This window comes from Cololabis saira, chromosome 10 (assembly GCF_033807715.1).
Source record: "Cololabis saira isolate AMF1-May2022 chromosome 10, fColSai1.1, whole genome shotgun sequence".
Lineage (NCBI taxonomy): Eukaryota > Metazoa > Chordata > Actinopteri > Beloniformes > Belonidae > Cololabis > Cololabis saira.
Window position 1 is genome coordinate 23,737,515 of NC_084596.1, and position 121,896 is coordinate 23,859,410.

Sequence of the window (121,896 nt, forward strand, 5' to 3'; positions counted from 1 at the left end):
TGTTATTACTTTTACTTTTTCTATTGATGCCTCTTGTTTTTGCACTATCCCCTTTGCTGCTGTAAACTGCAAATTTCCCCTCTGTGGGACTATTAAAGGTTTATCTTATCTTATCTTAAATCGACGCAGAGCCTACGCCGTAGGGTTACGTAGGCTCTGCGTTGGTGTAACGCGGAACCATAAATCAGCCCGAAGAGTGGGCTGAGGAGCGAGCTGTTTTCCTCTTCTCCTCTTTTAATCGTCGTGCCTAGAATATTCCACGCATTCGCACAGTAAACAACATTTGTAAATAAAAGGCTGCTTTGACTTGTTTACATCCACGCACAAGAAATGATCTGCATGCAAGGACACACCCCGTGGGTTTCCATCAAACAATGGTCAGTTTGTTATTTTCACCAGGTACTTCAGCGTGGGGATTTGCTCTAATGTTTTTATATTTATTCACCCCCCCACCCCCATTTGCTGTAGTTATTTGGTGCGCCACATCCCACTAACGTGAAGGCCTTTAAATAAGTGGAATAAAAACATGATCTAAAAATAATAACTAATATTAATAATAATTATTATAAATAATAATAAAATGAATAAATAATAAGAAATGAGCGTTGGTGCGTCGGTGTCAGTAAACATTTCCTCTCTTTTCCCGTCCACAGTGGTCATCGAGGACGACCGGATAGACGAGGTGCTGAAGGGGATGACGGACAAGTCCTCACCTGGCGTCTAAAACGTCAACGATGCCTTGCAGACTTTTTTAATTTTCGATCACCGATTTGAAGCACTTGTCGGCTGTGCATGTTCGAGGATTGCGGGAGAAAAAAAAACGGCAGCTGGAAGCCAGGATGGGATGACGGCCATGAAATGAGAAGAGGAAAACGGAGAGGGTTTATAGGGAGAGAATGACGGAATCTGGAAAAGACCAAGATTTATCATGGGATTGCTGGCAATTCTCCAAAACGAATCCCGATTTTGACTACTGGCTGAGAAGCAAGATGTTGAGATGGCGGACCCCGCTCTGTATCTCAACCTCTGCTGACCTAAAATGATGGCTGAACTTGTCATTACTTCACGAGCATCTCTATCTGTTCCTAAAGCGCTGTAAGCAACAAAACAGCAGGGGGCGGAGCTAAATCCCAGCCCTGTTTCGATAAGTTGTACAGTAGGCAGGCTAAGCCCTTATCACGACCCTCCCTCCCCCAATAGGCTTTGCTTTGTTGAGTCAGTCAGCGACAGTGCATTCAAGGGAGCTGTCTTTCAGCACTGGTCCAATGCATTCCTGTTGCTGCTAATGCTTTTTTTTTCCTTTCAAAAAAAAAGAAGAAAAATACAGACCAACCAAACTCTCAAATAGAGGACACTCATTGTATGTATAAAACGTATATCCGAGGATGGTGCAATGTTAATCTTTTCTGTAGTGAAACCCCACTTGTTTTCAGCATTAGATTAGGCCTCGGATGAAACTGAGAAACTTCTTCCATTACCCATCGGTGGTTAATGGTGCAGGCTGGCACCTTCATGTAGCTGATTTACACCTGCACATATCTTTTTTTTTTTTCCTCTTTCACTTAGCATTTTCAAGCACTCAGAAATATCTTCAGAGGCCAGCAAAAATGTGGAGTTTCAAGCAAATGTTTTGAACAGTAGTCATGAAATTGATGGGAAAAAAATGATTTCTATAATTAGTTTATTTTGCAATTATTTGTGTTTTCGTGCTCTATGAATTCAACATTTTTTCTCCATCTATTTGCATGAACTGTCACTCCAGGTGCCAACACAGGTGCCGCCACTCTTACCCTGGCACGCTTCTTTTTAACAAAAGTCATATTTGTATTTTTATATCTAAATATTTGTTATTTAAATTATATGCTAGTCTATCGTCTTACAGTTCATCAACAGAAATATTTGTACTTCAGAGAGGATACTGAATGAGACTGGGCTTCACAGGGGCGAATCTAAGATTTTGGTGGACTCGTCTCACTCTATATCAAAGGTCAAACATTTTTTTAAAGACTAACTGAATGTGTCTGGGGTTTTTGCACACATCAATGTTAAACTATTATTAAGAAATCGTATACTGTGACTTGAGCTTCGTTGATGAATTTGTTAGAAAATGGCAGTTTTAGAGTATATTGCACTGTTTACGAGTATCCTCAAATAACACGTCGTTATTTGACCGATTTTGGACATTACAGTTTTTGTTTTTTTAATTTTGTTTATTTTGTACCATTATTTTAAAAGAAACTGGATATGGTTTGTTGTGCATGACACCTTAATATTTTCAATAACGAAACATTGTTTTATGAGGCAAAAAAGTTACAAAAATGTCATGACATTCTAAGAATGAGTCATTGTATATTATGATGCCATTTTCACTGTATTTGGTGAATTAATAAATGGTGACAGAAAATGTTAATGTGATTCCTTGATGTGGCTTTTGTCCCGAGACATTCAGTGAACAAAACAGACAAACAATGAGGCAGCACTGCAGAGACCAGGGTTTGCTCTCCGAATGAAACTTGGGAAGACAAAAAGAAACTGAATGGCACATTATCTCCCCACATTAACAATCACGGTGGCAGATAGCTTCTTCAAAATGAATAAAAGGCACATATTATTGCAGGTTTGGGCTCTCTGCAGCCGCTGGAATGATAGTGAATACTGACTCTTAATTAAAAATGAGGGCAGAAACAGTGAAACAGACCTGTGCTGGCCTCCCCAGATCCACCATCAAATCACAGGGGCCTGGGGAGCCATGTCTGGTCACATGATCATCGATCAAAGTCTGGCTTTACAGTGTCCTCACATGGTAGCTCATACACAGACTTGCGTCAGTTGGTCTCCCACCTCCAATGTTTTATAAGCAAGACTCATTCTCTGTGTCCTAATAAATGGGATTATGTATTACTGAGCAGCATTTGGTGGAAGACAACGGGCTGTCTTTGACTACTGTTAATACAGTTAACTTGTGAGTTTATGAGTTGGATAGTTTCTTTCTTCATTTTTTGGTAACTGGAGATACCCTGACCCTGAGGTAGAGACAACTCTGGTTGGGAAGCAAGAGATCTGTGAGGGGTCTAAGAGTCAGGTGAAGGATTCTGTACTGTTTGCCCGCAGTGTCAAGGCAGGAAATTGGGTCAGCTGGTATCACCTCTCATCCACCTGTGGTACACAAACCTGAGCAGCAGTGATAACGGCGCAGGGAAAATGAATTTCCCCGTAATCACACATGAAGGTTCCTGGAAACCATGCTAGATAAATTATAGCATGCTGGTTTGAAAAACATAGACGGTTCCAGGACATATCTATTAAAAAGCTTCTTGTTTTGGCAGCAGCACATGAACAAATTATGCTGCTTTGAATTGCACCTAGCTCTAATAAGGGACATCAACAGGCGTCACAAGTGTAACCATCCACACTCCCATCAGCAAGATTATCGACTGTCCTGATAACATCAGCAACGCACTGAATCAACAAAAAGTGCTATTGATCAGGTTGTTGTGGAGGCTGTGCGTGTGTTTGATGTCATGAGCAATTACACTTTTCACTGTAATGGGCAGTACTGGAAGGCCGGAACCGGACTGATATATTTGGGCAGGTATTGGATTATATCAGCTCAGTGTTACGCTACTCTCCCCGTCATTCCTGTTTCCATGAACAAGAGACTTTCCCTATAATTTATACAGTATTAGACCTTTTATTACTGGCGATTCTGTGCGTTCCTGAAGTGTGTGTGTGTTTTATTTAAATACTAATGCTTTCCTTCACAACAAGCTCATGCCTGAAGCAACTGTCTACAGCAATATAGGAGCCAAGAGACTGAAAGGATAATATTTCTCTTTATCGTTCAATAATCATAACTAGATTCCCGATGGAAAACAGGGCTGACCATGGATTTATACAACAAGCAAGTAATCTGTGCCACAAAACTCAATTTTCTGTTGGAATCCACTTGAAAAGATTGCATTGGAAAAAAAATTAATTCCATACAATGGACAGTGGCACTGGACTTTCCTTTATAAGTAGTCAGACATAATGTCATGTTTGAATGTATGTGCACTCTTTGTATTCTACTGTATTTCTGCATACAATTTCATAAAAGATTATCAGATTCTCTCAAAAGTCTTAAAAATTGAAAAAAAAGGGATATATATCATAGTCCTCAGTCATTCATCTTTTCAGGAAAAAAGAAAACTGTTTTAGTTATCTTTGAATGGCAAAAGTTTTCGAATGTCTGGGTTCATTGGGTAAATTAGAGTCAGGCATTGTCATTTAGTAGAATAACATTAGTGAAAACTGTATGGACATTGTTTACTGACCAACAGAGATCAGTCCAAGAGCAGAATTGTTGAGCTCTGTGAGGCCACATAGAAACCCAAGGTAACTTGTACACAAATAAAGGTCTCTCTCACACCAACTCATGTGGACGTACACCTTTAGGAGAACACCGAACAATGTTGTGACAGGAGGGCACTGCTCTTCCAAGAAAAACAATGATGACACAGACAAGCCAGAACCAGGGCTGTGGGTAAAAATTATTATAGAAACGATTAAGAAAATTAAATTTAATTAAAAAATAAAAAAAATTAAAAAATTAAAACATTTTACATTTACAGAAAGAGAAAATGCATGAGAGCATGAGGACTAGATCGCATTTGTGAACCAAGGTGATGGTAGTATCATGGTATTGGCTTGTTTTGCACAATCTGGGACGGACAAATTCTAAAAGAGAGTACGGGACATCTTTGAAACAAATCTAAACACATGTTTTAATTTTTATTTTTTAATACCTAAAACCTTATATTTGACATATACGGATGAGGATGAGGAGAGATCCTTATTACAATACAGGGAGTCCCCCTTTGGCTAGGCCTATAGCAGCATAAATTATGGTGTAGTTTAGGGTCACCTGAACTAGTCCAATTTATAACCTTAATTAAAACAGGAAAGACTGAGTGCAATCTTACAGGCAGAGAGGGTTCCTGGTGGTAAACCGCTTCAATGAGAGAGGAGCCTCGAGGGTCAACTTTTATAAAAAAGCTTAAAAAACAGTTCTAGTACCTTCTATGTACAGTAAGTGTAAAAACGGAGAGTCAGCATAATAATTCATATAAATGAAAAACAAGCACAGCTTTCTGTCATACTTTAATGTGTGTATGGAAACAGCTCATTTTTAATGTCTGTTTACTTGTTTAATCAAGGTTTTCCTTTAAGGGGTTGGCCACTTGGTAAATCAGTTCTTGGGGACCCCAGGGCTTTTTAGAAAAATGTATTTTTTGAACATTTGATAGGATTTGTTGATGGTTCTAAATAGATACGGTCTTACTTAAGCACTTGTGAGTAATGGGCATCTCATCCACTTCTGATGAGCTGCTTCTCTCTCATAAGACTGACATTCAGTCTCTGTTCTCAGCTCTGAGCTCACCTGACTGTTACTTGGAACGGTAGATGCTGCAGTAGCTCACGTGTCCTCACTGAGGTCAAAGCAAACATATTGTGGATTCCTCCCCAATGAAAAGTCCACAGTGTAACCACATGAAGACTGCGTGGAGACACGTTTCACAAACACCCAGGTATCAGATTGTGCAAGAATAAGCAAATCCATCAGTGCAGACAGACTACTGAAAATGTCACTGCAACCTCTGCTGTCACAGTTCAAGTACACAAACATCACTTTAGCTCCACCCTGAGTGGACATCCATCAACATTGCTCCTCTTGTTACATAAGTCTGGAGTTCAATAAGCAGTATTATGCCATTATGCTGCCCCACGAGACACGAGCAGTTATGTATTGCTGTTTTTCCTTTGCTCAGGCTTTCTGATGGAACAATAACAATTCCCTCAGTCTTTTCCATAGTGGATTAAAGCAATGGGTTAAAAGTGAAAGGTAAATTCAATTATATTTTCAAATATTTGATATTTACATTTAATTATTAGACTTTATTCTTACTAGAACATGATCCTAATCACTGTTGTTTTTAAATTGAGAACCACTGCTCCAAATCTCTACATTTCTGAAAACGAGTGTCCCTGAAATGCTGGTAATAAACACTTTTAACACAATTCCTCACTTCCAAGGTCAGTGTCATGCAACTGACATGACTATTTTGAGCTGATATTAATATAAACAGTGAGGATGTTTAAGGTGAAATGAACACTACTGAATGTGCACATTATTTGCAATTAAATGGAAGGAGGGCAAAGATTATTATGTAGGGCTTCATTGAATGAATAAAACTGACAAACTAGTTAGGCATACTAGTTTTCATATTGGAACTAATATAGCTTTAAAGATGATGTTTACTCCAACAAGTCCACTAGTAGAAGGTAGATGAGTTGATGGGGCTAAAACTGGTTTACTCTGTAGGATGGCTGGACTCTCCCCCTAAAAATACAGAGAAATTCAGGAACTTGGAATAGACGCACGATTCCCTTACATCGAGAGGAGCCAGTTGAGGTGGAGGTGGTTTTGGGCATCTGGTATGTGTCCTGGACGTTTCAGGCATTTCCAACCGAGCAGAGTACCTGAGGTAGACCCAAGGCACAGTGGAAATCTTTCGGCAGGCTTGGAAATGCCTTGGCATCACCCCAGAAGAGCTGGAGGTGGACAGGGAGAAAGAGGTCTGGGCTTCTTTGCTTAAGTTGCTGCCCCTATGACCCTAACTTGGATGAGTAGAAGTTAGTGGATGGATGGATATCTATTTCGCCACATAACACATGTGATAAATGCCAGAGACAGCAGCTAAAATAAAAAGCTTAATATTAAAGAGAGCAAGATTTGCTACAGCAATGTGTTGCAAAGGTACAAAACATTTTTTTAATTGTTTTTATTGATGAAGCATCTAAATACGTTGTAAGGCTACAGAATTAAAATTCATAACTTTTAAACAAGCCTAGCAAAAAGGCTCCTTAAAATGTGTAATTGTATGGGCGCATTTTTACCGCCTCCCTTCTTTGGTTTACTTTGCTGATATCTTTGAGAAATACAAATACACGATAGTGAAAATTTACCTCAAGAATCACAAGAGTTAAGTGTGGTTGCAGTGAGCTTAAAGTCAAGTGGGATTCACACAGAAAGTAGAGCTTTGTTACGGTTAACTTTAAATACAAATTCCACAGAATAAAACTAGCTTGGTTTTGTAAAAGCATGCAGTCGACCTTTTGACTTGTATAATCCATCACATAACACTCAACAACAAATCATTGAGGGCCAAATGATGCATCAGGAGGACGTGGTGGTGGAAGGGAGGAAAGGTTGACTGATAAAGTAAGAGAGAGACAGAGAAGCATCGAGCATGCAGTAGATTAGTGTTGTTGCTGCCCTTGGGCAACAGACCATGGAGGACAATTAGCAGCAGGAGAAAAAAAGATCTGGCTCTGCTTGCTCTAATACATATAAGCACACAGCCAGAGACCTGGATAACACAGGGGATCAGGGGAAAATAAAGAAAAAAAAAACTCAAAACACTGTCCAGAAGACAGGATTTATGTTTAAACGATGGCAAAACCCCTCCTGCGTGAGGCCTGTGCTCTCTGTAGTTACATAACCTAAGTCCAGTCAAGTTAAATCTCACTGTCGGGGTCTGTGCCATTGCACATCACTCAGTCCCACGGAGGCAGCTGAAAATTAAATTTAAAGGGCTTCTAAATTTTAATATATACCTATACAGCACAAACTAAGGTAAAAATGAAACTGAAGAAGTGAGGAAGAAAGCAGCATCATGCTACGTGGGAGGAAAAGATCTCACATTAGAGAAAAGCTGAAACAAACAAATAAAGCAACTCTCCACGTGTGGGGACATATCCAGTCTCCATCCACCCACGGAGTAATGAATCCATCAAATGCTTTTATGTCCGAGTGCAGTCACATAGCTGCAGCCTCTCTAGTCAATATCAAACCCAGGGCCATTTAAGACTTACATAAGCACCTTCCCGTCATCCACACTCCCAGGTCAAACACATGTCAGACTGTTCCTGAACCTTCCTGCTCAGGTAGTCAGGGCTATACAGCCATTTGTCACCATGGAAACCAGATAGAAGCCCAATAACTATCTAGCGTTGTTTACCCACGTATGAATGTGTGTGTGTGTGTGTTTTATGTATTTTTTTAAACAAGAGAAAAATACTGTACTCAACCAAGTTGAAAGTGGTCTTTGTACATCCTCGTTGAGTAAAACATCTGTAGTTATAGTAGTTAATGCTATTGTATCATTTTCAGAATATTAGACAGCTAAGATTAACTGTGATAATCCCATTGGTTTGCTTGGACTGTAAAAAAAAATGAGGAAAACACTATCCAAGATAAACAGAGCTGAGTTAAAACAGAATTGCTGCACACTCTTGTGTGGGTTTTTTTTCATGTCACTTATATAAAGTTAGAGCGAAGCAGCTTCACCTGCAAGTGAAGAACACAGGTGTTCTTTTGTTTGTTATAAATCATCAGCCAAAGAGGGATGTGGACCTGAAAAATGTGCATTGCTGCAGCTTTCCTATCTCACTTTTTCACTCAAAAGTACATTGTGAACCTGATAGCTTCATGCATTTCTTTTAATCATCGACATAAAACATCATGTGAAAGTATACTGGAATGGGAGGTTTGATGGAAACATGATAGCAGCAGTTCAGAATGGAAGCAACTACAGTTTTGTTATCGGTGACACCTTACCACTGACTACTATCTCCCTATGGCATTAGTGCTGATTGATTTTTGGCACACTGCTGGTGTCAAGCCAATATTTGCATCGCTGCCATACCCGGTTGTGTAACGCTCAATGCATGCATGCATGCATGCAACAAAAAAGGCACATGCATTTTGATGTCTCTGTTCATGTCATTTATTTATGATGAAGTGACAAAATTTCAATCAGAAAATCGGAATTGCTGATCTGATGTGATCTGAGCCACTTCAGCCAAGTTGCATGAACAAAGCCAAAGAATTTATGTTCAGTAAGTTGAGTCAGTGACAACTGGGGACACATAATTGTCCTCATTAAGATCATGTGATTAAACTAAAAGCTTCGAGTTGGCTACAGAACAGATCTTTAGGTGAAATTGTTTTGTTAAACCCCAAAGTGAAATGAGCTTACTGCCATATTACTTGAGCTGAAAACCATAAGACAGAAGAGCCATCTGAAAAATCACACACCTTATTTTTCTCCCAAGTCTTAAAAATAGGCGGTAATTAGATCTCAGTGGAGAATTAAAAATAAATGATTTCTACTTTATTAATGTGGTCCCCCTCCAGTCAGAAGTCTTGCAGCCTGTCTGCATGCATGGGCTGTCTCTCCCCTCTCCAGTCTATATTTAAGCAGCAGAAAGCACAGGACCCAAGACTCATATCAGGTGTCGCTAACGGATAACATGTTGGGTTAACTTAATACTTGTATATACATGTGCATGCATTCTGTGTGTCAAACATAGTGTATCTATATCAGCATATTTTGAATGGAAATCTAAAGCAGACACGAGATGAATGCAAACAACCTCAATAAAGCACAAGTTAACACTGACATACTGACAGACTAAACACTTGCAGGTGTCACGCAATATGTCTAGACTTACCAGTTTGTCTTGCGTTAAAGCCATCTTCCTTGAAGCTAAATGACTCCGCAGGACTACAGGACCAGAGGCTGCTGAACTGACCTCAGAGGGCTTCGTTGGAATGTAAAATTGGTTTATAAATGATAAATGGTTCTTTTGTGAATTGAAATATAGCTGGAACTGATAACAGCACAGACAGAAAACAGAGACACAGATAGGAGGGGAATTATGATGAGTCATGGTTAACCTCATCTGTCCAAATGTTGTCAACTACAAGCCTGCCAAAGGCTGGCTCTTAATTGCTGTGTTTCTTCCACTGTCATAATTGTTGCGTTAATATCCTCAAAAACAGCTTGTAAGCGGCCGTTTCTAAAACTACAGCGGCCTCTCATAACAAATACCGAATACATCTCCTGTTTCAACTAGTTTCAAATATGATCCCACTTGATAATTCTTTCAAAATAAAATCCTAACATTCTATTGATCAGACGGGGAGAACCCGTCCCCCGCTTGAGAGGCAGCTTCAGTGTAGAGAGACCAAAGGCACAGGCTTGGGCTCTATATTGGTTGGGCACTAGAAAACTTTGTGCCTCAAGCCCCACAATACGGTTTGACGTATATATGCACGAAAATCAGTACACACCTGTATCATGTCGCAACTTAAAGAAAAGTCTCTTGGCGCCATGGCTGAAACCGAACAGGAAGTCGGCCATTTTGAATTAATCGTGTAATTTTGCCGCAATTTATGCCATTTCTTCGGCCACTTCTTCGCCCGAACCGTAACGTGCACCCAGGTGTGTTATACATCAACATGTGCATCTCGATCCTGTGGCGATGCGCATTACTTTTCTCAGTCAAAAGCGTTACCGTGGCGACGCTAGACGCCAAAAAGCGTGCCCCCCTTCATCTGATTGGTCCATATTTGATAGTTCCTACTTTCTGCCAGAACTTTTGAATGGTTTGACATAAAGAGTCATGGGTGGTTTCATCGGACTCGGTTTGGAGTCCTTAACCTTTATTGGTGAAAATTGCACGCGCGAGGGCCCGTTCATCGCTGCTTGCAGCTTTAATTTTTCTTATTTTTTTATTTTGTTAGTGGACTAATTTATTATTTCAATCTTATCTGAAAGCGTGATGCATCTGTTTCTGCAGCATCCTGGTCCACATGAGCAGGTTTGGCTGTTCCCAGCTTGGAAGAGGATTCATGCGTGGACATATTTTTGCAGATAACCTTGCTGGGACATTAACACTATCTTCTATTTCAGGACAAAAATTAATTATATTTTCCACCCTGATAAGCCTTGAGCTGCAGATTTTCATTTGAAATCATCGTAGTAACTGCTTTAGTAACTGCTTTACATTTGTTAACCAACTCTGCCATTAGCTACTTGGTCTATGTGGGGAAATAGCTTGCTTTTTTTTTCTGTTTTTCCTTTTTGGGAGGTTGCAATATGCACAGGAAAAGCTGCAGTTAGCCAATTCTGACAGTCCAAATTATTGTTCCCATTATCCATACATAAATCTGAAACCCTACATTACATTTACATTAACCTTGTAAAGGGTTTGTTGTGGACTATATAGTAGATGGGAAGCCAGTCAGTTTGATCCTTATGTCTCAGTTGTTGAGGTACCTTCATCCGTTTCTTCCTTGCTCCATGTAACAATGACTAACTACTGAGAAAGTAGCAAGAGCTTCCAGAATGGATTCAAATCATTTATTTTTTTAAAAACAGATTTTTTAAAAAACTGTTAATGCAATTTATAGAAAATACTTCCTGACATGAAAGTCTGTCATGACATAAAACAGTTTCTAACAAAGTAAAAATACACAATAAACACCTGTGTCACTTACATACACATTACTGTCCACTGGACCCATAAACGCACTCAAAATGTTTAGTCTTATCTTGTTCATACAAGATACATCTCTGCAGTAAAAACTGGTATAAAACCTTTCTGTTAAATTTTTTAGGGGAACATTTATATCCAGATTTTGAGTCACATGTCAGCTTTATCATCAATCACGTCCAGTATAAGTATGCAGGTGTGGTTGATACTGACTCTACATCTACTTTTACCTGAGAGGCGAGAGTCTTTCATTAAACTTGCCTTTTACACTTTAGTAAGTGTTACAGGCATTTATTTCCCCCCACTGTTTTTAAAGCTTTTATCCAAGTTTCTTTTTGGTTTCAATACCAACCAAAGGCACTTGGTTATCTAAAAAAGAAACTGAAATAGTTGATTAAATTAGGAAATAGAATACCTGGTAAAAATACATACTGGTATTAATTGCAGCTCTAACAGGGATTTCATTTCTTCACAAACCCTCAAAGTCACGTAAAAGATACACTGGGCTTCTTTGTTGACGAAGACACACATGACACATAATTGTTGTCTCCAGAAACCTAAAAACATTACATAATTATTGAAAAAACAGTCTTTTAAGGCTGAGAAGTTTGGTTCTTTGAACTTATTACTACAGTCTTGAGTCTGCATAAGAATGAAAGGTGAAGTCCTCCTGAGATCATTTTGTATATGTCGGTCATAAGTCAATACTGGACAGGAAGTCCTCCTTATCTTCAGCTGGAGTGGGAGTAACGCTCGCAGGTCCTAGTGAGGATTTGGTGTCCTCCAATAGCTTCCTTTCCAGAGCTGCATCTTCTGGGCTGAGCTCCTCTCCTTTGGTCATTACGTACACAAAATATTCAAAGCCTTCTCCATAACTGTGATGGTTAACTGACCAGTTGTACTCGTTGCGAGCGTAGAGGCGCTTCCTGAAGAAAGGCTGGGCAAAGGTAACAGAGATAAACCGACCTCCAGGTTTCAAGCAGCGACTAATCTATAGGAGAAACAAAGCAAAACATAGGGGAGAAGTATTAGGAGATACAGTATCACCAGTACTCGAGTTGTAAAAGAAAATCAGGGGGGATGGTGGATTTTATCATATGGGGACAGATAATTTGTGCTAATTACAAATAATATAATATATTACAAATAATAGCACTGACCAAAACACCTGCAGAAATACTGCAGGAATGACATAGCAGCAGTTAAATGCAGCCTTCTGTATCCACTGGGCTTACATCAAATACATCAAAACACCAAAATAAAGAACAGTTTTCTGAACTTATCAATATGACTCTGTCCTTCACAGGATAAGTAAAATGGATCACTGCAAAAACTCAAAATCTTAACAAGAATATTTGTCTTATTTCTACCTGTTTCAAGTAGATTTTCACTTGAAATAAGTAGAAAAATCTGCCAGTGGAAAAATATTTTTTGGCTTGTAATGAGAAGATAAATCTTGTCCCACTGGCAGATTTTCGTACTTATTTCAAGTGAAAGTTTACTTAAAACAGGTGAAAATTGTCAAATAAGTTATTTTTCTGGTGATGACTCTAAATGTTGAAATAGCAGTAAAAACCACATTCATTGATGAAATGACATAAGGGATGGAAAGGGGGGATGGCAGTTTTACAGTGGGGATGATTTTGACCGTTTTTATTTCAGGGGGGATGCCATCCCCCTCATCCCCCCTCAACTCACCCCTTACAGCGTTTTATTTAGCATAAAAGAGCAGCAGCAGCACAGCTCCTGCCATCCCTTCGTCAGACATTGTTTGAGAATGCTGCTCTTTAAGCAGCAATATTTCTATGCCAGATAAGTGCATATGCGCAGCCTGTAATTACCTTTAACACTTCCTTTTTCTTTCTTTCGTTTTTCTTTTAAATAAACAATTACCATGATATTTAGGAGTGGGTGTTACAACCATGTTGTACTTACAATAACTTTAAAGATGTCACATGGGAAAAGAAAGAAAAAAAAACACGAGTAAGATGCTCAAGCAGAAGTTGTCAACATGTTTTTTCTCTTTAGCTTATGTTAGATTTTTTTATTTATGTAATCATCTATTTCAAGGCCTCACAGCTTATAGCAGCACACAAGAACTTTAGAAATTATTAGCTCGAAGAGTCACCCTAAAGATGTGAAGGTTCAGTCACTTTCACAACTTTGTCCAAGTTTTAGTCTCCATCTCATGCTTGGTCACACTCTGGTTTTCTCTTTTATCCTTACTTTCTTCAGTCCCACCTGCTAACGATGCTAACAGAGCTAGCTTTACTATTGTTGATAATGGAGACAGTTATTATTGTGAGCGACACAGTGCCCTCGACTCATACGCAGTATTCACAAGTAACAACCAAGATGGGAGTCCAAGGATGGTTCTTGTTGCATCCCACCCAAGGAAAGTGTTCGATACATCAGTTATTCTCTCATGTCAGTAGTAGATGAAAGACTGGACTCCATAAATAAATAAATAAATAAAATACCAGAAAATTCTGGAAACAAACATTCCACTATGTGAAAACAGCAGGAAATGAAAAGAGATGAGTGGTTTCTACGGCAGGATAATGATCCTTATTGCAGTTCTGCTGTTCAAGTCTTAAACACCCAGAAATACATTCAAAAACCACTACCTGTCTATCTTTAACAAATTATCTGCCACTGTCATCTCTAAACTGGTACATGCATTAACTCAAGCTCCATCAGAAGAAACACTCAAGATATCGATCATTTAAGTCCAGATATCGCGGTGGGATAGCATGAAAACTGAAGGGTCCTTTCACATAGATAAGCTTTGCACGGATCCTGCACAAGCTGTTGAACCTCTGTGTGAGATAGACACGCACACACATGGACACAAAGTACAATACATACATGAGCATTTACACATATTAGGAAAAATTAAAGTAAAGCAAATGGTTTTACTGCGAATCCCATGAGCTCATTCCCATTGCTTACTGGTCAAATAAGTCTGTTGTCCATCAAGACCATCTCTTCTGCGAGGCGTCTTACTGGTTGTTTTGGTCCACACCTGAACTAATAACAAACTAAACAAACCACACCAAGCAGGAACATGAACTCCAGTTCATTTGAAATAGAGTGTATGTGTGAAAGTACTCTTAAAATAGCAACTAAATGTTTAACAAAATTGTATGTGCCTCACACTAAATATAAAATGCTATTTGAAATACAAACTGTGTTACACTGTGTTAGATCATAAACGTCACACACAGAGGGCACATGTGCAGTGAGGGGCCTCTCTGTGTGCTGCTATAGGTCCGTGGTCACTCGTGACTTCCATGAAAACAGACATGTAACAAGCAGGTAAAGTCAAGAAGCCATGACGGAGCCGTCGTGGTGGAGCAGCTCCACCTCCACGCTGTAAGGGTCTTCAGAAAGAGGAGTCGCTCTGAGCACGTGTATCCTGCTCTCCTCACATGATTCATATTCAGCAGCAAGCAGCCCGAACATTAATTATTAACTCTCTGCTGTGACATGGAAGAAAACCGAGGAGAAGAGCGGAGGACTTCTTTGATTTGAAATAAAATAAGTAATCGAATGCAAAGAAACAGGGATGTAAACGGCGCTCCAGTTGAGGAGGAGCTGAAATGAACAATTCATCAGTTAAATCATCTCTGCATTAAAAGCATATACTCGATCTATCTAACAAGGCAGGGGAAAATAGTGGTTTCTGATGTTACTTCAACTGCAGAAACATGTAAACCGCCAATTTTAGATAACAGCGCGTGACCAGAAAACACTGTGTCCAGAACAAAAACAGGTCCAAAATGTCTTCAGTGAAACCTTTGCTCAAACACCGAGAACTGATTTGTAGTATCAGTCAGTGTATGTAGCATTGTTACAACGAGTTCTGGTTCAAACATGGAAGTGGATCGGTATCAACGGCATAGCTGCTGTGTGGACTGGAGGTGAATCACAGAGAAGCGTAAAACACATTTTGGTGAGACGTACGCTACGGTGTGAGGACTTTTCCTCAGATCTTGGATCGTTTCCGGTGCTGCTCTCAGTCTTCGCCGTGCATTTGACTGGCTGATCTGTATCCTGCTGAAAATGTACAGCATCTCATGCAGAAAGAATGGACACACATCTTCCCAAGTTTCCGAGATTTTTTTTGAAGTTATCTCATATGTTTGTTTGTAAAAGCACAGACTGAAGACAATAATTACGCACAGATTTTATGTATTAATAATCGATAAAAAACACAGCTCTACAAACTGCAGCTAGTAAGTATTTCATATCATTTCTATTGTAAATCCTAAACGGTGAAAGCAAAAGGATTCCTGACTTGGACTTCAAATACAGGACAAAGTTCAACCTCTGCCCTCAGCCTTGCTAAATACCAAAGATGTAACTCCAGATTGAATTAACTTTCTTTGTGCATTGTTATCATGTTGCACTCAGTGGGCAGTTTTTGTGTTATTATATTATTATATAACATTTTCTTTTGTCTTATTTTAGTCATTAAGAATGTAAATTAAAGAACGTGTCAGATATCTTTGTATCAAAGCAAAAAAAAATAAATCAGTTCACACGGAGCCCTCCAGAGTTTTCACCGAATAGCAGTTAAGGTGCACCACCGACTTCCCCGCTTCAGTTATTATTCATTACGGTGACATGTAGTGTGCAGTTGTTGTACCTCTCCAGCGTACCGCCAGAGTCTTATGTCACAAGTGAGTGGAGGACTGAGTTCCCTGGAAGCCAAGGTGACACTCAGCGATGGCAGAGAAGTCATCTGCAACCACTGCAGGACTGTTAAACAGAGGCGGAGCAGGAAAATGCTCTTTACTTTTTGGCACAAAGGGGCACATTGTCACTCAGTGCGTCATATTTCTGAAACACACTTTGTGTTTGGAGGATGACCACCGATGCAAAATCTTTTGGCTTCATCTGACGGTAACTAAAATCACTACGGGGAAGCATAAGTGTACAGTAATGTGTTTAAATATGATGTACAGATGCTGTCTCACTGTGAGGATGAGGGGTGGTGGTGTGACCAATCCAGCCAATCCCAATCAAACAGGGCTATAGTGAGCTTCTTTCACAGGACTGAAAAAACCCACTGTTCACGCTCGTCTTAACTTACTGTACTGAAATGATTCCCCAACATACAACGTCCACAAACACACATCGACAGCAACAGACATCGCCTGTCCTGAATAATTCAGTGCACTGACACAAACTTGTACCTTAGTGACTTAACCTGTTCTGAATATTCTAAAATGAAGAGGAAATGTGAGATCGGGAGTTGGATTTCACTTAAGATACCCAGGAGATCCCACTGACTTAAATCTAAATTAAACCTTTAGATGGAATTTTCCACTTTTTGGTTCTCACGAAAAAAAGATTAAAGGGACAAGTTAGTTTACTCTGTGCTGAAAAGTACTTTGTTGTTTGCTGTTTCTCTGCAGCTTTATCTTTTGCAATAACATGAGCAGAAGTTTCACTGATGTTATTTCCACTTCCCGGTGATGTTTCTCAGAAAAGAACATTAGCCGAAGCTCTCAGGATGGCCATGTCCATCAGTCTGTTTGTTTCGGACGATGAATCTCACTGAACTTTCCTCAAACCCGATTTTAAGCCTGAGTATTACTCAACTGACCAGGCATAGATATGAAGCCAAAGTTGAGGAGACACGCTCTTGCATTTCCCTCCAAACTTTCATTGTTTTGCACTGAGCACAAGAGAAGCTCCACAATTTTATTGTACATTGTATTATGACGATAAAGGGCATCAATTCAATTCAATTCAAAAGCCAATGCAAGTAAACCCCCTGTTTAAATGACCAATTAAAAAAATAACCACTTAAAATGACCTGTCTATGGCTGTTTTTTCTTCTCTTATTAAAATTGTATTAAGAGACTTTAAGTCATGAATTATTATAGGCACTGCAATAACAACTGACAGGTGAGTTATTAAATGTATTTGCTGTACCCTCCCCTTCTTACTCATGTCTACCATTTCATTTCTAGGTGTAAAAGGTTGAGATGTGTTCCTTAAGTGGTAAACCTGAGGCTTCAAAACCAGAGTCCACAAACCAATAAATGATGAATGACATCACCAAGGTGATGTCAATGTTTTATATACCGTCTACTGTACACTAGACAGACTGACACCAACTCCTGTGTTAACAATAATAACTCCCAGAGGTGGCGGCACTCCTTTTGAAATTCTACCTGTTAGAGATGCAACCATGACCGGCTAGTGATGGGAATCAGAAGATTTTTCACTGATCGGCTGTAACTGCACCAGACAATACCGGTTGCTGAAATCGGCCCTCACAGGCTGATATTTTTCATTCAGAGCATGCATCATATCCACAGGCTTGACAATGATTTACTTACTGACTCACTCACTTACTTACTTATTCGTTTAGCTGTCAGTAAATGACTCACCTTAGGAGCACCAAATAATGAAAAAACCTTTTCTGTTTTTTTACTGAGTACAGAAGAGAAAAGAAAAGCAGTTTGTACAGCCTCTTAGGCAAATCTAACTCACGGGGGGAAAAAAAAGCCAAACATTTGAGACAACAAACGTGCTCAACACTGCTGAGCATGTGTTCTCAAAGTAACAAACATTAATACAATTCTAAAACATAAAAGCATCGCCCTGCTCCACCTTTTTTGAGATGTGCTGCTGCTATCAAATTAAAAATGCTCATGTGATATGTTGTTTATATTCTGTTGGAATTAAATGAGGGTTTATGAGATTCTGTATTTATTTAGATTTTATACAGCGTCCCAACCTTTTGGAGGCTGGTGTAGAACAATGACCTGAGAGTAAAACACAGCACCAGTCTTGGATCCAGCTCGAAACATTATTGTGTCACCGATCAATGCTAACAGAAGCCTTATTAAATTTACTGATAAACCACACTTACTTCATAATGAGCTGCAGCTGCCAACCGCAGCAAGTCTTATTTATAAAAGATTAGTGTTATAAAAATAAATACAGCTGCTCTGTCAACCACCTGAATTAATGTGTCCAACATAATCCAAACAGTCAAAGTATTGGGAGAAACAGATGAACTTGTTTGAACTTTTGAAATATTAACATTGTATATGTCAGCCCAAGTATCCGTCTGAACTTTCCTGCAATAATCAGAGAAGAGATAAGGTGTCAGTATGGGGACAGTGACATTTCATTTTCTCAGTTCTGTCTTTATCAAAGTGTGCCTCCGCAAATTTTCCTCTCACTGCTTTGATCATCTGTCCTCAATGGACCGCAATACTACAGCTCATCTTCCACGATCACTGGTCTCTGCTCTAAGAGCTCAGGTTGCCTGAAGATACTGTACATGAGATAACTGATTTTCCTGGTCAGACGAGGACAGAGGGGCGGGTGGTCAGCCCCGTGCCATTTCGCTCTGTCGGAAACTTCAGGTTACATCATTTGTGTTCATCTGAGATTGCAAAGGTAAACCTACGGTTGCTTAATTAATACGCAGTCGTACCTTTAAATTTTTTTTTCGCAAATTCAACAATCTATTAGTATTATTTCAACATCTTGATGCTGCTGGAATAAAAATAAATAAAAATAGGAAATTGGACTAGAGGCTCTTATGGTGCAAACTGTATTCAGTTCTAACTCAAAACTGCTTTGATTCACGTTGTTTTGGTCCCTAATCACCATTACTATTTAATAACAGTTGTGTACCATGGCCTCAAAATGGGACGTACTGACTGATCTCTGGCTGCTTCACACTCAGCTGCAAACTTCTCCAGTGACTGACTGGAGGTGTCCACTCGGTGAAGCCAAGAGGACCACTTTATTACAAAAAAAGCATGCAATCAGACAAGCAGTCAAGATGCAATCCAAAGCCAACCAAACTGGATTGGTCAGGAGCTGAACGGCCCATATCAAGGAGGCTGTCATCTCGAAAAAGCGAGTCCGTATTAAACTCCCCAGCTTCTGTTTCCATTACACAACACGTATCAGTCAGGATGAGAAGGATGATCCTAAGTATCCTTTCCATCACTGGACTATATCCTTAGTATAGGTCAACAGAGTGTTGACAAAGCATTACTTCCCCCTCCTTAGAGATGTGATGGTTTTCCAGAAAGTGTCCAAGGCTGACCAGCAGTCTTGTTCCATAGCCTCTACAAACCTCTATCACATTCAAGGTTTGATTACACTGCTCCCTGAGTAGCTTTCCATTTGGCCTGCCAGTACCTGTCAGCTGCCTCTGAGGTTCCACACGCCAGCAAATTGCTACAAACTGTCACTGTGAGTCATGTGATGCCAGACACACAGGTGTCCTTCAGCCGAGGAAGAAACATATGACAGATAATTATGGTTCCCAGAAATGTAAAATTGTTACATACATTCAAACGTCAAACAAAAAAAGAAAAACCACCATACAGCCGCCACTGAGACTCCCATAATTCCCAGACAATGTTTCAGATGTTCAAATGAACACAAAGGAAATCAGAGTTATGCCTAATTTACTATTTAGAACAACAAAACAAGCATTTTGTCCTGTAAAGGTCACAATGTGCAAGAAGATCCACTATTCAACTGTTTCACAACTTCCAAACAAGAAGAATAAAATGTTTCTAAAGCCATTTCTGGATTCAGAGAGTCCTGACTACAGACTACTAGTATGATTATGAAAAAGATGTGGGTGATAGATATAGAAAGAAGTTATATCAAACCATAAAAAGACGATTCACGTTAATTTGTTAAGATAATAATAAAAAAGTCAGAACACAGCCAACAAAGCAACAAGGCTATGCACAAGAAGAACCAATCAACTCACTATCTTCAACATGAGAGAACAAACACAATAAAGACAAAACTAAAGTTAAAAGTCTAGGAAAAATATAGACATTAAAAGAAAATTTTACTATATACAGCCCTTAGACCATAATGTTACTGATTGTGTTTGAATGTGAGCAATGTAGGTTACAACGGGCAAAACACAAGTAATTCAAGAAAAAAAAGTTATTTTTCATAATTGTTGTATGCTTTCCAAAAATCTATCAAATTTAAAAGCATTTGACTTACTTAAAAAAAAAAAAAAAAAAAAAAAAACCTGTGCAATCCGACTTGTTGATGGAAATGCAAGCATGGGGGAGGACACATGAGGGGGGAGCAGAGGTGGAGGCGGCACTTTGTGAGACTGCGCTGCGCACCCACTCCACTGTGGGTGAAGCGGAGACGATCAATATGTAGACACAACAACAAAGTGCTATCTCTGGAAGGTATACCTGCACGGACCACTGCTACACCCACAGACGCGCACAAAACACAACCCCACACAGATCCTAGTTTCATACAACTATGCAGCTTTCAAATGTGCACGAGCAAACATTCTTGAAGTTGGGCAAAGTAAAAAAGAAGGGAGGCGTTGCACTTTTTTATTTAGGTCATATTTTAATATCATAATTTATAGATTCTCTTCCATCATCTCTGAACTTGTTTACTGGTATCACGTAGCTCTGCAGACCCTCGCACGGCAGCGTCCCTCTCCTTGAAGAAATGGGCATCTGAAATCAACTGCCGCCTGCAGCCAAACATGTGGAAGGCAAAAACGTGGAAATGTGTTGAGGAGACAAAGAACTGGAGATGGACTGGGTGAAACTAACACGTAAAAAAAGGAAAAAAGTGAATCTAAAGATGTGGGTTTCCTCTCAAAGAAAACCAGCTCTTCTATTCCTCTCTCCAAAGCCTACTTTGCTTCTTTCATCCATTCATCAGTCCATTCATCAATGCAATATGGCGCCATCTGCCCTGAAGACGCTTCATTTTGTGCACATGCAAGTATAGATATACCCACAATTGAGTGGGCTGTTGCTGGACAAAGCAAAGTATCTTTCTCAGGAACAGGTTTGAAATCAAAAATGAAAATTAAGTACAAAACAGTACAATTTACAGTGCAGAAAAAACCCTAATCTATGCAGAACCATATTCCCACCAGAGGACATTACTTGGAGAAGTGACGAGTAACACAAAAAACGTGAGAGGCTTGGATTCCCTCCCTCACTCCCCCTCCCGCCCCCTTGCTGCCTCTATTTTCCCCACCAACCTTTCCTCCTATGAATTTCCTCTCCTCACCTCATTTCCTTCACACACTGACTATATAGATAAATTATACATTAGAAAGGTATGCTTCTTTTCCTCCACAACTATTCAATGTTGCCCTGCTTAAGCAAAAAATGCTTGTTTAAGTTACTTGAGTGCATGTAAAGCTTGTGATGCTTTGCTCGAGAGCAAACACAAGATCTGTGATGGCGATCTTGCAGCTTTGAGCACTACCTTAACTCTAAACTGCTATCTGAGAGTAGGCAGTGTCGGCTCGTGAAGACTGCTGTGAGGAGACAACAACAACAACTTGCCTTTCGTGTAAGCACACCCTCCCTCTTAACACCTAGGGTTGCCATGGGAACAAAAGTTTCTGGCTGGTCGCAGTAACATATGTAGGTCAGAATGGGCCACATGCGCTGCAAACAAAAGCGCCGAGCAGCACTGAAGCTTGTGCCTTCATCAGAAAATGGAAAGTTCAGCAAAGAACAGAGAACAGCTCGAACAACACAAAAGTATTATGAAGGTTTACTGAGGAAATACACATCGCTCCTTTAAGATTTCAGGCATTTTTAGTGTGCTGACAAGCAAAAGTCTTTCTCAGCATCTTGATGTTACTTTTGATGAATGCTAGAGTTCAAGACAGAGAAGGGATTACAATTTGTTATTGTTTTTTTTTAACAGTGATTGTATTTCTGAACTGGGTCACTGTTTACAAAGTGCAGAAGGCTGAAGGCTCCTGTGGTTGTCTCTTAATTTTGAACGATGCATTCACGTTAGGAGATGCAGTACTCGAGTATGTGTTGTGGGTCCGTGGAAGTGTGTGCACCTCTGTCTAAGTGATCAGCATTTTCACGTCGAGCTCCCACATTCTCCCCTCGTGGCAATCCAGCACACCAAGCTAAAATTAAAACCTCTCTTCATCAAAAATAACCGTCTCTTGCTTTTATCTCTCCTTCCTTCTTTATCTCTCCCACTCCCCCTCTCTGCCTCCTCATGCTTTCTGCTTTCCCTTCTCCACCAGGGACCAGAAGGAGGATTGCTTTAATTACTGAACTACTTTTCACACAAGTGGAGAAAGACAGAGACACGCTTCAGACACCCACACCCGCCCGCTGTCACGCTCCCACAACTCCCTTTCAGGAATACACTCCCCAATGTGTATGTGAACCGTTGCGCATGTTAAACTTTGCAAAGACTCTTTTAAACATGGCTGGTTACTACTTTATAGCGGTCACAGATTCAAAGCAGCATACTGGTGTAATAAGCTGAATTAATCAAGCAGTCTTTGTTATTGTTGGCTCATTATGATGGAAAAAAACCCCAAAACGATGCAGTGTGAGAAAAACCTTGTCCTGGATGTGAAAGTACAGAGTCAGCGAATATGTAATTGACAAACTCATTTTCCTTTCAAAAACAGATGAAAGAAAAACAAAAACTCTGAGGAATAAGAGCGGCAGAGAAACTAGAGCAAAACATGATAGTTTAATACAGTGGCACGTTTTGGCTTCAAAACAGTCAGAGTGAGAGGAGGAGGGGGATGCCCCCGTCCCCCCATTTTCTTTTGTTTTTCTTGCTCTATTTTGCATCCCCTTTTTCTTCACTCTGTATATCCGGTCAGTTTTTGAGGCACCAGTCACTTATCAAGCCTGCCAAACTCTTTCATGCACATGCATGTGCACATTCGTTTTACAGTTGATGAGTCTTCTTCTGCAAAGATTTTCAATCTGAAGCATCATCATTCAAGTAATTTATTCGTTCAGTGGGGACATTTCTATATCTGACAGTCAGACATGTGTGAAATACATGAGCTCGCACCAAGCAGTGCAAACTGTTTGGTTTGACTATTTGTTGTGATAAATGAACAATAATGACCAAGAACCTTGGTACAGGGATGGATCAGTACAGGCGGGCAGAAGGGACTGTGCTACATGAAAGAGTTGGAGGTCAATAAAACAACTTTTCATGATGGAAAAGAAGCTGCCTGCTTGTGGTATAAAATCACTGATATTGTTTTGTGGGCTTCCCTTCCTCTCATTGACGCCTCCATTCCCGCACTGGCTGTAGCTCGGATGGTGAATTCCCAGACGGCTCCAATTACTAAGCATGATAGATTTCCGTCGGCATCCTGTATTAGTTCAGCAAGTGAATTGGTGAATATCTTGGATGCATGTTTCAGTTGTACACACATAATAACCCCCCCCAAAAAAACAAAAAACAAACAAAAAACAAAAAAAACAACACAACAAATAAATCTCAAAAGAAAGTGTGTCAGGCATAAAAGCAACAACCCATCCTGATCAGATACTGACAGAAACTGCTGTGAAAAAGTCAGGTATTTAACATTGGATCACTTTTCTTCATGAATAAATCCCCAGATTTAATATTTTTGTCTTTATGCTTGTGTGGTTATACAGATCAGATTAAATTTTGAATATTCATGGCAAAATATAGACATTTCTAAATAGTTCACACATTATTAACCACCATTGCAACTAATACTTACAGTTTTGTGGATAATATCCCATCAGTATGCCCCACTTGGCAGCACTAGCAACTTACATCTTGCACAACAGCTAATATTTTACTACTTTATATAATTAACCACTTGTTTTTTTGCCACAGGATGCCAAACAGTAACACTAAATTCAATTAACACTGACACATATTGTGGATGGACCAAGAGCCAGAACAGAGAGAAGTACATCAGTAAATTGTGTTTTTGTCCTTTTAAAGAGGGAGCCGGAGATAAAGAGCTTGGCAGCAGCTGGAGAAGCAGGGAGACACAGCAAAAGAGGCAGAGCGAGATGTAGAAATGGGCCAGTGTGTCTGGCTGCTGATGGGGTCTCCCACGGGATGGGGGACGGGGCTGGCTGGACGAGGCTCCCACAACACACTAACACAGTCTACTCTGTTCAGTGGGCCACCAGCACATGGAAACCACTACATCTAATGTATTTCCATTTTTTTTAACAGATATCCAGGTTGGTTTTTTTTATCACCGATAGAGGTACACAGTCGAAAATCACTGCAACTGTTATTAAACTATCTAACTGACATCTGGACAAATCTGAACTTTTTTAATTTTAATGAAAATAAGTCTTTCATTTTGGTAAGTGTGATGTATTTGGCAACGCTGCTGGCACTCTTGGCCCTTCTGCTCCAGATTGTCGATCATTGTCAAATGTCTAGGTATAATATATGACAGCTGTTTAAAGTTGGATAAGCAGATAAGTGCAGTTGTACAATCAAGCTATTTTGAACCAACAGTGATTGCCAAGGTGGAGTATTATCTACTACTTGAAGATGTAAAAAGTTATTCAAAGTTTTATCACTTTCTCAACCGGACTACTCTCTGTCAGTTTAGATTAGTCTCCTTTGTGGCTTTTGCAAGAAGGCAGAAAGTGGTGACACATCTTTTACCTGGCAAACACAATAAATAAATAAATAAAAAGTGTGATCAGATAACTCTAGAGGAGGGAGGTTGTCATCCCTCTACTGGCTCCCTGTCTAACTGAATTGATCGTAAGATTTTACTGCTTACTTTTAAAGTTGTAAATGGACTGGCAGCATCTTATTAATGGGCTCTTCTTCACATACACGCACCTGAAAGGGCGCCACAGTCAACCAGCCAGTTGAGCTACAAGAACCAGATTAAAACACAGAGGTGAGTTTTTGCAGTGAATGCCCCAGATATGTTCAAAAGTTTCTTCTGCATACACACACCTCTCACACTTTAGAATTACCCTTTTAATTGATAGATCTGGTCGTTCCTTATCGCCCGTCTAGATCCCTTTTTAATTCTCTCCTCAGCCCCCAGATTTATGAACATCTGCACCTCAGAGTTGGATCACCAAATAGACTTTTGCGCTGCCATTGCCTCTCGGATAAAATGAGGAAGCTGCGAGTCGCTCTTGCGCTGATTCCCGCTTCCTGATTCAGACGTCTGACGGCCCCGCCCCCCGACCAATCGGTGGCCTGTAGTGTGATAACGTCAGATGCAGTCCGACTCAGCACGCTTAGAACCTCGGCAGAATAGTTACAGAAAAAGTATCTACTCGGCACGCCTCCACCCGCCTCCACCCATAGTGTAAAAGCGCAAAACGGGGGCGTGGCGAGTTGAGTCGCGCTGAGTAAGTACTAGTGTAAAAGCGCCATTAGATTATCCTCCAGTGCATCCATTGCATTAGTTAATGATTTTTATTTGTATAGCCGTGTATTGGACTGGTCACCTGTGTGATTTGTGTCATTGCTTTATGTGGATTATGCTGAAATATATTTAAACATAATCATTTATTTTGAATACCTTCTCATGTTAGACCTTTTTGTGTGAACTTGTGGTCTATGCCATTAAAAAGATGAGGAGCAAAGCTAACTCCAGCCTAAAAAGCTCAGCAAGTGAAACCAGATAACTTTATCAGAGACATCAGACTAACTTGTCAAAGCACTGTGTTTGGATGAAGGACACTGTTATGGTTACCCCAATATTTCTGTAATGGTTTCTTTTTTCTATCTCCAAGGACATTTTCAAGATAAAACTGCAGACCAATATTTCTAGGGTTTTTGCAATATGCATGTTGCACTGGACAGGCAACCAAGTGACTGCAAAGAGCATTAACTTCATTAGGAAGATTCTGCGCAGGGCAGGACTGCAGCAGATGTGGGAAGGCCAGTTTCCAGACCAAGAACAAAACAAATGCATAAAAATGATAAACCCTTGAGCCAGTTTGTTCATGAGGCTTAGTTGAAGGTAAAAGTTAAGGCTTGCTGTTTACCGTTCCGACCTTCACCTATTCTCCCGCACTGTGAGTTGTGACTAAATAATGAGATCACAGATACAAGCGGCTAAAATGAGTTTCCTCTGTAGGATGGCTGGACTGTCCCATAGAATTAGGGTGAGTCATGCATCTGGTAGGAACACAGAATTCAGTTCCTGCTCCTCCATGTTGAGAGGAGCCAGTTGGGCTTTTTCATTAGCTTTTTCAGTTGCAGTTTAGCAACAAATGATGGTCTGTTGCTCGGACAACATGATTTATTTGAGGTGGAGGGAATTCTAATAATTCACAACAACCACATTCGCAGATATGCTTCTTTAAACCTTTCAGGTAAGGTTGGCAAATGTTTTCAAGACCTAAACGTTAGAAACATACTTTAAACTGTAGTCCTCATATTGTCTAGTATCTATAGTATTAGCTTAGGAGAGCATTTCAGTTTTTTTCTCATTTCTCTCTGTGTTTACAACAACACAGATCTATTTTTTCTCCTAACATGCCAGCTCTTCACACCTAAGCAGGCTGAGAACTCATTAAGTGCTAAATAATAAAACCATCCTATAACAAGGCCTCCACTGTCTCATTACAGAAGAAGAACACCAGACAAGTGCCGGGGCCTTCACAGCCAGGAAGTGATGGCTGCAAAGGGTAAAGCCTGGATTATCGTTCTGCGCTACACCAACGCAGAGCACACGCCGTTGCCGTGACGCCGTCGTGAACCCTTCGGACTTCTCCATCACTCCATTTCACCGCGGTGCAGTACCCCCCGAGAGCGCTAAGGGCGTGCGTTCTTTTCCTGAATGGTTTATCCGACTCTTCCGGTCGAAGTGAATCAAAGAAATAAGGACAACTATTGTGCAAAAAAACAAAACAAAAAAAAATCACACACACACACGAAGAAAGGAGTGCTGAAAGTTAACGACTGCTTCACGAACCAGGGGCCTCATTTATAAAAGAGTGCGTACGATTCATACTAAAAGTGTATGTGCGCTCAAAAGCCGAAAATGGCGTGCGCACAAAAAAAATCCTCATTAATAAAACCGTGTGCACTTACATCTGCACGCAATGTTCTCTTTATAAATCACAGTCCACCTGGAAGGTTGCGCACGTGAATTCGCCTCATACCCCGCCCTCTACACGCCCACATTATACCATAAATGGTCAATGCAAAGTACTTCATGACTGTATTTGCATATAAATGAGCCTGCTGATCATGCGTAGCGCCTGCCTGCAGCCTGTTTCTGCTGCGCGTCAGGATGATTGAGACATGTGTCGAGCCAGGCCACCGTGCCACTAAATTTCACGAAGACCGAGATCGAGATGCTTGTGAGGTGGAGGCCAGGAAAACAACATTATTTGGTGGTCACAGTAGTGGCATCACTAGCAGAAAGAAAGCGAGTGAGTGGCAGCACGTCGTTGCTGCTGTAAATGCCATGAGTGCCACGGACAGATCTGTTGCAGAAATAAAAAAGAAGTGGTGCGATCTGAAGGTGGAGGCCAAGAGGAAAGTGGCACGGCACTTATTTGTTATGTCCTCAGTCACTCTACAGTTGTCGCGGTGGGTGACGAGGAGGTTCCCGGCACGGCGTGTCCTGCACCGCGGCTGCAGCACCAGCAGCACCAGAGCGTCCTGACTGACGCTGTGCTTCAAACACAGAGGGACACGATCAGCGCTATTATATTATAAGTCTGATATGTGATGTCATTAAAAGTATGACATGAATCTGGCTTCATTTCACCACCTCACGGCCTGCGTTGCCAGTTCCCCATATCTTCAAAATGTTCATGCGCTAGGATCAAAGTGTGCGTAAAGATACGCACATTTTCCTGTTACATTTTTTTTTTTAAATCCCAACCTTTGCGTAGAAGGTGGCGTGCGGGGTCTTCCGGCGGGATAGGATGGAGTAGACACGCGTTGGGTGTAGCTCCCTAAACTTATATTCATTTTCCATTTCAAACCCCATAGCCTTGTTTTTTTTCCTTTGCCAAGTGGATACAATTATCACCTCGAACACCTTGGTGCTGAATTATGGCCTCTAAACATCCTAAATCGGGCAAGAAAGAACATGCTACAAAGAACGACCCCGCACTGGAAAGCAGCAGCGAGCTTAACATGGCGTCCATAGCGTCCCTGCTGGAGGAACACCGAAGGGCGCTCTCCGCGGACTTCAAGGCTTCCATCTCCACACTCGAAACCAAACTGGACCGCATTCAAACTACGGTTTCTGATCACACTCAGTCGATTGCCTCACTTGAAGTAAATGCGAACGATCAAGATGGGCGCATACACAGCCTGGAATCGACGTGTGAAAAGCTACTGGAGAGCAACATCAAGCTTCAGGCCAAGCTCACGGACCTCGAGTCCCGCAGCCGCCGCAATAATATCCGGGTAATTGGCTTACCTGAGTCAATCGAAGGTCCTCGACCCTCCACCTTTTTCTCTGAGCTTCTGTCTGAGGTCTTTGGCGAGGGCTTTTTCGGATCTCCCCCGGAGTGCGACAGGGCGCACCGTACACTCTCCGCCAAGCCGCGTCCGGACCAGAGACCCAGAGCCGTGATCATCAGACTCCACAGGTTCCAACAGAAGGATCAGATCATCCGCGAAGCAAGAGCTAAGAGAGGGAAGCTCCAGTACCGCGGGACCCCCATTGCAATCTACGAGGATTACCCTCCTGAAATACTGGAGCAACGCAGAGAATACCAAGCGGTGATGTCTGAACTATATCAACTCGGATTTAAACCGGCGCTGCTTTTCCCGGCGAGGCTGAACATCACCCTGAATGATGGATCCAGGAAGAGGCTTTCCTCCGTGTCTGAGGCCAAGGACTTCATATCAGCCAACCGCCCGGGCTCCAACGCGTCCTCCTCCGGCTGACCGTCGCGGGAGCCTGGTAACATGCTGTATTTGTTTACTTTTTGACGTTATTAACGCGATGGTCCCTGTTGCCAGCAGGGGGGGCGCTAGCTCCACGCATAACCTCGATTTGGATGTTCTGTAATAGACTGCGCCTCCTCCCTGCTGAGACCTTTATTTCCACTTTATTTTCTCATTTTTTACACCTATAGGGATTCATTCTATTTGATTTAATTATTGGGCTGGTTGCTCTGGCCACGTAATGTTGCTTTTCATTGCACCAAGTGTTATTTATTTTTATTTTTCTCTCTTTTTCCTTTTCAATGGTTTTGTTCGACATGGATATTTCTGCATACAAGTTTAGAATTATCATCTTAATTACCATTACTTATCCACTGGGTCTTTTTGATATATTTGTTCTGGGTTCCACTGTTTAGATAGGGAATATGACCCCGGAAGAATAGTGTTAGTGTAATTACAAGTGTTAGTGTAATTACTGAGATTTGAGCTATAGAGCTTGATTTTGTCGTGTTTTTCGGGTTTAGCCTCAGGTATGGTCACATGGGTTTTTTTTTTTTTTTTTTGTTTTGTTTTGTTTTGTTTTTTTTCCCCTTTTTTCCCTCTCTTTTGTCAATCCCACTTACCCTTCTTTCTTACTCCCTCATCAGCTTCGTCTCATCACTCTGTCTTCACTTTCTCCCTCTTCTGCTATACAGTGGTTTCTCAGGCCATCTCCTCCTCAAAATATCTTTTAAATGGTTGCTATGACATCGTCAGGTAAAAGAATTCGTTTGATCTCCTGGAATACTAAGGGCTTGAACAATGCGGCTAAGATTGGTAAAGTGATGACACGGCTACAACATCTCAATGGCGACATCATTTTCCTACAGGAAACTCATCTTAAATCATCTGAGTTCCTTCGTATTAAAAAGGCATGGATGGGCCATTTCTTCCACTCACAATTCCTCCATAAAGCGAGAGGAGTGGCACTTATTATCCACAGAAACGTTAAATTTGAATTGACAAACTCGTTATTAGATCCCAACGGTCGTTATGTTATAGTTTCAGGCATTTTAGAGAACACGCCAGTAATTTTAGCCTCGGTCTATGCTCCCAACTGGGACGATGAACAGTTTTTTGTGAACTTTTTCACTAAAATCCCCAGTGCTGACAACCGTCGTATTATTATGGCAGGAGATTGGAACTTGGTTCAGAACGTGGGTCTCGACAGATCATCACCCACACAAACTACTCTCTCTAAATCAGCCAATGTAGTTTTACACTACGCATCACAATTAGGCCTCTCAGACCCCTGGAGATTTACTAACCCACAAAGTAAAGCTTTTTCTTTCTTCTCACACAGACACCACACTTTCTCACGAATTGACTTTTTTCTTCTGGACAACAATTTGCTACATCTAATCAACTCATGCGAATACCATCCTATAGCTGTCTCAGACCATGCTCCTACATCTGTCGACATCATTTTTTCTTCTGCTCCATCCTCCCCACCACTCTGGAAATTCAGTTCTGGTCTACTTTCAGATAGTGCATTTAGAGACTTTATCTCCACGCAGATTTCCTCTTACATTGACATAAATGACACCTCGGACGTTGGTAGTGGTGCTCTGTGGGAGGCACTTAAGGCCACTGTACGTGGGCAGGTCATTGCGTACGTTTCACATAAGAGGCGAGCAGAAAAGGCTAGGCTAACAGATATTCTCAACGAACTTCGCACACTTGATGGAGCATACTCCGTTTCCCCCTCCCCCCCTCTCTATAAAAAACGCCTCTTATTACTTTCAGAGCACGACCTTCTTATGACAGGCATCGTTGAGAGACAACTGAGACAATGCAGGCAACGCTTCTTTGAACAAGGTGACAAGGCTGGGAGGCTCCTAGCTCAACAAGCTCGTGCAGCCAATGCGTCCAGGCTAATCCCACAAATCAGATCGTCCAATGGCCAACTCACATCCAATCCTGCTGAAATTAATAGTTCTTTTTTGGAATTCTACACCAAACTCTATACTTCGGAATGTCCCTCAATCTCCACTATGACTCCCAACCCTCTTGACTTCTTAACGTACCCCAAAATTGACAAGGCCACCGCTAGTGGATTAGGCAGCCCAGTCTCTACCCTTGAGATACAAGAGGCAATTAAATCTATGCAAAATGGAAAATCCCCTGGACCCGATGGCTACACTGTTGAATTTTTCAAAGCGTACTCTTCTCATTTAGCCCCGATTTTAGCCAGGATGTACAATGACTCCTTTCAGAAGGGTCAATTACCAGAAACTCTGTCCATGGCATCTATATCCCTGCTCCTGAAGAAAGACAAAGACCCCACTTCCTGCAGCAGTTATAGACCGATTTCGTTGCTGAATGTGGACTGCAAAATACTGGCCAAAATACTGGCCCTTCGCCTTCAACGCGTATTGTCAGATATAATCTCGCCGGACCAAACAGGCTTTATGGTGGGGAGACACTCTTTTTTCAATACTAGGAGATTACTTAATATCATTTTCTCACCCTCCTCTATCACCCCTGAAATTGTAGTGACACTTGATGCTGAGAAGGCATTCGATAGGGTAGAATGGGGCTACCTATTTTTCATTTTAGAAAAATTCGGCTTTGATTCCCAATTTATTTCCTGGATTAAATTACTTTATGCCTCTCCAACTGCCTCTGTACACACTAATGGAATTCGTTCTCCGCCTTTCTCTCTCCAGCGTGGGACGCGCCAGGGCTGTCCTCTTTCGCCGCTCCTGTTCAATATAGCCATTGAACCCCTCGCTATCTGGCTCAGAACCCATGACAAGTTTGAGGGTATTAATCGCCACGGCATGATTCATAAGCTGTCTCTTTACGCTGACGACCTGCTGCTCATGATCTCCAATCCCATATCCTCTCTTCCCGCGATATTATCAATTTTAGATAGGTTTGGCCGCATATCAGGCTACAAACTAAACATCCATAAGAGCGAAGTATTTTTTTTAAATGACCTGGCAAAGGCACTTCCCCAATCCATATTCCCCTTTAAAATGGCCACGGAGGGGTTCAAGTACTTAGGGGTGTTTGTTACTAGCTCTTTTAAAGAACTGTTTCCAAAAAATTTCTTGCCATTACTTGACAAACTTAGAGCTGACGTGTCTAGGTGGGCCTCTCTCCCTCTCTCTCTTGCGGGTCGCGTCAACCTTGTCAAAATGATCGTCCTACCTAAATTTCTGTATCTTTTTCAACACATCCCTGTGTGTATCAATAAATCCTTTTTCACTGATCTTGATCAGCAGTTAAATGCGTTCATCTGGAACAAAAAACCTGCACGCATTAAAAGATTGTGTCTCCAACTCCCTAAATCAGAAGGGGGCCTTGCGCTCCCCAATTTTCGTAATTACTTTTTTGCCTCCAACATTAACAAGTTGCTATATTGGGCCAAATGTAAACCTTCAGAATCTTATCCCCCCTGGGTACATATTGAGTTGTCAACCTCTGCATCCCTACACTCTATTATATGCTCTCAGCTTCCTGTTGTGGCCCATAAAATTTCCAGCAATCCAATTGTTACTAACACCATTAAGATCTGGCTGCAATTCAGAAAACAACATGGACTACATAGAGCCTCGATTCACGCGCCAATTTTGAACAATCACTTATTCTCCCCATCGTCTACGGACCCCACCTTCCGCGTCTGGTCGAATAATGGTCTCACTACCTTAGATGACCTTTATGAGGATGGGATTTTCTCTTCTTTTAGGTCCCTGTCAGACAAATTTAAGTTACCCAACAGCCATCTTTTTCGCTTTTTCCAAATCAGGCACTTTATTCAAAAGCTGTTTCCTCATTTTCCTAATCGTCCTCCTGAATCAGAAATGGATAAGCTTCTCTCATTTGACCCTAACCAAAAACGCCTGATTTCTATTCTTTACAATCAGATTGGTTCCCTGAATCCAGATCCCTTGATACCTCTGAAGGAGCTCTGGGAGCGTGATCTAGATGACAACATTTCTGATAGCCAGTGGATCGATATTCTCAATTTAGTCCACTCATCATCTATTTGTGCCAGACACGGCTTACTGCAATGTAAGGTGCTCCATAGAGCTCACTTTACCAATGCTAGGCTTGCTAAAATTTTTCCGGATCGAAGCGATGCTTGCAACAGATGCAGTCAATCACCTGCTGACCATCTCCACATGTTTTGGTCCTGCTCAAGGCTGAATAAATTCTGGTCTGACATATTTGGCACAATTGATCAGGCCTTCAACACAAAAATAGAACCTAACCCCTTGACTGCATTATTTGGTCTTCCCCCAGCTGATAATATGCCCACCACTGTACGCCGTGTCATTGCCTTTACCACTTTGCTGGCTAGACGCTGTATCCTTCTCAAATGGAAACATGCCTCCCCCCAACACATGATCAATGGATACGAGATGTCTTACAATGCCTTCAGTTAGAAAAGTTAAGATTTTCATTGAAAGGATCCCTGAAATCTTTCCAGAATACCTGGGACCCCCTGTTAGTCCTTATAAGAGAACTTACTATCATTCCTGATGCTGACGAGGTCTCCTAGTTCTAGTCTTCTGGAGAACAGGTGACCCTTCCTCTTCCTTTCTATCTTCTGAAATTTCTTCCCATCTTGCTATACTAATTTCCCCTTCTTGTCTATGAAGCTATTTTTCTTTTTCCCCCTTTTTTTTTATTTATTTATTTATTTTATTTTATTTATTTTTATTATTATTATTTAACCAGTTTACTTATTCGCTTTCCCCCCTTTTTAACGTATGATTTTATTTTTATTAACTTAGTCATTTTATTATCTGTGGCTCAACATACCTAGGGGCGAGGGTGGGGGGTGGGGGGTGGCGGGAGTGGGTAAAAGCTCACTATAAAAATTGAAAAAATAATGTAAACAGGATTCGATGTGAAGATGGAGCACACCTCTTCTTTCCGTTTATTTTTCCTTTCTCAAGAGATTCCGATATATTGTGCTCCTTTTTTCTTTGTTTTTTTTTTCTTTTTGTTATTCACCGTTATTATTATCTAATTGTTTTCTCTGATCAGCAAGCACCTGTACTGTATATAGTAATGTTCTACTCGCTTTGTTGCTCTTGTTATTGTCGTTATCATTGTCCTGTTTACAATAAACAAATTTATAAAAAAAAAAAAGAAGGTGGCGTGCGCATCTTTCAAGCTCAGTTTTGTGCGCACGCAACCTTTATAAATTAGGCCCCAGAACCGGAAATGTGTTGCTACCAAGCGAAACAATCACAGCCCTCTCGGTCTGCATTGGGTCTGCGACCTCTTGACACGTAGTTACAATTTTTGGCAGGTGCGCCCCAGGCACGGCGTGGCGTGCGCCGTGGGGTACTCATTGCGGCGCAACCTGCGGCGCACGCTCGGCGAAGATTTAACACAGAACCATAATCCAGCCTTAACAAGTGATGGGCTGAATCTCAGCTAAGCATGGCTGTACTGTATGTAGGGGAGGAGAGAAACAACCGAAAGGTATGAAGGCATTGATGACTACAGAGAGCAAGCAGCACAAATTGTTGGTCAGAGATGTAGATTACAAAGAGGATGAAATGTTTTACCAAGGAAGAGAAGAAACCAATCATTTTCTTCCTTAAATATTGTTTTTTTGGTTTTAACAATCTTTGTAGGAAAAAAGACAAAATTTATCTCCCAGCAGAAATAGGTAACTGAGGAGTTTCAAGCTTATACGCTGTTGAAGTCATATGCAAACCACAGGAGTGATGGGCTGATCAGTAAATATGTCTGACGTATAGACAAGTTTATGAGCCGTTTCCGCTCTACTTCCTGAAGTCCTCCCGTCAATGCTATCCGCTTCCGTTCTGGCGGACTACCGTTGTGCAGAGTGCCGACATAGCTCTGACAAAGAGGAACTAAATGGATATTTCGCGGAAGAAAAGTGGTTCAGGAACGACGTGTGCGGGGGTTGGTTGGAAGAACTCGAGAAAGCACCTGAACACGTGGTCAGATAGAGAGTTCTACGACCACAAACCAGCTACGAGGAGGCAACGTCCATGCGCTCCGTTGTTTACTTTTTTTCAGAAGCCTGATACTGACTTCGGAATCAAGGACCTGGCTGAAGGTATTAAATCTAAAAAAACCACCGCGCAACATTTTTGTCTATTCACATCACTTTGTTGACAAAAAACCAACAAAGGATAATCCTTTCCCTGAGTTGTGGTTGGGTTATAATCGTTCTCCCCAGCCAACGAGGCGTAAACTCTCCCGGCGGACCGCTGCCTCCCCCCGGAGAAAGAAACACTTGAATCTGAGGGTAAGTTCAGCAACTTTAGCTATGAAGCTGACAATACTGTTAATTATGAAGAAGTTATCATACACTAACATTGCTACTGCTATTTTTCTTTGACTGCTTTACGGCATACGTCACTTCCCCCTCCTTCCCGATTTGTAGTCAAGACGAAAGTTGGGCGGGGCTCGGAGCTAAACGCGGAGTTGTTATCATGGCCGAAGCAACGAAAAATCTGAAGAAAATAAAAGTTTTATCAGATCCAGCGACTGGGATTGAGGAAGTGATGCAACTGTTCAATATGGAATTAGCAGTAACATTTTTTTCACTGGGTTTGTATGTGCATATATATGTATGTGTATGCGTATGTATGCGTATATATACAGTCAGTCCAGAAAGTATTCAGAACGCTTCACTTTTCCCACATTCTTTTATGTTACAGCCCTATTGATAATAATGCATTCATTTTTTTTCTCAGAGTTCTACACAAAACACCCCATAATGACAACATGAAAGAAGTTTTGATGCGACTTTTGTAAATTTATTAAAAATAAAAATAACAAGAAATCATATGAGCATAAGTATTCATAACGTTTGCTTAATACTTTGTAGAAGCTCCTCTGGCAGCAATTACAGCCTCAAGTCTTTCTGAATAGGTTGCTACAAGTTTGGCACACCTATTCTTGGGCAGTTTTTCCCATTCTTCCTTACAGACCCTCTCAAGCTCCATCAGGTTGGATGGGGAGCGTCGGTGTACAGCCATTTTCAGATCTCTCCAGAGATGTTCGATGAGATTCAGGTCTGGGCTCTGGCTGGGCCACTCAAGGACATTGACATGGTTCTTCCGAAGCCACTCCTTTGATATTTTGGCTGTGTGCTTTGGGTCGTTGTCCTGCTGAAAGATGAAGCGTCGTCCTAGTCTGAGGTCAACAGCACTCTGGATCAAGTTTTCATCCAAGATGTCTCTGTACATGGCTGCATTCATCTTTCCCTCAATCCTGACTAGTCGCCCAGGTCCTGCTGATGAAAAACACCCCCACAGCATGATGCTGCCACCACTATGCTTCACTGTAGGGATGGTGTTCTCCAGGTGATGAGCGGTGCCTGGTCTCCTCCAAACACGACGCGTGGAATTCATGCCAAATAGTTCAATCTTTGTCTCATCAGACCAGAGGATTTTTTTTCTCATGGTCTGAGAGTCCTCCAGGTGCCTTTTGGCAAACTCCAGTCGGGCTGCCATGTGCTTTTTAGTAAGGAGGGGCTTGCGCCTGGCCACTCTACCATACAAGCCTGATTGGTGGATTGCTGCAGAGATGGTTGTCCTTCTTGAAGTTTCTCCTCTCTCCACAGAGGAACGCTGGAGTTCTGACAGAGTGACCGTCGGGTCCTTGGTCACCTCTCTGACTAAGGCCCTTCTCCCCCGATTGCTCAGCTTAGGCGGGCGGCCAGCTCTAGGGAGATTCCTGGTGGTTCCAAACTTCTTCCATTTAAGGATGATGCAGGCCACAGTGCTCACTGGGACCTTCAAAGCAGCAGAAATTTTTCTGTACCCTTCCCCAGATTTGTGCCTCGAAACAATCCTGTTTCGGAGGTCTGAAAACAATTCTTTTGACTTCATGTTTGGTTTGTGTTGCAACATGCACTGCCAACTGTGAGAGCTTATATAGACAGGTGTGTGTCTTTCCAAATCAAGTCCAATCAACTGAATTCACCACAGGTGGACTCCGATTAAGCTGTAGAAACAACTTGAGAGAGATTAGTGGAAACAGAATGAACCAGAGCTCAATTTTGAGCTTCATGGCAAACGTTCTGAATACTTATGCACAGGTGATATTTATGGTTTTTTATTTTTTTTATAAATTTACAAAAATCATAACAAAACTTCTTTCATGTTGTCATTATCCTATCCTCTTTTTTCACGCCAACCTCCCTTTGTCCTTCAGTACATCCATATATCTCTTCTTTTGCCTTCCCATAGGCCTGGCAGTTCCCACCTTAGCATCCTTTTCCCAATAAACTCACTATCCCTCCACTGTACATGTCTGAACCATCTTGTTCTGGCCTCTTTGAATTTCTCCCCCCATGTACCATCCCTCTGATGTTCTATTTCCTGATCCTCTCCATCCATGTCACTCCCAAAGAGAACCTCAACATTTTCATTTCTGCTACCTCTAGTGCTGCGTCCCTTCCTCAGTGTCACTGTCTCCAAACCATGCAACATCCCTGCTCTCACCACAGTCTTGTACACCTTTGCCTTCATTCTTGCTTATTCTCTTTTGTCACACATCACTCCTGATTCTTTTCTCCACCCATTCCAACCTGCTTGAACACGTTTCCACACCCTCTGTTCTGGACTGTTGACCCCTAAGTACTTCAAATTCTCCACCCCTTTATCTTTTCTCCTTGTAACCTCACTGTTCCACTTTTATCCCTCTCATTCACAAACATACCCTGTCTTGCTGCGGCTAACCTCCATCAATCTTCTTTCCAGTGCATACCACCACCTCTCCAGAATTTCCTCCACCTGCTCCCTGCTCTCACTATAGATCACATTGTCATCTGCAAACATCATCGTCCATGGAGATTCCTGTCTGACATCATATGTCAGTCTGTCCATCACCATAGCAAACATGAAGGGGCACATGTCCGACCTCCACATTGAACTTCTCTGTCATACCTACAGCATACCTCACTACCATCTTGCAGCTCCTATACATGTCCTACACCACTCGAACATACTTCTCTACCACTCTTGGTACCCTGTCCTATGCTTTTTCTAGATCTACAAAGACACAAGTTCCCCCACTTCTCTGCCAACATTCCCAAAGTGATTATTTGATGTTAACACAATATTCAATACAAAAAACGTTTTCAACATCTATTCAGTGTTTTTAAACAAAATGTTACTCACAAAGACAAAGGTTTTCCAAGGCACAAGTGTGTATGATGAATATAGTGATGACATCAATTACTTCGGACCTTATTTTCACTAAAACCAGGTGGACTCTGAAAGTCCATTCAATATACAGAGATCTCTCTCTGACAACTTTTCAAACTGATACATTTTAATTGATTTTATCATGGACATGGATTTACCTTATTTACGCCTTATGTATGAACTAATTTATAAAATATTTATGTAATTTATTTACATTCTAAACTTATTTACACATTTAATCTCCCAACAATAACAGGTGTACTTCCCCACGCAACACATTTTCTTAGGACATTTATACATAAAACAAAACTGATAGTACACTAACTACCACTCCATAAATATCAGTTTAATAGGAAAACAATTTCTAAATTATAAAGCAATCAAAAGACACTCTGTCAACAAGGCTGTTGTGGTAAGATGTAGTGTACTTGGTATCCGTTCAATGAGGGAGTTTCTGATAGCCTGTCCTGAAAATTTATTGTAGAGTGGCTCCTACAAAAGAGAGTTAGCTTACTCAGACATCTGATGGCTTTGCTTGTAATGCCGAGCTACAGTTGTGTATTTTTCCCGGTCTGGACTGCACTTCCACAGTGAGTACAATATCAGTCACTACAGGAGCGGATGTTCAAGTGATTGGAGTGGGACTGAGTCACTGGTGAAGAGGTTTTAACATAAATTTAAAAGCAAAATGACTTTCCCAACCGTGGACCAAGTGATGATGTTCTCTAGCTGATGCCAATTTGATGTTACTGGAATTGATATGAGTCAACCTGAAGCTGTAATAATGAGATTGTTGATTTTACTGCGAACATGTTGCCAGTTCAAATTAGTCTCTACCAACTTCTGTGGTATTGAACCACAGGAGTTGGCCAGTTCTGGCCATATAATAAACAGGAATTGATGCTTTCTAGCAGCTTGAACAGCTGATCTAGAAAGAAACTGCAATTATCCAAACTGTGTCTTCTCAGGGAATCCTGCAAGGTGGCATGCAGATATTGATCGTCATCCTCCTTGGAACATTATAGATGTGCACTTTACTTGATGTTAAGCAGCTTCCTTGTCAAACCAAAAAAATTAGCAAAATTACCTATGAAAGTAGTTATCTTCCTAGACTTCCCTCCACAGTGTCACAAGCTTCTTCCCAAGGATGTGACCGATCTTTGCAATGATGTTTTTTCTCCTCTATCACTAGATTCTTGTGCTGATTTTTCCGAGGACCCGGAGCTCTTGCTGCAGCTGATGGATCTATGCCACTCTTAGGTTCATGATGTAAGGAGCTTTACCAGACTTCTCTTTCTATCCAAAGCCCTTTACTCCGCAATTCGATGTGGTATACGCCTATGTACGTACTAGCCTGTAGCAAAATTGATTTAAAGCCAGTTGATGTGAGCAGCATGTTATTAACCCTAAAATGCCAGCTGTATCATATTGATACATGAATTTCTGAGACCTTTGTAGAATCCCAATAATAGAAAAAGGAAAAACAAAGTTTTATACAAACCAAAAATATTAAACAAATAAATAAAATAAATAAAAAATACATGAACTTACCTCATTTATTCATAATGATAAGAAAATAATGAATTAGAAATTGTTGAATATAATTTCAACATACACGTATAAAGAAATGTTTTTTTCATGTGTTATTTCATGTCAGGCATTAAAAGGTTAAATAAGCCTTAAAACATGCTGGCTATATGTTCCTAAATGTTTCATGTTGGCTTGATTTCTATGGACATGAAAGAAAAACAACATCAGGACTGGTTTACCCATGGCTAATCCCGAAGGGGTCTGGACAAATCCCTTTGCATCGCACCACTGGCATTAAAGCTGGAACTAGTAACACTACATATCAAAATCTAAAATATGCTTAAAAAAATATAATCCACCTCTTCCATTTTTATTATTTTGAGTACTTCCAGCAAATAACCACCACCAAAACAAATTTGCAGTGTTTTCAGCTGCTCTGTCCAACCTGGAAATGTCATATCAGATACTTAATAATGTCCTGACTTGCCAAGTGCTGGTAAACTGTTGCCGTTATTTTGGAGCTATTTTTGTGGCAGCAATCAATGCTACAGGCAGAATATGCAGCTTGTGGACTGCTATAACAGCATCTCATCACGTGTCATAAACCAGGTCAGCAGCAGCATTAGAGAATGGGCTGCAGCTTGCCCACTTTGCTCTACTCAGACCCTCCACCTATTGTACTCCTCAAAGAGACTCACGATGGACATTTTCTCACAATCTTTGCAGCAATATTGTAAGCAGGGATATAGTTTAATATTAATGTTATCTGTCACTTTTTACCTTATGAAGGACCGAATGAGTTCCAGAAGTAATGATTGTTTTTTTTTTTTGTATTTCAACTCTGTGGCCTCAAGTTGTTGTTTTTAATAATTAAATACTTAGGCAACAATCTGGCCGTAAACAAAACCCATATTGGACCGGGACGGTTACACTCAAGCTGTGTCCAAAAATTTTCAAATCCTTTCAATACGAGTCAGAACAAACAGATGTCATACAAAAGGGTTTTCATATAATTAACTGTTTTGAACGTATGAAAGGGAACTCTCCAACTCAACCTCCTCCCTGTAACATGCAAGCAACTTTGTCCTTTTTTCTAGTCTATTACTACATTTGAAATGGCATAAAAGCCCAGTCCATTTTCTTGCCATTTCTGTAAAATTTTATAATTAATCAAGTCATTTATTTCAAGTTATTTAATGCACGTGGTTGTCTCTCAGAAATCAACATTTTTTGGGAGTGTCAAATATGAATAAACCATCTATTGCAAGGAAGTCTTCAGAGATGTTATTTATCAAACAATGGCTTACCATGTCGTTTGTTCATGTTTTATCATTCAAATTGCTTTAATAAATGAAAGCTGCTAATATTTCGATCTCTCACTGTTTTAGACGTGTATGCCTCATGCAATCATATAATAATCACATCCATTTAGTCCTTAATTTTGAAGCAAATTCAAATCAGATGCTCAGTTTCATTTTGTTTTTCATAAAAAGAAGATGGAAGAAAGAGAGAGAGCTAGAGATAGAGGGAAAACTTTCTCTCTCCAAACACCTCTCGCCTAGTGATAGCTGGATGGGACGGGATACTCTGCACTGTCACCTTGTTTCCATGGTAACTTGTTGCTATGGAAACAAGCCCTGGAACAGACTCAGGAGTCGGGTGGTGGAGATTCTGTTGAGGGAAAGGCAGAGGGAGCTGAGAAAAGAAGTGAAGAGAAAAAAAACACAGAGAAAGTAAAGTAAAGGGGCTCAAATTAGGTGCAAACTTGCAAGCACTCTCCAAGCATTTAGACAAAATGCTCATCTTCAGAGCTTGAATGCACTATTCACTTGAAAACTATATCTTCAATCTGAAGCTGGAAAGGTCTTTGTTGATTTAAGTGTAGGTCTTGAATAATAAACACATTACATTAGAGAAAATAACAGATTAATTGTTTTATTTCTCTGCTTTGATAGTCGGGTACATAAATATTACAAAACCACTGTAATGCACAGCTTCACAACCAGACACCTATGTTTTCAGTCTTTGATAAGAACATTTTGATCTCTCCTCATTTGCTTATTAATGTATTCGATAATTCGCAGTTCAAGTGAGGATACCATTTAGTTGTAATGAAAATATTTGTGTCCGATCTGATAGTTTGAGGCAAAAAAAGGGAATGAAACAGAGATCTGGATATCAGCTGATGGTCACTTCCACAGGAAAAACGGCAAATTAATGAACATCAGAGGAAAGCAGGAAAAGACATAATTTGTTTGTGTGTGAGAAAATAGCCAGGAGGCAGTGCAGCTTGCCTGCAGGTAAATCCAATCCTGACACACTCATTTGCAGATGTGCACATACAGTAGGAGCCTCTTTCCCAGAAATTATAGACCAATCAGCCATGGGACATTTGATTTCCCGCAACATCTCCCTATACTCACACCCCCCTCCCCCTCCTCCTCATCTCCATCTAGCTCTAATCTTTTCACGGCTGAATCTGGACTGCAGCCTGCAGGGTCAGTCCATTTCACTGCTGTCTCATAAAGAGACTTCAAGCCCACTGTGCACAACAGACAGTATGTGCACCAACTGGCAGGTATCAGAATAAGACAGATGGATGCACACACACACACACAAACACAATCAGACTGTTATTTGTTTATGCGGTCGGAGGCCCATTCGCTCTGCTCTGACAAATTGCACCACAAAGTTCATTCAGACTTCCTCCATTATGGCTGTAACACAAACACAAGTGCCTGGAATATAAACAGAGCTCATAGCAAAGATGCGAAAACAGGAAATCAATTATTAATTCTGTACACATTTGGTGGACGCTTTCAAAACATTTATAGTTAACGATAGTTTTTATTGGGCATTGTAACTAATCAAGCTACAGGCAGGGACAGGCTGCGCCTGATTTTTATTTTATTTTTATTTCCATTCAAGCCATTAGAAAGGTCAGATTGTCAGTTTTCTGTGTAAATTATTGAAGTTATAAGCAAATATAACCCCCCCTGAAAAAAGTCTGAATGAGTAATCATTTCTTGCTGGCTGACCTTTTTACTGGTAGCCTAATTCATATTTATGATCTGCAGTTACTGTAAAAGCTGAAAAGGTTTGGCATTTTGGGAAATATCTTAGGGGGTTAGCTGCCAGAATATTTATTACAGGGGATCAGAAAAGCTCTGGTTGCCATGCAGGGGCCCCTCTCCAAGCAACAACCTTGGTCCTAACTGTTTTGTAAAACATGTTAATCAATGAGCTTTTGAGGTATCGGTAGACTAGCCACCTTCCCATGTTTCCAATTCCTTTGTTGAGCTTTTTGGGTGATGGTTTACTGGTCACAGCATTGACTAGTATTTGAATGAAAATACAAATGAGTTGCTTAAAATATGTACAACTTTTTGTTTCAAAATGTAGCAGCACAAACAGACATTGTTCCCCTTGAAAGACTTCCTCTTTATTCTGGTGTGATACAACCAAAATTATTTTAACATTTAAAAAAATATATTAAATTACATCAGCATTCTGTTTGTACTTTCTCTCTGCCATTGATCTGCTTTGATTTGCAGTGAAACACAACAAGAAAGAACCCAGTTGCAGGTACAGAGTCAGGCAATCCAGTACATCGCTGGGATCTCACACTCACATGTTCGTGTGAGTGTGTATCCATCCCTCAACCTGACATGCAAGTCTTTGGACTGTGGGAGGAAGCCGGAGCGCCCAGAGGAAAACCCACACAAGCACGAGGCAAACTCCTCACAGAAAGACCCCGGCAGGGATTCAAACCAAACGCCATGCTGCTGTGAGCTGACAGTGATAATCCCCACACCCCCCACCACAATACCAGCCACAACAAGCATGCATTTTTAAACAGATATACTTTATCATTGTGAGTTTAAAAAGTGTTAACAAAAAAGAGAGATTGGGACCACATAGAAGGTTTAGAAAACACTTGATGACCAAATTAAGAGAGGAAAAGAAACAAGGAGAACTGTGAACGCTCTAGGTTTATGAATTGTCAAAGCTGCGGGAGGCAATGCTGTTTAGGTGTCATGGGCTGGATGAAAGGTTTAGAATGACTGGTGGTAAGGAGGTGATTTGATTAACTGATTGGGATTATTACATCATAACACTCATGTTCATTGAAATTTAAATCCAAAAAACTAAGCTTTAGCAATTGTCAACACATATGTCATCTGCTTACCAAAAACTGAACTACATTTTTAAATACAACAAATGTAGTTACCATTTAGACGTTTTGTTACAACCAAGACTATTTAAGGTAAGTTAACAACCGACATTTAGACACCTCTGTGACTTGATTTCCATATTTCTTTCCTCATGACTTCTCTGTTGGCACGTAATGTGTTTGTGTGAAGTGCAGCGTCTGGCGAAAACCCGTTGACAGCTGCTGTGCTGCGGATGCACAAGTCATTCTCACGGCATCACGCCTTTCGCAGCGTGAGAGGTGTCAGTTAAATAAATGTTTAAATAAGTGAGGGTTGTGATGAAGCAGCTTGGTTCAGCATGCGCCTACCTCACTCGAAATTTAAAAAAAAGATGAGCTCCTCGGTTCTAAGGTTGTCTTTGAGACACAAGATCTCTGTCAACACATCTGCAGCTGGGGCTTTACAAGGCAGCGTGTTACAACTCTATGTGTGCCAAAACATTTTTTTTCCCTGTGTGTGTGTGTGTGTGTGTTTGTGTGTGTGTTTAGTGGACAACTGTTGAGTAGTGGAATCCCTGCACATCTGGCAACCTGGAGTTGAGAGGGTATATGAGAGCAATGATAAGAGAAAGGGGAGAAAGGGAATGAAGATGGGGAGATTAAAGAGGGAAGACAAAAAAGCGATGGATTTATCGTCCTCTTCAAATGACATGAAAACAGATTTAAAGTGAGATGCCTGGATGAGCTGTGCTTGAGGCGCACAAAGAGAGATTGGCTAAATGTGTGCCTCACGTCTGTTTTTAAGTAATCGCGGAGCTGACGTGCAATCATCTTAGAGCCCTGGACTCATATAGAGATGACGATTAAGGCTAGATCAGGCAGGTTGAAAGATCAAAAATCAGTGACTGACACACACACACACACACACACACACACACACACACACACACACACACACACACACACACACACACACACACACACACACACACACACACACACACACACACCACACTCTGTCTGTACAGTTAAGTGAGACACACACAAACAAAAATAAACACTTTCCTGGTCCAGGTGCACTAAATTGAAAATAGCATGTTCAAATGTGACATTTGGCCCAATCATCCTCATCATCATCATCGCCTCTCTTACAGTGGTTTGAACATGAAAGATGATAAAGCAGTCTGATGGACCAGAGCATTGTAATGCGTGTCCACAAAGACAGCATTCAGGCACTGTACTTGTGTGTTTGGGTTCGAGACCCTCAGGTTTGAATCCTGTACATTTTATTTTGTCTTACTCCATTGCTTTTTTGTTTAAGTTTAAAATCATTGCTTTTTATTTCTACTATATGAGGTTTTACTGTTTCTGTAAAGCACTTTGAATCACCATGTTGCTGAATTGTGCTATACAAATAAACTTGCCTGCCTTGCCTTGTACTGACCTAAGGTACACATGACACAATAACAGAAGTGCATCGTTCAGCACTTGCAGTCTGTATTTAAATACTTGGGTGAGAACTGCTTCCCTTTTTAAATTAAAAATCTTGTTTTAGCCCCTGTGTCTTTAAGGTCTTTTCATGAGAAGCCCAAAGATTTCTGGTGATAAAAAATAAAAGCTGAATATGAGGTAGCTGCTTTAAGGCTTTAAGCAGGTTCAGTTCACGATGATGGAGATAAAAGCAACAGATAAAAAGCCTGAAATACAAATGAGACATTTTTAGGTTTTCAGAAACAGTTTATATTCTTTTTTTTTTTTAATATTTTTTATCCCGGTTTTTTCCCATTTTTACCACCCCGTGCTCCTACCTAAGTGACAGTCCTGGGCATTGCCATCCTCTACCAACCCCGGGAGGGCCCTGCACTGAGCTCAGGTCTCCTCCTTAACCTGAGGAGTGAGCAGACCGCATCTTTTTCACCAGACAGAACATCTGGCGCCCCGGTTGGCCAGAGGGGGCATGTATAGCCCAGGACTGTGTGCATGTTTTTGTGAGGGTAGTTCCCATTAGCTACCCAGGGGAACACAGGGAGAACATACAAACTCCACACAGAAAGGCCCTTTCGCCAACCCCACCCATGGTGTGGGCACTTCTATTATTATTCTATTATTATTAGGGCCCGAGCACCTTCAGTGCGAAGGCCCTATTGTATCTGTAGGAATTATTTGTATTTTTTTTATTATTATTAGGGCCCGAGCACCTTCAGTGCGAAGGCCCTATTGTATTTGCAGGAATTTTTATTATTATTATTATTATTAGGGCCCGAGCACCTTCAGTGCGAAGGCCCTATTGTATCTGTAGGAATTCTTCGCGTTATTATTATTATTATTATTATTATTTTTCTGACGAAAGGAGGGCCTTTTTGCCCCCCTAAACGTGCCCAAAAAGTCACCAAATTTTGCACGCAAACCAGGCCTGGCGAAAAATTGATATTTTATGGTTTGCATTAATGGGCGTGGCAAAATGGCTCAACAGCGCCCCCCGGAAAACTTTGTGCCTCAAGCCCCACGATACGGTTTGACCTACATGCACGAAAATCGGTGCACACCTGTATCATGGGGCAACTTAAAGAAAAGTCTCTTGGCGTCATGCCCCAAACCGAACAGGATGTCGGCCGTTTTGAATTAATCGTGTCATTTTGGCGAAAGTTATGCCATTCCTTCGAAAGTTAATTCAGCCCGAACCGTAACGTGCCCCCAAGTGTGTTATACATCAAAATGTGCGTCTCCATCCTGCGACACCACGCATTACTTTTCTCTTTCATAAGCGTTACCGTGGCGACGCTAGACGCCAAAAAGCGCGCCCACCCTTCATCTGATTGGTTCAGACAGAAAAAACTTTGCGCCTCAAGCCCCATAATACGTTTTGACGTACATGAACGAAAATCGGTACACACCTGTATCATGTCGCAACTTAAAGAAAAGTCTCTTGGCGCTATGGCCGAAACGGAACAGGAAGTCGGCCATTTTGAACATTCTGAATTAATCCTGTAATTTTGGAGCAATATATGCCATTCCTTCGAGAATTAATTCAGCCCGAACCATAACGTGCACCCAGGTGTGTCATACATCAAAATGTGCGTCTCCATCCTGCGACTAAACGCATTACTTTTCTCTTTCAAAAGTGTTACCGTGGCGACGCTAGACACCAACAAGCGCACCTCCCCTTCATCTGATTGGTCCATATTTGATAGTTCCCCAAAAGGCACCAAATTTGGCATGCAAGACCGGCCTGGCGATAAATTTGATATTTCATGGTTTGCATTAATGGGCGTGGTAAAATGGCTCAAAAGCGCCCCCTTGAAAACTTTGTGCCTCAAGCCCCACAATACGGTTTGACGTACATGCACGAAAATCGCTACACACCTGTATCATGGCACAACTTAAAGAAAATTCTCTTGGAGCCATGGCCGAAACCGAACAGGAAGTCGGCCATTTTGAAATCTGATTGGTCCATATTTGATAGTTCTCCAAAAGCCACCAAATTTTGCATGCAAGACAGACTTGGCGATAAATTTGATATTTCATGGTTTGCATTAATGGGCGTTGCCTAACGGCTCAACAGCGCCCCCTAGAATACTTTTCTCTGCCATAACTTTTGAATGGTTTGACATAGGAAGTTGTGGGTGGTGTCATGGGACTCTGTAATGAGTTCTTAAGCTTCGTTGGCCTTAATTAGCCCCGCCCCTTCTTCTGATTGGTTGTCCCGATTTTCTGCTATAACTTTGGAATGGTTTGACATAGAGAGTCGTGGCTGGTGTCATCAGATTATTTATGGAGTCCTTGACCTTCTTTGGCCTGAATTAGCCCCGCCCCTTCTTCTGATTGTTTGTCCCTATTTTCTGCTATAACTTTTGAATGGTTTGACATAGAGAGTCGTGGGTGGTGTCATCAGACTCTGTATGGAGTCCTTGACCTTCATTGGCCTGAATTAGCCCTGCCCCGTCTTCTGATTGGTTGTTCCTTTTTTCTGCTATAACTTTTGAATCGTTTGACATAGAGAGTCGTGGGTGGTGTCATTTCTGATATGCTTATGGGGGGCGGTGGACGTGAGTGCGAGGGCCCGATCATCGCTGCTTGCAGCTTTAATTATTATTATTATTTTCCTGACAAAGTGAAGGCCTTTTTGCCCCCCTTAACATGCCCAAAAAGTCACCAAATTTTGCACCCTAGTCAGGCCTGGCGAAAAATTTGATATTTAAAGGTTTGCATTAATGGGCGTGGCAAAATGGCTCAACAGCGCCCCCTTGAAAACTTTGTGCCTCAAGCCCCGCGATACGGTTTGACATACATGCACGAAAATCGGTACACACCTGTATCATGGGACAACTTAAACAAAAGTCTCTTGGGGTCATGCCCGAAACCGAACAGGATGTCGGCCATTTTGAATTAGTCGTGTCATTTTGGCGAAATTTATGCCATTCCTTCAAAAGTTAATTCAGCCCGAACCGTAACGTTCCCCCAAGTGTGTTATACATCAAAATGTGCGTCTCCATCCTCCGACCCCACGCATTACTTTTCTCTTTCGAAAGCGTTACCGTGGCGACGCTAGACGCCAAAAAGCGTGCCCACCCTTCATCTGATTGGTTCAGACAGAAAAAACTTTGCGCCTCAAGCCCCATAATACGCTTTGACGTACATGAACGAAAATCGGTACACACCTGTATCATGTCGCAACTAAAAGAAAAGTCTCTTGGCGCCATGGCCGAAACCGAACAGGAAGTCAGCGATTTTGAACATTCTGCATTAATCGTGTAATTTTGGAGCAATATATGCCATTCCTTCGAGAATTAATTCAGCCCGAACCGTATCGTGAACCCAGATGTGTTATACATCAAAATGTGCGTCTCCATCCTGCGACTACACGCATTACTTTTCTCTTTCGAAAGTGTTACCGTGGCGACGCTAGACGCCAACAAGCGCACCCCCCCTTCATCTGATTGGTCCATATTTGATAGTTCCCCAAAAGGCACCAAATTTGGCATGCAAGCCAGGCCTGGTGATAAATTTGATATTTCATGGTTGGTATTAATGGGCGTGGCAAAATGGCTCAACAGCGCCCCCCGGAAAACTTTGTGCCTCAAGCCCCACAATACGGTTTGACGTACATGCACGAAAATCGCTACACACCTGTATCATGGCACAACTTAAAGAAAAGTCTCTTGGAGCCATGGCCAAAACCGAACAGGATGTCGGCCATTTTGAATAAATTGTGTCATTTTGGCGAAATTTATGCCATTCCTTCGAGAGTTAATTCAGCCCGAACCGTATCGTGCACCCAGGTGTGTTATACATCAAAATGTGCGTCTACATCCTGCGACACCACGCATTACTTTTCTCTTTCAAAAGTGTTACCGTGGCGATGCTAGACGCCAAAAGGCGCGCCCCCCCTTCATGTGATTGGTCCATATTTGATAGTTCTCCAAAAGTCACCAAATTTTGCATGCAAGCCAGGCCTGGTGATAAATTTTATATTTCATGGTTTGCATTAATGGGCGTGGCCTAACGGCTCAACAGCGCCACCTTGAATACTTTTCTCTGCCATAACTTTTGAATGGTTTGACATAGAGAGTCGTGGGTGGTGTCATCAGATTCTGTATGGAGTCCTTGACCTTCATTGGCCTGAATTAGCCCCGCCCCTTCTTCTGATTGGTTGTCCCTTTTTTCTGCTATAAACTTTGAATGGTTTGACATAGGAAGTCGTAGGTGGTGTCAAGGGACTCTGCAATGAGTCCTTGAGCTTCTTTGGCCTGAATTAGCCCCGCCCCTTCTTCTGATTGGTTGTCCCTTTTTTATAATAAAATCGCCACGAGCCGCCAGTCGCTCTCGCGCTGACTCCCGCTTCCTGATTCAAACGTCTGCCGGCCCCGCCCCCCGACCAATCGGTGGCGAGTAGGGTGATGACGGCCCTGCCTCCCGACCAATCAGTGGCGCGGAGGGTGATGACGGCCCCGCCCCCCGACCAATCGGTGGCGAGTAGGGTGATGACGGCCCCGCCCCCCGACCAATCAGTGGCGAGTAGGGTGATGACGGCCCCACCCCCCGACCAATCGGCTCCCTGTAATGTGGTGACGTCAGAAATATTCCCAGCTCAGCCCGGTTACAACCTTGGCAGAATGGTTACAGAAAAAGTAATAATTAAAATAGTTGGGTTTTACTAATATTTATAACTTACAAATATTTTAAAAAATTAGAAAAAACAGCTCCAGACTTACATTACTAAATATCGATATGTTGGTCTCTCCTAAGTCAGTAGGTCAAATAGAAATGAGAAGCTGAGTCTTAGCTCAGCCAGAGTGTTCCCGTCTTTGGAGTCAGAGATCAGAGTTCGATTCCCGCAGTATCCAGACTTTTTTGTCAGCAATTTTTTTTTTTCTACATCAATATGTGCGTCCCTGTCCTGCAACGACGCACATTACTTTTCTCATTTAAAAGCGTTACCGCGGCAACGCTAGACACCAAAAAGTGCGCCCACCCTTCATCTGATTGGTTCAGAGGGAAAAAACTTTGAGCCTCAAGCCCCATAATACGGTTTGACGTACATGAACGAAAATCGGTACACACCTGTATCATGTCGCAACTTAAAGAAAAGTCTCTTGGCGCCATGGCCGAAATTGAACAGGAAGTCGGCCATTTTGAATTAATTGTGTAATTTTGGCGCAATTAATGCCATTCCTTCGGCAATTAATACGGCCCGAACCGTAACGTGCATCCAGGTGACTTATACCTCAAAATGTGCGTCTCCATCTTGCGACTACGCGCATTACTTTTCTCTTTCAAAAGTGTTACCGTGGCGATGCTAGACGCCAAAAAGCGTGCCCCCTTAATCTGATTGGTCCATATTTGATAGTTCTCCAAAAGTCACCAAATTTTGCATGCAAGCCAGGCCTGGTGATAAATTTGATATTTCATGGTTTGCATTAATGGGCGTGGCAAAATGGCTCAACAGCACCCCCCGGAAAACTTTTCTCTGCCATAACTTTTGAATGGTTTGACATAAAGAGTCATGGGTGGTGTCATGGGACTCGGTATTGAGTCCTTGACCATAATTGGTGAAAATTAGCCCCGCCCCTTCTTTTGATTGGTTGTCCCTATTTCCTGCTATAACTTTTGAATGGTTTGACATGGAGAGTCGTGGGTGGTGTCATCAGACTCTGTATGGAGTCCTTGACCTTCATTGGCCTGAATTAGCCCCGCCCCTTCTTCTGATTGGTTGTCCCTTTTTTCTGCTATAACTTTTCAATGGTTTGACATAGGAAGTCGTGGGTGGTGTCATTTCTGATACTTATGGGGGGCGGTGGCCGTGAGTGCGAGGGCCCGTTCATCGCTGCTTGCAGCTTTAATTATTCTTATTATTTTTCTGACGAAAGGAGGGCCTTTTTGCCCCCCTAAACGTGCCCAAAAAGTCACCAAATTTTGCACCCAAGCCAGGCCTGGTGAAAAATTTGATATTTAATGGTTTGCATTAATGGGCGTGGCAAAATGGCTCAACAGCGCCCCCTTGAAAACTTTGTGCCTCAAGCCCCACAATACGGTTTGACGTACATGCACGAAAATCGGTACACGCCTGTATCATGACGTAACTTAAAGAAAAGTCTCTTGGCGTCATGCCCGAAACCGAACAGGATGTCGGCCATTTTGAATTAGTCGTGTCATTTTGGCGAAATTTATGCCATTCCTTCGGCAGTTAATACGGCCCGAACCGTAACGAGCACCCAGGTGTGTTATACATCAAAATGTGCGTCTCCATCCTCCGACACCACGCATTACTTTTCTCTCTCAAAAGCATTACCGTGGCGACGCTAGACGCCAAAAAGCGCGCCCACCCTTCATCTGATTGGTTCAGACAGAAAAAACTTTGCGCCTCAAGCCCCATAATACGGTTTGACGTACATGAACGAAAGTCGGTACACACTTGTATCATGTTGCAACTTACAGAAAAGTCTCTTGGCACCATGGTCGAAACCGAACAGGAAGTCGGCCATTTTGAACATTCTGAATGAATCACGTAATTTTGGAGCAATATATGCCATTCCTTCGAGAATTAATACGGCCCGAACCGTGTCATGAACCCAGATGTGTTATACATCAAAATGTGCGTCTCTATCCTGCGACTACGCGCATTACTTTTCTCTTTCAAAAGTGTTACCTTGGCGACGCTAGACGCCAAAAAGCGCGCCACCCTTCATTTGATTGGTCCATATTTGATAGTTCCCCAAAAGTCACCAAATTTTGCATGCAAGGCAGGCCTGGCGATAAATTTATATTTCATGGTTTGTATTAATGGGCGTGGCAAAATGGCTCAACAGCGCCCCCTTGAAAACTTTGTGCCTCAAGCCCCACGATACGGTTTGACGTACATGGACCAAAATCGGTACACACCTGTATCATGGCGCAACTTAAAGAAAAGTCTCTTGGCGCCATGGCCGAAACCGAACAGGAAGTCGGCCATTTTGAAATCTGATTGGTCCATATTTGATAGTTCTCCAAAAGTCACCAAATTTTGCATGCAAGACAGACTTGGCGATAAATTTGATATTTCATGGTTTGCATTAATGGGCGTGGCCTAACGGCTCAACAGCGCCCCCTAGAATACTTTTCTCTGCCATAACTTTTGAATGGTTTGACATAGGAAGTTGTGGGTGGTGTCATGGGATTCTGTAATGAGTCCCTAAGCTTCGTTGGCCTTAATTAGCCCCGCCCCTTCTTCTGATTGGTTGTCCCGATTTTCTGCTATAACTTTTGAATGGTTTCACATAGGAAGTCGTGGGTGGTGTCGTTTCTGATAGGCTTATGGGGGGCGGTGGCCGTGAGTGCGAGGGCCCGTTCATCGCTGCTTGCAGCTTTAATTATTATTATTATCTATTATTCTATTATTATTATTATTATTATTATTATTATTATTATTATTCTATGACAGCAAATAACTCCCTTTACACAATTTCAAATTGGCTTCTGTCCTGCTGTATAAAACACCCCTGGGGTACAACTTGAGGAAGTACAATTTACAAATAGTTTGACGCTAATGCTATTGATGCTAATGTTGCTCATGGCACCTTGTGGCATCAATGGGAGAGAAACTATCCCCACTTGTAAGTTACACTACATCACAGTCAAACAACTGAAAAGAGTTTGATGTTCAAAGGTCTGCTAGTTATGTCCAGCATTGGAAGCTAACACTGTGTATGTGTTATCTCTGAAATCCAGTCCAAGAATTGAAATGTTTCAATGCACACAAAGCAAATAATGAAAAACACCAGAGGGAAGAGTTTTACTACGACGTCAGAGCTTACAGAGGTGAGCAAGTGAAAATGAGAAAATGAGACTTTAGTGTGAATTTAGAAATTGTAACTTCGTAGATGTCATTAAATCTGCAAAATATCTATAAAACACTGAAGGAAAGGAACTAGCCCTGAAAGCAACGATTGGGGGAACATTAGCAAATAGGGTTCATGTGTTTGTGATTTCATGAAGGTTAGAAGAAAGAGGCTGAACATTTCAGTTCTTGACCTTGCCAATTGTCCAGGCATCTTTTGCGCCAGCTTTAAGCCATTATTATGTTTTGTGGTTAAACTTTAAAAAAAGTCAGACCTCCAACTGCTGCATGTACGGAAAAAGAGCTGTGACTCCAGTGGATTCACACTTGCATAAAAACATAAAGCTTTTATACCAGGTGATAAATGTAGAAAAACAGTGAAATCTCAAGTTAACAATAATCCTTTCATAATCTACCCAGGTATTTACGTTGCCTAAACATACCTAATTATCTTTTGAGCCTAAAACCAATGTGAAGATTGAGTCAAACAAACAAATAAACCAAAAATGCCCCATGGTGGTCTTGAATTTAGGTCTCTTGCCGCTTCTAACATATTTCAACTCTTGTAACACCTGTTGAAACTGAAACTGAAGAACCATTTGAGCAGCATATGAATCAAAACTAAACATCAACACAAAGCCCTGAAAAAATAATAAAGTAATCACTTATATGGGTTGAGGAACTGTGTCACTAAAGGAACAACAGTGACTAAAATATACATGAAAAGACGATCCATGCAGAACTTTGCATTAAACCTTACAGAATCATTCACTGAGGACACCTTGTTCTTTCTGGGCCTGAACAGATGCAAGCACACTGCAGAAATGACAATAGAGGAGTAATATGATATGTGTGTAGCTGCAGGAAACTGATCTATTTCAGCCATGAGGGCTAAACCTTAAGTGTCCAAATCAATGCCCTTTACTTGCTTCATCCACTCCCTTAAGCAGCAAATAGGTGTTCGCCATCTGCTCTGGTCCATTAGCTCAAAAGTGAGTAGGTCATTTCGGTCACTTGAGATTGAGCCAGCATAATGTTGTCCAGACCTCTGCCAGCAGAAAAAAACAATCCATTTCTTATGAGTCCTCGGTGTATCCACAGAGGGATTGGAGAGCACACAGAAAGAAGATCACAAGGCTCAGTCATCGACCAAAACCAGTTTCAGTGGACAGGCAAAGGGGGAAAAAAAAGAGTTTGGAGTAGAGAAAGTAAGCCAACTACTGGCCTCATTGATCTGCTTAGAGGAAGGAGGGAGTTTTTGCTGGTTCAATCAATCTAGAAACACTTCACATATACGAAAATGCTCTTGGAAACACAAACAAAAACATGCCACTAAATACACACACATTCAAAGAAACACATGCTTCTGCTACACTGCACAGTGCTGGTTCTCCCATTTTTCAGACTCAAATCCACATATTATCTGGTTTATCTGTAAAGTTTATCAGCTTTATCCTGTAAAAGGCTAAGGAAGGCAGAAGCCTGCACCAACAGCCACAAGACCAAAGTGGAGCTCATTCTGGATGGGTGATCAAGTTGTCACAGGGCAAGCTCAGAGACATCAACCACCCTTAAACCAACAGAAGATTATTTAAAACCAGCAATTAATGTCATGTGCATGTCTCTAGACCAGGGGTCGGCAACCCGCGGCTCTAGAGCCACATGCGGCTCTTTAGCGCCGCCCTGGTGGCTCCCTGGAGATTTTTCAAAAATGTTTGACCTTTTTTTTCCTTTTTTTCTCTTTTTTCTTTTTTTCCTTTTTTTCTCTTTTTTTCTTGCTTTTTCCTTTCCTTTTTAATCTCGACATTTCAACTTTTTTCTCGAAATTTTGACTTTTTTTTCTCTCGACATTTCGACTTTTTTCTCGAAATTTTGACAGTTTTTCTCTCGACATTCCGACTTTTTTCTCGACATTTCAACTTTTTTTTCAAAATTTTGACTTTTTTCTTGACATTTCGACTTTTTTTTTCAACACTTCGACTTTTTTCTCGACATTTCGACTTTTTTTCTCTCGACATTTTGACTTTTTTCTCGACATTTCGACTTTTTTCTCAAAATTTGGACTATTTCCTCGACATTTCGACATTTTTCTCAACATTTCAACATTTTTCTCAAAATTGTGACTTTTTTCTCAACAATTCGACTTTTTTCTCGACATTTCGACTTTTTTCTCAACATTTCGGCTTTTTTCTCGACGTTTGGACTTTCGCCATTTGCCTTCATTCTAAGACTTTTCATTTTTTGCGGCTCCAGATATATTTGTTTTTTGTGTTTTTGGTCCAATATGGCTCTTTCGACATTTTGGGTTGCCGACCCCTGCTCTAGGCTGTGAGACAAAGCCCCATCCTGAAAAACATGCAAATCCCATAGAAATACAACTTAACCATGCTGGACGTGTTCTTTCTGCCCGTTCTGCTCTAGACTGCCCACATCCTCCTATGTGTAGTCATGGCACTCTGTTGATAAGAGCCTGCATGTTTGTTTATCGACCTGGTGTGCCAGTGTGCAATGCATAACAAAATATGGAGCTACAGTATGAACAGACATTACACCCAGCATGTAGATATAAGAACTTAAACTGAATATAGGGAGACAACAACAAATGCCATAACACTTTTAGCTAGTTTTATGCCAACTTGAATGAATGTTTAGCTGATCTGAACTCATCAGTTTTCACAACTGTGATGCAGAGTTGTCAATACAGAAATACTGGTGTAGCTGACTGAACTCATTTTATGCTACTGTGGGGGTGTTTGTGGCAGACACAAAAGTTTGAGAACCACCACAGTACCACCTTAATAGACATGAAGTGAGGAAAAGGTCCAGAGATATAAAAACATCCTCGCCTGCACAGTCACACATTCTCCTAGGATGGGAGATCTGTGCGGCCGACAGTTCACTCCACTTTTGTATGGCCTTTATTGTTTTTTATACCTCCACTTTAACTATAGCTTGACACCCCCCCCCCCCCTTTTTTTTAGCTCTCTTCTGGCTTGTGCTCGTCTAATCGTGTGTCATCAGGACTAACAAACATGCACAGGACCAATCACAGCTATGGTTAGCAGAAAAAAGAAACAAAATGAAAGAAAAAAAATCCAACTGCATGTTTTTTTTCATCTTTCCCGGTTTCCTGACCAACTGCAGAGGCACAGTTTCTCTCCCTCATTATCATCAGTTTTTTCCCTGTCCTGTGCCCCTAGTCTCCCTCTTCCTTCTTCCTTACATTCTCTTATTCTAATTAATGTTCTGTCTCCTTTAGGCATCCGTTGTTTCCATAGGAACGCTGTTCTGTAGTCGATAGTGGTTGTCTTGGCAACTGGGAGCTTGGAAGGCCATTCTGTGTGTGTGTGTGTGTGTGTGTGTGTGTGTTTGTGCACATGTGGCGAGGCTTGCCCCTCACTGTGGCGCAGGTGTTTCATGTTTTTATACATTCTGCCAAGTTTTTTCAGGGGAATTTCATATCTAATCACATACAACAGACCAAAAGTGTGCTGATGTTCAATTATCCCTTTAGTTTGGTTCCCTCAGTATTGTGGAGTCTGGTGCCAAAAACTGAAAAAAAGTGTTTTCACTTCTTTTTTATTGCAGCCACATTTTATTGACAAAGAGAATTAAAATAATTTTGTTACTAAATTTTGGCAGATCTTTGTCTAAGGCTGCAACAACCTAACTGTAGTTGAATTTGAATGTTTTAATCATAAATAATTATAATCACCACCAATAAAGGAATATATTAAGAAAGAAAAATGATCCGTCCGTCCAACAGACGTCTACAGATTTGTAAAATCAACGCCAAGTTGGATTGATGCTCTTGTATTAGCAACTGAGACATTTTATGTTTCCTTTCCCCTTTTCCAATCATCTGTACCTCTGTATACTAAATCTGAACGCTGATCGCTCACATGCGCACGTGCATACAGTTAAGATGTAATCAACAGACTACAGTTCGTCCTGAAGGAAATTGTGAGTACATCCGGTTGTGCAGTTTTTCCCCGCAGAAAGCAGCATGACACAGGAAAATTGCCCTCAGACAAACACTGTTTGGTGTATATATGATTGTTTGACAAGTGCATTAAAGCATACAGTCACATGTATAAGAATTCAAAATGACTCACATTTAACACGGTTGCCAAACTGTGTCAGAACATCACTGGGAACGTTGAATCAATTCAGACAGTCTTGCTGTAAACTTGAAACTGTTTTTGTGTGTGTGTGTGTGTGTGTGTGTGTGTGTGTGTGTGTGTGTGTGTGTGTGTGTGTGTGTGTGTGTGTGTGTGTGTGTGTGTGTGTGTGTGTGTGTGTGTGTGTGTGTGTGTGTGTGTGTGTGTGTGTGTGTGTGTGTGTGTGTGTGTGTGTGTGTGTGTGTGTGTGTGTGTGTGTGTGTGTGTGTGTACAGTATGTGCGTGTGTGTTCCAGTGTGATCCGAACAAATGAGGGGGCAAAAAGCTATATGTGGAAAGGAGAACAGAGGGAGTGCATCTGGCTCGGGGGGCTTCCCTATTCAGCAAGAGTATCTGCAGATATTGCAAGCACGTGTTTATGCAGACAGGTTTTGGGATGAAATCAGAACAGAGGACAGTGAAAAATATGTGGACGTAAAGAGGGAAAAAAAGAGGAAACTGTTTTATCGGCTGTTACAAGTACATTTCATGTAACATATCTAGTAATGTGATTGTTTTCTACAACAAAATGTATTCATGTTCTTAAGGCAACACAAAATAAACAAAAAATATGTTTTTATTCACAAAATATTTTTTAAAATACGTTTCAGACAGGCCACTCAATCTCACCGAAATCTCGTGACATTACATCACTAAAAGTACATACAGTGTAGATAATATGGCACACTTTATCACACATAATGTGACGCTCTGTTGGTGGTATTTAAGTGTACAGGACAGACCATCTGTCATCAATGAGTGTCAAGTCTGTATATAACTGAACATGTGCAGTAAATCATTCAAGTGCCATGTGAAAATCTCTAGAGAGCCCAGGGCTTTAGCTCAGTCCTTTCCCTGACACACAGACACACACACACACACATACACACACGTATGCAAAATGTAATAACAGCGTGAAAATGCATGAAAACAAAAAATTTATTAACTCGTGCAATAGTGCTCGCACTTGCTCACAAAAACCCACTAAAAAGCAAATGTGTGCAACCAAATAAATGTGAAAACAAGGTCTGCAAAATACACATATGCACTTACACATCCTGTTTTTGATCCTGTGCTCACATCTCTACACATGCGCAACCAGAACTGCAATTACACATGCTCCCACTACCTCACGTGTGCTCCAGTGCTCTACTTTCTCACTGCATGAAAACACACACACACACACACACACACACACACACACACACACACACACACACACACACACACACACACACACACACACACACACACACACACACACACACACACACTGTTCAGAGGTAGCCAGAACACAGGAGGGGTACACGAAGGCATTCATTCGCCCTTTTAAATTTGCCCATTATAGAATGGAAACATTCTATAATACAAACACAAATATTTTAAAAGAGATGTGTAAAATAGCGACAGGAGATGGGAGCAAAAAAAAAAGTGTTGGATGATGAAGAAACACACTTTTAATATTGTAATGAAGATAATTTGATTAAGCAGGCTTTGAAATTCTGAGATTCAAAGTATCAAGTGCAACATAAACTTTATTCCCTACTAAACTTCTACAAACACAAAAAATACTAATTAATTGGAATCCAGAACCTTACTTATTTTAGATACACAAACAGATAAATAATCTGTTATCTGACATGGTATCCGTGTTTGTCCTGTTGGATCCCAGTACATTTGATAAAACTGATCAATACATTTTACTAAAGAAACTTGACTATGTTACTGGGAACAAAGGTACTGCATTAGACTGGTTTAACACATATTTATCTAATAGATTCCAGTTTGTTAAAGGTAATGAAGAGTCTTCCTCATGTACTAAACTTAGACAGGGAGTTCCACAGGGTTCAGTGCTTGGGCCAATTCTTTTCACCTTATATTTGCTTCCATTGGATACTATCATTAGCCCGAATGCCATTACCGCTTGCAAAGCACTAAGGCTCGGGTCGGAATGACCCAAGCCAGAGCAAAGGCCCTCAGATCCTCAGAAGGCTTAGCACCTTGCAAGGCTAAAATTCCATTGCTATGCTGATGTTACTCAGCTATACCTATCCATGAAACCAGGGGAGGCAAACCACTTGGTCAGACTATGAGCATGTCTTAAAGACATTAAGACTTATATCAGGGGTGTCCAAAGTCGGTCCTTGAGGCCGGTGTCCTGCAGGTTTTAGATGTTTCCATGCTTTAACACACCCTGACAGACATGGCTGTGTCATTAAGAGAGTTGTGCAGACCTTGATGACAAGCTGATGACGAGCATTAATTAGAATCAGGTGTGATAATGCAAGGCAACATCTAAAACATGCAGGACTGCGGCCCTTGAGAATCAACTTTGGACACCCCTGACCTAGATGATTCAAAACTTTCTCTAGGTAAATTCAGATAAAGCTAATGTTGCATTGGGATCTGAGTGCCTTGGAGACATCTTGTCTATCTATGTAGTTATTCTGGATAGCATTACCTTGGCCTCTAGTACTACGGTTAAGTACCTGGGAGTTATTTTTGACCAGAATCTGTCTTTTGATTTGCATATTAAACAACATTTGAGGACCATCTTTTTTCACCATCATAACTTTCTGTCTCAGACTGAAAACAGAAAAATTGATCCATGCATTTGTTACTTCAAGGTTGGACTATTGTAATTCTTTATTATCGGGTTGTCCTAAAAATTCTCTGAAAAACCTCGAGCTCATACAACATGCTACACCTGGGGTTCTGAACTAGCAGAAGGGATCATATATCCCCAGTTTTAGCTTCTCTCCACTGGCTACATATAAAATCCAGAATAGAACTTAAAGCTCTTAATAACGAATCTCCACCATACCTTAAAGGGGACATATTATGGGATTTAATGTATATTTTAAAAAGGCCTTGAATGTCTTAAAAACAATCTAAAGCTTGTTTTTTCTACATACATCAGAAATTCAGCCTGTGAGCCATGTCTATAGTTTTACCGCTTCTAACCCCTTTTTCTGTGCTCCATTCTAAGGGAAGGGGGGGTGTGATAATGAGGCTCTGTGCTGATTGGCTCCCTGAATGACGTGTAGCAGCGGGAGCGGGAGCAAAACTTAGTTTGATTGTGGTTTATTTAAGTTATTACATTAATCAAACCCAGCGAAATCTCCATCCTCCGTTTCTTCATTCATCCGAGCCTGATCAATGAGACCATGAGAACTGCGACGGGCAGAGCCCGCAGCTCTCTGGCCGCGCTCCTTCAACAGTAAACGACGGAGCCCGTTGCCCGAGCGGCAGCCGACGCATTTATATATGTTAAAACAAGAAAAAACGTGTTTTTCATAATATGTCCCCTTTAAAGATCTCATAGTTTCATATTTTCCAAGCCAAGCACTTCACTCTCAGTTGGCAGGTTTACTTGTTGGTTCTTGGAGTATCTAAAAGTAGATTGGGAGATAGAGCTTTCAGTTATCAGGTTCCTCTCCTCTGGAACCAACTGCCAGTTTATGTTCAGGAAGCAGACACTCTCTCTACCTTTAAGATTAAGCCTAAAACCTTCCTTTTTGAAAAAGGGATGTCTCAGGTGACCTGAAACATCTTTAGTTATGCTGCCATATTCCTAGACTGCTGGTGGACCTCCCAGAGTTGTGGCACAACACTCTGTTCTCTTCTACTCAAACCCCAATGGATCGAGGCAGATGGCTTCCATTCCTGAGTCTGGTTAAGGTTTCTTCCTGCAACGGGGAGTTTTTCATGTCCACAGTTACCTGGTGCTTGCTCAGGATGGGGGAATGTACCAATGCAATTATTATATTATTATATATTATTATATTATTAACTGGACTACTGTGGAATGAGTAAAACTGTATTGTTGAAGTGCCTTGAAATGACAGTTGTGATGATTTGGCACTATATAAATAAAGCTGAATTGTTAGCTAATTGTTATCATCATTATTGTTGTTAGTATATTATATTATTATTATTATTATTATTATTATTATTATTATAGGAATCGGATGAATGAATGGTATGCCTGGGTCTGGGGCCCTCCATTGTCGGGCCTGCGCGGGTGTCGCCCTGTTGGGGGGGTTCCCTCTCTCCGGGCCCGTCTCCGGTCCCCCCCGCTGCCTCTGCGGCGGGGCGCCCCTCTGGTCTTGGAGGGCCACTTTCGTGGGGGTGGGTGCACCTGCCCGCGTCGGCGGCCGGGGGCAGCTCTGTCTCTCTGGGCAGGCCAGCCCCTCGGCAGGTGGGGGTCGTTGGCCTGGAGGGTGAGGGCCTCGCTGGCAGTGGGTTTCCTCCCGCCCTCTTCTCCCCTCTGTGGGGTTGCTGGTGGCCTGGGTTCCGGGTTCTTCCTTGTCGGCCTCTGGTTTCGCGGGTGGCAGGGTTACGCCCCCCCTCCCCCACTATAAATACACTTCAGGTGGAGCTTTGATAGGACTATTACACACACACACACACACACACACACACACACACACACACACACACACACACACACACACACACACACACACACACACACACACACACACACACACACACACACACACACATACAGCCACTCAGACATACACACGGAACATACAAACACATAGCCACACATACACACACACACAGACATATACATACACACACATACATATACACATACACACACACACATAGCCAAACAGACATATACATACACGCACACACACACACATAGACATACACATTGGCTTGTTCACCTGCATGCTTGCTCTGTAGTTTTTGGGGTTAGTTAGTCGCAGTAGCTTAGCTCAGATTGTGATTGGATCTCGAGATTTGGGTCGATTGCTGCTCGTGTTTTGGTCGGTTCCGTGTCGATTTCGTGTTTCGTTTGTGGTTTTTTGGTGCAGATTTCCAGTGCTCGACGTGTGCCTCCATGTGTTCTTGCTTCCTGGTTTAGCAACCTTATGTTACTAATGACCGAAGTAGTCTGACAGGATCAAGACAGCTCTGAGTTTCAAACAAGTACGCCTGTTGATAATCAGTGCTTTACAATTTACCAATGATACAGGCCCAGCGTGTTTCTTGGAGGTACAGACAGACCACACATAAACTTGATTACCTGCTCAGGTATGAAATGATAGACTTTTTTTTTTTAAACTTTATCTAGGTTCTAGAAAGCATTTTATAATGCATCTCTCCTCCAATTTATGCATAGGCTACGATGCCTTGTTACTGCCTTGTTCCTCTCTCTCATCCTGTTTTCTGGCTTAGCTTTCCACCTGCCTATTTTTTTCTTTAGAAATGTACTACTATTGCGATGTCCTGTACTGCAGGACTTTTCGTTTGTTCTTTTAAGAAACTCTGAGAAGGAAGGCTACAGCTTATTTATTTATACTTTGCATCTGCTTTGCCAGTGCCCTCACAAGAATGTTCCCCTGTGCCTTTTTTTCCCGGCAGGTATCTTGGCTTCTTGGTAATGGAGCAGGTGAAAACTCGGCACAGCAGAAGCCAGGAACAACTAATCAATGTCATTGATGTCTGTGCATTCGGTCAGCACAGGGTGAAGTCTCTTCTCCATGATGGGTTTAAAGGTGTACTTTCTTCATCAAGTATGTATCGTATTCATATATATATATATATATATAATATATATATACACACATATACATACATACACACACACACACACACACACACACATACACTATATATATCCACAGTTGACATATATATATATATGTGGCAGAGTGGAGGAGCTGCAGCCACTCAGGCTGACGGGACACAGGTGTGGCCCGTCAACCTCTCCACCCTGCCAGCCTTATAAGGGGAACTGAGAAGCTGCTGAGGTGGCTGATGCTGTGGGAGAAGGTGCTGGAGCACGTGTGTTGGTGTCTCTGGTGTATGCTGTAATAAAAGGGTTCTGCACAAAACTCTGTGTCCTCTCAATCCTGTCGGTCGGGCCCCCGTAGCACTAGCCTTGCTACACTGGCGCCCAACGTGGGGCCCGACGGGATGGAGAAGGGAGGGACGGAGCAGGCCCTGGAGGCGCTCGCCCATGCGATGGCGGACCTGGCAGCCGTGCTTCAGAGCCAGGGGGAGCGGCAGCTCGCGGCGCTAGAAGCGCTGGTGGCCGCGGAGCGACCAACCCCTGCGCCACGCCTGAGGGTCACCGCAGCAGCGCGGGAGGAGCTGGCGGCGCCGCAGCTGAGAGGCCGGGAGGCAGAAGCTGCGGGCCGTCAAGCGACGGCTCCCGAGGCGGAGGGACCCCCGGAGCGGCCCACCCCGGCGCCACGCCTGAGGTTCGCCGCGGTAGAGCTGGCGGCACAGCAGCCCACAGGCCGGGAGGCAGAGGCTGGCTCGGCCGGACGGACCGCGGCGCGAGTTTGGCGTTGGGGGTGTGTGGCAGAGTGGAGGAGCTGCAGCCACTCAGGCTGACGGGACACAGGTGTGGCCCGTCAACCTCCAATGCTGTAATAAAGGGGTTCTGCACAAAACTCTGTGTCCTCTCAATCCTGTCGGTCGGGCCCCCGTAGCACTAGCCTTGCTACAATATATATATACACACACACATATAGCATGTACCGGTAGGTACTATTGGGTCATGTGTGTATATATATGTATACACTAGTTAAACGTGGATGGCACTGTGAGCTATCTTTGAGAGTGAAACACCCATTGAAAGACCGCATACACGGCATCATTGCAGGTTCATCAGAGGTCGTATTTACCCAGTTTTAAGACCTGGTAGGAATGAAAATTTATATCAAAGTCTTACTATATACAGCCATTGTAGCTTTAGGTCTCTAGATATTTTTCATTACATATAAAATATTTGTAGAAGAAAAAAAACATGTTTCTGATCACTACTCATAATATTGCCTATTGTTAAAAAAATTATGATTTATTGAATAGATGAGGTTGATCCCTAACTTTTTCAACATACAGTTCCAAATAACATTAGCAATACACTTTGCATATAGAGTACTATAGAACAGAAGGCATGTTGCATCATACTGTATATTTGTTGTGAGAACTTTCTTTGTTGGGAGGAATATCATCTTTTGCAAGTATCTGACAAATTTTATGAAATGTATTTCTGGCTCATAAACCATATCTCTGATCATTTTAATGAAAAGTCACAGGACAACCATGCAATCACAATTTATCACCTGGAGATCATGAATTATTGAGGAACATGAGACTAGCAGCTGCTGAAATATTTGAGACTGGAGCAATGACTGACTAGACAGAGTGACTCTGCAGCCGTGCTGCTAGACTGGATTAGACTCAGCCTTAGGTCGCCAGGCAAAACTTTTTGTACATCTGCTGCACACTGTAATGACCGTGCTGCTTAAATTCAGATTATCTATGACATGTATACACACTGCAACCATGCAGAGTTACCAAACGCGTAAACTAGGCCAAATTTTCAATTGCACCTCTGGACCTTGCATAATCTCTTCTTACGCCGTACCAACTCAAAGACAACACTCCTTTGCTAATTCCTTTCAATACACAATACAAAGGAGAGAAGAAAATCTCCAAATACAGTGCAATATTACACGTATCCATTCAAAAAACAGATTTCAATGTATTTATTTCCACTTAAAAAAAATTATAATCTGATGGTAAACTTTTTTTTTTTTTAAAATAAATCCATTATATATTTCTTACCCTTTTAAAACGAGACTTAATTTTAACAACTAGGAATGTTCGCAATTAATGTCCCACTACCTCCGGAGAGACTTTATTTGTATAGTACAGTATGTGCAGGTTAGCAGCACAAATAAACCTATTGTCTAATTATTCTAAATACAGATTGTGTTAATGAGTTAGTAACAGGGCAACGGTGAATATGATTTGACTGTTATTTGCACACCAGTACAGATTAAGCAGAGATACAGTGTATCATCTAAACCAAAAAAGGTTTTTAAAATGGTCAAAATGACCATTTTTAAGAACTCAAGACTAATCGAGAAAAACCCAAAGGACCATGAAACCATGTGAGCAAAAATAACATAACACTCAACAGAGGCTGAAAGATAGGAATATAGAAAAGAACCCCAAACCAAGCAGAACCCTACATCATAACAGAAGGTATTTTCCAAATCCATCAGTACAGGCTGAAAGAGATTATTCACAACTGAAAAGCCATCACGTCAGCTACAGTACTTATCATCCCAGGAGTGAACATCCGAGCACGTTCAGCACCAGGTCAGACTGCTCAGAGAAATGAGCATGTTTCATAAAATGGTGAAAGAAACCAGGTAACATTGTACGTCTCGTTATGTGATCATTGGCTTAATTTTCACAGAGGACAACTGACAGTTAGTGTTTCTTCAGTCACTGATTCATCAACTGCAGAGAGTAACAACATGCATCATTTGGTTTCCTCTAAACTATAAGAACTAAATAAGAAGGTTGAGTTCTTTGTTTGTAAATACATGTAATTAATTCTTCACACAGTTCTGTATTTGCAGTTGACTGAGTTTTTGTTAAATAATGAGTACCATTTCATATATAGATTTTAACCTGATGTATTATCATTATGCTCTGATAAATTGAGAGGTTGTGTTATTTACACTCTTCTATCAGTAAATGAGCAAGTTAATAACTAAATGTGCTTTTCTTTGGATGCTGAAACACAGTAAAGTGACTTAAATACATACATGAGAATAAATAAATAAATAAATAAATAAATAAATGAGAAAACTGGCAGAAGTCCAGCTGGACTCTTGGTAGCTTTGGAACAGTAAAATTCAGTGCATTGCGTCAAGTCATAATCTTGTTGTCATAATCCTATTCCAATTCCACATTATCAACAACATTCTTATAGATTGCTTATTGATAATTGATTAATTATACCCATTACAGTTAACCAGCACTGGTGAGTACAAACTGCTCATTGCTTCGCCAAGTTTGGTAGCATGACAGCTATGGATGAGGTAGTGATAACGGCTAGCCATTGGCTAAGCCGACTGTCAATCAATCATATTAGAAATACATTTATTGCTATATTTTTTTTTTACATAAACTTTTTCTGACGTGGTACAAACAAATTCACCACCTTCAGAGCTGTCATGGATGTGAAACGATTGAGGCCAAAGCACTTTTTGTGAACCAGGCTGTAAATATGTTTATTTCTGCTCTAAAGTTGGACATTTCAACATGAAGGTCGTGGAGATTGACTTGCTTTTGGAGCCAGCCTGTAGCAGGCAGTTGAGGAACTGCAACCAAACTTACTTCTGCGTGAGTTTCAACCCGAAAGTTGGATGGTGGTCGCTTGCTAAACTTTTCTTCAACTCCTCCTCAGTTTTTGAGGCGAGACCAGAAATGCCCAGGTCAGCTAACCCCCTGTTCCACCCCCTCATGGGATGTTTTGCGGTTCTCTGGTCGCTTTTATTGTGCATGTAAAGATAATCAATTTGAGGATTTAATCCTTAATCCAAGAGAAGATTTTTCGCCATCTCATATTCTGGAAAACGCTAAAAACATTCTCAGACATGGAAACAAAATGACATGGCATGTATGACATTTCTGACACGTATTAAATGATACAAAATTTTGACGGATTATATTGCAGCCATGGCATGATTTCCACTTAGTGTTAAAACTGCATTTGACACAAGGAAGGGTTCCCAAACTTTTGAACATACCACACTAACGGCTTGTTTACCACAGTGCATTTAGCATATGTGTGTGTGTGTGTGTGTGTGTGTGTGTGTGTGTGTGTGTGTGTGTGTGTGTGTTATTATTAAGGAACAGCCTTGAAGTCATCTGAAAGAGTTTTATATTAAACTGTGCTGCACTTGTCTGGGTTTCTGCCTCTCCTTTGCTACCTTCCTCCCATCGGTTTCATACTGGCACACAGCTCATTAGCTTTCTGTCAGCCTCAGTTTCTATCTTCCCTGCTCCTGTCTCACTCTCTTTATCCTTTGCTCTCATGCAGTTTCTTCAGCCTCCTCTTCCTCCATTTTCGTGAATTTCTACTTTCCTGTCTGTGATTTTTAACAAAAGATCCTTCAGGAATCCCCTTCTTTATCATCCCTTCCGCTGTCATTCACACCATTTTTCTTGCTTCTAAGCTGTTCTCTCTTTCTTCGTTGCCTTTCTTCTTCTCCTTCATCTCGCTCCATCTGTCCACCTCTTCTACTGTGTGAGAATGTTTTTTGTAAGACAGTAGGCTCTCAACAGACCTCCCACATTCCTGCATTTGTACACAAACAGGAATCGTGACTGCTGCACTCGTGTAAGCCACAATGTAGCTCATAGGACGAAACATCACTCCGCAACTAAAACACACATACATGCAAAGATGCCAGCATTTAGACAAAAGCATAAACAAAATATCAGCACAAATGCCACAGAATCCTGAGCATACTGCCAGAAAAAAAGAAATAAAGATAGAAAAGAGGGGAACATGAGGTGAGAATCAAAGGTGAGAAAAGAAGATGGTGTGAAGGAAAGGAGGTGACGATGAGTTCGAACTCCACTCAGTTACTGTAATGTCTCTTAAACAGAAATGCTTCATGGCTTCAGCTTCACTCCCTTTGAAATGGAGTCAAATCCCCCCATCTGTCCACCAACCAAACTCGGTGATCCTCCTCTAATACCTTCTTCTGTCACAAGAAAACACTCAGGACTCGCTATCCTGAAAAACTTGACCTATATATAGCAGTCCAGGGTAAATGCCCGTGTTGTCTTTATGAGTCAGGCTGATGTCTGGTGCAGCTTGCAGCCTTGATATGTGAGTTCATTTGTTAAGGGGAACAGTTTTTTCAAAACTTTGCAGGTTTTTTTGTTGTTTTTTTTTCAAAGTGCGATAGCGGATTAAAATAATAAATGGGGGAACTACTGTGCTGCACTATTGATGCAGCCACTTTGGTGACTGCACCGTGTTATGTTCCACCCACACCACAGTATGATTTGTGAGACATCACCATGTATTAGCCTGCACGCAAGCGTGCAGAGTAACATCTCTGCAGACTGAAGTAGACTCAGCTGGCACTGGGTGGACTTTGTTTAGAAAGACAGTATTGCAAATTCATCAACAGCTGTTGTTTTTGCACTCCACAACACAAACCTCTACTCCTTTTTTTCATATGACGGGCATCATCCATGTCCTTTTTGCAAGGAATATGCACAAAATAGCACGCTAACTGCAGTTATCTGGTATGAGATTAAAGTACAAATGTAACAATAGCCATCATATCTTGGAGTCGAGCTGAACCCAGTACAATTTAAACTAATTTTATGTACATAATAACATTATTACCTTATTCATCTTTGAGTTTGAGGTGTTATATCATAGCATTATTTCCTGAAAATGTAAAAACATTTACAGCTTTTTACCATTTGGCCGATTGGATCTAATGTAAATCGATATTCAGTAGGTCATGCGAGCCTTAAACAAAAGTCTATAATTACAAACTAAACTTTGAATTGCCAACCACTTACCAGAGCTCCAAATGAGGCAGTGAAAGCTTTGTGAGTAATACTTTCTCATTCTGAAATACTGAACTACCTACTTCAGTTAATAGTGGGGTTCTCTTGTCTTAGTGGGTGGAGGTCGAGCATGGTTAATGGCCGAAACACTGTCATTCCACATTGACATAGTGACGGTTGGTGTTGAAGCCGACAGCTGAGTGCTCTCAGCATCTTGTCAGTCATCTTATGGGCCGTGGAGTGGAAATGTTAAGTGCCTCTATTACTGATTTCACTGTCATAAAGTCATTTACAGATAAACCCATGTGGTAGCAGACCGTTCACATAATAATAGTGTAGGGACTCCAAGTGTCCAAGACAACAGATCTGCGTGGCTGAACCGATTGGCAGCTGGCCTTTTGGTATATACATCTCTGTCAGTGCAGCACAAGTCAAACAATGGTATAACTTCACAGAGGCTGAACTTTCTGTGTCTGAAACAACCAGACACTTTGTGGAGAACAACAGCTGTGTAGGGAACAACTTCCCTCTGTCTTGAGGACATAATAATGAGACACAATAATAACAGTACTTATGAACACATGAGCTTGGCACATATTAGAGTTTCATGAAAGAAATTCCACCCTGTGACCAGAAGATTACGTTTTTATTCAGCTTCTACCAGAATCTTAGTATCTCCTTATTGTTCCTGTAGTTTGTAATGTTATACTCTACATTACCATGATCAAAACTTGGTTATAGGTAGGGTAAGTGATTCTCTTTATATGTGACTTTAAACATCTTTTGTAACATTCAGCGAATATCTCTTCCCTATCTGCTAGTTGTCTATCTCATGAGTACACTGTACTCATGTAACAGAAAAAGAAAAAACCTGAAAAACATAACACACAGTGTTACAGTCCATCACTGGCAGGGTGAGAGTTCGTGCTCATGATGGGGCGTGTTATTTTAGAGGAGCACTGGTGGGAGGGGGAGGAGGAGCTAGTTGTTTTGTCCAAAATATCAACAGACTTGACATCATGCAGAAATCACCCTTCCTAACTTAAAAGTTGATAAAAAAAAAAGCCTCTGGCACATTCTAAAGTTGATAAAACAGTAAACACATCGCTGTAACTGCTTTCCCAAAGGCAAAAATCTAGTGAAGTGTTGTGATGAAGAATTAGGTTTCTTGGATATTTTCTTATGATAAAATGCATTTCATTTAAATGGTTATGTACTTGAACATGATACGGTGATATTGGACTTTTGGTGACAAGATATAGGAAAAGTAAGGAATATAAAAGATACTTTAAGAACCGGGAACGTTTTTTTAAACGTTAACAGGAAAATAACAGTGACAAGTTTAACATAATTGTGGGTAAGGTGGCTCAGTTGATAGAGCATTCGCCCATGAAAATGAAGGTCAGTGGTTTGAGCCCTAGTTCCTCCGGTCCACCGAAGTGTCCTTGGGCAAGACACTGAACCCCCTGTTGCTACCGGTTGTCAGGCCAGCGCTGTTGCATGGCAGCTCCGCCGAAAACCGGTCTGTGAATGGGTGAATGTGTGCAGTGTAAAGCGCTTTGGGGCTGTAGGAGTACAGCTGGGAAGCGCTATACAAGTGTAAGCCATTTACCATAATCTAGATACTCGCATACCTGTTTTAGTGTGTTTTACTGACATTGTGTATCACTACTGTAAGTGGAGTAAATTAGTCTGGGATGATTGGTTTGCTGATGAACCAAGCTTTAGGGTTCAGGTTGATGTTTGCATCATCTTCAACTTTGAACTGATGTTGGTAGTTAGAGAATCGTTTACATCAGTGGTCCCCAACCTTTTCTGTACCGCGGACCGGTTTAATGTCTGACAATATTTTCACGGCCCAATCTAAAGGTGTAGCTGATAAAAACTAAATAAAATGACCGGCATTAAAAACTGTGGTATTTTCGCTATAGTAGTAGTAGTAGTAATAATAATAATAATAATAATAATAATAATAATAATAATAATAATAATAATAATAAAACATCATTTTTGAAGAAATAAACTTAAATAATGGAAATTGTAAATTACCTATAATATCAGTGTTTCTATAAATGTGTTTTTATGTTTGTTTTCTCATTAACGTTATTTAAAGCCAGGCTTTTATTTTATTGTTATATATTAAGTAGACCGATATTTAGTGCTTTTATTTTGAAGGCGTCTCACCGAGACCTCGTAAACATCCGGCGCTTCGGACTTTAATGGTAAAAGTTTAACGGCAGTAGAAAGTGTGTCTGAAAGACTAAACTAGTGTCGGGAATGCTAAAGTGTGTCTAACTGACACAAAAAGCACCTGCTGATGAGGATTTGTGCAAATTTTATACCGTATTTATGTCCAGCTTGAGTTTGATCGCTCATGTATTGTGGTAGCTTTATTACCAACCGAGCGAGCAGCTGCGTCGGTCTGTATTTAAGTTAAACTTATATGAATGTAGAAAGTCTAACTATTTTATTTTATTTTATTTTATTCCTTTATAGCTCTTACGGTGTGTTTGCAGTGTATTTACATCCAAGGAATAAAAACATTGTGAACCATCAGTTTGAGAGTCATCCATCATCAGTCGGGGATTCTACAGAAATTATTTTTTAATGAAAAATTTTTTTTTTTTTTCTCTCTCTGTGCGGCCCGGTACCAAATGACCCACGGCCCGGTACCGGGCCGCGGCCCGGGGGTTGGGGACCACTGGTTTACATGACATGTATACTATTTTACTCTCATGGCATCGTTTTTACGAGCTGCAACATGATTTCAGTTCTTAGTACCGTCTTTTTTGTGACAACATTTATGGTGCTATCAGAGCCAGGAGTGCCAGGGAGAACTTACAACACTTTCCTTAATTAGTCGATCCCCACAAGATGCTAAACTTGATGGTGAAATAAAAGCTTTAACAATACCTCTGTGAGAGCTTGATGAATAAAACAGGCAGTTTCTGGGGAAACCTCCCAAGGTGTCTTCTCCTCCACCATAATGGCATCCAACGTGGCCTTCTCTAGGATGACATTAAATGATGCGTCGGGGAAGGAGAGCTGGCGCACATCCATCTGGTGCCAAGTCATGCCTGAACAGCTGTTGTACCTGGCACTCATGGTATTGATGCACACCGAGGAGTAATCGATGTTGGTGATTGCATGGTATCCGGCTGTGTACATGTCACCGCTCATGCTACTGTTCCCACAACCTGCGGGAGCATAAATAAAATGAGCCATGAGCCATTGCAGGGCGAACTGATGGAGAAAAAAATGTTTTAACAGACAGGAAAAATGACCAAGACTCAATCTCACTTTCAAATGGACAGTTTGTCACTATGAACAAACAAGAATATAGTCACCATGGTAGAAGTCACCTTTCATGAAACTGGACTTCAGTGGGATTGCCTGTTGTGGCTGTTTGGAGAGATATAATGAAAGAGATGTTCTGCCACAATCAGAGCTAGAATCATCCATCCTTCAGGTTCATGTGGAGCTCATATAAATTAGAGGAGTGAAAAGGGAGTGTAGCTTCCAAAATATCAAGGTTTTGTCCTGTATGATGCTACAAGGCCAAGAGGAAACAGCAAGACGACTGACTGTCTGACTGGATAAATAAACAAATAAATAAAAAGTGAAGTGTATTGCAAGTAGAAAGACCAGATGAAAATAACCAACCTAATCCAGCATCTCACCTTTTGGATCAGATGACTCAGATCGTGTAGGGTAGGAGGAGGAGGTGTGGGTGGAGGATAAAAGCAAAGGAAAAGATGGAAAGGAAAGAATAAGAGGACAACTAGTGGGTTATATGTACACTGTTTTAGTAAAATGTCAGATGGTGTGTCCTTCTACTTCTACTTTTATATGCAAATGTGTGTGCATCTGTATTCAAGGATAAGTGTCTGGGGGCGTGTGAGTGTCAGAGGTGGAGCTGTGACTTCTGCCAGCATCCTGGCACCAACACCTCAGTTACAGCCGTGCGCCTGTTGCTTGTTATCACCTTACTGCTTTCACTAATTACCAGCCTGCAATGGCTTCACAATGTGTGAGTGCGTTTACTCTGGTGTCTGAGAATGATTCAGTTTCCAGTCTCACACTGAACAACATGTTAGTAACCTATTTAGATGTGTGTGCGTGTGGAAACCATATGTGTTACAATCATAAGTAGCATTAACTCACAAACACCGACAGCAACACACAGCTGGAGGGGAGAAGATGTGAAAAAGAGAGAAGTAATGACTAATTACAGGGACATGGATAGAGAAAGCCACAGATATGGATTCATTTTGAGATATTTAGATTCTGATGCACTTTTTGCTCTGTAAATCACTGCAACGCATATGATAAAACAACCAAAATGCAATCAAAATTGAGACTATGGGCCCGATTTACTAAGATCCTAAATAAAGAGTACTAAATTGCGTGTGCACTGAAAAAGTTTGCGTATGCTGTTGTTGTGTGTTTTGCGGGTGATCAACTAAGATTGCGTGCGCAATTGATAACAGGTGCAAACCTCAGTATTTAAATGAGGTGTTGCGCGTCTTACGGTTTGCGGCGCAAACTTTGCGCCATGGAGAGTGGATGGAAAGCAGGATATAGTTGCTAGCGCAAAATGAAATTTGACGAGTTGGAGTTATAGAGATATTAGTGGAAGAGGCAAATTGTTGTATTCAGCACCCCTGCCGTGAAAAGCACCCCATTCGTATATTCAATGATAAGTAGACCAAGAAAAAAAACAACACACTGACACTTCAATATATTTATATAAACACACTCACACAAACACATACTTAGGAGTTTATATTATATATATTTACAAATATTGAAGAACAGAACACGGAATGAGAATATCATTTTTGTCAGACGAGGGGGTGCTTTTCACGGCAGGAGTGCTGAATACGGCACAACACCGGGGTATGACAACTGCAGAACCACTTCTTCTTCACAACTTTTTTCTCCATGAAAACACGTGATTTATTTATTATCACAAATAAAAAAATGAATGTGCCTTCTGTGGCAACCTTTTGCTGAATAATACTCGATTTAACATTCAAATAAAATATTTCTCCTTTTGCATGTGAAGATTAGCACCTTCCTTTCGAACGTATTAAATACAGACGCAATGACAATCCACGCAAAAACTTTCAGGCTTGGTAAATCTCATTGCGTGTGGTAAAAGGAGATATTTGCATGTTCCCCTCCCAGTATTTAGCGATTTCTGGCGGGTACGCCCCATATTGATTATTCATCAGGGCAAAAGTACTAAATGGATTGCGTGTGCTATTTTGCGCATTTGAGAGACGCAGTCCTCTTTGCACGCTGTTAGTAGATCAGCTGGCACTTTGGTTTGCGGGTGATGTCAAGTTTGCACACGTTTTTACACACGCAAACCTTTAGTAAATCGGGCCCTATGAGTTTAAATCTAAGTGGCTAAACATAACTACAGCGTATTAAACATTCAGAAATTGCAATTATGAATATAAACACATAAATATTTAAAGAGTTCTTTATAAAGCTTTCCATAATTTTATTGGTGCTGTGTTTGCCTTTGTTTGTCTGTGGGCTTTTAAATTTCTAGTGTGTCCTCAACAGCTCGATCAGGTAAAGAGCAGGTAATAACAGCAGGTGCAATATCTTCCACTTTACCTTCAATAACTCCTGGTTTCCTTCAAAGTTTATTTGGGGTTATTGTCTTTCTCTATTGTTCTGTACTACCCTTTTCCATTACCTGCAGAGTCACATCATTTGCCAAGAGTAAACATCTGGACTAAAAACACTAGCATATTGCTGAACCATTCTCTAGTATATTCTGGACCTTTTTCAACTTCCATAGCAAAATTATGTCGTAATATCACTTGTCTGTTTTTATTAATGCATGAGGCCATTCAACTTTTGATTGACCTTAGATAGATGGTCAATCAAAAGGTTGTTTGCCTTGTCATTGTTTTGCATTTCTTGGTTTCATTCTTACACAGCTCTCTATTGGGGACAGATCTGGACTTCAGGTGGGACATACGCGGCACCTGTATCTACTGCATAACAGCCATGCCTTCAGGATGTGGTGCACCATTTGGTTTTGCATTGTAATTACGTACAAACCATGGACAATACATTGTCTTGATGGCAGCTCCAAGTCTCGTAACACTTAGTTGTGCTCTGCATTAAACCTGCGATCAGAGACGCAGGGATGGGTGTCGATGCTAGCAGTTCATGGATAAAAATGCATAACAAACATGGTCTCACTACAGTTACAGATGATATTCATAAGTAATAAATAATTATCAATAATTCTGAGTCTTGTCTAGTTTTCTTTAAATGTCAGCTTTGTGATCTTTTGTTGTTTTGAGTCCTGTTTTGTGTTTAGTTTTATTTCTATGTTTCATCTTGGAAGAACTTCCTCTGGTGTGTGACTTTGTCTGTTCCCCCCTGAGGCAACCAAGTGCTAACCAGTTTTTTCGTCAACAAATCACCATGTGAAACATATTATTTGACTGCAATCATCTGCCGGCAGCTTTGCAGCTTTTAAAATCCATTGAGGGGGCTGCTAGCCACACTTTACTTTGATTAAGATATGGTGGGCATTTCCATCAGCTTCCCAGGCGGCATGGCAACTTATGGATTATGTGACCTAATGTTTCTTCCATTACTTTCAGTCTACGCACCTACTTTACCATTCAGCTCCATAGAAAAACATTGGAACATCCTGAACTTTTATCTATATTTTGGAGTTCATGCCAAGAAAAAAAAAAAAACAAAGAAACCAAAATGATGTGCCTGCCGTACCTGCAACACCGATTCCAGGTATCCCAAGAAGATGGGCAATGGAGTTGTTTTTATTCCATTTTATAAACCCAAAGGAAACAGAGCTACAACTATGCTTAGGATTAAGCTTCCAACATAATGTCCCAAAGATCAACCAGGATGTCTACATTTGTTCTTAGGGAAACCATTTCACATCCACTGTTTAGTTTCAGGTAAAAATGGGGACCTGGTTGCCAGCCCACGTGAGGGTCTTTCCAGACTCCACACTCCTCTCAAATGCCTGCAGATGCCAGACATTGTTTCCAAAGGGTTCTCCCCACAGACACAGCTATGTGTGTGTGTCCTCGTGTGTGTTTTCTTTTTCCATGCACTTTGACAAAGGTCACATAACACTTCATTCCTGAAGGCTGTTGCAACAGTTAAAGCTGTGAGGCTGTCGTCAAGGACACGACTCGCAATCTGGGTCCGTGGTATGAGCTGGTTACCCCCGCAAACTTCGACATAGATACCAACAAATCTGTGTGTGTTTTAAACAAACATTACTTCAAAATACCTTTAGAGAGGACATTTATTTAACATTAAGATATTCTGGCCATTGTTCACAACTTCAATGGTTTAAGACTTAAAACTTGAGACATGCTTTTGGGGATGAGGTTGGATCTAAAAAAGCATTAGGTCAAAGTGGGCTTTGATGAAATTGGGAATGCCTCAAGATGTATGTATGAACCCAGACTGTATGTAATATCTTTGTTGACGTGGCAAAGACTTTTTTAGGAATTTTTGTGCAATCCAATCAAGTCTGGAACCTGAAGTCTGTCTTTCGTAGAAGTAAGGAGGTTATAAGCTCCAACCAAGAGAACGAATACTAAGTGGATTATTCAGAGCGGCGGAGGGAAAGACCAAATTTAGACATGCCACATCACCTCTTTCTGCTGGCTTTGTTAGCATGTGATGGAAAGTTTGAGTCCTGGTCTTAAAATATATTTCATACCACTCATAACAAATTTGATAAAACAAATGGACAACCATCCGACATCTGTTTGTTATGTTTTAAAAGTTTATTAGTGTCTGTTCCCTGTGTTTGCTTCCCTGTTTACATTTGTACAGGAAATTCTACACAAGCAGGATTATTTTTAGTTTTTGTTTTTGTGTTTGGGTAGGATAAAAAGTAAATCAGGAGACAAGAATACTGAGCAAAGACAGTATTTATACTTTCCTTCAGACTTAGAGATGCTACACCCAAGAAAGGTATCAGTGATGGGAAAATGGTAGGATAGTCAAAAAACTGTTTTATACGTGACTAACAGCAATTAAGGTACTCCACTGGAAAGGAAACCTCTGGCTAATCCACAGGAACAACCTAGAATCCCCCTGCTATCACTACAAAGTTGTTTCAATAAACACATGGACGAGAATCCATCAACAAATCCCAGGGTGACACAAAATCTTCATTTAAAGCAATTGTCACTTTTTTCCATGGAAGCATTCAGCTGGATTGCAATGCTCACATCATTTATTACTCAAATGTACTGATGGTGTTACAAGAGAACAAGAGACAAGAGACAGTAACAGCTTTTATATCAAAAATAAAACTTCTTCTTGATGGAAAGATTGATCTGCCAGACTATTAGTATTTTGATTAATGCAACAAAGTCAAAATCTGTCCCAGTCATGAAATCACATCCTCATGTGAAGCCCATCCAACACCAAACATTTCCTAGAACACGTGTGCTTCATTTAAAGTATTTTATTCGGTGCACTTCCTCAGCTCTTGGAGAACTGACCTTTGTGCTTCGAGATTACAGACATCTAAATAAGCAGCAACCCTGCAGAGTCCATCTATGGTCTGGAGGGGTGTTGGGTGGGGAATCCCTGCACGTCAGCCAACAGTCTGAAATATCAAAGCTGTTATCTGTGAGAAGAGACGACCACAGCAGTGGAAACTCCATGATGTCAAAGGCACGAGTGGTATTCAGTCGTCTCCCAGACTGGTTTAAACACATTAAGTACAAAGACTGTGGCCAATGCTTATGAAAGGGGATGGTCACATGCAGTCTTAGCAATAACATCAAATTCCATCCCACCCTCTGGGCTAGCCCAGAGTAAAGGGACACCAGGATAGCACTTCACTAAGTTTAGCTGCAACTGCTGTAAATGTCAACAAATGGAAAGCTCCCATGTGGAGGCTTGTTTGTTTTTGTGAGTGACTGTGTGTACAAATTCACTTTAATTGTATGACTGCATGTAAGTATGTGTTCAGGGCCATGATTTATATTACTAGTCCACTAAATACAAATTGAAATGAAGAGGAATTTTCCATTATTTACAGAGATCTGAAGCAAAATTAAACAGTTATACACTGTTATGTGGTCAAAGAAACCCAGGCTGCAAAGACTGAATAACAAAATCTGACAGTGTCACAAGGAACAGCTGTCCCTAGCTATATTTCTTATATATCAGTGTTCACTATAATTTTGTTAATTATTTACACTAATTTAGGCCTATTCAACACATACTAGAAGCTATTGTAAGTGTTGGAAGGCTGCTTTCAGTGTCAGCAAATTGTTGACTCGTTGACTTTTTAGCATTATCACATCATTCAGGGCCGCCGCAAGGGGTGTACGAACCGTGCGACCGCACAGGGCCTCGCGCCCCAAGGGGCCTCGCGCTATGGGCCGTTTGTTTTTTTGTTTTTTTTTCAAAAAAAATTTTCTTTCAAATTTTTTTTTCGTTTTTTCCCTTATAAATATCAACAGTCACGTTCCATTACAGACCTAAATGTGTACTAGTCTGTGCATATCAATAAATATATGTGCAATGGTGCTCTGATCCAGACGGGTGGAGTGTGGAACAAACTGTCACACAATGTCGAGAGAACGAGACAGAATCAGGAAATTTCCATCAGGGGATGAAAAAAGAAAAAAAAACAAAAAGAAAATGGAAGACTTTAATGCCTCTCTGAAAGGCTCGTTTGAGAAATTTGTTACAAAAATCACCGATCCGACCGGGTCTCAAGCAGCCGTGGGGGCCCCGCGTCGAGGCAAGCAAAATGATGATGAGGCAGGGGAAGATATCCAGTATTTTGCTAATTGGAGAGTTAAAATTGCGCATATAGACACCCGATCCGACCCGAAAACCCGAAAATACGCAGCAGTGAGGGGAAACAGGGATGGAATAAACAAGCAGCATCACCTAATGGCGGATGGTTTGCTGCCTTGGATTCATCTGTGTGCTGTTACACCACTGAGAGCTTGTGGTCTTCTGCTCCTCTATGATCCATGTGCTGGTGGTGAGTTGTATCGAAACTGTGATCAACAGCTGTGATTTCACAGCAGTAATATGGCAAGGCACATGGAGGACATGACAGAAGTAAGTGTTCAACCATTCATTGAATTGTAAGAATAACCAACAGATTAATCAACAACCAAAGTATAAAAGTAAGGGGACAAACTGGAGTCTGGCTGAACCTAACCTCTGACGCTGTTGGGCCTCTTTAGTAATGTAACTACCATCTACTAGTCTTTGTAATTGTTGAAGTGTTCAACTCCTTCAAAATCCCATCACTAAAAGCACAGTGGCGTGAGGAGTTTTCTCCTGGTAATCGATGATCATTTATATTGTCTTAGGAGTATTAAGAAGCAGTTTGTTGTCCAGCCTCCACTCAGACAGATATTAAATCTGTCTCTGGGATACAATGTTGATAAAACAGAAGAGTGTCTCTTTTTATTAAAGTAGTTAGACATTCCTTTATTCCCAGAGAAAGAGGCAGTCCAAAACCAAGCTTAACCAGTTTGTCAATGGCTTTCCTTATCATACTGAATGCCAAACTACAGTCTGTAAAATATGAACCTTTATTAAGTTATCCAGATGGTCACCGTGATGGAAATTTCTATTACCTCAGCATGTAACAGAGGCCACGCGCAATAGGGGGCACACTCTAGACTTACTGATTTCTAATGGTCTGAGCATTTCAAACGTTACTGTGTCTGATGTGGGCCTGTCTGATCATTCCTGTGTTTTCGTTGAGTATGATTTCAGTGCACACAAATGTCTCAACAGCAGTGATCTCAAAGCGGTGTATAACTGAAAACAGTAGTGAGATCTTTAACCAGGTCTTCTCTTTTTTTTTTTTTACCTTGTCTGCACACATATTAATGGTTGATATCATGCCGGTAAAAACCAGGTCTTCTCTTTAACACTTCCCCTACGCCTGTTCCATCAATGAGCTCGTCAGTAGCTTCAATGCTAAAATGTTAAATGTTATGGATACTTTTGCTCCCATTAAGGTTAAGGTTGTCTTATGGAGAAAATTCAACACTGGTAAAAAAAAAATGTAAAAAGAGAATGTTGGAAAGTTGAGCGCAGATGGAAGAATACAAATGTCCAGGTTCATTTGAAAGAAAAACTTCACTCTTATAATTTACAACTGAGGAATGCAAGGAGGTCCTACTTCTCCGACATCATCGCTCAAAACAGTCATAATGCTCGGCCCTTATTTACTACAGTTGACAGGCTAACAAACCCTCCTGTGTCAGTGGCAACTCAACTTCATTCCACCGTGGCCTGCAATGACTTTGCCAAATTCTTCACAGACAAAATCCAAAAGTTAAACAAGCAGTTGGTACATCAGCAGCAGCAGGTTCAGTATACGTATTGTGCACCGTACAACCGAAAATCGGTTCAAAACCCATGACACAGGTTCAACCCATTACCAGCAAAGACCTGGGGGACATCTTACGTCAGCTGAACTTCTCTTGCTGTTTAAACATCCTGCCAAAAGGTTTTTTCCAAAAGGCCTTAAAGATTTGGGAGTCAGACCTGTAACTGATAGTGAACTTGTCCCTAATGTCAGGTGTGGTTTCCAGAGCCACTAAAAACAGCTGTAATTAAATCTCTGCTGAATAAGGACAATCTTGACAAGACACAAATTAACAACTACCCATCTCAAATCTCCCATTTTTAAGTAAGATCATTGAAAAAGAAGCTCAATTACTTTTTAACCCCAAACAACTGCTATGATGGCTTCCAATCAGGTTTTAGACAGCACTGAGACTGCTCTGACCAAAGTGTTTAATGACATATGTCTGAATACAGACGGTGGAAACATGGCAGTCTTAGTTTTATTGGATGGCAGTGCTGCATTTGATACAGTTGACCACAATATATTACTCAAACGGATGGAGAACTGGGCGGGTCCCTCCGGAACTGTACTAAACTGGTTCAAAACATACTTGGAGAACAGGAAGTACTTTGTGTCAGTTTTATTTGACTTTACATCTCAGCAGACAAAAATCACATGTTTAGTTCCCCAAGGTTCTATCATGGGAAGTCTTCTGTTTAACATCTACATGCTCCCACTGGCACAGATTATAAACAACAACAAACCAAACTAACATAGCTATGCAGATATATACCGACCAAGGCCGTGTACAGGCTCTTGGTAAATGCATTGAGGCGATTAATGACTGGGTGTGTCACAACTTTCTCCAGCTAAACAAAAACAAAACTGAGGTAATTGTCTTTGGAGCCAAGGAGAAACGATTACAAGTCAACACAGAGCTTCAATCTATATAGCTAAACACTACCAAGCAGGCAAGAAATCTGGGTGTATTGATGGACTCAGACCTAAATTTGGAAAAACACATTAACGTAATAACAAAGTCAGCCTACTATCACCTTAAGATTATATCAAGGTTCAGCAGGACCTGGAAAAACTAGTCCATGCATCCATCTTTAGTAGCTTGATTATTGTAACAGCACTCTTTACAGGTCCACCTAAAAAGTCAGTTAAACAACTGCAGCTCATCCAGAACTCTGCTGCTCAAGTCCTCACTGAGACCAAAAAAGTGGACCACATCAGTCCAGCTCTGAGGTTTTTACTTTGGCTGCCTGTCCGTCAGAGGATACATTTTAAAGTTCTGATGCTGGTCTATAAAGCTCTGAATGGTCCAGGACCAAAATACATCAGTGATCTCCTGACCCAGTATGAATCTTCCAGACCCCTCAGGTCATTTTGACCCGGTATTTTATCAGTTACCAGAGTCAGAACCAAACATGCAGAACCTGCATTCAGCTTCTGTGCTCCACATGTCTGGAACAAACTCCCAGAAAGCCTCAGATCACTGAAACACTCAGTGTATTTAAGTCCAGGTTGAAAACACACCCATTTTCAGCTGCATTTGAATAAAGCTCCAAATCTGCACTGGTACTTTTCAAAACTTAAAAAATGATTTTATCTTATTTTTCTTATTTCTTTATTTTTTGTTTAAATTTTAAATCATGCTTTTTATTTATGTTTATACGTATGTCTTTGTAAAGTACTTTGAATCACCTTGTTGTTGATTTGTGCTATAGAAATAAACTTGCCTTGCCTTGTCTTGCCTTTCCAAAGGTGAGAAGTCCAGAATGTAAATGCTAAGAGCTTAGTACATAACACCTCTTATTCAAGTCTGCTCCTTTAAACAAAAACTTGTTGAGGGTATGGAGAAACATATAGCCACTGTGTGATTGAAGTGAGAATCGTAATACCTTTACAGAATGAGTGGGATCATCACCCCCAAAAATACTGCTCTTCACACACATAATATCTTTCCTCTCATTTCAGTGATCGTCTGTGTCAGTTATATAAGACATCTTGTCTGAGGGAGGTTCACTGTAATCAAGCCAAGGCGTCCAGCAAATTAAAACTATAAATTAGACATGGCCAGATGTTCAAGATATGGGCATAACTGTTTTGAAATAAGCACAGAAAATGGAATGAAGTAAAATAAAAAGAATTAAAGGCCAAGGCAAAAGCATCTTGGTTTCCATGGAGATCAGAACTCCTAGTCTGTAACACACTACTCTCTTTAAATCCTACTTTTCAATTTTCAATACATAACCAGCTTGCATCTATGTAAACTGATGAGAATATATTTATATTACCAAACACCTCTGGGTGTGTGGTTGTGCATTTATTTGTCTCTGAGTCTCTCTGCATCTGCACTAGATTAAAAATGTCTTCAGTGAAAATGTTTTTCAAGCAGTTTCAGATGCTATAGAAAAGTTTCATCAGCACAGCGGCCAGATAAAATTATCTCAAAAGCTTGGTTCTTCCGGCAAGTTCTCCTCACAAGTCTCTTCTTCTCTTCACTTACAAAAGCAACCTCAGTTATGTAACCGGGTATAGAGATAATTAGTGACTGAATAATTAAGCATGTGCCTGTGACAGTGTGACTGCTTGATGGAGTGTGTGCTTGTGTATGCATGCATATTTGGTAGTGTGTGTGTGTGTGTGTGTGTGTGTGTGTGTGTGTGTGTGTGTGTGTGTGTGTGTGTGTGTGTGTGTGTGTGTGTGTGTGTGTGTGTGTGTGTGTGTGTGTGTGTGTGTGAGAGAGAGAGAGAAAGAGAGAGAGAGAGAGCGGGAGAGATGGAGGACTTTTGGAAGGACTCCACAGTATGAATCTGCCTCTCTGTTGTGGCATGGAGCCTAAAGCCTCTCTCTGGTCAAAAACGCCAAGAATGGGAGCTTATTAAACTAAAACAGGAGGAGAGAGTCATCTTTTCTCACTTTTTTTCTTTATCAAAACTATTAAAAGCCACCCACATCCCTTTTTATACTATCATATAGACCTTGTTGCAAGAATTTATACAAAAACAAGTCAAGCATTTTCTGCACATCATTTCTTTGACATTAAGGGCATGAGTGTATCATACTTGACCCTCTGTATTAAGAGAAACACTTACTTGCCTGTGAAAGCTGCAGCACTGCAGTGTGCAGTTAAAGCAGTCTTTGTCCGAAATGCGGTCAAACGACAGCTGAAAAGGCCTACTTTGCTGCGATGAAAGTCTGAAGACCGAGAACAAAGAGCACAAATTTGAATGGTGGACAGCTGTCAGACAAAGTGGGCGAGTTGACAGCAAACAGGGCGACTAAAATTGGGAGTAGGAGGAAGAGAGTGAATGAGAGACAGAGTGCAGAGAGTCCAATTGATGCAATATGATCTGCCCTTCTGTGAAACTGAAGAAGATGTGGGGGTATACAACATGCATCAGATGTGTCACTGCACATCAGGTCCTTGTACACGTTGGTGTGACCGGTTATACTCCCAGAAAACAATGACAACAACAGCCTTTATTCCATTGAAATAAAAATAATGGAGCAAAGAAGCAGGCACACCAGTAGGATATTGTTGAAGTCCATACAATTATTGTATCCAACTCTGCATCGCATACACTTTTTTGGGCCACTAAAGTGAAACCACAAATTCATTGAATCAAAATACCACAGAACATGCACTCATCTTCTCATTATGGCATCTAAAGCCACAAATATAAATCTATAGCACCTTAAGATCTCTGGGTTTCCTTGGAAGGGATAAGAACCATTCTCCATGGAGATATTTGATCTCTTGGTGTTTTTATGTTGGTAGAGATGTGAGTAAAGAGTGGTTGATACATTGTTAATTAGCTAAGGGACCATTGGAAAAGTTTTGAGTCGACAAGCGCAATATTTTCTTGGGAGAGGACTCTTCAGCGAACATAAATGCTAGTCAGAGAGATGGTGCATTTTGACTCAAATATGTCAAACAAATTTTTATTTCTTGCTTTTTGACCAATGCTGGACAGATTTTACACAAGACCCCTTTAAACATGGACTATTACAGGTCCACTGATCTGACGGCAACTGAATCTGTTGGTCTTAAATGAGCACCACCGTTTACACATCACTCTCAACGTGGACCTGCAGACATGCACAGTAGGCCTAGGTGGATCACAATTCGCCTTACGATCTGGATAAAATGTTAAGAAACATGATGCTTTTTTATCAAAACCATTTGATGCTTATGTCAAGAAAATAGTTTTTACAATTATTTTTCCAAATATAACACAATTTCCTGAGGTTTTATTGAAAATAAATCAACCTGCCATGCTTTTGTCAAAATACCACAGGGTACATAGTACCTATTTTGTCTATGACTCAATATCTCTGTTCATATCAGCTGGTTCCAGGATGTGTGATGAGCTGCTTTACTTCACAAGTCAGTAAAGTCAATAAACATTTCTATTCAGAAAATAATGGTTTATAACATCATACATGCTACGGTTGAACCTGAATTCACTTTGTTTTTCTCTTTCTCTTTGTTTCCCCTTCCCCCATCACCGACCTTGAATAATAGTCTGAAAGTTCAGTCTGGATAAAACCAAATCTGCAAGGCAGTCGACACCTTTCACTGCACTACACCTGTCAGGGAAGATCACCATCACTGCAGTATTTCACTTTAAGAGCAGATGCAATACCAGCGTCCTCCATTATTTTTGAAAAAAAAAAAAAAGAACTATGCAATTTTTCCCTGCAGTGGAAAAATCCACATTGGCACAGCTTTCACGAGGTCATACTCACACAAGTTACAGTAAACTGCTGATGCCTGCCTTGGGTTTACATGGATGGTTGTATTAACAGACGTGTCGGTCAACATCTCTCTCCTCTCACTGCAGAAATACCATCATTTATTTTTCCATCGTGGTTTATTAGCAGGGAGCAGTGTGTTTAAGTGTGCGCACCTCCTCCTGTGCTGTTTGGGTGGCTTTGTGTTAATCTGCCAGTGAGTCAGCGGTGTAGCAGCAGAGAGGAAGGTCATGACTCAGCAATAAACTCTGGGAATATGTGTGTGTGTGTGTGTGTGTGTGTGTGTGTGTGTGTGTGTGTGTGTGTGTGTGTGTGTGTGTGTGTGTGTGTAATATCAGATTCATGGGATGCGATAAATCCATCTGAGATGGGCACATGGCACACATAACAGACAGGAGCGACTACACCAGAGACTCGCACGCAATACCTCATGTCAGCAAAGCTAAAGAGAAGCAGCTGTTTTTGTTCCACTTCTTTGACAACCTCATCCACAAATGAGGCTACAAAAATTAATAGCTGACAAGCTGACAAAGATCCCTCATCCATTCTGACAACTTGGAGAAGATGGAGCTTACAGCAGCATTTTATCGTACCAAAAGCCTTTCATTTTTAACATCTGAGTGAGGTAAAATTTCAAATGAGGCCAAGACAAGTGCAGGTAATGCTGGTGAATGGTCTGCCGCACACTGTGAACAAAATACAAATTTACAGAGACCGACAAGCACACAGACATTATGCGTAGAGAAAAAGAGAGCATAGCAGCAGTATAGTTATTTTCAATTAGCCACCTACCAAGACTACATCTGTGACAAAATGAAATGGCAAAGAAAGCCCAGGTATTACTAAGTTTAAAAGTGAGTGCATGCACGCACACACGGTGGCTCAAACTCCACTTTACTGGTTAATTTTCTGCCTGGTTGGCAGGCAACTTTGTCAGTTCAAGGTGCCTGAGTCTGTATGTAAATGGCTCTTTTGCCTGACCTTGGTGTGATTATGCAGTATGGATCAGGTTTTGTAAAAGAGGGCCAGTCCACTGTGGGAGCTTTATGGCTGACAAAGCATATTGATCCCTGCAGGAGGAAATGGCATGTATACCTGCAGTATCACTTTGTCACAGCCTCAGCTGGATATGTGCTTCAAAATAAGGATGTTTCTAGAAATTTAGGGCCCACACATTAAACATTTGAGGCTCCTACATAATTATTTTGATTTGAATAAGACAACTCTGAATGAAGTTGTTTCTTTGTTATACTTTTATATCAACAGCCAGATTGTCACATAAGGAACTTGGAGTGCATTTATAAATTGTAGCCACTCCATCCACTACCGCAAAGTAAATCTATGATCTGAGAATGCAGCAAAGTCATATTACAATATAATAATATACAAGAAACCTAAAAGATGAGTGAGTTTTACTTTGATGATTTAGTTACTGTTTTGGTTCTCTTCTAAATAACCAACCAAACAAGATGCTTTAGAGCTCGGAGGAGGATTTAGAGGTCGGGTCACGTATGTTACCTGGCTGAAAATGATAAAATCCCATAGGCTGGGTTTTTCATTCATATTAAAAAAAACTCATCACTCTGCTGCTTTTTCTGAAATGAAATGAAAACTGAATACATATGCTGATTGTAATAGCCAAGCAGTCTGTCGCTTGAATAATGGAATCAGCATTGATAAAACAGACAGAGGACTTGTTTTCCTTTTCTGAACTTCACTTTGTCTCATTTTTCCTCATTGTCTCATACATGGCACGTGACTACTTTTACCTTTCCAAGTGCAAAGATAGACTTCTCAAGTGTCTCACTGGCAGCTAAACATGTAGCTAATTCTGTTTTCTATATCTTTCCATCAAAATTGTTGACCATGTGTGTTGATCATTTATGGTTCAACATCAGGATCTCTTGAGAATTAAGAACAAGTACACAATACTTGAAAAGTGTACTTGCTCCAGGACTGTTAATGCAGTTCGTAGTCTACTTTCTGCTCTTCAGCGAGCAGCTGACAGCAGTGAAGTTGCTAATGAAGAGTGAGTCAGCCTCTGAGACAAGCTGGTGGATGAAGATGGTGATTAATGCAGCATGCTCTGTCCCCTCCTCTGGTCTGCTGCTACATGCAATATGCCAATGCGTCAATGCTACTCCCTATCGCACTGACATGCGCACACACACTTTGATCCATCCAGCCATTAAGCTGCTCATCCGGTACTTTGTCAGAAACATATTTATTGTTTGAGATTTACATCGGCCTATAATTCTTTCAGCCCAACAGCGCATACTGGAGGCTGGCTAAAAGAAAGTATTATTGCAAGTTTTTGCTGTCACTACCGTCGATCATGAGTTACACAAACTGGATCACGTTCAGTAATCTGTTCAAACTGAATCACAACAACTTCCTGTTTGGCAGGAACTGGGTGATTTTCGACCATAAGAAGAAGAGAGCAAGATGAAGTGGAGGGGGTGAAAAGGAGAACTAGAGAAGTCACCGAGTGTTCATGTGAAACAATAATCATGTGGACGATGTGTCTCAACGGGCTCCCCACATTACAAACACAGTCGTCCAGTATTTATGAAAAAAGGAGGGGGAGACCTTTCCCTGCAACTGCTCGAACAAGCAGTGTGATGTCACTCACTTAGCCCAGAGGAAGTACTTATATAGTCATGGGTCACAGTGGCGATGTTTTGAGGGTACCTGCGGCATGAAGAAGACCGCTGAAACAAGGCTGCAGGAGATTGAGAGAGAGGTATGAATGACATTCAATTTTATGGAAATGAGAGGGGGTGTGTGAAAGGCTGGAGCAATGAATGAGTATAAGAGCGGAGGAATATAAGGATGGGGAAGAGAGTGAAAGGGAACTTGCAGAAGATGAGCAGGCAGAGACAGATAAGTGTGAAAAGGCATAATTGGCGAGTGCGACAATAAGGGGGAGAGTGTAGGGGCTGGAAGAGAGCGGGTGGGATGACGTATTCAGAGATTTCGCTAAGTCTCTGTTCTCTGCTTTCTCTATGAGGCGTATCTGCTGCAGCGCTGACTCCAACCACATACTTGATGAGGGAGTCAACACGGTCCCCGGGTCTCAGTCCACATACACACAATTGGATAAGGCTGTACCAGGATAACTGCTAAGTCTGGCACCAATCCTGAGCTGCTACCTCTGGCACACACTCAGCATCACACATACAGCAGAGACACCCTACGTAAGGCCTGTTTACAACAATAGTTTTCACTATAAGTTATAAACTGTAATTTTAACAAGGTGATAAAAGGACAGAAAACTAGATGAATATAATGGATATAAAGATAATGAATCAAATGCAAGCATGTTAATTGAGTTTACTCTTTATAATGACATCACATTTTTTTGGCTGTTAATTAATCAGGCAAATTAATGTCTGGTGGCCTAGGTTTTAAAAATGAAGAATATAAGTATATGAAGCATATAAAAATGAAATAGAAGTGTATGAAGTGGCTGAGAATCATCATCAAGGAAAGTATGCAATCAGTTGATTCATCCATCCATTATCTACGTATAGCCGTTCATTCCTACTTAAGAGTCTCAGGGGTCTGCTGGAGCTTATCCCTGCTCTATTTGGGCAAAAGGCAGCAATGCGCACACCAGGCCATCACGGTGCCACATATAGACAGTTTATATGTCTGTAAGAATATAACTCTGGGCTGTGTGTAGCTGGCTCCTTCATACTAGTCTCCATATCTTTGTGGAAAAAGTATATATTTGATAAAAAAAAATTCTCAACAAACAAAACAGTTCAAATTGTGTGGAAAAAAGGGAAAAGGTTGAGGATCTGAAAATCTGAGGGGATATATACTGTTTATGCTGTCAACTGTTGGATTCACAACTGTTCAAAAGTAACCTAATGCAGTTTTCGAGAAGTTCTCAGTCAATGCACTATAAATATAACACACAAATGCAATTTCAATTCAGACAGCACTAAAAAAAAAAAAAAACTTTAATATAATTTCTATTAGAACTTATAAACAAAATTAACCAAAATCTGAATCAATAGGTCAGGACTTAATGGAAAAGGCCTAGAAAACTGCAACAAATCAAGCATAGCATCACATCATCGCACTCAGTTACTGACAGGAGAAACTTGCTTAGACCTATTGAAGATAGGATTTTTTTTTTTTTTTTCAAAGGTAGACATCTGATTTAATTTAAGAAAAGCTGATTTGTGTCTGAAAAATATGATCCAAGGCATGGGGTAAGTGATCTGTAACAGTCCTAATTCTTCCCTCACTTTGCTATGCATGTGAACACAGCTGTGCTCTGTATTCTGTCTTTAAGTTCCTCCCTTTTCTCTCGTCTCCATTTCATTATGCATTAAACCATTTATTTGAACAAACCTAGTGCACATTAGAATGTCTTACTGTTCACAATTTCTGCTCAGTTAGTGTAATTGCTATTTCTTTGACTTTTCAGACTATTTTAAACTATTATCTTTTATCCATCTATTTCTTCATCCTTATCTTTCTTTTATCTTTTGAGCTATTTATTGTGATGTATTTAATTTTATTTATTTGATTAGCCTCTTCTCAGTGATGGAATGGTGACCTGTCCAGAGTGTACCCATGCAAGTTTCCGAAGAGATCAGCCTCATCAGATCCTGTGACCCTGAACAGGAAGAAAATGGTATGGATAGGGCCCTGGATGGCTCAGTGGGTTGAGCGGGTTCCATTTGTAGAGGCTATAGTCCTTGTGTGGGCAGCGCAGGTTCGAGTCCTGGCCTGTCGCTCTACACTGCAATGCCATCCCTAATAAATAAAGGCCAATAGTTCCACAAAAACCTTTAAAAGAAAAACAAATTGTATGGATATGTATATGTAAGGCCCTTTACCGACATCAGCTTCCAGACGAAGCAGGAGCGTTCTGTTAACTTGCCCGGCACCTTATCCAGACTCACCTAAAAACCAAAACACAGCTGAGGCAACACTCGGTACCAACAAACACCAGCCTTGCACTCAGTTTTACATTTTTTTAATGTACTGCTGAAGCATACTGGCTAACGTGAACTAAAAATGAAAGCAGCGGAAACAAATTCTTGAAGACATCTCTTCTTACTCATCTTGTAATCGGATAATCCCATTGGTTTTGTGTGGGTCTTCTTCCAGCTCTGGTTTCTGTTTAGAGACCAACCTTTTGTATTTGTCTGACAACACACCCTCCTACTACTACTATTGGTACTTTTTCAAGTTACAATAGCAGCAACGTGCCACTCTCATACCTGAGAACAAATGAATTAAGCAAATGCAGGAAAAATATATGAACCTTTGGATCCTCCGAAGAAAAGGTTTTCCTGCATTATTTGCCATAAAATGTGATTAGGGCTGTATCTCAATAGTAGACATTGTGCTTAATCTGATTGCACACAAAAAACTAATCTCTCATGTCTTTAATGAACACATGCATTAAACGTGCACAGTGCCAGAGGATAAGAAAAATGGACCCTTAGAGTCAATAGCTGGTTGAACCTCCTTTGGCAGCAGTGACTTCCAGCAAGTGCAAGATATGAGGCTACCGGTATATGAATAAGAGAATAGTGAGTCGGCAGATTAAGAAGCCTTGCTTTATTACAATAAAGCCATACAGTCGCCTCCACCCTACTGAGCGTTGTTGGATAAATGGCAGAATATTTTTGTATCTGCAGGTAAGCAGCCATCATGGATACAACGAAGAATGACCTGCCGAGGCCAAAAGCTTTCTAGCTGCCCAGCGGCAAGTGACAATGAGATTCAAAGCTAAACAGTAATCCAGGCCCACAGTTGTGATCATGGTGATGTCATGCTACTACGTCCGCCTGTCTGTGTGCATGCATGCATGCAGATAGATAGATAGATAGATAGATAGATAGATAGATAGATAGATAGATAGATAGATAGATAGATAGATAGATAGATAGATAGATAGATAGATAGATAGATAGATAGATAGATAGATAGATAGATAGATAGATAGATAGATAGATAGATAGATAGATAGATAGATAGATAGATAGATAGATAGATAGATAGATAGATAGATAGATAGATAGATAGATAGATAGATAGATAGATAGATAGATAGATAGATAGATAGATAGATAGATAGATAGATAGATAGATAGATAGATAGATAGATAGATAGATAGATAGATAGATAGATAGATAGATAGATAGATAGATAGATAGATAGATAGATAGATAGATAGATAGATAGATAGATAGATAGATAGATAGATAGATAGATAGATAGATAGATAGATAGATAGATAGATAGATAGATAGATAGATAGATAGATAGATAGATAGATAGATAGATAGATAGATAGATAGATAGATAGATAGATAGATAGATAGATAGATAGATAGATAGATAGATAGATAGATAGATAGATAGATAGATAGATAGATAGATAGATAGATAGATAGATAGATAGATAGATAGATAGATAGATAGATAGATAGATAGATAGATAGATAGATAGATAGATAGATAGATAGATAGATAGATAGATAGATAGATAGATAGATAGATAGATAGATAGATAGATAGATAGATAGATAGATAGATAGATAGATAGATAGATAGATAGATAGATAGATAGATAGATAGATAGATAGATAGATAGATAGATAGATAGATAGATAGATAGATAGATAGATAGATAGATAGATAGATAGATAGATAGATAGATAGATAGATAGATAGATAGATAGATAGATAGATAGATAGATAGATAGATAGATAGATAGATAGATAGATAGATAGATAGATAGATAGATAGATAGATAGATAGATAGATAGATAGATAGATAGATAGATAGATAGATAGATAGATAGATAGATAGATAGATAGATAGATAGATAGATAGATAGATAGATAGATAGATAGATAGATAGATAGATAGATAGATAGATAGATAGATAGATAGATAGATAGATAGATAGATAGATAGATAGATAGATAGATAGATAGATAGATAGATAGATAGATAGATAGATAGATAGATAGATAGATAGATAGATAGATAGATAGATAGATAGATAGATAGATAGATAGATAGATAGATAGATAGATAGATAGATAGATAGATAGATAGATAGATAGATAGATAGATAGATAGATAGATAGATAGATAGATAGATAGATAGATAGATAGATAGATAGATAGATAGATAGATAGATAGATAGATAGATAGATAGATAGATAGATAGATGACTGTAGCACTGCGAGTTGCTACGGGGGTCACTAAGACAGCAGATACCGGGGTTTCGTTCAGAAATATCTTTATTTCTTTTTAGTTTAATTTCTCTCGAGTTTTGTGCTTCTGCACCGTCCGCAGAGCTGCACCTCTGCTCCGCTCTGCGTCCGTCCTCTCCCGTCTCCAGGGCCCGCACACCTACTGAAATACACAGAGAATGATTAGATTCACCTGTGTACCGTCAGCTGTTCCAGCCGCGTCACCTGTGCGCCACTCCCCTGCACTCCCTCTCTCCCCTGCAGACCACGCCCCAATCCTGCACCCTGCCACAATGACAAAACTGCAATGTTTCATGTTTTGCTTTCACACAGTTGCACCACATCCTCTTGGAATACATCCACCTTTTTTATAACTCTTCAGTCTTATTTTCTCCAACTTGCTGCTCGGAAATGTTTTGGGAATAAGATAAGGACCTAAAAAAGAAAAAAAAAAAAAGGTCCTGAGTGAGAAGAGTGGGAGGTAGAGACTGAGAGGAATGAGTGCTTTGAAAGATGGGAAGTATAATGCATGGCAAGGGGGAAGTCTGCTACCAAAGTGTAGTTACATCATTTCAGGTCAGCGAGGCAAAGTGTAATCATGATAGAAATGAGGTGAGGAGGGGATGATGAAGAGGGAGGAGGAAAAGACAGAGGAGTGCACAGGCAGCCCAGATGTCAGCTCCTGAAGAGGAAAATGAGCCGGGCTGCATACATCCAAAAACAGGTAGAAAAAGGGAAGAAGAGTAACCTATGTGGGAAAAGGAAAAAAGAAGCCGTGCTAATACCGTGTTCACATCCACAAACGTTGTAGTTACGTGCAAATAACAGATCAGACTGTCATGTGCAACAAAAATCATATATACTTAAGACGGGGACTCTGTGGGGTCATTTCCTTTGACAAATGACAAAAAAAATCAAGCTTGTCAGCAAAAAAGTAAGATATGTTTACCTCCTATCCCTTCCACTGCGATGCCTCCAGTATTCCTCCCCCCACTTCTCGATAATATGTCTTATGTAACCTGGGCGACAGACTCCTGCGGAGAGGAGGGTGCTAGGGATAAGAGGGGGGCTGTGTGTGCCAAGGATAAAGACAGAGAGACAGATACATGTAGAAAGGCATAGAAACATTCACACACAAGAAGGAGGGAGAATCTGGTGTGAGGTGCCATGACTTGTGAAGAGGCTCCGTGAAGAAGAAGAAATAAGACACTAAAGTCAAAAAGCTGTTCAAAGGTCTCAAGAAATAATGAAGAATATCAGTCAGTAGATGTGTTAATAATAATTTCCAAAAGAGAGGCAGTAATAACACAACACATAACACAACACAACAACAATTATTACAGAAGAGTTGACAATTTAGATGAGAAAATAAAGAAATGATGCAGTAGATGCGCCAATATTTTACTAGAGTAACTTTCCAGAGTATAAAAACCAGAGAATGTGTGTGTGTGTGTGTGTGTGTGTGTGTGTGTGTGCGTGTCTGTGTGTGTGTTAGTGTGTGTCAGATTTAATCTGTTCAGGAACATGAGGTCTGGAAGGACTCCCATCAGTGGGATTTGTGAAAATCTGCAGCTCAATTTTCTCCTGTCTCAAAATCTATCTTCTTTTCTCTCTGTCTGTTTCATGAACCCAATAACAGGTACACTGACAGTCCTCGAAGCCCCGCCTCCATCCAGCAACCGACCAATCATAACATAGCAACCGTAACCAGGCACAGCAGGCCTGTTGGGAGTTCTTCAAATGTTAAGGAGGTATACATGGAGCTGCATTAAAAGGGCTGTACCATATACATATACACATATATATATATATATATATATATATATATATATATATATATATATATATAAAATTATAGGGGGGGTACTAAGGTTCTATATACACTTTAAAAGTGAAAAAATAAGTAATGTAAAGTGGAAATTTAAACAATCCACCTGCCAAAGAAGTAGTTTATATTTCCAGACCCAATTTGGATGAAATAGTTTTGGAATTTACGGTTTGATTACGATTCTAGTCATGGGATTTCATGTGATTAATTATGACAGACTTTTTATATTTTCCCTAACACATCAACTGCAGAACGATTGCAGTGCAAACGACTGTTACATTTGTAAACTGCAAATGTGGTGAAGAAGGGAAGCTTAAAAAACAAGTTCAGAAAGTTTTTCAATAATCAAAAGTGAAATAAAGTCCTTTTTACCCCTGGTGCCAGTTACGTGGCATGGCTGTAGTCCTTGTTAGTTTCTCACTCATTACAGTCCCACAGAAACAAATCTTTTTCTTACAACCCCAAAAATAAAAAAAGAATACACAACTCTGTGTTTTAAACATCCGACTGGGAAGAAGGTAGCCATGGCAACAGGAGGAGGATTTTTTTTTCTGCAGTGGTGATTTTGGTTTGTTTCTCAATGCTCTCAGGTTCCAACACAATTTAATACTGTAGGGACGGGAGGGATTGTCTCAGACAAGTGTTTTGTAATAAACCGAACACTGAACTCAGACCTGAAGGGTTTATTTCCTCGTCTTACTTGCCTAACAAAATTATTTTAACTCGGCCTTTGTTTCTTATCCTTTCTGTGCATGTTCCAACGCATGGGTTATTTCAGTGTTCAGGTCTAGTGAGTAGAGCATTACAAACTTTGGCAGACCATCTGCTCTCAGATTCCCTGCACAGGCTGGTAAACATCATGTATGCACATGGGTTTGTTATGCTCTAGTGATGGTTGTTAATAAACCACTGGACAAAATAACCTTTAATTCAAATGTGCAGTTCTCAAAATAAACTTTTCAATCATGATTGTGTCACTGTCAATTGTCCACCTTTAAAGTCAGCCACTATAATAAGTGTGCGAAAGCAGTGGGAAATTTCTCTCATGTCTATTTCTTCAAGGGGACATGGAAAAAAAAGACCCGCTGATTCGGGTCTTTGACGTCACAACCAACTCAAAAACTGATATAACACAACCCTTTAATTTGGTCGGAGTAGCCAAGTTCTGAAAATATCTAATTTAATCAGACAATCATATCTGCAGGGAACAATGAAATCACAGACCCAGACCAGAAAAAAATTATCCACTCTCACCAACATTATCGTTATCTGTATTTTCTGAACCTCTGAACTGAGTAGCACAAAGCTTTTACACCAGTTTCCAAAGAAGTATTCCGAGAGGAATAAAGGGTGTGGACTGAAATCAAGGGACCGACTCCACCCTCTTAAATCTACAGCTATTATGCAGTAAAGACATGGTGGATTTTTGTAATGTCTCTAGCTCCATTTACAAAACCAGTTTGTTCCACCTCTGAAGCTCCATCGGTCCATCCTGCTACGCCGTGTGAACGGCATGGGAGGTGAAATGGTGTAACATTTTGCACTGTGGCTTCACCATCTTGGGCGGTAGTAACAGAGCTATCAATGAGTGCTGTGTGATTTGACATCGTGGAAAGGCATAATGGAGGCACGAGGATGGCTGCAAATATGCAAAAGACAAAAATCGTTTTGTTCACAAGGATGTTGAGACACAGCGGGCTGTCTGACGGCAGCATACAGGCGAAAACGAAGGATGCAACAAAGGAAAAAAGGCAACAGAGCCAGAGAGATGGCTGGTAAGGTCACATTTTGAGCATTGTAAATCGACTCGGGGCAGTAACTACTCAGCGAACCCTGCTGCTGTGCTTAGCAACCAGTTGAAACCAGGCCAGCGTTTCTCTCTCCCTGAAGCTCCCTCCTCTATCTGCAGTGACCATTAGCGATGGGCAAACTGAGCACAGCTGTATGGGAACAGACAGGTAGAAACTTTTTTTTTCAAATGATGTTTATCCAATTCTGTGTTTTATCATTTCTTTTTTATTAATCCATTTGGATTTTAAAACCACGTCACATTTGCATCAACTAGTTGATGACATTCTGCATTTAATCAGCCGAGGTACAGTATGCCTAATTTGTTTTGAATATTACTTTAACCTCTGTGAATTTTTTAAGGTTTGAGATGTTTAACGGTGGAAGGTGACTCTTCTGTTGTCCCTGAGAAGCAGTTAACTTGGCTCACCTGTCAGCCTTCCTCCCTGATCTTTATACAAACTAGCATTTCCTGAGTAAACATAATAACATATGCAACTGGTTTGGTGTCATTATACACTGTATAAAAGAACTGGACAAACCCCTGTGACATCACTCACAGGTTCTATGAAAAGGTGGCTTGAAGTAGGGATGGGCGGTATGGACTAAATAATATATCAAGATAATTTCTGGCATTTATCCCGATAACGATAAAAATGACAATAAAAAAAATACCAATTCAACTCCACCTTTGTAACTATAAATATATCACCACATTCAGTCTTTGGAGCCCCCAAATCACTGCCCTAAAAGAATACTAAATGTTACTAAACTACACCAATTAAATTGAATTAATGAAAACCAATTAAATTAGTACACCTGTACTGCAAAACTGTAATGACTCAAGCTCCTCGCTCTCAGATCCGCCTTCCGCCATGTTTGTTACATGTTACAAACATGTTTGTTCGTTCCTTCCTTCCTTCCTTCCTTCCTTCCTTCCTTCCTTCCTTCCTTCCTTCCTTCCTTCCTTCCTTCCTTCCTTCCTTCCTTCCTTCCTTCCTTCCTTCCTTCCTTCCTTCCTTCCTTCCTTCCTTCCTTCCTTCCTTCCTTCCTTCCTTCCTTCCTTCCTTCCTTCCTTCCTTCCTTCCTTCCTTCCTTCCTTCCTTCCTTCCTTCCTTCCTTCCTTCCTTCCTTCCTTCCTTCCTTCCTTCCTTCCTTCCTTCCTTCCTTCCTTCCTTCCACGCACACGTACGTTGTGCGTCGATTTAACGCAGAACCATAAATCAGCTTTACACAAAAACGTAACCAACGGGAATTTATCGTTTTTACTGCGAGATGACAAATTCTTACCGTGGGGAATTTTTTAGACGGTATATCGTGAACGGTAAAATATCGCCCATTCCTAGCTTGAAGTCTCTTTTTAGGGTGGCTAGGCAGCACCGGGACATGCGTGATGGCAGAGGGGAGTCCGTCCCACCTCGGTTAATCCAAAAATGGTCAAATGGATGGAAGGAGCAAGCCTTGAGGCCACCTGGAATATTAGTTGTTCTAGCTTGAATTAGCTCAAGCTAAGCTGTTGTAGTAGTAGTAGTAGTTTATTTTGGTCATTTACATTAAAGATATTTGCATATACACACTGTATATATATATATATATATATATATATATATATATATATATATATATATATATATATATATACACACACACACACACACACACACACACACACACACACACATTTCTTTTTTTTTAGACCAAAAAGGTATAGGCTGAAGCCTCATGGTTTATTTTGCCTATCCTTTTCAACAAAAGGCAGCATACAGAAAAGGGAAAAAAAAAAAGATACCAATAAGAAAACGAAACGATCGAACAAAACAAAGAAAATTAACAAAGAAGAGAAGAAAATAAATGTGGTCACTCACGATTGAGGACAGCATAATTTAGACAGTTGGATATTTAAGCAATAGCTTGTCATAATAAATATATAGTTGGTAATAATTAAGGTATAGTTTCTGTTAGCGTATCAAGATCATTTATATTAGTGTTCTATATTTATCTATTATTTTAGATTTAGAATTTTTTTTTAATTTGTAAATTGAGCTACTTTTTTTTAGTTCCTCATCCAGGCGGTTCCACAGTTTCAACCCTTCGACACTGATACATCTTGACATTTTATTTTATCTGTGATGCCAACTAATATGACCTAATGCTCATTTTAATGAACTCTGTCAATCCATCATCACTTTTTATTATAGCTTTATTATAGCTACTAAACAACCTGAGCCACTGACAGAATACTGTTGTGACCCTGCTTGAGCTCCACTTGGTATACTACGATGCTAATTTGTGTTACTTGACATTAATTCTGACTGAATCCTTCCACCCATCCTCATTTTTGATGTTCCCAATGAGATCAGATTTGACACAAACAATGTTGGAGACGATGATGTGACTGGGGGATCTATGACAGAGCACCAGTGTAACCCTCAGCAAGCTGATATGCAGACTTCACAGCTGAGTCCAGGCCGAGTCCAGGGAAAAGTTAGTTGGTCTGAAAGGATACAGGCCAAACTCTGGGTAGCTGTGCTGTGATATCTGGGACCCAGTTGTGACAAAGCCGTGGGGGCTGCAGGGCTGCAAGGCATTCAGATGACGGACCCTGTTACGGTCTGTTACACCAGTCTGTTAGTACAATTAACAGTGCAACGACATATATTATCCTTAAAATACAAGTAACTATACACTAATAGGCCTTTATTTACAGTTCAGAGGTCAAGACTAAAAGTGGCTGCTGAAGTGGTGAAGAAGTGGTGAAAGCTACCCGTTACTCAAAAGACAAGGCCATTAATTATGCTCAAATCTGCAGCCATAGATTTGAGCTATATTTTAGCTATATCTATACAGTATGTCTTACAGTTGTCATTGATGTGAAATCTAGCCATGGAGACTAAAATGGTTTTTGAACCAGGTTGTGAGTATGCTTATTTCTGCTCAAAAGTTGTGAAATTTAAAATCGGGGCGGTCAATGAAGATTGACTCCCTTTTGGAACCCGCCACCAACTGGGCATTCAGGTAAATGCACATGGCTACTTCCGCGTTGCGTACTGTTTCCCAAAGCCAGAGGTGGACAGAGTACTCGACCCCAGTACTTGAGTAAGAGTACAAATACTACTGGTCAAAATTTACTCCGTTACAAGTAAAAGTAGCTCAGTCAAAATATTACTCGAGTAAGAGTAGAAAAGTACTTGCTTTTAAAAGGTACTTAAGTATCCAAAAGTAAATGCTTTTAAATTTATTTTAAGTAAAAGTAAAAATAAAAGTAAGAGTAAATTTCTTATTTTCCACATCAGTAAATTACTATATTTTTTCTAAATTAATTTAAGGATCTTTTATCTCTTGTTTCTGAGAATTAACTCTTTGAAACCAGCTGCACTGATGTGCTGCTTTTAGAACCACAATGTTATATAAAACCTGCAGAAACACCAAAAACAAATCAAATGAATGGGATCATAAGCGGACAGCAGATGATGCAGAGTTTATTAACAATCTTGCTTGTGTCCAATAGGATTTTAGGGAAAAAGAAAAAAGAGCAGACCTGAAAGTAACAAGTACTTTTCAGCCTTCCTAGAAATTTACTCGAGTAAAAGTAAAAATATTTGTCTTGGAAATGTATTCAAGTAAGAGTAATAAGTACCAAAGAAAACTAATACTCAAGTAAAGTACAAATCCTCTGGATATGTACTTAAGTACAGTACTCAAGTAAATTTACTCCGTTACTGTCCACCACTGCCCAAAGCTGGGTGTAAGCCCTCGGATGACACTTGTGAGAAATATTTTCTTCCAGTTGAAAGGGGTGTGGTTAGACACTGAAGAACTGGATTCTAGTTAAAAAGTCTTGCTAAAACGGTATCACTTACAAATGAGCCTTAATGAACTGTAGATTTTCACCTTCACATCAAGCACGTTATGTGGCCACTGGTTACACCTCAAGTGGAATAGAAAGTAAATAAATGAAAAAAATGAATGAATTGATTTCTATGTGGGTGGTTTTACTAAGCTCTTTACCCCACTCCACAATAAATAATAGTTATCTGACATTGCAGTGCTGTGAATACAATGTTTCCATCAAACATAATAAACATCAACTCAGATTCTCAATGAATCACAAAATGCTTTTTTAAGAAATCCTACTTTATTTCACTTAAATTAAATTATTCTCTTTTTTTTTAACAGTGCTAATATAATAAGTTTCACATTCCCCTCAAACTCCAATTTAAATTCACTTTGACATCACCATGGCGATGAATGTTCACTGTTTCAACTGTATTTATATAACAGGGCTGAAAGGTAACTCATATCAAAGTGAATCCAAGCAAGAATGCTACATTAGTGCAATGTGATCTCATCCTGCAGCGTCTGAAGAAGAGAAACGCTCCATGTGTACGCAAACATTGGTTTGTGGGCTTTAAACCATGAAACAGAACATTCACAGGCAGACGTAAGAAGACCAAAGAGAGCACACTGAAACACTAAAAAGTCTGCAAGTTAAAAACAAAAAAAAAGAAAAGCCTGCTCTTGATAGCAAGGAAATCTGTAATTCAAAATTAGGGCCAATGATGGCAATGAAAAAAACTGCCAATTGAGCTGTTTATCAAAGGAAATACTGAATATGATAAACTTATGACAGGCTGTAATCTTACTCAAGTGTATGAAACTGATACTCTTCTTACCCAGAACTGTATGTGTCTTATTTATGTGATCCTGAATGTGTCTGAGTGGATTTGAGACAATGGAGGGTTGCAAAAGGCAAATGCAGAGTTACATAAGAATATCACAACCAAGTTTGAACTGACTGTTATTGTGCATGATTTCTCAGCGGCGTAAAATGGAAAAGAAAAGAAATTGGGATATCCTGAAAATAAAAGAGATATTCAGTTCCGCATAAAGCAACATATGAGACAGCCAAAGAGGAAATAGGATCACAAAAAGATATTCAGGGAGGGTTTAGCAGATAGCTTTAGTAATTGATTCATTTAACCTGGACCAGGCATCAAAAGCTGACTTTAAACATCTGATAAATTTCAGGAAAAATTAGAACTGCTCTCAGCCTCTGAACATTTTGAATTATGAACGTGGTGTTTTATATTCAGTTCATCAATATTTTTCTAAGGAAATAATCCTTTGTATGTATGGAAAATACTGATGCAGCGTGAACGTCGCATCAAGCCTGAAAGCTAGAAGTATTGGGTTGCATCGGGTCTAAATGAGTTGAGATGCGGTGAAGGTGCAGGAGTCAGTGCCTGCAGCATTACAATTACTATTATGTAAGAGTGCTGGAGACAAAGCCAGCAATCTCCTAATAAAAAAACAAAAAACCTTTGGACACATGTATTTAACAAACACAAGCACTCACAAGAAAAATATAGTATTTAACCACTAAGACAAAATAATAATACAATAGATACTGAGGTTGGAATCTGGGGGCATATGTGGCATTAGGTGTGTTTTCTTTACTCTTGAAATTGCACAAAAATATGCCTGATAGAAAGCCTGATGGTGAGTCTAAATAGAAATATTTTGAAAAACTTCAATGGAAACACCTTTTTCTACATCTATGGCTCATATCACATACAAAAAGAACGTCACTTTTGCTTTCTGTAGATCTGGCTCACTTGTATGTGATGTAACAGGTCAACAAGAGAAGCGACTGGCTTGCATAACTCATCAAAAGTTGTGCAAGTCATCCTAAAGTTGTGGATCCATCCATCCATAAAATTGTGTACAATGACCTCCCAGAAATCCCTCAGACAGAGCCACTCGTGACGATTGACTGCAGACGCCCACATCAAGCAGTTATGTGCAACTTTCCAAGAAATGTAGGATAACACTCCATCACATGCATCCTAGTATCATGTTATGAATCAGAAAAGGTCTCAAAGAGGGCCGGATAATGACCTAAATGCTCACCTCTCTTACATCGAGTTAGTGTGAGTCCTTCTCAACAAAAGAGTTACAGTAAAAGAAAAACAGGGCTGTGGAAATACTTAAAATATTATTGGCTGTATTCTCCACTGAATATTATAATATCAAAGAGCAAGAAATGTTACTGAAGTGACATTTTGTTGTAGCTATTTATTAAACCAACTCTAATAAGTGAGCTGAAGCAAATGAGCAGTAAAGATTGATAGTGTTTCTTTGCACGGTACACATTTAACAGATTAGTGACCCAAGCAAGACAGAATTGCTGCTTCACGTCATCTTTGTTCACAAAATGCCCAGCTTTGACCTCCTCGCAGGTGACAAAAATGTATAACTCTGCGTTACTGAAGAAGGCTTGCAGCAGTAGTGCGTCACCAGAGATAACTAAATGCAGCAGGACACCAATGACGCACAAACTACGCTACTGCCTACCTGACAGGGTTTTCCCCGCTCTGAGGTACGTGATGACAGATTAATGACGCCACTGAGTCGCGCACATGGTGCCGACCCCTCGCTCAAAAGGCAAGAAAAAAAATACACACACACACACACACGCACACGCACACACACACACACACAGACACACACACACACACACACACAGACACACACACACACACTACAGCTCTAACTGTGTAGTAAGTTGCTTGTGTTGAGGAACAGACACTAAATGTGTGCAAGCATATTTGGTGAGATACGTGCCTCACTTACTGCGACATAATAAAGGCTCATCTCACTGCAGCGGCTGTTTGCTGCCTCTCTTCAAAATGTTTGAGCTCTGGATGCGAGAGTATGCAGGCATGACTACGAACCTTTGGTGCAACGGAATCATAACATAGCTTTAAGTTTATACTTGTTTTATCCAAGCTATTATTGAAGTGAACCATTTTTCTAACAATGTGATCCGATCTTCCTGTATCACACACATCTGTGTAATATGTGTTTGATTTTTATTAATTTGACTTTCCTATGAAATAAAGTGGTTCTCTCAAAGTTTCTATCTCATTCTGCACCTGTATTTTTCCAGACTGAGCCTGTCGCTTGAGTCACCGATACACTGAATGTACAAGGTCAGTGCAGAGAGAGAAGAGACTTTCTGTGATGCCATACAGGCAATTGTCACAGCAGTGGGAATGTGTTTTTTGGCGTGATGTCAACAAATGGAGTGCAGCGCTGAATGCACTTAAATGACTCTTCTTTGAGGCTGACATGATGTCTTTGTGAACAAAGCACAGCGGGTTCTAGGATGACACATCAGTTCTTGAAAATCAACTCTGGCTCTACACACAAACCTCTCAGCAGCCACTCTTCCCTCCTACTTGTCCTCTCTGCTGCTAAAACGGTGAGCCCGGAAAGAGGGGAGGAAGAGGTGAGAAATATCGGAGGGATGGATAAAAACAAATGTAACACAGGAGTGAGCTGGGTAAATGAGAAGAGGAGGTTTTTTGCAAATGCTGTTCTTGTTTTATTCGAATCATAAACACATGAGGTAAAACATACCATCCAGTGACGTTTTAATAATCACCCGCAGGCACTCTTGAAGGGCTGTCACTGAAATCAGACCCTTGTGCGACTGTAAAGTTTCAGTTGTGGGAGTGGGAATGCTTCCAATCGCACCTACAGTTATCTACTTAGACAACAATCTGTCCTTCTTTTCCATGAGTACACCCTTTAATGTAAACAACCTACTGACCTTGTGAGAAGTTCACTACATTTTATATATTCAATTAAATAGAAAGTGTATATGCTGTCAAAGCATGAAAAGTAATCCCATTATTCTTGTTACGCATGTCTCCATAATTATATTATATTATTATATAATATTATATAATTATAATATTATAATATTATTATAATAATAATAATAATAATAATAATAATAATAATAATAATAATAATAATAATAATAATAATAAGGAGATTATATTTATATTTATAATTATATTTAAGTTTATGTTCATGTTCTGGATCTCTGGAAAGAGTCTAGAGACAACATCTGTTGTATTAGACGCTATATAAATAAAATTGAATTGAATAATATCCAGACATATATCACTAGATCAAACATTGCAGTTGTACTGAATTTATCATGATTGTTATAGTTGATGTTTAGGTTGCTCCAAGGCCACCAGTGACAGAGATTTTGGAAAATAGTACTGAAGAGACTGTTATCTGAAAAGAACGACCAACTGGCAGGTCAGAGCTGTTTGCTTGTGTCCAATAAGTCAGACGATTAAAATAAGAATCTGTTAATATAGTCAAAGATCTTAATGTGTACTTAATTAACTTACTCTGCACCAATGGCACATATCTAACAAGTTTAAATTTTACCTTAAAGTGAGACAAAGGAGTATTTTCATGGAAAATGGTTTTAACTTATGATGGATTTTTTCTTTTTCTTTGTAAAGGAGCATTAATGACTTTCATGATTAAACTGTAGTTTCAATTTCATCTGAAGGAATATTTAATTACTTTTAGGAAGCGTCGTGAAGGTGAATGGTTTCCTGATAGCCTAGAAATCTCAACGTACTGCGATCAAATTTAAATTTGCTTTGCAGGTTTGTCTGGATACCATCCATTGGATTTCATTGAGGTCTTGGGGGGCCAATCAAATCAGTCTTTGTAGAGAGAGTCTCTGAGCCAGCTTTACACGATGATGACAGAGCAGCAACATTGTAATCTGTATGTAAACAGGACGGAATTCAAATCGTTCTTCAGCAAAGTAGATATAAATTATTTGCTGTTCTGGTAACAGAACAGGTGAAATTTAAATTAACTTGTCCACACAAAACACTCCAGCTGAATCGTTTCTGGCGTTGTGAATATGTCATCTAATTCGTTGGTCTGATTGGTCGTAACGATTGGTGCCACCCTTTGGATGGGGGGACCCTATGGATCATTTTCAGAACCTGAGTGTGTATGTATGTATGTATGTACATACATATACATATACATATACATATATATATATATATATATATATATATATATATATTAGGGCTGGGCGATATGGACCAAAAGTCATATCTCGATATTTTCTAGCTAAATGGCGATACTCGATATATATCTCGATATTTTTTCTGTGCCTTAATTGGGGTTTCCCCCAAAGCATTATAGCATAGCATCTCTGTTAGCTTCATTTTTTTCTGAGGCAAACCCTTAAAAAAACAGTCAGTTTTAATACAAAGCCTCGTGCCAAATGTCACACAGGTACCTTTGTTAACAGAGGTCTGCACAATATCAAAATGTATAAAACAAATGAAATAAAAATAAACTGCCTGCATATATAGAATAAAAATGCATCAATAAAAAAAATATATATATATATATATATATATATATATATACACACATATACACACACACATAAACAATATATAGATACACACATACATACACATGATAAGAAACTCAGCAAGTGAAGTCTGTGGAGTTTGATGTGGACTGTAGGAAATTAAAAAAAAAAAACAAGAAATATGAAGACCTTGAGGCTGGCACAGAGTGGTGTAGAGTCGTGATATCAGCCTGTGCCATGCACTGTTTGCAGAGCTAGCAGGACTCCGTGGATGACGGCCAAGAAGGACACCACAAATGACAAAGAGACACAAAAGAGTTGAAAATAGTAAAACATTGTGACATAGGCAAAAACTTTCACAGATAATCTGCAATCTTCCGGAAGTACACCAGATGCAGCCCACCGTTTGTTTATGGGGTGTTAATTAACATCATACAAACAGTAAAATATGCCAGGGGTATTAGCATGGTGGGGATCTGCTTAACTGGGTGTGAGAATAAAGTAAAACAACACCCAAGTTCACAAAAGAATAAATAAAAAAGAAAACATGGACTGTTTTAAAACTACAGTCACAATCCTTACAACTTCCACCCTCCTCTCTCGCAACCCACTTTGTTTTCCAAAATGTTGACTTAACCTCAGAAAAACAGTTCTCGTACAAGTATAATTGTATGCAACAACCTTTTTAATCAAGTCAAGTGCTCATCGGACTCATTGGTTTGCCGTATGTAATTTGCACTCTTGAGTGTGAGTAGCAGCCGTCCAACCCCTCACATGCTATTACAACAAGTGAATGAGTCAGAGTGGCATAGCTGCCCTCATAGGTGGTCTGTCGAGGTAAAAAAGAGAGATATCCAACATCCACACACATACAGTAAACCGACACCCATTGCTGTTTGTGTGTGTCTGTGATCTACATACCATACATGCATATAGAAGCAAACACAAGTTTGATAATAAGATGTTTTTGAGTTGCCCCAGAACAGAGAAAAACCCATTGCAGCATAACAAACAATGTGACACACAAATGTGCACACACTACTGCACTCCCTCTGTGCTCTGTTTATCAGGGCCGGGCCCATCGATCATTCTTGCCTGGTTGCCCGGGTAACCCCATTATTATTCCAGGCACGGAGCACCAACTTGCAGAGAGAGCAGTGTGTATGTGTTGCTTGTGTAGAGGAGATCCCCACTGGCTCCAAGGTAAAGGAGCCAACCTTCCTGTTATCCTCTCTTCCAGCATCGTCAGTGATCTGCATACCTATGAGCGCAGACGTGTGAGACATGCTCACAAACACACACGGTGACTTCTTTGAGCCACACAAATCCATCCTTATGATATAATTGGACATCCTTCCATCCCATCCCCAGCACTGCACCACTTTCCTGCTCCCCATCATTATGTTTTTCATTAAGCATCTTTCCTCCATTTTCTACACCACCCTGCCGAATTTCATTCAGCTTGCATCCTTATCTGCTCACTCGCTCTCATTGTTCATTCACATTCTGCGGCTGCGGGCCTCATTCATAAACAGAACCACTCCTTACAGCGGCAAAAAAGTAGGGAGGTAGGGAGAGGGAAGGAGGAAAGGGCTGGGTGGAGGCAGGGTTGCCCCTACTGACTTACTGACTGCTGCATGGTGAGGGCTCCCTGAGCACCAAAAAGCCATCAATGCAGATGCAGAGGAGAGGGGATTGGGGGAGACTGGGGGGGGCAAGATTATATCTACTTCAAGCTAAACTCTCCTTCTTTTCCTCTTTCATTCATTCACTCATTCTAGACTACAGCCATTCATTCATTCATTCGTTCATTCATTCAAACCATTCTTCATTCAGGCACCATCCCTCTTCTTCAAGAGTTTTGGAGCTGCTGCAGACGCCTCGACTCGTCTCCATCAGACAGCGTGTTGGCGTACAAAATATTGTACCCAAGGACAGTAAAGCTGTATTTGCATGTGCATGTGCATGTGCATGAGTGTAATTTAGCACTGGTTGGGGCCAGAGGACACTGCAGACAAAACAACCTCTGCTGCCTTTGTTTGCCAGGGAGCTTCATTTATCACTGCATCACATTTTTAAAGAGAAAAGCAACATTTCCTTATCACTGCTGCTCAATCTCACCAAGAAAGGTGTCCAGATCCTTCAGTAACGTCACTGAACCATTCGGGGGTGAATTAAGCTTTCTGATCATATATATTTCACTTCCAGTTGATTTCCTGTGGCATTTGGAGGTAGAGTGTAAAACACAAAAGAAGGATTTGATAGAAAGGGATCAGAAAAGAGGAAAAACATGAAAATAAATGAACACAAGCTAAGTTCATGTCAGTCTATTATTTCATAATGGCATTTTAAAATGAAACCAATCGCATCTATATGAATATTCCAACTACATGTTGCAAAAGATATATTTCCATATTACATCAACACGTATCACGCTGCTATTCATGTACAGTTAAGTGAAAACTCAGCTGGAAATTACCTTTTTTTTTTAAGATAGGAAAAAGCTGGGTAGAGAGTGTTGAGAGACACACAGTAGAGGACAAAAGCTTTTCTACATGGCTCACCTCCAGATAACTCGACCTATTGAGCTAACCGGCGCCCTGGAAATAACCTTTATTGCCCATTGCTCTTATGATGGCTTTTCTCTCGCGGGTTTGGACTGCTGCACTATTATAAATGCAGACTTTGGCAGCACAACAGCTGATACCACAGACAACGAAGTCAGCAGCCCTTGCTGTTCCATCTTCCCATTGCTGTTGACACAAGCAAGGTGCATCTGATATAAGCATGGCAAACCAGGGACGAACTACATCATTGCTTCTAAATGCTTTCAGTTTTATAATACTGAAGACTGATCTTGATGGAGCAGTGTGTAATCCAGGCATAATCGCTGAGAAAAGTTTGACGGTTTGAAATGCAACCGCGCTAATGGATGTAGAGATGAAAAAAAGAGGAAAAGAGGGCACAAAGTTGGTTAGAATCAAAAAACACCAGTGTTTAAAAAGAGATAAAAACTTGGAAAACTTTACACGGAAAGTTGTGGAGATAGTTTTAAGAAATAGATGAACTCTCCAGAAGCAGAAGTATATCTGATATCAGCTAGGTTGTGTGACAGCTGCTAAGACTTCAAACGCCTCTCACTCTATCCCATGCTCTCTGTGTTTGCCAGTTACTTTCCATCCCATCAGCATTTTATCTGTGCGTGTGCGTGTGTGTGTGTGTGTGTGTGTGTGTGTGTGTGTGTGTGTGTGTGTGCTCCTCCAGCTTGACAAACGAAAGTGAAGTATCTCACATGAAGCTTTAAATCAAATTATTTCAACTATAAAATATTGACCATCCATCAACCACATGGAAATTGAAGTGTTGTAAGTATTTTCCTTTATAATGAATACAAAATAAGATAATGAAAATGAAACAGCAGCAGTGGCTGAGAGCGTCCCGTGAAAATGTGCCGACACGTCAAGTGGAATTCCGCCTTCTGAATGAGCCGCAGCCAGACGTGATATCCTGCCAATAGTTAGTCGGACTGCTCTGGAAAAAGTGCAGCTCCCACAGCTCTCAGCATGGTTGTAAACACCTCTGCTCGGGTTATATATAGCTGCACCGGCTCAGGGAGCACAGGTGGATATCTCTGAAACCAAATACTGACAAACAGGCACGGGGAGGGCAAAGGAGGCATAAGTGAGGTGCTGGTCAATGAAGAAATGAGAGGGGAGATGGTGAAGATGAAATAAAAGAGATAAAGTGACATCAGGAAGTGTTAGAGGGATGTGATGAAGAGGGAGAGAAGGAGCAAGAAATGTGAGAGGTGATGGCGGGAGGACTTGCTATTACATCGAAATGTCCAAATAAAATGTCCTTTGTAGTCAAGGCACTGGGTCACGACAGCTGTCTGCACAGTCACACTCCTTCATGATTCCTTTGGCAATAAACACCACTTACATCATCCTCGCGAGCTGAAAGGAACCAGGGAGCAAGAATACAATGATGTCAGCTGAGCTGCTAAACAAAAAAGTACAACTCCATAGACTGTTGTTGATGTTAGCTCTGATATGAAAAATGGGCCTGCCCAGATCATCATTTTCAGCTGTACTTTTGACTTATTGGAGTAAAAATTTCAGAAATGTTGTATAGACAGATCTTTAAAGCTCGACTTAACCCAGAAACTAAAACAGCTACACTCGATTGATTTACCTGGACTGTTTGACCCCATCAAATGTCTTTGAATTTCATTTGCTGAATGCGAAATGAGCTCAGAAAGCTTGTTATGTAAAACTAAAGTTCCATGGTTAGGACCACTTATCATACATTTTAAATCAAGTTCATGCAGCTAAAAATGTGATTATGTGTAGTTGTTACAAAGTCATTGTGCGCATGTCAAAGAAATAATCAGTAATTAAAGGTTTTCCCCCTCATAACCAGGAACCTTAAAATGAAAATTATTTCACTGTGAGCTGTGTGCATTGATGCTAAAACTGCCAGCGCGTATTCCAGCGTCCCTGTGAGCCTCCGAACGCAGTTTTAGCTCTGACTCTGGAGACCATTTGTCACGTTGCTGTAACAAGTGTATCAGACACAGACAGTGTTCAGGAACCGTCTCACACACACACACACACGTCTCCTCTACAACTACACACTCCAAGATAAAAGAGCCATTACATCACCCCACCACCCCACCCACTGGAGAATGAGCCATGAACACTGACCACTTGGAGGTGCGGGGTCATTACATCACTGGCAGCAGCCCGGGGCAGGCCATAGAAGAAGGGGCTGGGGCGTTGTGGCAGCAGGAACTGGGCCATGAGTGCGCTGATCAATGCTAATGCTGGGTAATATTGCAGAGACGCACGCTGGTCTGATGGAGGGTCGGAGGCTGCTTGACGCACTGCAATGACACACACCACTCCAGGCCTTCAGCGTAAAATGAATCCAGATCGGCACGTAATGGCAATATTAACGATGGTGGCAAGTCACATTAGGAGGCTGCACAGGAAACAAGCGTTCTTTATTAAGATAAATAACCTAATAACTATGTGTTAGTGTTACACACAGTGCCATTTCCTAACTGTTGGCTTTTCCTGACTCAACCTACTTCAGTTTTTGATCAAACCTTTAGATAAAATTCATTTTTACTTGGTTCTGTCTTCAAATCCAAATGTTTCTGCACAGTCTGGGTTATGTTGAGGTGAAACCTGCAGTGACTGAATAACAACGAGCTTGAAGTGGGAGTCTAAATGGGCATTTCAATTTCTGTAAAAGACAGGCTCTTCGAGTTTAGCTCTTGTTGATCAGGGCCAGAAGATCTGAGATATATTTGGAGAATCCATCCTGATGTAAAACCGGAACAAAGTATGTACTTTTAATGAAGACAAATACTTGTAATGCAGAAATAGATTAGGTGACCTAGACAAAGAAAAAGGAGCAATGTGTAAAACTGTTGGTTAAACTATTCCAAAATAACCAAGAAACAGCAAGAGAGTGAGCAGAAATAAGTGCAGTCGCACTATGTATTCACTAGGTTTGCTCCTTCCAGTCTCGTAATAAAAGTTTCTGCCATGTGTAGCAGTAGCGAGCAACATGATGAAATAAAGAAGTTGCACGGTTTCTGGGTGTACTTGAACTTGAGCCAAATTACCATTTGAAGATAGGTAAACAGAAACAGGAAGGATGACTGAAGCTCTCGGGACGAGAATTTTCCCACCATGACAATCCCCTGGTACTGGAACAAAAGCCTTGTTAAGAGGCGACAAAGCAGCAGATGAAACCAGGACTTAAACAAGAGTTAGTAACGGCAGTGCTTTCCCCTGTTGGAGAGAGCTCCTGGACACCAAAGAAATGAAGTTGGATGCGGAACTTACAACGTCTCTTTTAGTTTGGTAGCTGAACTGCTGCTGATTTGTCTCGCACAACATTTTTGATGGTCGAGTAAGTCAAGTTACTCTGGTGTTAATTCAACACCAAATGTATTGACCTCGACTGTGTCCCATCTGCCCACAGAAGATTGATGCAGAGCTGATTCCACTTGTTTAAGAATTGCAATCGCAGAATTTTTTAAGTTTTAGAAATGATGGCAAGAAAAGAGAAGTGTAACTGGGAAAAATAATTGCACTCTTGGTCGGTGATTGATTCCTTTGTTTCTCAGATTTGGGGTTTTGATTCGCAATATATTTGGCGTTGAATTGACGCCATAGAATTGACGAGGAGGGACCTGAGGGACTGCGCGTTCTCATTTCTTGTGTGAGGGTAGACCAACTTACTTTGTGCAGTTTGAATTAAATGTCTTTGCATCACATTACACATCGCTCCTTTAAATAGTTCCCTCAATAGTTCCTGTCATCTACATAAGAAGTATTTGAAAGGGAACTTATTCTGGGTTTACATCTTTTAATGCCATTTTTGGACAACAGAAGAAAATATACAATAAACTGTGCAACTGTGTTTCTGCAACTGTGAAGTTACTGGCTTTTTCCATCAAAGTAATTCCAGTGCTGGTTCGGAGTCAGTAACCGACCTAGAACCAGGTGTTCATGTTCATTTGAAAGCCACCTACAAATTCATAGTCAGGAAAACTGATCCTAATTTGGCCCCGAACCTCAGCTGGACCAGATGCAAGAACCAGTTAAGGTCAGGGGCTGGAAGCAGAATAACTGTGACCCACCAAAAACAACGTGGTTAAGTTAAGTGAGCTATTAGAGATGAAGCATCAGAGGGAGAACAATTCTTGATGTTTTAAAATAGGCAGTCATTGTGAGCGTTATCCCATACAGCAAACCTGCTGGCATTCATGGACCTGCTCCAAGCAGCAGATATAAATCTGTCAGTCGTATATTTACAATCACTGGTCAGCATGTAAGAACATCGGTTGGCAAAGTAAAAAGCATTCACACTAACACCAAGTGTTATTTACAATAACACTTCTAAATGCAGATGGAGCATTATTAAGACAAGGGTTTGGAGGGAAAACAAGATAAATGCCATTCTAAGCAACACTCATTTGCATTGTCTTCAGTAAGCGAAAATGGTCAAAGATGCTCTCAATTCAGCATCGTTCTCACAACGTAAACAAAGGTAAGTTCAAGCAGTGCAAACAAGACAACTGGCAGGTCTATAAGTTGGTTTAGTAGTTTGAGGAGGCGGGGCACTTAGGGCCACGTGTTGTGTGCGTCATCTCATTTTTACTTTAATTCGGAGACTGTACTGTTCAGAGTAACTGCTGACTTTGATGATCCACGAGAGGCAAAAGTAGGTTAGGAAGAGGATGGGGAGAGGAAACATTCGTGACGGGGAAGGCAGTATTCCTCAGAAGCTCAAGAGTAAAGACTTGGGATGCATTAGGCAGAGAGATTAACAGCAAGTTGTGGCATGAAACTGTCAGGACAGACATCAAAACTGGCACCAGGATGCAGCAAAATATTCCACAACCCCCCCCTCATCCACGCATCCCTCCTTCACTCTTCCCCTTCCTCCTTCCATCCCTTCTTTCTTTCCATGCTCTAACGATTATCATAATGGAAATGACCTCCATCTCAGAGTGCTGAATGGCCTAAACTCGATTAGTTATTTACCTAGCTTCCAGTTTTGTTCTCTATCAACACACAATAACGTCAGTGTGGCGCCTGCAGTCTTTCCTCAGGTCTGTCTGTTTTCTCTGGACAGATAGATCCCTGCATCATGAGGATGACTTCATGTGTCATTTTGTACAAGCAAGTTGTCTCCGGATTTTCTGTTCAAATGTCTTTGCGTTCTACGGTTCACCATCCAGACATGTGTTTTTGTTTTTGTTTTTTAAACACAGACTGGTCGCATGAATGCATGTCTTTTAGATTTGGGCATACAAGAGAAACAGATGAGAGCCTTCAAGTGATATAACAGCTTCCCTGTAAGGTGAAATCAGCGTGCGAAAACCGGACACCCCTAATGTTTCCTGCAGCAGCGCAATGCAGGAGAGAAGCAAGGGAAGAGATGTGAAACATAAGACTCTATAGTCTCTGAGCCCACTCACGCCTCTGCTGTAGGTGTGCCTGTGACGCACGCTGAAAAATTAGTTAGCATAAAAGTGAACTCATCAGTTGCTGTTCAAACTTAAGATACCTGTTTTGACCACAAAGACACCAGAATAACAGCAGGCAAATGAAAACCGGAGCACTTCCGAGTATAATCCTGCATTTGGAGCTGCTGTTTTTTCAGGAATACAGCTACATCAAAAAAAGAGAGAAAAAAATTGTATTGAAAAAGAAAAAAAATGACAGGAGCATCAATCTCTTTCCCACCGGCACACAAACACAGCAGAAAGCCCCGTCAGTCCCTGACACAAATTCAACAACCCTCCTGACAGACACCAACGTGCACGTGCAGGAGCGACGCTTACACCAAAGAGAAACAGACCAACATATGCGCTTTCCACGAGAAAACACTCACTGCCATCTTAAACTCTTCCAGTAACTCATTAAAAAAAACACACACGCCACAATTTTTCACCATCTAAGATCTGGCTGATAAATCACAGCGAAGACGAAGATGACTTGTTTCGATTATGTTTAAATAGAATCACTCAAATTGAGAATGGCTGCAAAGCTATCTATTTAATAACACTTAAATACACATAACATTAAAAAATATTCTGCACATATTATCCATCTGGAGACTTTTACAGTCTACCTTTGTGGCCAATTTACTGATAATTTATCTGCTGCTTCTATTTATTGCTGTCATTGTCTACCGTCTTGTTAATAGTTATTAGGATACTTTTAAGATACTATTAAGATTCATCATTGTTCACAAATGATTTATATATATAGGAGGTATACATGTATATATATATATATATATATATATATATATATATATATATATATATATATATATATATATATATATATATATATATATATGTATACCTCCTATATATTGGCTCTATATATATGTATATGTATATATATATATATATATATATATATATATATAATGTTAATGCACCTTAGATCAAGGCAAAGTCGTTGTAATGTGAGGTCACTTTACAATAAACTGATTCTCACTCTTAAATCAGAGAAATTAATTTTACTGTGAATGAAAGTCAATCAGTTTCACATTTTGTGATGCTCACTCTGTAAGTTGAGCAAAGTAGTCTTACAGAGCAAGGTGGCCATTTGAAAATAATAGAAAGGTGTTTTTTCCCCAATGCAACAGTGACACCTTGTGGTTATTTATAGAACGGCAACTCTAAACCAAAGACTTCATACAACTCCAAATACACCATCTGTTATTTCAAAAGTTTTGTAATGAAGGACATTAAAGAACGTGGTCCTTACTAGATCTTAAAGGTATGTAAACAAACCCTCAGATGAACAATTACTATTTCAGTTTGACAAAAACTAAGCAGAAATGCAGAATCCATGTGTGCGTGGGAAAGCCAAGTTCCCACATGATTGATCAGCTTGAAGAAACACCTCAAGCAACATTAACTTAAAGTTATCCTTTTCTGTTTGATGTTGTCCATCTCTGAAATCATTGTAAAGAAATTATACAATGTTGCTTTACTTAAACTGAGGTTTGCAGGTGCCTAAAACCTTGGAATTCAGAGAGGATGAGTTTTTTTATCACACAACAATGTTTTACATAAATCATACACTACGCTACAGTGTAACAGAATTGAATTTAAACAAAAACTGACAGTATTACTCTAACTTTAACTTTATTCAGCTTACTTCCAATTAATCATGTAGGTATTTTTCAGAATTTATATCCCATAGCATCAAACATACGCACATAGTAAATCCGCCCAGACTGAGTTGGAAGAAGATGCTTCCAGGGCTCCCAGTGCTGCTAACCATGCAACTTAAAATTGGCTTTACCGCAACATTTTTCTTTCCATCTTCACTGTATTGCTGTTAGATGGATTGAAAAATTGAGAAATGAGCAGAAAATCTTGAGAATTTAAACAAATTTGTTTTTTTTTTATCTGTAATTTTAAATGTGAAAGAGTGAAGCAGTGCAAACCTTTATCTGAAGAATTTAAATTATAGAATCAGCTGGGAAACTGAGTCCATGTTTTGATTAAATCATCCAACATGAGGCCATTTGTTGACTTTAATTGTTGAGAAAGGATTATGCCAAAACTTTCTTCCTATGTATAAGTCATAACAAGATCATCTCCTGGTTCCACATCCTTATTATCGTCACAAGTTTGTGAATTTTGTTTCACACGAGGATCTGAAGGATCTTTTCTCTTGAAAAATGAACTCACAGTTTGGAGCGACGAGCAAAGTGAAAGCACCAGCAGAGCGCTTCATCATAACATAGACACCTGCTGTTGCTATGACGACAAAAGGCTCAAATTAGCTCTCCTTTCTTTCTCAATCACAGATGATACATGGACATGCACTCACATTTTCTGTGCTTCAGAAGATATATGATGACAATAAAAAAACTAGGTCATATTTGCAAGTTTCACTGATGCTGCAAGACTTATTGGTCGCTGTCTGGAGTCCTTACATCACTTATTAGCTGGTATCCTGCGTTAATGAATTTACACACATTTCCATAACCTATTACAGACAAACACAAATGTGGTAGCAGTGATGCATCTTTTCAAATCTAAATTACTTCCAGTTCTCAATTCAGTTTTGTTCATCATTCTAGCAATGTTGGTGCCATTTAGCCCTGATTTCCAGTTTCAAGTTCAGTTCAAGGATGCATCAAGGAAGGCTGTTCCACATGTACACCAATACAGGCCTCAACTGATTTGACCAGTGTCTGCATACAAACACAGAACCAGTTTTATGTTGGTACAAAAGCAGTATGAAGAACGATTGCCTACTCTTGACTTTATTATATTTGTATTTACGTTTCATCTTTAATGAAAAAAGAAACCTCTCAGTGTGTTTGTGTTTGAAAATGTAATCAGGTCAACACAGTTATGATCAACTAAATATATAGGAGCAATAATACAGTTAAACCTTACATTCTTTCGGAGAATGACATTTCCATCATTCTTGATGCAACAACTATGTGCCAACATAACGACAGCAACACTCAACACCCTGCAGCCCCACATCCTGGCCACTAAACTTTCCTCCCACTTTCATCTGGATGACCAGTTAATTCTGATTTGATTTTTGATTTGATTTGATTTATTTATTTGCACAACATGAAAACGGTACAAAGTTAAAATGAATATAAAAGCATGAAAATATGTGCAGGTGAGAAAGGAAGCCCTAAATGTGCTTATTCAAAGTTCTCACCAAGATAATACATTACATTATAATAACAGCAAGTACAAAAACAGCGTTCAAATAAGATGGATATTTACAAACAATTTCTCAGTTGGATGAGTGTGTGTGCTTGCGTGTGAGCATGCACATGTGTGTTTGTATGTGTGTGTGTGTGTGTGTGTGCGTGTGTATGTGCATTCTGTGGATCCTGGACTTTCTGACCAACAGGACTCAGAGGGTTCGGGTCAACAACTCTCTCTCTGACCTCTGCTCCACCTCCACTGGCTCCCCCCAGGGCTGTGTGCTCTCCCCCCTGCTCTTCATCCTCTACACCGATGACTGCAGAGCCACACAGCCCAACCGCCATCTGGTCAAGTACGCTGACGACACAGTTCTCCTGTCGCTGCTGTCAGGCCCCTCACAACATCACGGACCCGTTCTGCAGGAGTTCGTGGAGTGGTGTGACAGCTCCAAACTGGAACTAAACCCCAGCAAGACCAAAGAGATGGTGGTGACCTTCTCCAGCAGACAGAGGGATCTGGCTGCTGCAGTCACCACCACCATCCACGGGAAGCCAGTGGAGTCAGTCGTGGAATACAAATACCTGGGCACCATCTTTGACAACCTCCTGAAATTCTCTGCCAACACAGAGGAGATTCTCAGGAAGTGTCACCAACGGCTGTACCTCCTCAGGAAACTCAACTCCTTTGGAGTCAGCACTCACATCATGATGACTTTTTACTATGCCTTCCTGGAAAGCATCATGGCCTTCTCTATGACCTGCTGTTTCCACTCCCTCAGCACCCAGAACAGGAACAGACTGCAGAGCACAGCATCACTATGCTCTAAAATCACCGGCCTGCCGGTCAGAACTCTGTCTGTGGTTTTCAACCAACAGGCCCTCAGTCAGGCAGCTAAAATCATGAAGGACCCCTCCCACATACTTCACCCCGCATTTCAGTGGCTCCCCTCTAGGCGGCGCCTCCGCTGCGTCGCCTGCCGGACTGAGAGGAGGAGAGCTACTTTTGTCCCCAAAGCTACCCTGCTCTTTAATTCCAGCTGCTAAACTCCATCCCCCACATCCACAGACCCCAGCCCCCCCACCCCCCCCCCCACCCCCCGGACTACTCTATACTTCTGTTGGACTGTTTTCATCCACTGTCGCCACTTTACAATGACACTTTATACTTTATATTTTATTTATAACAACTACAGTCACTCTATTGTACATTTTTTTTGACATTCTTATATTTATATAAACATTTTTGTACATAACGAGACATGCCCCATTTATCTGTTCATTTTATTCTATTTTACTTCTTATTCTATTTGATATTTTCAACGTCTTGCTGCTCAGTTGTCTTGCAATTGCCCATCGGGGATAAATAAAGTTTTCTGAATCTGAATCATAATGCAGCGGTGGCAAGAAATAAAAGTGGCTGAACCCCATCAGGATTAAATCAATATTTTGTCAGTTTGCAATGTCTGTTTTTGAATGTTTAAGTCCAGAAAAGGACTGTTTTCGAAATTATAAGCAACAATGTTAATAATAATAATAACAATAATAATAATCATCATCATTGTCAAAATCATAATCATAGTAATAATGAAATAAATAAGTATGCTACATAGCTCTTTTTGAAACTGCACAATTATTTTGTAGATGTCTCCACATCTCGCCCATCTGCAACTGTCATTTTCCCATATTTCTGCATGTAACTGCATATCAGAATTTCACACCGCTTACACTACATATGAATAACTGTGAAAATAACTAACGTGCAAGCTTTTGTGACAGTGCTTATCATTATAATGTGAATAATGACAAACACACATTCTATGTCCTCGTTTGACAGCAGAGGTAACAGGAATGTAGGGAAAACAAAGAACTTTGCCATGTGACACAGTCAAAATCAAAGTCAACCATGGATTTCTGTTACAACAATCAGGATGTGAGATCCACAACTTACCAGAATGACCCGCAAGTGTTATAAAGTGCAAGAGGTCCTGAATTACAGTTTGTGTTATTTCTGTTTTTCAAAGAACATCCCTGTGTGGCGGAAAGATGAACATGAAAAAAAAAATTACTCACCCAGTATAAGAATAGAGTCTTCTTTCTTGATGACTTTTTCCAGAAGGTGCTGGAATTGAGCAAAGCCGCCCAGCCAGTCATAGCACTGCTCTGTCTTGTATCTCTCATCCCAGTAGACAACATCTTTGTATTTAGAGTTGTTATCTGGCAGATGCTCCATTTTCTCTGCAACGTGTTGAAAAGACAAAGAAAACATCAAAATACTGTCTACCACTTAGTCCTTAAACAGTCTCTCAAAACTTTGGACCTACTTTGTGATATTTTGATTGATGTTTTTATTAACTGCTTTAGAGCCAAATGTTGTTTTTTTTCTAGTCGTTTTCTTATTTCTATGCATTCATAACAATGAATTGTGCATTCATATTTTTATCATGATGTATGAATAAGTTGATAGTTTCATGAACTACTATACATTTCAGCAGTCCTCCTCGTCTTGGTGCACAGCACCTAAAGGCTGATTTATGGTTCCGCGTTACACCAACGCAGACCCTACGGCGTAAGGTACGCGGCGATGCGCACGTACGGTGCGCGTCGCCGCGTACTCTACGCGTCGATTTAACGCGGAACCACAAATCAGGCTTAAATCACGCCCACCAAGCAAAGCGCATGCGTGTTCCAGTAACTTGGAGATAACCTCGTCGTAACAGTTTTGTTAATAGATTAAGAATTTTATATAATTTATCCGACACATATAAACTCTGAATTACACAATCGTTACGCATAACTTACAAACTCCTCGTTAGCGTCAGTCACTATAACCCCCAAAAAGAGCTTTAAAATGCGAATGAATCCACGTGTTGTCAGGAGAAAAAAAATAGTCCTCAAAGAGTATCGGGAAACTCGTGCGCGTGTTATCGTAAACCCGAATGAGAAGCCTTTTTTCCCCCTTTTTTTAATGCAAGACTTTAGAAAAAGTAGAATATAAAGAGGCACATGTACCCTCGGTTAATGTTTTGGGAAGGCGGAGCAACATGTTAGTTTCACCACGTGGTTATCCGGCCCTTGTGAGGCGTTCACAACTCCCTTAAAAAATTGTCCAATCTCCGCGGTGCATTCACGTTATCTCTCAACTCCCGAGTGCCTTTTTCTTGAACCTTCGAAGATTTAGGACATGCATACTTGGTTTGTTTGTTTTTTAAAATACCTATCACCCCAATGTCGTTAACGGGCTAGAAGATTTAAGTTACTTAAATCTAACACAATAAGATATGCCAGTAAATCTAATACATCTAAAAAACATTTTCTTAATTTGGATAGTTGCTCAAATTTGTGGCACACATTTTACATCTCATATAAAGAATTAACATAATTAACAAAAGCAGAATGAAAAAGAAGAACCTCTGAATGATATTTTCTAATTGAGAATATTACTGGATATCCTGAGGCTGAATTATTCCATGTTAATTAGGGCCCGAGCACTTACAGTGCGAAGGCCCTATTGTATCTGTAGGATTTTTTTTTTTTATTCTTTATTCTTTATTCTTTCTTCTGACGAATGGAGGGCCTTTTTGCCCCCCTAAACGTGCCCCAAAAGTCACCAAATTTTGCACGCAAGCCAGGCCTGGCAAAAAATTTGATATTTAATGGTTTGCATTAATGGGCGTGGCAAAATGGCTCAACAGCGCCCCCTAGAAAAACTTTGTGCCTCAATCCCCACAATACGGTTTGACGTACATGCACAAAAATCGGTACACACCTGTATCATGTCGCAACTTAAAGAAAAGTCTCTTGGCGCCATGGCTGAAACCGAACAGGAAGTCGGCCATTTTGAATTAATCGTGTAATGTTTGCGCAATTTATGCCATTCCTTCGGCAGTTAATAGGGCCCGAACCGTAACGTGCACCCAGGTGTGTTATACATCAAAATGTGCATCTCCATCCTGCGACAACGCGCATTACTTTTCTCAGTCAAAAGCGTGATCGTGGCGGCGCTAGACGCCAAAAAGCGCGCCCACCCTTCATCTGATTGGTCCATATTTGATAGTTCCCCAAAAGTCACCAAATTTTGCATGCAAGCCAGGCCTGGAGATAAATGTGATATTTCATGGTTTGCATTGATGGGCGTGGCAAAATGGCTCTTTTCTCTGCCATAACTTTTAAATGGTTTGACATAAAGAGTTGTGGGTGGTGTCATCGGACTCGGTATTGAGTCCTTGACCATAATTGGTGAAAATTAGCCCCGCCCCTTTATTCTGATTGGTTGTCCCTATTTTCTGCTATAACTTTTGAATGGTTTGACATAGAGAGTCGTGGGTGGTGTCATCGGACTCGGTATTGAGTCCTTGACCATAATTGGTGAAAATTAGCCCTGCCCCTTCTACCGATTGGTTCTCCCTATTTTCTGCTATAACTTTTGAATCGTTTGACATAGGAAGTTGTGGGTGGTGTCATTTCTGATATGCTTATGGGAGACGGTGGCCATGAGTGCGAGGGCCCTTTCATCGCTGCTTGCAGCTTTAATTATTTTCCCCCAATTTTAATGGCTTTTTTCTGAACTTTGCCATACTCCAAAACAAATTTTGTACACCCATCAAGTCTGGTGAAAATGTTTATATAATATCGGTGCCACAAAAGGGCATGAAAAAATGGCTCAATAGAGCTACCTTGAAAATTTTAAAACTCGAGCCCCTCATGAGTTTTGCCTACATGCATGAAAATTGGAAAAGTCTCGAGGACCCATATTCTTAAATGTACAGGAAAACCACCATTTTTAATTGAATTTGGGCCGATTTTTGTGATTTGCAGACCCCAATTCTGAACGAAATTCTCCCAGAGATCCGAGAGCTTTTTTATTTTTTCGTTCAGAGTCTCACCCGTAACGTTGCAGCAAAATTTGACTTTTTCCCCATTGACAATTTGAATTGTTATTATGCCCTGCATTGTTCCAGAGGCCTCAGATGTCCTGTGTATGATCAGAGTGGAGCTCTGAACAGGTCCAGGTGATGATACTTATTCACTCAGTGCCTCCTCGTGGCAACAGGAAGTGACTCACGCGACGTTTCGATGTGGCTGATCTGAGATTATGGTCGAACAGATGTCAAACCTGGTCCAATCCATGCTTAAGTTTGTTGGGCCACTGCATTGACCTCTGCAATAGTCTACTGGATCAAATAAAGCCCCCCCACAGAGCCACGATAAACAAATTGGCACCATTTCAGGCGAGAGGTTACGCGAGGATTCAAGTTTCTATACGAGCAGTTTCAGGATCCATTGTATGTTGTGATGATCATTCCTGTTGACCAACTTGTCCTCCACCCAAACACAACTTCTCAGACAGCTGGACTATGAAAATGGAGCAATTTATCAGTCAAGGATCAAATAGCTTCCAAAAGTCAAGACTCAAACAAAGAGGGCAAATAATGTATGAGCAAAACAATCTTTATTGATGGTTCATGGCCACGTCGGAGACCACAGTAGTCTGGTTCGTGGCCACGTCGGACACCACAGTAGTCTGGTTCGTGGCCACGTCGGACACCACAGTAGTCTGGTTCGTGGCCACGTCGGACACCACAGTAGTCTGGTTCGTGGCCACGTCGGACACCACAGTAGTCTGGTTCGTGGCCACGTCGGACACCACAGTAGTCTGGTTCGTGGCCACGTCGG

The 121,896-nt window shown here is 40.6% G+C and overlaps 2 protein-coding genes across 3 annotated transcripts in view; one reads left to right on the forward strand and one right to left on the reverse strand.

Moving 5' to 3' along the window:
* camk2n1a (calcium/calmodulin-dependent protein kinase II inhibitor 1a) overlaps positions 1-2,410 on the forward strand; it is a 3,337-nt gene extending 927 nt beyond the window's left edge. The window contains exon 2 of the mRNA XM_061732165.1: positions 654-2,410. Coding sequence (XP_061588149.1) covers positions 654-724 — 71 coding nt within the window. The 3' untranslated portion in view covers positions 725-2,410. The remainder of the gene's footprint in view (positions 1-653) is intronic.
* Positions 2,411-11,292: 8,882 nt separating this feature from the next.
* On the reverse strand, positions 11,293-119,277 carry ece2a (endothelin converting enzyme 2a). Of its 2 annotated transcripts, none has more exons than XM_061731103.1 (4): positions 119,233-119,277; positions 118,294-118,458; positions 71,698-71,981; positions 11,293-12,373 (listed from the first exon to the last, which is right to left on the reverse strand). In XM_061731103.1, exons 1-4 carry the CDS (start codon positions 119,264-119,266, stop codon positions 12,077-12,079), a joined length of 780 nt encoding a protein of 259 aa, XP_061587087.1. In that variant the 5' UTR covers positions 119,267-119,277; the 3' UTR covers positions 11,293-12,076. The 2 variants fall into 2 exon arrangements, with proteins under 2 accessions (XP_061587087.1, XP_061587088.1); XM_061731104.1 differs by having other exon boundaries at positions 119,023-119,267.
* Between the last annotated feature and the right edge of the window lie 2,619 nt (positions 119,278-121,896).

Coding starts and splice junctions, on each gene's coding strand:
- ece2a (XM_061731103.1), bottom strand. CDS start 119,266: ATGTTGCTCCGCCTTCCCAAAACATTAACCGAGG. Junction 71,982..118,293: donor AGACTCTATTCTTATACTGG/GTGAGTAATTTT, acceptor ATGCTCCCGCAG/GTTGTGGGAACAGTAGCATG. Junction 12,374..71,697: donor TTCATCAAGCTCTCACAGAG/GTATTGTTAAAG, acceptor TTTCTCCTATAG/ATTAGTCGCTGCTTGAAACC.